This window comes from Lichenostomus cassidix, chromosome 1Aa, assembly GCF_008360975.1.
Source record: "Lichenostomus cassidix isolate B80296 chromosome 1Aa, HeHo_3.0, whole genome shotgun sequence".
NCBI classification, from domain to species: domain Eukaryota; kingdom Metazoa; phylum Chordata; class Aves; order Passeriformes; family Meliphagidae; genus Lichenostomus; species Lichenostomus cassidix.
In genome coordinates, this window is record NC_139480.1 from 43931399 (window position 1) to 44075577 (window position 144179).

At 36.7% G+C, this 144179-nt stretch overlaps 2 protein-coding genes across 5 annotated transcripts; both read left to right on the forward strand.

Moving 5' to 3' along the window:
- Positions 1-16562: 16562 nt before the first annotated feature.
- Positions 16563-108727, forward strand: CFAP54 (cilia and flagella associated protein 54). Of its 4 annotated transcripts, none has more exons than XM_085046960.1 (69): positions 16566-16919; positions 21574-21679; positions 24439-24585; positions 25932-26103; positions 28234-28292; positions 29624-29767; positions 30180-30290; positions 30390-30488; positions 31025-31223; positions 31895-32008; positions 32896-33008; positions 33123-33291; positions 33934-34019; positions 35954-36088; positions 37085-37238; positions 37466-37521; positions 38394-38522; positions 39173-39320; positions 40152-40229; positions 40313-40434; positions 42735-42908; positions 44866-44958; positions 47322-47507; positions 48494-48636; positions 50476-50623; positions 51569-51724; positions 52741-52863; positions 54860-54994; positions 55435-55531; positions 56768-56857; positions 57154-57280; positions 58069-58138; positions 59092-59201; positions 59798-60016; positions 60435-60568; positions 62192-62352; positions 63016-63243; positions 63451-63674; positions 63773-63908; positions 65543-65657; positions 66205-66357; positions 66855-67052; positions 67920-68007; positions 68437-68643; positions 70214-70280; positions 72108-72290; positions 74533-74619; positions 75473-75595; positions 75768-75821; positions 77161-77377; positions 77721-77815; positions 79401-79570; positions 84724-84832; positions 85507-85645; positions 86557-86714; positions 86907-87092; positions 88304-88430; positions 88736-88891; positions 89931-90039; positions 92540-92645; positions 93382-93471; positions 93995-94136; positions 96236-96439; positions 97036-97229; positions 100249-100434; positions 101692-101798; positions 102607-102793; positions 104162-104239; positions 106721-108727. In XM_085046960.1, exons 1-69 carry the CDS (start codon positions 16744-16746, stop codon positions 106838-106840), a joined length of 9426 nt encoding a protein of 3141 aa, XP_084903086.1. In that variant the 5' UTR covers positions 16566-16743; the 3' UTR covers positions 106841-108727. The 4 variants fall into 4 exon arrangements, with proteins under 4 accessions (XP_084903107.1, XP_084903086.1, XP_084903094.1 ...); XM_085046968.1 differs by having other exon boundaries at positions 96242-96439; XM_085046976.1 differs by having other exon boundaries at positions 37085-37221; positions 37470-37521.
- A 5078-nt stretch (positions 108728-113805) lies between these two features.
- Positions 113806-135895, forward strand: NEDD1 (NEDD1 gamma-tubulin ring complex targeting factor). Its single transcript, XM_085046991.1, has 15 exons — positions 113806-114001; positions 115020-115163; positions 117005-117099; positions 118467-118583; positions 119717-119857; positions 124303-124532; positions 125507-125708; positions 126654-126840; positions 129408-129539; positions 129709-129756; positions 130175-130392; positions 131115-131259; positions 131593-131749; positions 132876-132942; positions 133617-135895. Exons 2-15 carry the CDS (start codon positions 115028-115030, stop codon positions 133719-133721), a joined length of 1980 nt encoding a protein of 659 aa, XP_084903117.1. The 5' UTR covers positions 113806-114001; positions 115020-115027; the 3' UTR covers positions 133722-135895.
- The last annotated feature ends 8284 nt before the right edge of the window (positions 135896-144179 follow it).

The window sequence follows — 144179 nt, forward strand, 5'->3', positions numbered from 1 at the left end:
GGAAACAGGCTACCTCAGTGAGAACTGAGTACTGCACACATTGTTCTGTGTGCAGAGACTTTCTTATATATTCTAGAGATCCCTGTGCATGCTCAGATCAACTATATTTTGGAGTTTTTTGTACACTGGCAGCTGGTTGGTTGGCTGACTGCTTTGAAATTCATAATGGCAGCTTTTGGGATGTCAGTAGGAGATAGCCTTTGCAAAAGAAGCACTACAGATAGAGAAGGGGGACAGGAGGAGAGCTGGGATGGATGAAAGAGAATGCAGGAGAGAAGATATGGAACATGAATGCAAGAAAGTAGGAAGTAAGTAGATGTGGGGCTTTATCTTTCAGTCTAGGCCAAAGACTTTTACCATCTTATAATCTTAACAACACTAAGTACGCAGGGGAGATAGGTAGAATTAAGATGTTATTTTTTAACTGCCCCAGCTAGTTGCCCTACCCTTCTGCAGAAAGTTGTTACACCCTGAGGGAGAGGAGACAGAGCCATAGCTATTTCCCTGTACAGTGTGGCAATTAGCCTTAACCACCGGTGAGGACATAGAGGCAGGTGAGTCAGATGCCTGTAGCTTCTTCTGCCACGCCTCCTAGGGACAGCACCCTCTGGCACATGGCAAGGACCAAGTGCTGAGGTCTGTAATATTTTTTTTAATTGGCACAGCCTCAGTCAGGTTTTTCTTAACTAATTTTTGCTGTCCTATGAATCCTTCTGCTTTAGGCAGCCATGTGAATCTTTATATGTTGGTACTAGATTTGGAAGACTCCAACCAAGTGAGAGAGAAATAAGGGTGGCATAAAACCAGAAGAATACAGATGGCTGCTTCTATCTGCTCATTGAAAGAAATGCTTCCTCTTAAGTGCCAGTGAGAAATTTACATAGCTACATGTGAATTTAAGGTTAAGACAATTGATTAAACTGGTATGTAACCTACAGAATATTTCTGACACTGAAAATACCAAAGTGCATCTTCAAATGAGATTAATAATTTCTACAAGAAAAGATTAAAAAAAAAATCACTCATGAATTCAGATCGATTTAAGTATGGAATTTCTCACCAATTTCTTTTTGTGTAGCTGCTGGCTTTGCCAAATCACTGATTGATCAACTAAACTATTCTCTAAGTCAAGCACAGCATTTTTCAAGGTCTGTTTCAGCACAGTAGAAAATAATTAGAGCTATAAACAAAAAAGAAGCAGGAATGCCACAATCCCCCACATATCTATTAGTTGTCATCTGTAGAGTCTAGCTGTTACCACAGAAGCATGTTAAAATTAAATGGTGAGCTTTATTTAACATACTTATTTGTTCTCTCCTTTGCTTTACCATTCTTCATTTCAAAGCTCTTTTGTTCACTTCACAACATGGCATATTCCTGGTCATGCGGACACTTCTACTCCACAGAAAATTGCTACACAATTATAGTTACCTTTTAAAAACAAATGCAAATTCATCAGAGCTTTTGTAGCCACTACATGCACAGTTTTAGAGCTAGTTAAGTATTTTGCAGGACAGTAATTAATATCACTTTGTAGACCACATAGAATTTAGGATAAATGTCTACTAGAAATTAAAAAAAAAAGAATAAAAAAGAGGAGGTAACTATGTACTTGAAATTCGATATTGTTGTGATTTCATATCATTACCCTTCTCACGCAATATTTTGTTTTGAAAAATTAATTTACCTTTTTTATAATTCATCAAAACTGTTTATTTTGCCTAGCAATAAGCTCTCCATAGAAACAGTCGTATCTTAGTAACATACCAAGAATAGAGTTCAGGGAATACACTGCATCTGTATATACTGCCCTTCAAGAAACATTTCTAGTTATTGCAAGGGAAGGTGAGAGCTTTCCTTCTGCAATTGTAGCAAGCACGGCACTGCAATACAACATCTCGGTGCCTCCTAGGTTGATCATCTTAGGCATGAGATACAGGTCACTTCTGCCTCTCATTCCTTGTCCTTCACTGGAGCCTATCAGCAAAGATGTCAAATGGCTGTCCTTGCAGCTGGATGTTTCTTTTTTGGTTTTGTTTTAATTGGATGCTAGTTCATGAACTACATAAACACTTAATGCTCTTGGCCCTTGTCAGCTGAAAGCAAAACTCTTTTTACTACTGCCTCTGGTTTGTCATTTTTTTTCATCCCAGTCTTTTTACAGAGAAAAATCTTGAAAACTGTGTTGCTGCTATCACCTTGTGTGGATCTGTAGCTGCTCTGAAGGGCACTACTTTTCCACACTGCAGGAGACCGTAGCTTTACCAGCTCTCTCACTGCTTTGCCTCTCCTTTCTGCTCTTCCATGCTTGCTGTAGGGCACCTGTTTGTCCTCTGGCACCTTTGTTCTCTCTGTTCCTCACCGAGCTGAAGTGATCCAAGGGAACGGTTACGATGACATTTGAGCTTCTCTGCAGCACTCTGTTGATATTTACACTGAGCTGATTATTAGCAAGTTGAGCATATGACTACACTGTAAAATCTACTTAGTTTAACCAGCACTTCAGGGGAAAAGAAGCAGGAAGTAGAGTAATGCAGGGGCTGTGTGTCCCTCCTTATGTGGTTGGTGGGGCTGTGCCAATAATTTGTCTGGGTAGAAAGGGATGAAGTGTGCCTTTCAGCTGATTTTTACACTGCTTTGTAGTTGTTACTTGCTGCGTATTGCCTGCCTTGACTGGTATTCTCTGCATCAAAATAAACCAGGCCATTTAACACTAGGGGAGGGAGGAGGGTGTCCTAACCCCAGCCCTCCACAAGAAGCTTTTAAGATGTCAAGCAACAGAACATCCCATCCTGGGTTTTGATTAAGGAAAAGAGTAGTTATCAGCTGTGGCCTCAGGTGCAGGCTAACTGAGGGAATGAAGGCAGAGGCAAGATACCTCTTGTCTCAGCACACAGTTATTAAAACAACATGTCTGGAGGCAAAAAAGAGGCCCAGGGACCAAGAGAAACCAGACAGATTTAACAAGAATTTCTCTTACCCTCTGTGTAGGGAGAATGAGGCAGAGGGAAAGTATGTTGCAGAAACATGGTTTTAGAAAATTTGTGTTTGTGTAGTTAATCTAAATTTGCAGCAGTAGCAAGCGAGCTATTTCAGAATAAGAAATGGGGACACTGGGAGGGGTCTTTTTTTTTTTTTGGTTTGTTTGTTTCAGGGAAATGTTAGGGTACTATGAATTGCCAGTGATGTTTTAGGAGGCTGAGATGTAAAAAAAAAAGCAGCAGAGCTTTGGCAGCCATGGGGACTTTGACACCCCTCTCTACCAACCTGTGTATGCCCACCTAATCCTAGAGACACTCTTTTCTCACTTCTCTTTGGCTATGGCATTTCTATGCTCATATGTCAGGCAGCTGTCGGTCCTTGCTCTACAGCCTGCATAATTTCTGCAGCCACAGATCACTTCCTGCACCTTCCACGTGGGTGGTAATGGGGCAGGCCAGGGATCTTTTTCAACGTGAGAATGGATGTGGGAAAAAGAATAACAGAGCGCTGACAGAAGAGCAGGAAGGCCTGCAGTGATATTGAAAGGTGGTCTAGATGGAGGGAAGAGATTCAGCCTAATGCAGCTGATCTTCTCTCCTAGGGCCTAGCAGAACCAGCAAATTGCTCCCTCATCACCTGTCAAAGGCTGTGTCCACATTAGCAATCAGTTCCAAAGCAACAGTGCGGTTTGGGGGAAAATCTTGTCATTGTCTCCATTTACCACTTGGTGTTTCAGTTCTCAAAGTGGTTTTGGTGCATACAAACCAAATTCCTTCAGGAGGAAATGAAAATAGAAGCTGTGCTTCAAGTCTGCTCCACATGCACCCTAGTGCTAATGGGGACAAGAGGTTCCAAAATAGCATGTGAGCTGCATCATCACAAGGTCTTCTAGCACATACCTAACACTTCTTCTCAGAAAGCTTTTGAAATACATGTGTAGCGGAGGTGTTTGGCTCCGGTGACCAGACTAAATATAATCCAGAATAAACTCTGAAAACACAAATTATGGAAAAATGAGGGGCCTTAGCATCAACTATTTCATTGTACCAATCCACTCCTTATGTGCTGAATTACTTTCTCCTGAAAATACTGCTTACATTTCCTGTACCTTGAGCTGGCTTTGGGAAATGCCAAATCTAACCTAAAAATGTACCTAGAATGTTTCTTGTATCTGGTAAGAGGGATGCCCACACAGTTTAATTATGTATGTTAGCTCTTTAATCACTATTAAAGAGCTAATATTGCTTATCTTGAATGAAAGACATAAAGCAAAACCTGCTAGCAATCACAATAGTAGGGATGCTGGTACTGTAGCCAAGGATACAGGGAGAGCTGTGGAATTGTACCCCAGGGTGGGCAAAGGCACACAGACTGAAAACTGCACTCAGGAAGATGCCTACTCATCAAGACAAAAAAAGACAGACATAGCTGGGTGAATAACTATGACAATATCATTCTCTCCTGAATGGAAGCTACTATGTGCCTGCTATGAGGGTAGAAGAAACCAAACACTGTTTAAGCCAGAATGATGAAAAGATCTAACAGTCTATATTTACCAGTATAATTACAAAATTTTATAAATTCTTAACTGTTGTATTGTCTTTTTTCCCCCCACTTTTCCTTTGATTTCCATTTATTTATGACCTTCTTTATTTGCATAGCTCAGTGACAGCACTGATGTAAGCATCTGCAAGTACCTGGTGCTCTGTGCTGCTGTTGTCACTTACAGTCAAGATTTAGTCACAGATGCTCCCAGAAGCCATAATGTACCCTCATCCCTCCTATATCCTACTGTGAATTGAAACCATGTTCTAACAAAATGTTATGAAAGGACATGCAAGATTACAAAGACCTTTTTTTCTTATGGAAAATTTCAGTGTTCTTTAAGAATCTGTAATTTGTACAGTTTAAGCTTTTTTTCCTGCCATGTCAGATAAACGTAGACATTCTGCTCTCAGCTGATAGCACATTTGGAGATCTGAAAGAAATAGGGAGCTGCTGGAACATATTGCAGAAGCCTAAAGCACTTAGCAACAGAGAAAGTGTGGGCTGCAGCGACAGAAGCCGGAATGTGGAAACAAGTGCCATCGAGGCGGCTGTTTGGGAAAGAAGGGCTTTTACTTTGTTTATAATTTCAGTAATTCTAAAGAACTTGGCAGTGTGGGAGGTCACTGCAGTCTCTGACTCTGCACATATTCTCTTCTGTGTGACTGTTTTTCAAACGCCTATGAGAATTATTACCAAGAGTGCTGGATGTTTTAATTTCCTTTTGTATTTCCTGTTTCTTTCAAAAACTAGAGAAGTAAAATTAAGATATTTGTTTTGCTTCAGTTTATCCCATTGAAACACAGTCATGTGGCAGGTGCTGTGATAAGTTTTTAAAATGATATTGATAATACAATCATTTACCATGATGCTTTTTAGTGCTTTGCACTAGAACATCCTGATAGTGTGCACTAATGATGGATGTCAAATAACTACTGAAGAGAAGATGCCTGAGGTGCTGAGCAGGATAAATTGAGTTGAGATAAAATAAAAATGTCTCTGACATCACAGTGACTTTTACAAGGGCATTCAGAAATCAGTGTGTTTCTAAGTTCTGCAGGTCCTGTTGAGGTAGAAGTGATCTCGAGAACTTTACTCACCAGATGCTGGGGACTGTTTTACTGAATGCATATGCACCTGCAAATGTAAAAATCTCCTTTCCTCTGAACAGTTATTGTGCACATTAAATGGAGGAGCTGCACAGCTCTATGGTTGAAAAAAAAGGCCTTAGGCTATATAGGACATTTAAGGAATTTGGAAACCTTACCATAACTGTTACATTTTGTATTTAATGAGGGCTGAACTAGCCATTAGCTTGTATTTTCTTTTTCATTTCTATAAATGTCTCTTGTGGTTTGCATTGTTCAGCAGTCTAATTGTATATACTTTTGAGGTATTATCTATTGAAAATAACAGTCAAAGCAAATGATAGAGATGTACTAAATTATTGTAATAGAGGTGCTACAGAAATGCATAGAACAGAAAAAAACCAAGGAATATATTTATACCTAATAATGATGCCTGAGGAACTATTATTATTGAAGTCTAACAAATTTATCTACTCACTGAATAGTACACTGTAGAAAAGCTTCAGGCTGCTGCTGATATTATTTAACTCCACGGGTGACCTGTCATTGGGTAACTGGCCTTTGAAAGGGAATTGTATTCAGCTAACTACTGATCAACTGTTTACTTCCAAAATGCTGCAGTAATTTCAGCTATTAAAGTGTAGTAATCACCTCATATTAGATGGCAAGATTTGAAAAAAGAAGAAAAGTAAAAAAAAAAAATCAATGAAAAAAAGGACACAAAATGCAGTCATCAGGCCAAAGCTGGGTAACAAATGTATTACTGCAAAAGTTAATAATGTACAGAGACATCCCTAGGCTGTAGTGTAGGCGTTATCAAATCATTCAGGCTCCAACAGGGTGAACCTGAAAAGTCATCCCATGACACTTATGAACAGCAACATCTTCAAGCCTTCCAAAACACAGTGGGACCCCTTAAAGCTCAATAATGGAGAGAAGATCATTTTGGTCTGAACCTCCCTAGGCCCCTTCTCTTAGGAACAACCCTGAAAATATGTTCCACCATTTGTAGCCTCAGGGCAGAACACTTTTCCTTGAGGAAGTTTCCCACAGCTCCCTGTCTGCAAACTTCTCAGGGACTAAGCGCCAGACTGTCTCTCTACATTTTAATGTCTCGCTTCCATATTAATAGCTACAGAGTCCCAGAGAGGAAGTATCACCTGTTGAAGAAGTTTAAAGACCTGAAATTCCAGCACCATTGCTAAAATATATGCCTTGACCGACTCCCACTTGATGTTTTTCCTTTCTTCTTGCTTTCTTCTTCTGTTGCTCTCAGCTACTGCCTTTCTCTTGTTATAAATAAGACCATTATCTCTTTATCTCAGATCTCTGTTGTACCCAGCGTACATAATTACCACCATCAACCCTGAAATCTCTGACTTGGAAAATGTAAGTCAGAGACTTGAGGGAGCTCCACGTGCACTGCAGAGATCTGCCAGGGCCCTTCGCCTTCCCATTCGGCACTCCCACTCTCTGCCTTCTATTCCAGTTACTGCTCCAAAGAACAGCTTAGCTAATGGAAACTGTAGGAGCAGTTGCCTCTGATAGAAGTCCTAATTTTTATTTTTAAACAGTGCAAAAGCTTTTCCAAAGAAAAGAAAAAATCCAAACAAAACATCCCCCCCAAAAACCCCAACCAAATGAAAAAAATAAAACAAATCCAAAAGAACCAACCAGCCAGCTCTACCCCTCCACACCCCTGGCACCAAAAAACCATCTCGAGAATTAAAGCTCTTCTCCCTAGAAAATGAGCCTGGAACTCCCCTTTTAATGTCTGAAGGCAGCCAGCATCACTAGCAGGTATGGAGCTGGAGCTAGGTACTAGTCAGTGTTGCTGTTATCAAAGGGAAGTTTGCCCAACTTAGATCTGAAAAATAGAGTCTAGGGACTAAAGTTGCCACAGGTAACTTTATCCTTTTCTTTGCCCAAAACACCTGACCACAACAAATATATATGAAAGTATCCTTTTTAGAAAGGATTCTGAAGGGGTTTTTTCCCCATGTATTTTCATCTTCTGTCCAGACTGTCTCTTACCATCCTAAGCAACCTCTGGAGCTGTACTTGAGAGACCTACTTCCATCAGTATTAAAGGCATAATTTCTTTTTTCTTAAGGGAAGACTCTCCTCCTGAGGACCCTGTCTTAAACATCACAGACCCTTAGGATGCTGCAGACCATTTCCTTTCCTTTCCTCTCCTGTTCCTCTTGATTCCTCCCCTTCACTTCTTTATTCTGTCTTTGCCTTGTTGTCCAGTGCTTTCTGTGAATACCTATATTCTATCTGGGCTCCCTCCTCTTCTGCCCTGAAAAGAGAATACCAGTCACATGCTCTTTTCCATCCTGTGCAACGACAACAGAAGTTGTACTATCATCTACTACACTTCCTTTTCCCTGTGTGCCAGATGCCACATCTTACAGCCCTTCAGCTTTACAAGGCAAATCACAGCTTCTGCATCCCATTAAAAACAGTCTCTCCCCTCTTGTCATCTCCATGCTTGTACATTCCCAGATCCTTCACTTTGTGCACCTGTGGTACTGTGAGTACTGGCCATTAAATGTGCACCCACACTACACAAAGTAGCACCCGATCAGAAATACACAGCATGATCCCAGATACACTGACTTCAGAGACAGACTGTTCTGGTACATCCTTCTGCTGTAATTACATTGTTTTGGTATTTCTACACAGATCAGTGCTATGCCAAGTGGCTAAGCCTGATTAGAGCTGGCTCAGACGCTGCATCTGGTGTCAGATCAGAACTGGCAACAGTCATCTGACCTCTCAGTGAAATGGGGATTTGGTGTTATGGCACTGATTAACTCATTTCCTCTTCTTCTTATGCTTTCCTGAAAACACATCAATTTTCACTCTCCCTGAATGATCAGGCTCCTATAAACTGTAGATCATATAAATGCTGAAAAGGGCTAGGTAGGTATTGCTGGGACAGCTGAACGAACAGGAGGAGCATCATTATAGTAGGATAAACTCTATTCTCAGACATGCATCTTAGTATGTGTTTTAAGGAAATTATTATAGGCTCTCTGGAGGAACCGTGCATATCTGCTGCATGATAAGGGCAGGCTCTCTATTCTCTCAGGCCCTGCAAATGATTGTAGTGAAACGGTGTGATCAGAGCCATCACACTGAGTCGTACAGTCAGTGACTGATCTGCTGCCTACCAGCCGAGCTGCACAGACAGTGGTCTCTGGCTGAGGGACAGCATTTACATACAGGTGGCCTATGGAGAGTGGCCTAGAAAAAACAGAGGCTCCTAGGAAAGTGTATGAAGCATTAAGTTTATCAGTTTAAGGAAATAAACCAAACATATAAAGAAAAGGATGTTGTTCCAGAGCTTGAGAACACTTTTTGTAGCAGAGCTTAATGAAGTGGTCCTTTTTTCTTAACTAAATCATGAGACAAACAACAAACCAGGGGCATAGGGCCTGTTTGTAAACTGTAATCTGGAAACTGATATGACACCATACACATTGCACTGACATGTTTCATTAGGTACTTGTAATCACTACAGTTTTGTCCTCTATGGTAATGGGTACTGAGGAGGCACTAGAAATCTTCTCTTTAGCTCTTGAAGACAGACAGAAGATGTAGTTCTGCGACAAGTGAAAAATCTTTAAATTGTGCCTTAAATTTTGTAAGCATTTCCCTCTCCTCTGTCTGGAAAGAAAAGTGGAGATAGCAGTGGTGTCTTAGGCTGTGTCTTCAAGTATAAATATTTTAAAAAATAACTCTCCAGAAATGGCATAATTGGTTTTCATCTCACTTCAAAAGAAAATTTTTTCCCAATTAACAAAGTAGTCTATGGCTATATTAACAAGAAAAACAAGAAAAAGGGTAATCAGAGCAGATCTGTACTGTGAAACAACTAGTCACGGAGACCAGATGTTTGCATAATGCACTTTTTGGGGGTTTTACCTTGAACTTGTTCTAGTCTCTTCCTAGAGACTGAATGTCTGGTATTAGTTGGAAGATGTCAGATGTGCTCGTGGAGTGCACATTTCAGCTTGGGTACATTCTGAGGGAGTCCAACCAATGTGCACTCCAGATCATTCTGTAACATGCAGCTGTTGCAGAACTGGCAATACTACAGAAGTGTACTCTTGATCACAGCCAAATTGCTGATGTAGGTGCACCTCCAAATTATCATGGAATTTTTAAATTCCTGTTTGAGACCTAGTGATTGTGTTTCTGATAACAAAATTACATCTAAGTTATTTTTTGTGCTAACCCAGATGGATGTGTAATGTTTTACTTCAGAAAAGTTCTGTCTGCCTTCTTTAAGGAACCATTCTGTCAGTCTTATAATAGAATTATACAGGTACAACATAATAAAATTTTCTTCTTTAAGGATAATTTATGAAGCAAGTCTATTGCTAACAATACAGAAGAAGGAATACAATCTAGCCCATTTACTTTGATTCTACAAAAGTAAATACCATGTTTTTGTCTCTAAATGTAATAAATATGACAGTAGATGAAGTAGATCCACTGAGTAAAAAAAAAGGTCATTTTAATATCTGTATTTAGCAGATGAAGAACCTTATGTCCACCTGAAAACATTTTAGTAAAATTTTTACAACTTACTACAAAAATTTAATCTACATTTGTGAGGCCAAGATCTAACCATTTTTTGTTATTGCATCAATTAAACACGGCAAAATGCTGATAGCAATTTCTGGTTTTCCCAAGGTGTCATCATGTAAAGAAAAGACAATTGTTCACTTTTGTTAATTTGAAATTCTGAGGGAGAAAAGGTTAAGATTACAATTTTATTTTTATTTAATCTTTTCCCATGTATGTAGAATGCAAAACAATTACTTGTTCTTAAACATTAACTTTCTAAAATTCTAAAGTATTAAGATTAAAGTTCACAACTACATAATTACATATATCATTATCAGAAATAATACATATCAAAATATCAGAATTGCTTATATTATTAGAAAAAATAAACTATAAAATATAATTACATCGAATATTTTTTTAAGTATTGAAATATATGAAAAATCCAAATAACTATGTGAAAACAAAGATTTTTTTTCCTACTTCCTTGAATAAGCAATGCTTAATAACCAAAAAATTAGTCTTCCACATTGCGCCATTTTCTACTGCTGACTTCCAGGCTGCTAAATCTCCTAGTCCAAGGTCAGGCTATTGTCCAAAACAATTTCTGTCAGCTGCTTGAAAAAACCTCAATCAGCAGATACTTTGACCTTGAAGTGAAATATTCTTGCAAGCAAATGCGAAACTAGTAAGAATGGAAAATGGAAGCAATGGTGTCAAAAAGTTTCAAAATTCATACTGTAATGCAGTAAGAAAAGGCCTGAACAGAAATGCATTGATCTAAAAATATTGGAGGGCATCACCAGGTTATTTTAGGTGTCCTTTTGTTGCCAACAGTTAATTCCTAGAAGAGTCTATTTTGATCCTGTGAGTACTCCCAGGCCAAATGCACCACAGAGAAAGAGTTATGATAAGGATGCATTTGGCTGCTCAGGAGTTATATAGACAAACAATAGTGTAATTTCCCCAGGATCATTTCTGTCTACAGCATTTGCAGCAGCTCAGAATTATAAACAGCAAATGTGTGTCAGGAGAATATGAATAAAAATGCACTGTCATACTTGGCTTCAGGAGAATTTGGGAAGATCTTCAGAACTAATTTATTTCTTGGAATAGGCTATACTTTCTCTCATTTAATGTTTGTCTTGAAAATATTTATAAAATTAAGAAAATGTATTTTAAACCAAACATGTCAGCACTTTTTTTTTCCAAAATCAAATCTAACTACTAGATGCCTACCTAGCAATCACCTTAAGCTGAATGTACCTAAAATGGAAATAATTTCCAGACTCCATCTCTGCTACTTGACATTCCATGGAAAAAAAAACTATGTTGACCATCTCTGCTCAATAAATTGGATGTTGTCTTTAGCTAAGGACCCCCTCTGGCTCTTTTATACATACATCTAAGAGTTCCACATTTTTAGTGTGTTTCTAAGATGCAGCTTCCATGCACACATCACAAAAAATCTTGTGCACAGTTTCACTTTTTCATGATTGGAAGGGATGTACAGGGCTTTTTTGCAAGACATCTTTACTATTGCTCTAAACTAGCTGTAGGTGTAGCTTCTTCATCAGAAGAACCCCAACAGCTTTCTCAGATTTGAGACAAGATCTTTGAGTGAGACACGAACTTTCCTCCATGATCTTTCTAGTGAACTGAAAAGAGTATGTTCTCAGATGAAATATTGGCAGATTCCTAGAAGTCTTTCCAAAATAAGCTCATCATCAATTGATGTCTACTTGAGTAGAATTGACTTGTAAACTGGAGTAAAGTATATCTTAAAAAAACCAAAGAAAATAACATGAACTGTAGGCAAACTCTCTCCTTGAAGCAACATTTCCATTTTTGCAAAGTCACTCACAGGCTTTCATATTTCCAACTGCTACCTTTGGTACTTAAGTCCATATTGCAGATCTCAGAATCTGTCATGTTTCAATTTAAACCTCTTAAAACTCAAGCAGCTATATAAAACCCCTGCTGTATCTCCCTCCCCAGAGATTGCTTAACCCACTCAATGCATAACGATACAACCTGAGTGGGTGAGTCAAATCTCACAGATTGTTCACACAAATATTACGAACTCCTACACTTTCCTTGCAGTGGGGGCAAAAATCGGCTGAACAAGATCACTTTGCACAGATTTCTCCCATTTTCTGCAAGTCAACTGAGATTAATTTATATGCCTAAAAATACTTTCCTAATGATAAAAGGAAACCAAGAAAACCTTTTGTGAGCATTCACACTCAGATTTTAAAAGAAAAAGAAAACTTTTATATATTATAACCTTGAAAGCTCTCACTTCCTTTTTAGAGCTTGGCACTGAAGCCTTTCATATGATACAATGAAAACACAGAGACAACTGTCACCCCAAGCTTGAATGCAGCTCCATAAGAACCTGGCACTGGCATAGCTCTCAGTCATTGCAGTTCTTTCTTGTGTTCATCACTCTTTTCCCTTCCTCTTACAACACCGACGAACTAGATCAGAAAGGAAGCCCAGAATGGTTTTCAAGTAAAAACTTACTATTTTCCTTCTCTTAGCATTCACTTGCACTAGAACTGTCCCTGATCTGCTTTCACTATATATTAAAAGACCATCAGTTGCTTGTCAAAAGACACATACGCCTCAGCTACTTCAATCTATGTTCCAGAGTTCAGAGACCATGCCATTGTCTGACAAATTTTACTGCTCACTGACAGTAAGAGTCCTGAAATATTTTACACACGTGTCACTGTCTCAGTAAAGGACTTGAACTGCTGCTTTGTTTGAAAAGCTTTATGGTGTCCTAAGTAAGCCATTTCCACCATCTTTTCACATTTCCCTACCTTTGCAATCAAGCATTTTATCTTCCTAGTTATGAACATGTTTCTTCACGGTACAGCAAAAAAAGACAAATGCTGTCAAAATGTGACAGTGTGTCTCTCATCTCCTCACTAACTTTCCTATGGGAAGGTAGTAAGCAGTCCTAACATAAAGGTAGGAATACACAAATTTTGATTGCATGTTAAATCAGATTTAAGTAAGGCATCTGAGTCTAAAGACATTGTAAGTAAGCCACAAGCAGTTTTACCAAAACCAGCCCAGAAGCAAGGCAAGGAGGTGGGAAGGAAATGATGACTATAATCTCTCACAGCTGCCCATAAAGGTCCAGTATTCCCATATCTGACTTACTAACTGTAGGTATAGACAAGTGCTACAGGAGGTGACAGCAAAAGGCTTGCAGGTCTGCTGCACCTCTCTGCTTCCTGTGCAGTTAATTATTTGGAAGATAAATTAATTCCAGCATGTGTTTTGCCTCTTGTAAGCTCAGTACAAGTTCTCCCTTTTCCCCCTGCCATTGGACAACTTCTTCACATTTATAAAGTGACAGTGCTCCTGGCATTAATTCACTTCTTCCCGCTATCTGATGCTTTTTAATGGACCTTTTTCAGATAACTTAGAGCTATTACTTTGTGTCATATATGATTCCCCTATACCATGTGAATAGCAGATGCTGTATTGTCATGTAAGACATTGTGTTTCCTTGACTTTATTTTGCTTGACTAACTCACAAACTGAATTTCTCCATAAGAATCAGTACACACCTGCTATTGCTTCTTTCTCTAGATTTTCTTCTATTTTTTGAATCCAACAATTCACTCCTACTCAAAGGGGAATTCCCTACCCCAAGTGGATTCCCAGTGGCTCATAGAACCAGGCAGGCATACTGCAAGTAGAGTAAATGAAGACTCCAGTTCTGAATACATAGTACATAAGTTTGTCAAGCATTATTTTAATTTTTCATGTCTTTATTAGCCTATCAGCCTGAAGATACTAAGTGATGGCACAGAATAATTTCAAGACTATTTTTCCTGAAAGCATCAAGGAAGAGATGATAAAAATGTAGCTCTTTCAAACCTCTGGGGACTGTCAAGCTACCCTGCAGAAGTCTGGGAATACAGCACCCATGGCTGCCTCTTGTCTCTGAGTATCAACCAGCAAAGCCTAAAGGCACTGTAATTCAGGTGTGCATTTACTACAACAATCCTAGAAAGGGATCTGAACATTCACCTCAGAATTATCCATAGGAAACAAACTTCGATTGATGTGCTAGATAGGGCCCAGCAGACATTACCTCAGCCCCTTTACCCAGATATCACTGCACACTCTTCCTGCCCAACTCTTCTGTGATCACACAGTGTTTCCCCCCTTTGTTTGCTCTCAGTAACCACTGCTGTTCACACAAGTGAAACTGACACATGAGAAGTAAGCAGACAGCTTGATGAGTTAACAGCAAAGCTTTCCCCTGTTCCAGCTCAAACACACTCTTGGCTCCATAGCCACAAGAACAGACACTTCCTATATGGGTTTTGACTAAGTTAACTCTTTGTGGGTTCTTCTATTTCTGAAGCAGCTTCTTTCTATCTGACCTGGTGGTATTAACTCACAGGTTGCTGTACCCTCTCTGCTTGGGTCAGTGGATTTACATAAGTTCCATTTATTGGGATCCTGTCCATGCCAACAATCCATAATCAATCCTACTTTCTCCCTAATGTTACTGTAATTCAAATTACTATCTAAATATTCATCTATCAATGATGAATAAATAATTAGCCTTCCAATCAAGAGATCACTTTTTTTAGGGTGTAGGGACCCTAATGTAATGTAATTCAAAGAATTGCTATAAACTTTCCAAGTCATACAGGTATGCTCCATTTTTTGTGGAAATAATTTCATCATGGTTACAACTTCAGTAGCCATCAGTCTCTTACTGTTTTGTATACACCAAGCTTTTCTCTGTAAAGATTGGAGTATACAAGCTGAATGCCTCTGAAGAATCTATACTTCTGAAATTAAAAAGTTCTAATCATTTATCTATAAGCCTTTTTGACTTTTGGGCCCAATTAAATGTTCAACTAACTAAATGTTAAATGGAGACTATCTGAAGTTTAAACTTGAGTCTTCCCCAGAACAGTGAAAAAGGAATCAATATTTTAAGCAACCCAGAATTGCAATAACATACACACCATAGTATTTGTGGCAGTGTAGCTCCTTGCTATCGTCCACCCTGGGTGCTGAGAGGGTTGGAACTGCCCTCCATACATTAAACCTTCACATAGCAGAGAACACATACTTTGATCCTGTTGAACTCTGACCCAGGAATTTTAGACTAAACACTCTTCATGAGCTGGCTGACCAGCTACGCCCTGGTTAACCTCCCAGTGGTTAAAGCTTTATCTTGACATAGCCCTGCAATCTTGCCCTTTGGGGAATGTCTATCCTCCCTTTCTCATATTGGTTTCCCTGACTCAGTTTGTTTCTATGGCTGAAAAGCTAATCCAAATTGCAAATGTTATATTCATTCCACCATCTGCTACCCAAATATTAGAGATATGTAAAGTTTTACTCAGCAGTCTCGTTTCCAGTCTCACAAGTTCCCCTTGAAGCTTCAAGGCACTGCTGGTTTGAGAACAGCACTCTCTGCATTCCATGAATGTATCAGCCCTTTGGGATGCAGCACCATCTAGTGAGGCAAACTAGCTCAGAACTTCATAGGGACTTGAAACCGATGCCACCAGCAATACTTACAGTGGCACAGGCTGCCTTTCCCAAGAGGCCAGTCTTTTATTAGTCATCTGGTATCCATCACAGGGAGTTCTTTGGTTAGCATGGCAAAACACAGGCAAAATCTTTAAATGTTGCAGTAGTTGCTTTCCAAGCCAAGTTCTCATATTTCATTTGTTCTGTAAAATTTGTCTGCGACAACAGTGATTTCTAAATCACTGCATCAAAATCTTTTTGCCATGTCTTTTCATTGCACTTCATTTTCTACCTCCTCCACAGGTATCTGAGGAACCCATTCCCTCTTGTGCTCTAAAATCGTTCCTACCTAAATACACAGCCATTGTCACTGGATCTTCTCATAGTCACACAATGCCTGTTGGACAATGCATCACACAACTCCCAGCAGGTAACAATACAAAAATCAATGTGTAAAATGAGTCAGACACGTTAGTCATAAATTAATCATATTTTTGCATCTTCCCAATTTCCCAAGGAAGAATAGTATCTAGATGATTCCTATGTCATTTCTTTGACCTTGCCAATGCAGTATTTTCTGAGTCCAGTAATTCAGTGTGCTGCACATCTCCAGCTGTTGGAAGGATAGTTTCTTTGCTGTCATCTATGCAAAGTGCACTTGGATGCACTTTTCATGGGTTTCTTCGCTTTACCCCTCTATATTGATCCTCTTCCAATCAATGCTAAGAAGCTCTATGCTCACTTCACCACATTTCTTTCACTTTCATGTTTTCAGTTCAGCTCTGCCTTACGCTCAGCATGACCAACATGGCAACAGAGTCAATTTCCTTCACATCCCTCCCAAGCCTCTTTCCCACAGCGCCTGTAAAGACCTTCCAAACACACAGGTTGCTATGGCCACCTCCTCTAACATAAATACGGCCTGGCAGTTTCCGATTTGCCCGCTTTTTGCCCAGGAGTGCCCCTCGGGGCCGCTGCCCGTCGCCGTTGCCCGGAGACAGCGCCGCGCTAGCCCGGCCCGAGCATGGCGGGTCCCGCCGCGCCTCAGCCGCCTCACGCCGCTTTCTTCGGGGCAGTGGCGCGGGGCAACCCGGTGGTGGACAGCTTCGAGGGCGAGCTGCAGCGCGTCCTGGGCGACCTGCGGCGGCTGCGAGGCGCGGGGGAGGCCAAGCCGCCGCAGCACGACCTGCACCGCCACGGGTAGGGCAAGCCGTCGCCCCCTGCTCCCCGCGCCGTCGCTCCCTCTGCCCCTGCCTCAGCTCCCTTTCTCGGCCGCACCGCTCTTCCTTCGCTCTTTTCTTTAAGCTGCCCCGCCGCTCTCCGGCTGCCCTTCCCAGCCCGCCGGGCACGGCCACGGCGCCGCGCCCGCCCCTTGCCTTCCCTTCCCGGCTCCCCTCACGCCGCATCCACGGGCTGGGCTGGGATTCCGCGGGCCCTGGCCTGGGACATAGCCATGAGTTCGCCCACCAAACAGACTTCCTCAGCGCTGTGCCAAAGCACCGGCAGTCCGTTTCCTTTTTTCCTTTTCTTTTCTTTTTGTCTCCCCCCCCCCCCCCCCCCGCCCAGTTCTGCCTACAGGTCGGTGCATTAGGGAAAAAGCACAAGGTGCTGTGGAAGTTGGCAGCACCACTGTTGGTTCTGTCGGAGCTGCCTGAGCTTCCTGGTGGGAAAATCCCTTCCCGGTGCTGGAGGGACTGGCAGCCCACCAGTGTGTGTGAACACTGCGAGGGGAGCACTGTGGGCACGTAAATGCCTTCAAATGCTGGGCTACACAAGGATAACACCACACAGCTCTTTTTGTGCATATGTCTCTGTCTACGTTGGTGTATTTTTATACACAGAGATGCAGGCGGAGCATATGGCATGTATAATAGTGCATATTTGTTTGCTCGCATACATGCATATCAGTGGGTATGCAAAAGTCGAGGTTTTGTAATACAGTTAAGAGAGAGTGACTGGAATCAGGGTATGATTCATGGTGCATGCATATGTCTTTTACAGACTGTGCATTTCTCATGTAGCTCTCCCTGCTGCATAGGTACAGAGTGATGTAAGAGCTCAACTACTTCTTTTGAGGTAAATAGTTGATTTTCTGTTACTGTAATCTGAATGCTAATCTGTTCTAAATTTACAGGTCTTTAACATAAACCCTGCAAGTTTCCCTGCACGGTAATCAAAAGTTCTTTCAAAAACAACATTGGAGTTAGGCTACAGGGTGGTTTCCTTATCACTTATGTGCAGCTTCTACCCTTGCATGTTTCACTCAGTAGCTTCTTAGAAGTAATCCACAAATTACCCCTCTGGAGGAAGTGTATGCATTTTCAGAAGGTACTCAAGATTCTGAAGCCTGACCTTTGTCTGAACTGGAGATCTTTCTTATTCCAAGCTATGTGGATTCCTAATTTGTTTATGGGGCATGTTCATTGTCAGGTCTAGGCCTAGGTGTATCATGCAGGTATCAGTCTTCAGGGTTTTGCCTCTAGTGTTTTGAATCTCAGTATGTTGGCTTTTTATATTGCATCAGCAGCTGATTTCACTGGTTTGTTATTTTGAAGCTGTTTTGTAGTTTCAGACCTTATTTTTTTCCAGCTTTAGTTCATGTGTGTTATTATTTTGAAAGCTATCCTCTCTAGGCCCCCTTAGAAGAAGTAACACTACTTGGCTTCTTCAGACACCACCAAAATTGACAACAATAATTCTTCTATGCATTCCTTGTATCTTCTGGTTGGGAGGTGGCCATGCTAAATCTGATGTGTTTGCAATATAGTGCCAAGTTACCAGTTTTTGTGAACAGTGTCCCCAAGCCTTTTTTTGCTTTACCCTCCTAAATATTTTGACCTAAGCAAGCTCTGTCTTATTCAAACTGGTATTTTGTGTATGTTACCCGTGACTGTGCATACCTTGGTTGTTGTGAGAGCATTTTCACATATGAAGAAATCTGCACTGTTCATCATAGAGATGAGAACTGACTCTATCCAGAAGTCACTGGTGGTAATGATCCCTACCAGAATTCCAGGGCACTGGGAATGTTGTGTAACATGAAGCTCCCAGTAACTGCATAATCAAGTGTTCTTCATTTGTGTCAGGACAATACAGAGGTAGAAGACTGGCACTCTGATTATTTTTATATGTTCAGGCAGCTAGCAAAGTCATGACTATTTATTTGTGATTATGAAATTTCAGGGTTTTTTTTCCCCTACTGCTTCATTGTTTGAAAACTCAAAATTGGAGCATGTGCTGCTTGCAGAACCAGCCTTAGTCTGGCTAGTCCTAAGAATTTCTGAAGGTAATGACTATTACCAATGCTTTCCTAAATGCTCTAAAGACTTTTTGTTATGTCACTTGGCAAGGTATCTTTACTGGTATGGGTTGAGATCAAAGTGTTCTTGTTCTTTGAGCGAGCTTCCATGTGGCAAGTGTGTTCGGTTTAGAAAAATAAAATTATCAGCTTCATTCCTCCAGCTCTTTCAGCCTTTGGTGTTTATGGGTCAACAGAAAGGCCATAATTTAGGCACTTAAATGTTCTAATGTAGGAAACAAAAATTACTGAGGACCTGCCCGTACATCCCATGTCTTTTCAGTCAGAAATAGCAATCAAAAGTAATTTTTCCTCAACTAAACAAGATGTTGTTTTACCCCATTTCTCTTGGCAGCAGGGCCATCAAAGCATTACCTTTAACTATTGATTTTATCTCATGTTGTGTGGCTTAGCCACCCTTATTTAATAAGATGTCTTTTGATCAGTATCAGAGAATTCTTTATACTTGTAATAAAGACTTCAGGCGTGTGGGCCTGATCCTGTGCACGCTATTATGAGTTGACCTTAGGGAAATCTTTTCTATTTTGGATGGAAATAAAGAAATTTCACCTCTGAGCTCCAACAGTCCACTATTTTTAAAAAGAATTTACTTGCTTAACTTGTTACTCTGGTGTCCTACAACCTACTTAAAGGAAAGGCTGAGGAGCTGTTTGGGAACTGCCTCACTCCTCTTTTGTCTGTGTCAAAGAAACATTCCTGGGTCATGAACTCACTTGTAGTCAGTCATGGCATCATAGCAGAATCAGTTTACCTTAATCTTCCCACTGAAGCTGAAAGTCTGGTCAGGTTTGTCACTACTTTGCTAAATTAGTTTCTTACAGATTTGTTAGTTGTTCATTAAGTGTGAGAATCTCGTGTGTTAATATAAACATTCAAAACAAAAAATGAAGATGACCTTTGCTGAGGACTTCCCAGCTGATCAGTCTTAAAGAAATGTACTAGTCTCACCTTTCCAGAGCTTTATCCAGGCTCATTCTTGCTATCTGTTTTACCCCTTCTCCCCCTGCTTTCCCCTTTCCCTGTAATATCCATCAAATCTCTGTCTCTGAAAGTCTTTTCCTAGGTTTTTCCTTTAATAGTCCAAGGGAAGTCTGCTCAGCTGCCTGACAGATTCCTTTGCCTTGGAGGCTCTTTGCAGATCCTAACCGGCACGGAATATTTTTCTTGGTACGGGAAGTCAGTACCCACTTAGCCTGTTAGTTGTTGTGGATGGACCAGGAGAGACTCATTCCCATTTGGAAAGTGCCCTTCATTACACTGGGTTATGGTTTCCTTAAAAAATTTCTCCTTAAAAATGCCTTATAACATTTTATTCCAGTTGTTGCTTTTGGCCTAGTTTGTGCTGTTACTGCATTTTTCCTTTAGGATACACCTCTAGGATGCCCTACTTATTTCCTTGCTGCTTACTTTCAAGAACTGAGAATTGTGCTGAGATGATACTTTTGGGGAAAAAAAAAGAGGATTATGATTGTTTCAATTCTTTGTTGTAAAGATCATTTTGACAGGTTTCTCATAAAGCCATCTGTTTTGCCTTGAAATTGTGAAGGTGGCTCATAGCTTTCTGTGTGGAAAAAATGTTACTTGTTGTGCCTTTTTTTTTTAATTGGGAGTGTTCTTATGAGCTAAAATGAAGAGTTATGTGAGAAACTCTTAGAATGCATTCCAAATTCTTGAATGTCATAAAACAGTGTAAGAAAGTGTCTTGTGTTCTAGTCTACCATCCCTGTTTTAAGAGAAGTTGAAAAGTTCCAGCCACCTCATACCAGTAAGCATAACATTTATGCTTTGGTTTAAGCATGACAATTCAGCTAGAATTATATTTTTTCAAATGTTAATTTATTTAAATGTTAATTTATCTTTCTTCAGTTGTTTTCTTGCCTCATAAATTGCTACCTATAAATGTTTTAGCTGTAGTGGTTTCACAAGGCACTCTGCTGATGTTTCTGTACAAGTGATTTGTTAAGAGAATAAATGTAAGAGATGCCTGGGACTGTGAACACTGTCAATACTGGTCATGATTTGCTAACAGGATGCTTTTCTGAAAAAGTCCCAGTGCTTATTGTTAGTTTTGAATTTTCTTCCTGCTCATAGCATTTGTAGTTTCCAGTCCAATAATTGCTATGAACTGTAATTCATTGAGTTTAAGATATCAAATTGTTTCTTCGAACAGAACCTCTCAAATACTATCTGAAAGGTGGGACAGATTTTCCACTTGTGACTGTGCTTGAACGACACAAGGGGATTAATGTGAAGACATTTTAATGAGAATTTACACAGGAGAAAATTCATGCTATTTAAAATGTGTGTTAAAAACTGGTGACAGAAATGAAACCCAGAAACGTCCTTGTCTGCCTGTTAAGTCTGGTTTTAATGATCGCTTGTTTTGAAATATGTAGAAGTTCAAATAGTTTTGGAAGAAAGGAGTTTTCACAATTTGAAGTTTTCAAGTTTTCCTGATTTGTTTACTTGTTATGACAGGTCTACTGCCAGTTTAATCTGAAACCTTTTTCCCTGTATATATATTTTTTTTTTTAGAGCAAATACTTTGTTTAACATTTGGATCAAATATAAGCCACGACTACCAGAGTGGTATTACAATGAAAGACTTGTGAAAGTTGGTGATACCCTTGCTCAGATCAAAGTAAGTAATTTGAAATCAGAAAAAGTTAAATCACAGTCTTTGTTTCATTATGTTTCCATGCTACTTTAATTTTTAATAATATTTTACTGGAAGCTATTTAGAAAGTAGCAAGAACTTTTATAAAATAATTCCAGTGAGAGTTGGTGGTTTATATCTCTTCCTTATTATTGTAAAATGGCCCTGTTTCTTCAATAGGTTTTCTATATCCGTATTTTCTATGCACTCTTTGCCTTTTTAAATACCCCACATAAAAAAAAAGCAACAAAAAAATTTTGTTTGATGTATCAGCATGGTACAGTATATCTGACTGTGCCTTGAGATGCTGTTTAAGTATAAATTGGCAATGATAGAGCAGTTCCACTGACTCAATGCTCAGTTAACCAAATGTGAGTAAAAAGAATTGTCAGGAGAGGAGTAGAGAACAAGAACCAGAGTGCAATTGTACATTGTACAGCTATAGGTATCCATGATGCTCCTGCATCTTGAATTATGTGTGCATTTCTGGTCTCCTCAAAAAAGGTAGATCACAACCGAAAGGGATTCAGGAGCTAGACTGTTGAAGACTGAGAGTATTTGGGGAATGTTTTACTACATGATGACTCTATTTCTATGCTCTTACTTAGTCATCTGTTACTGACTGCTGTTAGAAATGGGATGCCGGGCTGGTAACTGTTGATCTGACTCAATAAGGCAAATGTATTTTTATATACTATTTGTCCTTTGTGTTTCCTGTGAAAAAATTCCATCAAGGGTGAGCCATTTACAAGCTCAGTGATATTTGTGTCAGAAGGTCATGTTGTAAAATCTGGGGCTTTCAAGGTTAGTCACTTAACAACACTCAGAAGCAGCTCAGATATATATAGTTAGAAAGCCTGTTCTGTAACTTCTACTTAATTTTTTAACATAATGGGAATAAAAATTAACTGCTTGCAAATTCAATTCTGTAGTGTAATGTGTTTTTCTACAGTAAAGTTATCAATATTGTTGAAAAAGTTGTTTTGCTGGCCAGCCTAAACCTTGGAACTCTTGTTTTTTTGGAACTCCCTCTTTTAAGTGCATTTCTTTGACTTAATTTTAGAATGAAAACCTAGTTTTCATTCTGTTTTTCTCCCTGAAAAAAAATAGAAACAACAGGAGATGGGTGTTGCAAATTTCAAATGCATTACAGGAAGGATGAATGTGGTGTAAAACCAAGGTCTGTGATAGGTGGGGTAAAGCCTATTCCATAAGTACCCCTCTTGACTCCTAGTTGAAAACTAGCATTAAGTATTTTAAATTTTAGCCTGCTTTTATATTATATAATACTTAATGATAGGTAGTCCTTAAAAAACGATTGTCGTGTATGAGCAGTCAGTGGGTAAGCACCAGCTTAGCTTTCTTTTTTTTTTTTCCTGCTGTTTTTTTAAATACCTTTATATTTCTTCCTATTATACGTCTGCTATGTGTTTTTTAGGACACACCTAAATTCATTAAGTCATATATCTGGAAATTACTTAGTCCATTAGTCATCATAGTGATCAGCACTGACTCGTCTTTTCCCCACTTCCATCTCTGCCTGTATCTGCTTGTTATCTTTGGTCATACACGCTTATTTTAAACAGTTTAGGAGAGAATTTACCATTCTGTTATTTATCAATAACTACCTTAATGGTATTCTGATCAATGGCTATGGATTCTAAGTGTTATCACAGCCTGAATGTATATTTTAGATTACACAAGTGACTGCCCACAGTTGTCCATGCAAAGTCAAAGTTTCTGTGTATGGCTGCTGCTTTCACACAGCAAAGAGACAATAGGGCCATGTGAGTTAGACTCCTCAGGTGATTAAAAATTTAAGGTGTCAATGTGGTGTAAGGAATTTATATTGAAAAAAAAGAAGGGAGTGCAAGGAAATCCGAATTTTCTGTAATTAAACATTAAAGGATCATTTTTTACCAGCAGAAAGTAGTTACCTTTTCCTCAAAAACTGATTTAGTGTGTGTGCTAGAATTAGTGAAGTTGGTAGAGAAACCTAAAGGTTACAACCTTTGGTTAAGGAAGTGGTGGTGGTGATTCAGTAAATGTCACTTCCAGATCTGAGTCAGAGCTGAACCATAGAATCAGCATGATTTTAAAGTGGCTCAACATGCTGCTGCAGAGCTCTATTTGGAATGAGGCATAAAGCTCAACATCCTCTTTGTTAGCCGTTCTTAAAGTGGCAATTCCTGGTCTATTAATGCTGATTTCTTGGCCATGTGTAAATTCCAGTTTTCACTTGTTTCAGTCTTTCTTAGTGCATCTTGCACTTCCTATCTGCTTTTATGAAAAAAATAAAAGGAGCTTCGACAATGTGGAAACAAGGATGAAAGAAGTGATTATGTCTACATATTGCTTATAAAGTTCTATATTATGATGTACTTTTTTCTGAAGTGTAGTATCATTGTCATTATTGTTGCAAAATTGCAGAATATTCCAGGAATTCTGAGTTTATTACATTAGCCCAGGACTTTGCTTCATAATTGTTCTGTGATACGTGGTATTTATGATTAGAATAAACAAAACTAACAAAAACTCACAAAGTACAAGCCATTTCTTTAAGTATTTCAACCTTTCATATGCTGAGTGTTCACGCTGCATTGCTGGATATTTGTATGAAACTGTAGTTCTTTGCTTCCTGTTGCTCTTTGATACATTTTTACATAAAGATAATAAAAAAAGAATGTTTTATAGAAATCGAAATGCAATGTAAAAACTATGAAAAAAACATATTCGTTTTTCAGGAATATAAGTTGGCAGTTCTACAGTGCTATGAAAGATACCTTCAGCAGTTCGTTTCTGGAAACCTTGATGATGTCATGGAGGATGTGCATTGCTTTAAATCCACCTTTTTTCCAAATGGTTTCAGAGACAAAAATGCAATGCTTACGGTAGGTTATGGGTTTTTAAAATTTTTCTGGTCAAAGACATTCACATTCAAAGTGAGTAACCCATTTGATATCCTCCACAAATGTACTTAATATTAATTGTATATTAACATTAACTAATATTTAATAGTTTGTTGACATAAATTGCATTGAGATTTAATGATCCCATGTAGGATGGAGTTAGAGTATATTTTTAAGAGGATGTAAGTGCTTAATGCTTTTGAGGCAGAAGCCAACCACTATCAACTTAATGTTAAAAAACCAGTTTTCTCTCAATGTGATACTCTGTAACTGCTAACAGCAGTTTTTGCTCTGAAGTAGTTCCTATTGCCCACTGTCAAGATCAGAATGTGGGCAGAATTTGGCAAATGTGCTGCAATTGTGGAAATTTCTGTGTTGTATGATCTAAGAACCAGGCAGAGTGCAAGACAATTCAAACATTCTCATGTATTTTGTACCATCAGTGTGTGCAAAATACTACTTGTAATAAAAGGTCATGACAGTTAAAAAAGCAGTGTTATGCTTTTTATAGCTTACTTGCTCGCTGTGAACAGCAAGGTCAGAATGCTTAATAGTTTTGTAAGTGCTTTAAGCTCTAGGAAGCTGAGTGACCTTAAGAATGCGTTGGCATCCGTATGTGTTAATTGCTTGTCAAGGTAGGGACTTGCAGAATACCTGTTATTATCCATGGGGGAAAGTGTTTCAGTAGATACAGGGGGGAATATCAAAAACACATTAGATTTTACCTTAAGCCATGCTTTGCTGAGAAGGTCTACTTTCATACTTGGTGGGTATTTTGAATAAACTAATGCAAGTTACTCTGTGATCAAGAACAATGAACAAAAATGGTAGGAAACTCCTGTGCACTGAGCTAATCAGATTCATATTCCTCTAGTCAGGGTTAGAGTGTAAATAGGTGTTTAGTGAAGAGAAGAAAGCAGACAGTTTGCTTAAAAGCTAGAAGCAGATGTCAGAATAGAAGAGATACTTGGTTTGTATTATTTTTTTGTTTTTAAAATGTGGTTCAGCTTCCTAGAAAGAATATGATCAAAGACAGAGTTAATACATTTTTAAAAATGTTTTGTAAATACATTTGAAGTTCCAGAGATGCTTTCCTTTGTTTTCTGTATGTCTGCTTAGACCTCAAACCAATCCTAGTGCCAAATGTAACAGCAACCCTGAAGCTTTAGAACTTTCTCCATATTCCAATGCTCACTTCAATGTCATGCTGATATTTTTTTCTGGTATGCTTGATCTTTTCCTACTCACCATTTTGTTGTACTTTGCTGATGTGAACTGACATATGCTTATATTTTAATTAACTTTATATATGTTTCTGTGTGTTTTAGTTCCGTGCTTTGCAAGCAAGAAGTGTTTGCATTTATCAGATGGTTTGCAGCAGTGACAGAAATCTTCAGAGTCAAGACTCTCTGAAGACTTGTCTCAATGTCTTGACCTCATTACGACTCATTATGCAAGTGGCTCTACCTCAGGAGAATTTGTGTTGGTTTATCTACAACGGTACCTCAGGCTTTTCATTTACATTTCTTTGCTAAGCAAAGCTGTGAAGGGGAACTTTTATACATACTCTTTAAGGTCAACCTAAGGGTCATGAATAAATCTCTAGTTAGTCTTCAATCACAGTAGGTTTTTTTTTTTTTAATTCTTTATTTTTCTAATAGAAGAGTTTTTAAAATTAAAATTTCTGCAGTGTGCCTTTTCAGGTGGACTGTTGTAAAAACATCAGCTTTTTCATCATAACTGTGTTTAAGAATGTTCTAATTAAATCAAATCTATCAATATAGTTAGGGCATTTTTGGAGTGAATCCTGATTAACAAAAAGACCCTCGGGATTTTTCTATCAATAAAATGTTTGTGTTGATGAGTTCGTTTTGTCTTGGTTTTTTTGTTTGTGGTTTTGGTTTTTGGGGTTTTTAAATTTTTTTTGTAGTTTCTGCTTTTGGTTTGGTTCGGGAGTTTTTTATTTGTTGTTTGTTGTTTGGTTTTGGATTTTTTGGAAAAGGGGATTGTAGATCTAAGACTAGAAATTTATTGTCTGCCATTGTATCTTTGTATTTTTTAAAGTATTTCGAAGGGAAGAATTAATAATAAAACTACTCTAAAAATACCCTATGACATATAAGATTTTTAATCTCTGTGTAAGATTTTCGGGTGCTACTTGTAAGTGCTTGAATTAGGAAAAAATTGAGAAAAGAATGAAACTTCTGCAACCTAGGTACACAGAGAATGATTTATCAAGATTTTCATTGCAGGAACAACAATTCTATATATTTGCATTTACAGGCAACGTTCTTTAGTCCAAAGTAAACAGACTAGTGCAAATTTCACAGTTTCACAGAATATTCTGAGTCAGAAAGGACGCACAAGGATCATCAAGTCTGACTCCTAAGTGGATGGCCCAGACAGGGATTGAACCCACACCTTTGGCATTATTAGCTCCATGCTGTAACTAAATGAGCTACTATGGTCAATTGTTGCAATATAAATTGAGGAGATTATATGTTCTTAATTTCATTTTGAAAAATGTATTTCTCTCAGCTATGATTGGTCAAAATTCTTGTCCTTTTGTTTTGCTGGGACTACTGCTGCCTTCAGTCCTGACTTTTGAGGTGTGTTTTTTGATTGTGTGTTTCTATGGGAGAAGAATTAAAATTAAAATATTAAATTAAAATAATATTTCATTTTATTTTAATATGTATATTATAATGACCTGTCATTCTTACATCCCACTGCCAGTGTGGGACAGGTCTCTGTACCAATCCTAGCCAATAACCTACTCTAATTAGAAGTAGGCAGTAACTCAGATTTTCCCTAGTTCCTCAGCATTTTCCTGCAATTTCAGACAATAGATTTTGTGCCTCATTACACATTTGACTGATAAAGAGAAATCTTCCTAATACTTGCTCCATTTGAGCTTATTGGAATAATAACACCCTTCTAGCTGTGACAGTTGACATTGTGATGCCTCCTGCTGCCACAGGTGTCCCTTTCTGAACATTCATACAGACAGAAGAATAGGCTTTTTTTGTCTTCCAGAACTGCAGCATCTTTTGTGCTACTAGGACTGATTTTTGAAAATTTTATGACATTTCTTAAGGCAAGAAAATTTTTGACAGGTTTTTATTTCTAAGTCATTTTGATGCTCTTGAAAACTCTACTTGTTATCCATTTTTTTCATGTCACTTATCATACTTAATATCACATAATAGTGGTGGTGTCTGCCAGTGCCATGATGGACTAAAAGAATCATGTAAGGTAAGGTCTATGAGGAAAGGTGGTATTTTGTTTCAAAGAGCCTGGCATTTGGAGATGAAAATAAGATTTGTCTCTCTATCATTTACTTAGTAAAAATTTGATACAGTAAATTTTTAAGATTCCATTCTTATAATATACTGCTTGACTGTGTAGGTGTTTTTGAAATTAATATTGCAGAAGAATTTAATGGGTTCATCTTCTCTAAATTAGAAGTTGTTACAGAAAAATCATTAGTTTTTCATTTTTTTAATGAAACGTCATTAAATTGTAACAAACCAGATAATAAGAAAAAGATTGAGTTGCTTAGCCTAATAAATTTCATGTGGGATTATAGAATTTACCTTTTGGTTTATTTATTTTCATTTATTTTTGCAGGTACTATCCATATTTACACCATATGCAGACATTTGATGATGATGGGTCAGTCTGCTAAGGTATAGCAAAATAAATAGAATGGGTTGAAAAATTTGCAGAAGTTTAGAAAATGCACCTGTGTTTTGCATAACAGTGTACCCTGACTTTTCTATTTCACTGGCGTTGCGAATGGTAGTACTTTGTCACAAGGAAATAAAATGTCTGTGTGTCAAAGTGGTTGATTTCTTAAGCCCTCGTGCCTTCCTGAGTCTGCTCCTTCCTCAGCTGTGGGATGGAGCCCAGCCTGATGTCTTGCTGGACATTGAGATGCCATATGCTAGGCTGTTTCAGAGTGTTCCCGGTGCTTTGTTTTGTATGGCTGTATTTGTTCCAAGAATAGCTCTTTTGTTTCCTAAGATGTGGAGATGTGCTGACACCTGGTGGCTAGGGTTTTAGTTGTAAATGCGTGATAAAAATAACCTGGCCTTTCCTACCAGCCTTTTTCTTTCTGAATGTAGTTTTTGTTTGTCTCATCTTTACTCTTTTCTCCTAAAACTTGAACCGAATTTGAACCAGCCTTAATACGGTATATTTTCTTTTGTGTTGTTTATATTATTCTTTCACTGAGTGGGAAAGATTTTTTATCTTTGAACATCTGTCAAAAACAGAAGTGACTTGGCACCTCCTTTAGCATACTCAGGTTTCCACTATATTGGAAACAAAGGAATTGATCATAGGCATTTCAGATTCTTGAAATTCAGACTAAAAGAAAATTTGTATATTGACTTAATTTAGGACTAAGGTTGTGCACATTTTATGTACCTCGGGTAACAGCTGACCCAAAGAAAGTAAGAAGATACAGATACTGTTCATTCAGCCGAGCAGGAGTAATTATTAAAATTAGACTGCTGCAAAGACTATGTTGCCCTGCAAGTTAGGAGCCAAGAGTCTAGTTCCATGGGCATAAATTAATCTAAGATCAGGCTTTCACCAAAGCCTGATCAAACTCTTTTGCATCCCAAATAAGCTTGCTCATCCTGTTGAAAACTGATCACTAGAGCTGCCAGAAAACAGAGGGATAACTCTCAAGATAAGAGCAGATGAGAGAGAAGGGCAGGACCTCTGTCTGGTGGCCAGACTATAGTGAACTGGAGTGGTTAAGGTAGCTTGGAGGCTAAAATATAGTGCTTGACCACACTTTAAGATGGAAAAACCCAATAATATGCAGGTGGGATTCTTTTTAGTCAATGAAACATATTAGAAATTAATACAATTTCTGTGATTTCCCCCCCTCCCCTTCAATTTGTCCTACCAGGTGAGCACAGGTCTTGGTAGCTGTCCTTCAGTAAGAGGGAGTATATTTATGTATGTTAATATGCATTGATTTTGAAATTAGATTTCTTCAATACAGGTCCTGGAATACTTACTGTGGGCCAGTGTATGTATGGAATCATCCATTCCACTCTTATCTGTCCATTATTTGACATGGAGAGCCACCCTGTACACAGCAGTTTCTCAGTGTTATTTTGATTGTCAAGCTGGCATTCATGGAGAGGTATCCTGATTTACCTTATGTAGCGTTTCAGATGCAATCAAATGGGAAATACTTATTTAAATATTCTTATGTAGTATCAGGTCATATATATTTAGAATTCTTTCCGTATTCCAAATTTTTACTGCAAAGTGGAGATGTGTTTCTTACATAAATGCATAATCAACTTGAATGCATTTTCACTTTGTAATATACTCACTGTCTCAGACTTCTAGCCTTAAACACTGGCTGGATCCCATGCATATATGCAAAAGATATTTTGCAAAGGTTTTGTTTTCCTTTTCAATTGTTCACGACCTGACTTTCATTGCACCTCTTTGCAGCTGTATAAATTCAAGAATAATATTGTTCTAAAATTAAGTATCAATATACAGAATATGAGCACAGAGTATCTTTTTTTAAATTCTTTGGACAGGTATTTGCTCGCCGTGGTTTGATTAAAATTGATGAACTGAAGCAATTAGAAAATGACAGTTCTCTGGAATATGCAGAGACACAAAAGATTTTTAGAGAGGCCACTCTAAAGGTATCATCCTGCAATTCATTATAAAAAGGTAGAGTAGTTACAATCACTATGAACAGAGCACATAAAATTGTTATTGAATTACTTTTTCCTTTGTGCCAGATGGCAGTAATGATTTTCAAGAGAGCAGTGTATGAATCCAGAAAAAAGTTGAAAAGCTCTCGACGTGAGTCAAAAGCTAACCCGAGAAAAGCAGTAAATGTGAGTCTAACATTTTGTATAATAGCTGTCTTCCTTTATTTTGTCATGTGATGAAAATGTGATATAATTCTTCTAAATACATATGGTGCTATTCACAAGCAGAAAGTTTTATTAGTTTTATTTCATTGTTAACGGAATTTATTAATAAAATTCAGAACAAGCTTGAAAGAAGGGAAGATGCGCTTATTACTACTTTAGAAAATTACCAGGAGAGACCTGCATGGCTTTAAACTACAAAAGGCCTTAATACTCTCCCTCATAATTTCTATCATGTTATTTTTGAAATACAATACTATGGAGCACTGTTTCTGGCTGCTAGGAAATGATTAGTCTTCCTCAGTGCTGTATCCACTTAGCATGAGGCTTTGCTATGCCTTTGAAGCATGACATTAATAACAACAATATATTTTACAGTATGTTATTTTCTGTTTTGAACGTGTGCTAACTTTCTGATGGAGAACTGTTTTGAAAAAGATCTTGCTTTATTACAAGTTGGTTTAGATGTCACAAGGCTTAAATTACCTTTCATTACTTAGCTGTCATGGCCTCGCAACCCTACGGAGCAGCTGCTGGTGGAGATGTTTGACTATGCTGCAGCTCAGTTCCTTGCCATCCTGGAAGCACTGTCTGACAGTAATAGGAATCTATTGCCCCCTCATCCACCTGTTCCTGACGAAATTCAAATTTGTAGTGTCATTTCTGAGCTTTTCTCTGCAGGACTGGAAATCCTCTCAGGTAACAGCTTAAAGAAGTAAAAAGAGTGTTGGTGAGGAGCCCAGACCTCCATTTTATTTTATTTTATTTTATTTTATTTTATTTTATTTTAGAATGTGCCTGAAGATATATATTTAATTTACCTGTTAAAGCTGGTAGTCTTTCTTATCTTCATGAAATAGAGGATAAAAATCTGAGTTGATGGTCTATTATAATCAGTAAAAATCAACAGTGGTTTATGCAAATATTTTCTGAGTAAACTGGAGTTCAATTTCTTTGTAGCAGCCTTTACAGGCTGTGCTGTGCCATGTATTTTTGGCCAAAACAGTGTTGTTAACACACCAGTGCTTTCAGTACTGCTGAGCAGTGCTTGAGTGAGAGAGCAGTTGGCTGGGGGTTGGGAAGGTAAGCAAGGTCAAAATATCATGGTGTTTGATGTATTCTATTTTTCAGAAAAATCATTCAAAGTTAGATTTAAAAACATCAGAAAAACACTGGTCTTGATGGTTTTCTTCCATGCTTTTTTTTTGCCAGGCTCTGGGCAGAGTGTAGCCCTGGGTGTAGAGAATAAAATAATATATAGAGACTAAGTACACTTCAGAATGATATTTTCATTACATGATTACTGGCTAATTAGAGCATAACAAGTCAAATAGATTATAAATTGAATTAATAAGTTCTCTATAATGAAGGTGGAGAGAGCGGTGAAGGTGGAGAGAGCGGTGAAGGTGGAGAGCGTGGTATAAATGGAGATCATTTTGGTATAATTAATCCATCATCTACTCTTCTGCAGTTGATGCTATCAGGTAAGCTAGCTCTGAATTTCAAAGGATTCTGTACCCAGTGATACAAAGCTCAGTGAGCAGAATTAATTTTCATGTTAAAAGCAGTTCTATACATAAAGAGTCTGCAAAATGGTGTCCTCTTGGAGTGGTTCTGTGCAGGGCCAGGAGCTGGACTTTGGTGATCCTTTGGTGATCCTTCCACCTCATGACAATGACTGTGGCATATTGTTGGGACTGCAGAACACTGCTGAATACATTAGCTAAAACACTTTCTGGGAGTTCCAAGGACCAGAAAGTCTGTTTTCTGCCTTACTGTGGTTTGGATAAACTTGAAACGTGAGAAAATAGACTCACTATGTGTACATAAGCATTTTCTGACACAGTAATGAGAAATGCTTACCTATCTTGGAAGAAATTTTATGTGGTTCTATGCAATTTTTAAACTAAATTTTGGATAGTGAGGGTAATCCCAGATTTAAGCTCTTCCTCCAACAGCAAGGACTAGATCCTTGGGATTCTCTACACAGGTGTGTTAATATCAGTAGTGGTACAGCCTCTTCTGAATGTAACAGGACACTGTGATACGGTTTGATGGGCATGGTGGTATTTGGTGAAAAGTTGGATTTGATGATCTTGGAGGTCTTTTCAAACCTTTTTTATTCTATGGGTGCAGATACATCATTGAAGTAGAATGTAAGCATCAACATTACTGTGAAAAAATGGAACAATTGCTTCTTGTAAAGTTATTAAAATATCCTTCAAGATTATGCTGACTGTTCAAAAACACATGGAGATTTATCTTTGTATTTGTCAATACCCAAATTATTGAAATAAATTAAATTAGACTTTAAATAAACTTCTGAATACATATATATAAAACAGAGAAAATATTTTTGTCATCACTGCAGGAGAAGAAGGGGTATCTGGAGATGCTGCTGTGAAATTTGTAAAACTAGCTTTCAGCTATGAAGAGTGGGACGTGTTTGATTCTGCTCTTGAATTGGTTGTTATTTTTCTTCAGGTAATGTGGATGTGATTTAGACATTCTTTATTTAGTCTTTTCCTGTGAGGGTAAGGAGAATTCAAAGTACATATTTCAAAGACCAGTTTCTGTGGATTTTTTCCTCTTGCTTAGGCTCAAGATGACCCAAGATGGAAGAAAGCTGAAATAGAACTCAAACTTCTTACATTGATGCAACCTTTAGTATTCCCAGAAAAATTTGGACGTAGTTTTTCTGTTAGTAATGATAATAGCAAAGAAGCCAGCACTCTTCAAGGTTCTGAAAAGACGCAAACAATTAGCAGTGAGTGTTGTTCAGTAACAGTTGTGTTTGAATTTCACACATTTTTGCAGGTAGAGGTTTTGTGAATTATTTAAAAACTATGTAATATGGTTCATGCAGTAGTCTGTGACAAAAAGTAGTAATTGAGAAAATGCCACCTACTTTTTTCAGTTTTCATTTGCCAAAATTTGACTTGATACGATTTCCCTTAAGTGGGAAATGCATGATGCATGCTAAACATTCCTCAAGTCATAAGCAAAGATGTAAAAAGATTGAATGTTTTCAGAAAAGTTTTCAGGAAAAAGTGAATCAGATGTTTGAGGGTTTTTTTGGTCTGTTCGTATAGTTAATTTATGCAAAATTTCTTTATGTAGAAGCAAGAAAAACTTGTTAGGGCAACTGCAGTTTAATTCTATGACAATCAGAAAGCCTGAAAATATCATTAAAACTTTCTGTTACCTAAAAATAGAACTGCTCACTTTTCACACAAGCGAATAGACTTGGAAATATCTGTCCCCTCTCAATTTACTATTTCTTAGACCATGTTATCTGCTAGCTTGTATTAGTAAATCAGTTGACTCAGATATTTTCAAATGTAGGTTTTTAATTAGATATAATGTCTTGCCTTTCCTTTTTTTCCTTTTTTATAAATGTTGAATGTAGAGGAATCCTTAAAGTATGAAGATCCTTTTCATGATCTTACGATTTTGGCAACGACAGTGCTCTCCTGTGTCTCCACATCTGAGCAGGTAATAACAGAATTAGAGACATTTCTTCTCAATGTATCACTTAATCTGTGATGAATGCATATAATTGAAGATCAGAGGAATCATTTGCATGACTAACTGCAAGAATATAAAAAGTGGAAAAATGTACTTATGAAATGTTATCACTTTGTGATTAAAAAAGATGGTTTCATATTTGAAAATGCTATGTAATCAGGCTACTTTAAAAGTGTTTAACAGATATGAAATCTATTTGGAAGACCACAGGGCTGATTGCATGTTTCAGCCAATCAAGCAGAGATCAAATTTCTTTACATATGTTGGATTTAGGTGGGCAAATATGCTCAGCTGTGGAAAGCACTTTTGCAATATTTATAGAAATGGGGGCAGTTACCCTAAGGAATGATAAGGCCTTTTTACTAACAGCAGTATGTCTGCAATTTAAGGTAAATTCTCACTGCAAAAAACCCAAACAAGGAGCAGCAACAACAAAACCCAATGAGAGTGGGACTCTGTGCTGAACTCTCTATTGTAGAATTAATCCCATTATGTATCTGGTGGTTGATTCCCAGAGTAAACACTTTTAATTTCTCAAACTGAGATTTCCCCTTTATGTGCTACTGAGAGGGGAAAAAATTATAGTGCAGTGTCTCCAGTACTAGCACTTACATTGAAATAGTTTGTGATCCAAAAGACTAATGAAAAATTTCCTTAGGAAAAACCTCTTCTGCTCATATGGCATATGTCTTAACTGCAAAATTTATTTTAGATATAATTTGAATATTGCCACAATTTGGATATAAGTGGAGCATGCACATTTTTAGCTTTAGTGTAGTATATTTGTTCCAAATATCTTGCCTGTAAGGTGCCTCACAGATATGTTTAGATAGCATGATTTGTCAGTTTTTTAACATGACCTCTGTATGGTGGCAATTACCTGAATTGAAGCTCTACTGTTTTTTCTAAACTTGCCCACAAACCTCCTTGATACCTATCTGTCCAAGGAAGAAAGACAAATTCACCCCTGATTAACAGAGCATTCATTGGTGGTGAAGTTACATGATATATAGCTGAGGCAATCTAGCAGCTTGCTGCCACCAAACCAGTGACAAAAGTAATCTTGATTTACCTTTTTTCCACTCTTTTTCTCTCCCCACTTTCATTATCAATATCCCTGAAATCTTATGCTCAAACATATGAGAGTATAGCTAGTGTGGATATAACAGGTTTTGCTGCACCTGAGATTGTAGTTCAACTCTGTCATAAATGGTGATAAATTTGTTTACTGGTCCTTACTTACTGTTCAGAATGTGTTTAACACATAGATGGACTCTGTTGCCTTTTGTAATGTGCTAATTAAGAGATTAACTGACTAGAGCTTTGAATTTGTTAATTATTCTCTTCACAAGATGCAGACAGCATTTAACATTTCTTCCAGTTGTTAGATATTTCAGTCCAAATTTTTTTCTAGTTTTTTAAATTGTTTTTCACTGCTTCATTATCTGAGGTGCACCTACAACCCACGGATGTACTCTGTCAAGCAAAATGAAATTATTAATTTAGATTTTCTACTGGAAATATTTAAATACTGTAATAAAAATAAGATTTCTCCAGAATGTATTGATTATTATAATGTCATAGATAGTTAATTTGCTCTCTCATGTAACTTTCATCTCACTGATTTGCTTGTCTGTGTTACTTTTAAGATCTTGTCAATTAAAAAAACCCAAATAAATTCCCCAAACCTTAAACCCCTTTATGTTGAGAGAAGGAAACTTCTACCAGAAATTATTTTTAAAAGTATTTCTAAAGCTTTCAAAATGTTGTCATCTCTTATAAGAAAGTGACATGTTTTGTTTACTTGTGTTGAAAAATGTTGAGGCTGTTCATGTACTTTGTGTTATTTGTGTGTTTATATGCCTACCCATTTTCACAATTATATTGTTTTTTCTTTCCAGGATGTCCATCCTGACAAAGAAATAATTGTTGGTGTAGTGATGTGTTTGTGGCAGAAATGTAAAACGGACCTTCAGCAAATCCAAAAGAGTGGAAGTGACTGCTTAGAATATATCCACAAACACAAAGCTTACCAAGTACTCCTTCATTATATTGTATTTATCTTAATGTGAATGCAGTCTGTGGTAGTACAGCCAGTAAAATATTGGTATCCAGTCTAAGTACCTTTTCTTATGGTAAAATGCAGATCAATCTTGTTCAAAAATGTGAATTGTGTATACACTTTGAACACACTGTGCTCACATATGCCAGTGCGTATCAAAATATCTCTTACTATTTTTGCAGTAAAATAACCCACTCTGTGCCAGTGGGACATGGTGGTAAGAATCTAAACTAGTGAAAACATTTGCGCATGAGGTAAGAAGAAGAATTTGGAATGCTATGGCAGAAGATATCAATGTATTTCAAGAAAGCATCCCAGATCAGTTGAACAAAGTGGCAAAAACCTTACAGCTGAAGAGAAGGAATATGGTGGGTCACTGGTATTTGGCCCACTGTTGAGAGCCACTTGAATTTGTCCTGTGAGTGAGGGGCTCTTGGTGAAATGGGCTCTCTGGGCTGCCAGGTGATGCTAACTAAACAGTTTCTGGAGGAGTTAATTTTGTGACCCTATAGAGTGAAATTGTTCCGAGGTTCACCAGAACGTAGTTATTTTCCTCTCTATGTACAACAGCAGCGTTGAGGTCTCTTTTTACTGTTTAAGTGGGAAGATATGGAGATAAATGAGAGGCATGTAATCAAACTTAATGCACCAGAACAAGGTATAAAAGTTATGGCTGTAAAACATTCATAAACCTTTCCAAAAGGAATGGCAGGGATGATAATATTCTAAAATAAAAGGCTGCTGTCTGAAGAAAGAGGGGCTATGGAGCAGTGTAAATTCAGAATCTTAGTCTGGTGACATTAAAAAAAAGAAGCCAAATCCAGGAAAGGAGCTGTGTGCATGCTTGTGAATATTTTTAAATAATTTTGAGTGCAAAACCGTGTCTACCTCTGTAATACATAAATGTCTCCCAAAATTTTGATTTAGCTCTGTCTTAATTCCTTTTTCTTTCCCATTCCTTCCTTTTTAGTGTGTTCATATACTCTGGATAATAAATGAAATAACTGAGAAGAGCGGCATAGGCATAGCAGACATTAATGTGATGTTTGTAGAGATGATCCTGTGTCTTAGTGCAATACTGGAAAATGTGGCTGATTCTACAAATGAGTCTAAGGGAAAAGAAGGTAAAGCTTTCAATGAAGATTGAGTTTGCTTTCAAGAATGACTTTTAAGATTGGAACTTTTCGGAGCCGAAAACTTTGACAAACATACACATTCAGAAATACTGTAAAGAAACTGGAGAACCAGATTATTGCCAGACTTTGAAATTAGCAGTAGAGCTGATCAAATGGTACTAACATTTTCTGGGTTTCTTTAATTTTCACTTCTGCTTTTTCTTCCTATAAAAAAGGAAGAAGTGCCTCTCTTTTGCAAGACGAAACCTGTGAGATGCCTGAAATACTGATGGTAATGTCCATTTTATCTTCATTGATAAAATGATTTTGAATAGACTAAGAATACTTCTGTTTGAAGCTTTTAGTACAATTTTGCGTTTAGTTTTACAAAGATGAAATGTTTCACACAATTTTGCTGTGTCAGAGGAAAAAGCAAGGACATTTTTTCACATTAAATAAAATTTGAAAAATTTCCCTGAGTCTTTTTTATCAGTCCTTTTAATGGAAGAGATTGTATTTGAGACTTTTTTTACAGCATGAACATAGTGATTTCCACTGTAAACTTTTTTTTTATGCGAATCTTTAGTACCAGCCTTAAATGGTTTAATAGCACATTTTTTTAAGATGGTAGGAATTTTAGTCCTGACTTCACTAAGGAAAATACTTTGGGTTGCATTTTTGCATCCTTCTTTTTGTATGGATCATGTGGAATAGATGAAACAGCCTGAGTGTCCTTGCTTTGTTCAGCACTTTGCAGAATTGTCCAATCAAGTGACTTACTAAAGCACATTAAGGATGAATGGTATGCATTAGCCTGAGGATTCAGGAGTGTTGTCAGTGATATGTTTTCATGCTTACACACATGGAGAAGGTTTGGTTCAGTGACTGTCTACTTAAACGTGGTGTTTTCTGAAAAAAACAGTGTTTTCTTAGTAGTATCAAATGGAATATTGAAAAACAGCTTGTGAAAAACACTATATTTTCAACTTAATTCTCTAAGTTCAGTTTCGTTCTACCATAAGCTAACTCTGAGTAATTGGGTTTGTTTATTTTTTTTTTTAAACTTCAACAGCTAAAAGGAAAAGCATGTTACTTTTCATAGTGAATATTACAGTTTTTAATCTGTTATCTAATAAAATGTGTTTATATGGGTTTTCATTTCAGAAAACTCCTACAGAACAATTGCAAATTGCATATGAAATTCTTGAAAAAGCAATTAATAACATGAATACATCTCGGTTAATGACCCTTTCCCCAGGTGGAAAGTCGATATTTGACAACTGCTGTACAAAGGTAAAGCTTATTGCTCACCAGTAATGAAAAAATCCCTGACATTATCAACTCTATTTCCTTCCCAAATCCAAAACGCTGCTCCATACCAGCTACTGTGAAGCAAACTAACTCTGCCTAAGCCAAAACCTGCACAAGTTGAAATTGCATTTTTCTCTTTCAATAGTAAATGATGAACTGCTTTGGGTTTTCTTTATATTTTTCTTTTGAAATAATTGTAATCTATAGTTTCCTCCTATGAAATAAAAGCAGAAATCCTATTCATATTTATTGCTTGCAATTGTTTATTATTAAAATAGAATTTTGCTGTTGATGGGAGTTCAAATTTTCTAAATGAATTTACATCATTTTACATCAATACAATATTTCTTCTGCAGATAATAAAACTTTTTTTTGCAGTTTTGTCTTTAATATTGATCCAGTTTTCTATTGATTCTCAGATTTTGTCTAGTTTTCTCTGTCCATTATCCATGCTTTCTTTGTCTGTTCATTCTCCTCCTTTCCATGCTTTCTTGATTGACTACATATTACATAAATATGACAAATTTCAGTGTTTGTCAATTTACTGAAATAATATCAGTGTCAAGAAAAGTGCAGTAAGCTAAGCAATAAAAAAGTTTGCATTTGCTTAATTGCCACTTCCTATTTATTAGGTGGACTCAAATGATCAGAGTTTGAATTCTCTTTTGGGATGTGGTGATGATAAAACAGAAACAGATAATGATTTTGAAACAGATTTACACTTGGAGCTCATTCAGGCTCAACATCGAGTAGCTGTGAAACTTCTTAAAATTATACAAGGTAGGTTTCATTAACGTTAGATAATCTTCATAGTTTGATCAGAGTATTTTTGTTAATATATTTCATAATATTAGGAAATAAAGAAGTGTCTGCTTTCTGAAGGGGGGTGATGTTGGGCAGTTTGTATGCCACATAGAGAGAGAAATAATGTACTGAATTTGCAGAATTTAGATTTACGTGATACTAGTCTTTAACCTCTGCTCAACCAACAGGAGTTAAACTTTGCTACAATTAATGGATTTGATTCCTAGACAGTTGGTCATTGTATTTTAGTTATAATGCTAACATTTACAGTGCCAGTAAGGAAAAATTGAGGGATTTTCTGCTGACTTATTTTTTTCTGTAATGCTAATTTTCTCTATAGAGAATGACTTGAATATTTTCTTCAATGATCTTGGTAATTTGAACTTCTATTCCTGCGAAGTTATCTTTATATCTTTCCAGTCAGCAGGTATCCCACTCTTGCCAAATAGCTTCTGAAAAAACTCAACTTGTTCTCTCATTCTTAATGGTTTTTTTTTTTTTTTTTTTTTTTTTTTTTTTTTATTAAAAGCTAGTATTAGTTTGACAATGCAGAGCTGCACTGTGCCCTGCTCCCTATGATCAAACAAGACCTCTCTTTTTCTGTGGTGTTTATATAACTACTAAAGATGTTAGAGCAGGAAGGTGGAATATTTTTAGTGGCATGATCAGTGTAAGAAATTCTACTTGAGCTAAAAAAAAGAGCATGAGATGGAGCAGAGCTTCACTATAAAACTACATATTAACCCCTCTCACTCAATTTTTTGCAATAGCACTGTCAAAGTAACTCAGTATTTCCTTCCCACACAGGCGCTCAAATTGTTGGCAGAAGTCTCAAGTCTAGTAAGTCTCATGTGGAGAATATTGAAGATTTCCAATATTTAACAGGTAAGACTTATTAATTAAGATTTTAGAAGTATAATAAATTATTGCTGCTGTTTTATAAATGTCTTAAAATATCTATTTTATAGAGGCACTTGTAATGAAAAAAATAAAAAGGAATAAGCTATCCAGAGCAATCTTTTTGATGCAAAAGGCTGCACAGAAGTTCCCTGAAGAGTTAACTACTACTGCCCAAAGGCAGCTACTGGAGGTAATAAAAAAAATCTTATGATAGAAATTCTTATTCATTAGCACAGTTTTTCAGGTTCTGTGTAATTAAGACAGGGATTACTCCTTCTTATAAAAAGAAAAAAAATGGAAGGAACTTGAGGATCATCCTGTATTTTTAACTTCTGTAGTAAATTTTTTTCCTGAGAAGTTTCATTATAATGAAAGAATAAAGTGACCTTAAAACAAGGAAAGAGCACATCCCCAGATTTTGTATATACATGTAGACTGGAAGAAACCTGAGAGATCTTTCTTTCTACACCTAATCACCTAAATTTTGCAGTATGAACCTATATATTGCCAAAAAGTTACTCAGGTTTCCTTATTGTAACCTTCAACATTGTTCTTTTTATTTTTTCATTTTGTAAGTTGTCTTACAGTACTTTGGCTGGCAATGATGACATGGACTTTGTTTTATTCTTACTAAATAAACAGTTTAGATACTGTGATTTTGGAATCAATTTGAGCTAAAAGTAGATACTTCCTGGGCTCATTTCGGTCTCTTGAAATCAATGGGAATATTTCCATTGACTAGCATCTGTCCATGAAACTTGCCTGCTCCTCAACAGGGCTTAATATTTCTTTATAGGCTGTACAACAGAGAACAGAATCTGCAATTTTCACTATATAATATATAAAAGAGTATTTTAAAGAAGTTACCAGAAAGTGTTTTTCTTTTAATTGCCACAAATTTGGAAGCATGATAATTAATATATATATTTATTACATCAGAAGAATGCAAAAACTGGATCAGTAAAGACATACATTAAAAATATCTTTCATATATTTTTAAAATATGTGTTATTCATGAATACTGTAAATATATCAGCTGTAGTGATATGGTGTGAAAGCTGTAACTGTAGTCACCAATGAAGACTTACAAGCAATTCCCATGCTTACCATGAAGAAGTACAGTTTTTAAGGAAGTAATGAAGCTTCACACTACTGATTGCAAAAGTTGAATGGTTGTGTGATGGAAAGAGTCACTCCCTATCTTGTTCTTTATCTTAAATCCTTCCTTTAATGTGTCACACTAGGGTGTATGCAATCCTAATCTGAAGGAGGAGGAAGTGGGGTGAAGTGGTAGGGCTGTGAGAATGATTAAATATGCAAAAGGCTCTGTTAAATCTTAGCTCCCTCTTTCACTCATTTCACTATAAATCTGTAATCTTTCCATAGTTTTTAGACATGAAATTCCATGCTTACTCAGTCTGCGATCTGACCCGCTATGGTATAGTCTTCTAAATGTGTGAGGACAGAAATAAGGAACTGTTAAGGTGCAAGAATATTGGATTGTCACTGAATTACCAAAATTACCAACATCTTGGTTTGGGTTTTTTTTTTTTGAGTTTATTTTTCAGACTGAGCTCAACCTAAATCCCTGGTCCAGTGCAGGATACCAAGAGGCTTCAAATAAAATTTCTGTTTGTAGGAATATGTAATTTCTTTTCTCTACAAAAAATATAATTTGTCTAAGGCATCCTTGTTGCTTCATCTCTGGAATTTGGCCTTTTTGGCTTTGATTTGCACTGAACAGCTGCCACAAGTAAAGATACAGAGGTACTGAGTTCTTAATATTAGATTTCCAAGTTAAGTTCCTCTTGTACTGACAATGAAATCAAGGTGAGGAAACACACCAATTTGCCATTCAGACAAGTAAGAAAAAAGTGTACCCTTGATTTCCAGCCAAATGGCCACATAATCACTGTCTGCAGGGGAGCCGCAGATCTTTGAAAGACTGATAGACTGTCAGTCAGCTTTCAGCTCTCTGCAGCTGACCAAGAGAAAAAGGGCTTAGCCCTACTTTTTCTGCACCCACATTCTCCTGCTTTTTCTTTATTCATAGACTATTTCTTTCCTCAGTTTCTGGAGTACAAAAAATCTGTCAAACTGTTTCCACAGCTCCTTCAGAAATTCCGCAGATTAGGTTTTCAGCTCTCTCCTAAATAGGAGTTGATATCTTTTTTGTTTCTTGTTGGAGTTAATCACTGGCTGGCACTAATTGCTTATTTGTGATCACTCTCTTTTTTCCCTAAAGCTTCTTCCAAAACCAAATATGCCTCTTGCAGATGCAGCCCTGCATTCTCTAATTGTGAAATTAATCTGCATATGTAAGCTTACACAGAGTTCATCCTCATTTAGGATGTAGGATGATATGATTAGCTACCGAAAGTTTTCTACATAGTTGTGAAATTTTCTGTGATAATTTGAAAATAATTAATGAATTTTAAATCTTTCTGATTGTTACATTTTAATAGTTTTCCCTTTTAATTTCAATTACAGGAAGCACTAACTTTAATTGAGCAAGTTGAAGCTGAACAAAGTGCGTTGTATCGCAGTCTCAAAGAAGCTGTGAGCAGCAAGAAAAAAAGCAAGACTCCTCCTCCTCCTCTGTTACTTTCTAGATCACATTGCTCCATGACATTTAAACCAGCTCCGTTTGATTCAGATATTCAGGTAATTTTTTCATGATGACTGCATGAGAAATAACTAAACAATGCACAAGAGAAAAAGTTGTTTCAACAGTGCTATACCAACAAATTTTTCTTTGTTCCTGAGAAGATTATGTTATTCTGACTTAATTAAGTATCCTTTTTTTTAGCTCAGTGAGTCAGTTTTCCTCTGTGACTCACTGTTTTGATCTTCACATTTGCATAAAACTTTCTTAATCTCGTGCATCAAGTTCCTTGGTGCTTTTGTTGTCTAACATTTATTCCACTTATCAAAAGCTCATTTTCTCACTCAGGGGTTGACATACTCCTGGTCATCATTTGAAGGGATGCAAGACTGTTGCCTCACGTGATGCAAGAAAGTACCAGACTGGAGTCTCTGTTAATGAAGAGTTGAAGTGACATAGTTCAAATGGAAATAAGCCACTATCTGTTGAACATGTAGAGTCACAGAACTATGCAGATCATAGGGGATATCAGGAGAGGTCTCTTGTCCAACCTTCTGCTTAAAGTAGGGTTGGCTGTGAGACTAGGCCAGTTTACTCAGAGCTTCATGCAGTTGGTTCTGAAAACTTCCAAGAATGGAGACAGCTTCTCTGGAAACTGTGTTCCAACAGGGCAACATGTTCATAGGAAAACCTTTTTTCTTATGTATGGTTGGAATCTCCCTTGCTTCAGTTGAGGTCTATTGTTTTTCCCCCTCCTGTCATGCACTACTCTGAAAAGTAAATGGCATCTACTCCTCTTCCTTCCCCTGCTAATCAAGTAATTTTACCACTACAGAGGCCAGTCATGGTGGTCAGCCCTGATTTGCTATTGGTAAATCCATTCTGACTGCTTTAAATCACCTTACTCTCCTCCCCTCGTCAGAAAGGATGCAAACAGGCTGAAGTATGGAAAATATCCTAGATGCAGTTTCCTTGCTAGAGAAATTTTCATAATGATTTTGCAAGCTTATTCAAAATAACCATGTGTAAAAACCCAGTAGGAACTCAAATCTTACTAATATTGGTGAGTGTTTCTGTGAACAGCTGTTTCATAGTCAGCAGTTCTATTGAAGTTTTATAAGTGAATTTCAAATAGATTAATTAGGGGAAAGTTTATCCTTTTTGTACTTACTGAATATAAAATAAGATTAAAAAAATCTTTAAAATTTGGTAGGTAATATGTTTTAGTAAATGTTCAGTCTTCATTTTGCTTGATTCAGGAGGGTGAATACAACATCTTGGGCCACTAGATGGCAAAACGTGATTGTCATTCTTGTAATTTGAGTCCGGGTATCTAGAAGAATTTATTTTAATAAGTTTTCTGAAGTTACACATAGCTGTTGAGATAAAGTTACGCATTGCTGTTGAGCAGACAGGAAAGGGCTTTTTTTTTAATGTAGAAGCTATTAACTGAATACTTAGGGTTTAGTTAGTTTCTTAGTATAAATGTTTGCCTAGGATTTATTTAGGCATATATAGTTCTTGTACTAGGAGTCAAAATACCTCTAAAATTTTCAGATCTCAGAGCTCATTTGCTGAAAATAATCTCCTCAATTTCAGTAACACCTTCTGAAAAACAGTATTCATTGTAAGACTAATTTTTTTAGAGGACGAGCTCTCTTTTGAGGTGTGGAAATCGAGCAAGAGAGGCCACAAACCAGAATGGCTGAGCAAGGATCTGCTTCTCAAACTGAGGAGTAAGAAAGAAATACACAGCCAATGGAGCTTTGAGGAATGGGGTAACTCAAGGTGGGAATAAGATAGTGGAGAGTCATCTGTTTATTACCACTCTGGTATATCTAGTCCTCCAGCTAAATAAACTAATTGATGATTTTAGTGCAGTTAGACTACACTTTTTTATAAATAAGCTGAGTTTTTTTGCAGCGACTGTTTTCACAAAACCTTTACATTCTGCATTAGGCAGGCTTTGGAAATATGATTGTGTATCAAGTAACTTTGTTCTCATTTTCTTCAAAGGTTTCATGGTACAGTATTTTGGGCTGTGTAGCAGGAGGAAGTAATACAAAAGTAAGGTTAAATAGCAATAAACTTCAAAATTCAGGAGAACAGGTAAGACAGAGGTAAAACTTGTTTAGGTCATTCTCTCTTCCTCTGATAACATCCAACTCTAGATCTCTATCTGACATATTTTTAAAATCATGTAACTGGCTAAGCCTTTGACAAACTCTTCTATCTTTACACCAAAAAAAATTCCAGGAATTTTTTTTGAATAATAAATTAAATTATTCAATAGCTTCAAGTTAAACATATCTGTCTCTATAACTATGGTTTTTTGAGTGTAGAAGAAATGCAAAAATAAAAGAAAGTATATGAAGTATTTTTAGAGTGTACTCCAGACACTACTCTTTCCAGGAATTCAAAAAAAGAAGAATTCTAAACAGATAAAAAATCATTATTTTTCTTAATTGTGTAACTTCTATCAGCTATTCCTTCTAAACAAGACATTGCCTTACTTCGTTCTGGCAGCATGATAATATAACTCTCTTCTATAACCTTCATATTCAGACAGGGTTTACTTCTAGGCTAATGCTTTTTCCCTTTCATGCTGTGAACATGTATGGTGAATCATCCCACATATCTTTAATTACTTCTGATTGATCATGCTGACTGTGTTGGTACTCTGACATTATTTATTCATTACAATTTGACATTTAATTTATTTGATTTTTGTTTGTTGGTTTGGTTTTGGTTTTGCATTTTTGGTTGGGTTTTATTTGTGTTTGGATCACATTCTGATGTTTCCGCACAGTCTGACAAAGTTCTTTTTTTCATTCACTTACACCTGCTATTGCATTGTCCTCCTAAATTACAGCAATGAACCATCCAAAGGCTGTGCATTTTGTGATTTAAGAAAGGAGCCAGAAAGCTTCAGCATGTCCTCTTCAGATTTTTCTGTAGTCCAACACCTCATTGATCACCTCTGTGATCATTTCTATATCTGGAAATCTTCATTAAGAGTTCTGTTCTTTGCAGAGCAGGTCTCTGTTGTGCCTTGTGACAGAAGAATGATCACAACCTCTTTTGGCTGATGTTTCAAGCTTTCCTGGCTTTTTAAGCAAGCTCTATACTAACACTGATAGACTTATCTCTGGTGATGGAGAGGGAATCTTCCCCTTTGTATCTGTTCCCTTGGCTCCTCCCCTTAAAGGAAAGCATATCAAAAGAGAAGGTGTGTGTAGGTACTGGCAGTAGAGGCTTTGATGTTATTCCTCATACTCTGATCATCAAATCCAGAAAATGAACTTCCTGTGATGTTCAGTGAATTAATTTCAATATACCATCCTGTGCCAGGTGAATTACTTGTTTGACTGGTGACTTTCACTCCACTGCCAGCTGTTTTGTGCTATGAATTTGCTGCAGTCTATCCAAGCCACAGCCTGTCTTAGGTCTGACAGGCACTGGAGACACAGACCTGAGGTTAACCATATGCCTCAGCAATGGAACTTCTGTTTGCTTTAGGATATGCTTTTGCAAAATGCTCATCTTCAGACAAAGTCTGTATCTGCTGACTCCAAGAAAAAGGATTAGAGTTCTTGGCGATTGAACAATCTATCAGCTTACCATAAAGGGATGCTGCAGACTGCTGTACACTAATTTCTGGTCTGCTGGTTCAGGAGTCAGCCCCACCATTTGAAGGGATTTCTGTTGTTCAGAGGTTTCCGTAGGGAGGCCAGACTGTGTTTGAGTAAGAGCATTGTGTTGATGCTATGTTATGATGATCTCAATTCTCATGTTGTCCTTTCATCACTGGCACTCCTTTCTTGTTTCAAGACCCTTGAAGTCTTCAAATCTTCCCTGTGTAAGTCATCCTGGTTACAGAAGGGAAGGTGGAAAATCATTTTAAGAGTGAGCCATGGTGTTAAAGTGCAGGTACACAATTACTTGAAGAAAAAATGAAGATCTTGAAAGCATGTTGTTTGCTTCACAAACTCTGAACCGCTGTTAATGGTGCTGAAAGGACCAGGTATCTCTGCCTGTATCTGGTACAAGAGGGTGGCACATACGAACGAGAGCAATATGGTCTTTTTCTGGATGCATAGCCCAGGGACAGAATGTTTCAGCTCAGTATCTGCATGCATGCACAATCACTGTATGAATGTTCAAATGGACACAAGTATCTCAGAAAAATGTCAGGTCCTGGTACTTAACTGTCCTCTTAGGTAATGTGCTCTGAATGCACATCAGCATTCCAGAGAAAACGGATGCTTTTTTTCACCTATCATTTCATTGTTTTGTCATAGTTTTCAAGACTGTAGTACAAGAATCTAGTACATGGCATGCTGTTAACCCAGGTTGTACTTTGATTGTGTCCAAGACCATTAAATAGTTTGTTCAACAGTAAAAGTTTAGGATTTGAGATTTGTTTTTGATATGTGCAGCAGGTGTAACTGGAAAAATATTTTTATTGGTAGATACCAGCAGATGGGAAAATGCTCTTAGAAGTACATGGCTTAGATGCCAATGAGAAATACGTGTTTGCCGTCGCAGCATATTCTTCAGATGGAAAACTTATTGGTGATGCCGTTGGGCAAATGACAAAGCCAATCCTTGCCTATCCACCCCTTTCTGCCACTACTGTTCGAGCATATCTAACTCAGGTAGGGTTAGAGGGTGATAATGAACACATACTTTAATTTGGTTGTGATTACTTTAGTTTTAAAAGTGCATCTGGTGACAACTTGAGACTTTCTTGCCAAAAGCTTAGTAAGCACAAATCACAATTTTGACATAAAGAACAGTATGTCTAGGTAAGTTGATTCTTAGTTCAAAATTATTGGAAATGTCAGGTTAAGTAGAAAGGACTCTCTCACCTGTTTTTTTTTACCTGTCTCTGTTTTTGAGTCTGCATTTAACTTCTTTTTTTTTTTTTTTATAACTTGTTTTTTCATTTTTTTTTTAATTGAGACCAAGTACTAGAAATTATCTTATTAGTCATTATGAAATTAAAAATATTTTTGAACTTACCAGGTATCAAAGCCAACCATTTTCATATTGAAAATAGTTTTGTAATATCTTGTTAGAGACCACAAAGGTTGTCAGCTCTTCGTCATAATTTTCTGTGTTCTTACTAAAGGATATTTAAAACAGATTGTGACATAGAGGAAACTGAAATTGTCTAGCCCTATAGATAGATCATGGGGGACAGTTTTCTTAAAGCTTTTCTAAAATATTCCATTGTTAGGAGGTATCTACATGAAATTAGGCCTACTTATTTGGCTTACATCCCAATATTCAGAGCAGAAGGGCATTCTAAAGTATTAGCAAAAGTGAAATGAACCTAGATGAATTTATATGCCTTCAAAAACTGCAGCACAGTGCCTGTAAAGTATTCCATACAGGGCTGTTAGAACATTGGTCAACAGTCAAGGGACTCTTTTGCTTTCTCTGATGCTAAATCTGAGCCACACTAATACTAGTAGAATCACGTTGTTGCTACATGTATTTTATTCAAATATGTCAGAATATTCATAGAGAAATTGTAAGTTTGCATGTTGTGGGGAGTTTTGAAACCTTCTTTGTCTTGTGATTGTATCAGGCTTGGTTAGTTGATGAATTTTCAACTCGCTGTCTGTTTGTTTTTTAGGTAGCCTATCAGACTGGCAACTTTAGATTAGCCAGAGCAGCATTTTCACCAATGTGGGATTACTTTGTTTCAAATTCTTCTCCACCGCCTCCTAATGTAGCTGTTATTTCTGCAAGTAGTAATTTGATTATCTCTGAAAAAAGGTAATTGTTGAAAAAAAATTAAAATAAATTAATGAATTATGTATAATTATTGTCTAATTATGGATATGCACATTTTATTTAGAAGAGTTCCAAGCTGTGGAATTTTGTTCAGGCTAGTGATATGAAAAATGTTCTGAAAAAAACGTTGTGAAATGTATTATAAAAATAGAGTGGTTTATAATTAGCAGAGGATTTTTGTTATTTATGGAACTACTAACATTGACACACCTAATTCTTTATAATGGCTGTTTTCTTAAGATAATTGGGAAACATTTTTAAGGTTGTAATAGTTTTGTATGATGTATTCTCACGTGCAAAATGTATAATATGCACTGGGTTCTTGACTTTGCAATTAAGGGAGCAATAGATCTCAGAAATTGTGAAAATTTTGTCAAGAACACCAACCAAAAAAGGTAAATGCTTACTAATTTTGTTTTGGGGTGGCTATATAACATGCCAGAAATGTTTGGTTATGCTATAGGGCTTTAGAGGTATTTAAAATTCATTCTTTTATGAAAAAAATTCAAATGTTCAACCATAATATTATAAGTTTTTCATAGCCAGCTAGAAATTTTGTGGTTACATTTACTGAAATTTAGTAGACTCAGATTCAGAAATATGTCAAAACTTAATTTATTCCCAGATAAAAGAAATTTCAATGAAATAATAGACATGAAATATTATAAGAAAAACAGTTTTAAATGTAAGTCAGCTATTAATGATTTGATAGTAAATGAACATCCATTACAACTGAATACAAATCATCAACAACACCTTTGTGTAATTCTTTTTAGACTAATTCTTTCATTAGGAAAGTTTTGGCAAACTTGTGGAGGAGGTACAGAAAAGTTTCACAGTATCTCTGTTAAAGTTTGACAGACTGGCTTAGTCTTGAAACCATAATGAAAAGAAGCAACTTTATTGCATGTGCATTAAGAGTTCTTGAACGTTTCAAGACTTAAAGAAGAAATAAAGATCTTTGTTTCAAGAAATAGTTGTTAGGGGGATTTCCTCTAAGCTTTGTCAGAATACTTCCATTTCCACCTTACAAAGAAATTGGACTTGCTAAAGGGACAGTAGAGGGAGCCTAAAGGAAAGGAAACCTCTGTTTCCAGCCAGGAGCCCTGTTGGTGATATCCTGGTAATGTCAAGTGTGTGAATGTGTCTATTTGATCTTCCTTCTCAAGTTTCAGTCTCTTTCAGGAAATACAATCGAAGAGAAGAAGGAATTTATTTCTTGTACTTCAAAATCATGGGATTTTTCCTGTAACAAAAATATAAAAAAGTACAGCAAGTACAAATGCCCCTCTCTCCCCAGGGAAGAAAAGAAAAACAACCATAAAACATCTTGACAGAAAAGCAGGCAAAAAGAAAAGAGATTCTATTGAGACTTGTAATATGAGACATAAGTGCTGAAAAGGAGTCTGTTAGTAATGCTTAGTAATGGACTTCACAACTGCATTTATCATTGTCAGAATACAGAAGAATAATGTGTAAAAGGAAACTGAAAATAAATAAGCTGTAGCATCCCAAGTTTTCAAAGACAGTTCAAAGTTAATTTCACTGGATTGGATGGTATAAATAAGGAAAAGTTGTTTTACAATAGTAGAAGGTGGATGGCAATGTCAGAAGAAGCGTTTTTTTTTTTTAAATTTAGAAATTTTAACCATTTTTTTCAGTTTTATATGTAAATCTTATTTCCAGAAGAAGCTATAGTAATTATTTTTGTCCATGATTTTTAAACAAATGACTTCATTTTATTATAATGCAGTTTTAGGCATGTGAGATCTGAATCATAATTAACCTTCCTTTACTGTTCTTTTGCTTTGTATTTTGTAGGTTACGCTTTGAAACTGTATCTCAGACTTCTCCTATTACCTTGCACCTCTTTTTGAGGAATATATTTGCTATCTCTGACATTAATGTCATAGAAGGAGCACTCTTCTGTGATTCCATCTGTTCCAATCAAATATTTTATAAGGAGCAGGTATGTGGGACTTAAAATAGTACACTGGATTTGATTTTATTTTTTCATCAGCTTTATTTCATCATTGCAAGATATGTGTTGCAATCAACTAATCCTATTTACGAAATACTCCATTTTCTTAGGGTTATGTGGTCTTTCTTTCTGAAGTATTTCAGAACCTGTTGGTTATTTACATCCTGCAGGAATGATGGTTTCTGAATCTGCTATTGCCTAGTCCAAAGCCAACTGATTCCTACCGAGGAACGGTTTTCCTTGACTTTGGTGGTGGTAGACTGTAATTTAAGAAAGAAGTATAATAATTGTTTTTTTGTCCTACTATTCAATAGATATATTTTAATTAATATTTAACTTCTAATAGGGTTTTGTGGTTTTAGTGTACTAATATTTTATTTCAGACTCTTAAATAATATAATGGCATGTTAATGAACAAAAAAACCCCTTTCTTTTTTATTTGGATAGTCAAACTTTACATCCTGTACTATTGCATTCCTATTCTATTTCTTTCTTTGCTGAAGTACTTGTAAAAAATGTGAGCAGTTGATTAGTCAGTGACCTTACTAGATCAACTTGCACTTGCCAGGACTGCAGCAGATAAGTTGAAGGGAAAGGAAGGAATTAGCCTTCCCTTACCTACTCTGAGAGGATAGCATGGGAAATTTCCACTCCACATAGTCTGATGTTATTAATCAGCCTCCAGTTGTAAATTATATGAGCAAACTCAGAGGGCACAATTAAATCAAGAGTAATTGTTTCCTTTAGAATCAGGAATGATGTGTTATTTAATATACTGGTAAGAGGTGCCAATGTAAATTCATTTTTAAACTTTTATCTTACTTGCTGCTTATCCTGCATTTGAAACTGCAATAGCATTTGTCTTCTTCTGCTCTTGAATGATTTGAAACAGCAGAATGCATATTTAAATCAAAATGCATTTTTCTTTTACAGGTTGCTAGACTAGCAGAATGTGAAAGAATGGCTGTGGCAATTGAGCTCAGCAACTGGTTGAACAATGCAAGTTACTCCCTGCAGTCTGTTGTGCAATGCTATGGCCTCCTCGCTCCACTTATTTATCACAAGATTTTTGTGGTGCCAGTAGTTCAGGTGCGAGCATTTTAAGACAAAGCATCTCTCAAGTCCTGCAGTTATAGTGATTCAAATTAAAGTTATAATAGACAGTGCAGTTGGAGGGATAAATATCTAGGTTTGGACTTGTTTTCTTAAAAGAAAAGCCTTTTATAGTTTTATGTGTCCCCAGTGCATATATATTCAGTGTAAGCTGCACACATTCTGCTTCAGATATGGTGAAGTAACAGTAGAATGTTGATTGTTTCTTCTGGGTGACTGTTGATATTTTAAACTGTAGCAGAATCTACAACATAACTTCTACTTGAATGTTATTTGCAGGTGTCAGTTTTGAGGACACATATCAGTTTTTGTGGTTTTTGGGTTTTTTTAATTAATTTGGAATGTTTGCTCTGTATGCCGTTTTGTTTTCTTCTCAAAGAAACGAAAGCTATTAAATGTTTTGGTAATGCAGTCTTTAGTTTTCAGGCATGTGCTGCTTTCCAGAAGCAAGCACTTTCTCTTTGAAAACAGAGTACCCAAATCCTTCCCTGCCATTTCTGAAGCAGCAGATCTGTTTTTTACATTCAGCAAGCATACAGTAGAAACATGCAAAATTTTTCCCTGTAATTATTTTATTTTTGCAGCACACTGGAAATATTTTTCTTTGAAATTTTACAAATCTTTGCAATTCTGAACATCTCAATATATTTTTAAGCAATCCTCCAGTAGGATTATGTAATCTGGCTGAATTAAGCATTCATGGATTTCATGTTAATTAAATCAGCAAAAATATCCATCATGCATCTATAATTTAGTATCTGAGATTTTATGTGAACATGTCATTTATTCCATAGGGCTGTGGTTGAAATCTTGACACTGCTAAATCAAATGGAAATTTTATTATTGGCATTTGTAGACCTAGTGTTTTATCCTATTCATTATATTTCAAAGTATTTTTAAAGTTCACCATCAAATACAATAAGCTATACAGAGGTACAAGCTTGTAAGTAAGCTCCAGACTCCAAACTTTGTTTTAACCCTTGTGTTTGCAGATCCTCATTAAATGCTTGGCTATCCTCCAAGAAATTCCAAGTGCTACTTTGCAAAGGACACAGGCAGGATGTTATGAGAGTATTCAGCATATGATAGCTTGTACTTCATTTCATACAGCAAAGGTATTGTGTGTATGTTGTACTTACAGCTTGATTTGAGATTAAGCTCTTGCCGCTTAGAGAAAAGAGATTTAGTAAGTTGGCCATCAGAATGATATCTTAGAGAATCAGCACTCTTAAATAGTAAAGGCATAAAAATATTTATTAGTATCTTTCAATCAGTGCATTTTATATAATAATGATGTTTTGACTTTTTAGTATTTATTTGTTCAGAAAATAGTTGCTATTAGTCCATGCCATCAAATCTACATTTTATATCATTGTGTGTATTTTTACATTTAAGGTAGCACTATTTTCAATAAGACATACATGTAATATATAAGTTTTAAAGTTTATTTATTGCGAATAAGCTATATTTGTAGTTTTAATCAGATTAACGTGTCTGTTTTAGTCACTGATTAGATACAAGAGACTTTATACTGTTTACTCTTGCATGCTGGCAGAAATAAAAACACCTTGACTTTCAACCATAATATATCTCTGTAGATGACATTTATGATGCAGATACTCAATCTATTTAGTGAGATAAGGAGAAATATGGTACTGGATATTTTCCTCAGGTATAGAGACATGCTACAGTTAAATTACTCGCTGTCATAAATGTGTGATACTGAAAAAGTCAGCTTTCTTCTACCTTTGAGTACACCTCAACTGAGAGCTCATACTGAACCTGAGCTGTGGCTAATGATTTGAGGGATTCCCCCATGTTGGTGATTCCTCACTTCAGTCCTTACAGGAGCTGAATTTCTGTGCTCAGCTCACAAGACCAGGTTGGTATCAGATAAGCCTAAAAATGCTCTGCAAGGGCAGCATGGCTATGAGGCCAGGAGCCAAGAGCAGTGCCATGGCTGGCACAGCAGCACCTGGTAGTCAGGGTCAGCCAAGCATCCAGATTTTCAGGTCAGTTTGTGGTGAGGAGGTAGGTAAGTCCACAGGTCAGGATAAGGTCTGGTGAGGTGGCTGGAGTCAGACAGCTCAGCAGGCTGCTCCATCGTGATGGGAACAGTCTGAAGTCAAGCTCAGAAGTTGGTCCATGGGCCAGGTGTCCAGTCTGGTGGATCCATTGCTGCACCTATGCATGGCTTGGACCAAGCTGGAGACCAGCATTCCTGCCATACAGGAGCCAGCAGGGACTGTAGGCTTAGACTTGAGCTGAGAGGGGGCTCCTGGCCCCACAGGAGTCAGAGGTGAATGCTGTCAGGGCCAATAAAGCCTATTAGGAACCTTGAAACCTTAATTAAGTGTTCCTTCATTGTTAGATTCAGCCAAATGACTACCACTTATATTGCTGATTTTTTCCTCCTTAGAGATAGCATTTCAAAAGGATAGCATACAGAATAGCAGGGAGAATGACTGAATTGCAAATGATTCTCATTAAACCATGGTATATGGTTTTCTTTTGACTTAAAGTCAGAATATATGCTGTATTTATCCTAAGGTAATCTGTACACTTAGTATCACAAAGGCAAAGATGCTAATGTGAAGTTAGCTTGCACACAGTAGAAGCACTTGGGCTTTTAGAGCTCTATCTAAAGAAGATAAAGCCGTCCAAAAACATTTGCTACACTGTTAATTTATAAATCTCATAATTTAAAAACAAATTTCACCACTCCTTTCACTAATACAGTTGGGATTTTAAAATGTGTACTTGATACCAGAGAGGTAAATGAGGATCATTTAGTTACCCGCTATGTTCTTTGATAGCAGTACTGCCTGAGAACAGGGAGAGTGTCAATCACAGCAATAGATACTTCTGGGTAAATCTTTCTATTCTCTGAGGGACAGGCTAAGCAGAAGTAGAGCTCATAGATAACATATCTGCAATTCCAATTATTTTACCTGTCTACAGTCCTGGACTTCTTTATTAAAAGAAAATTGTGTATTGAGTAATTCAATTCTATTTTTAATATCAATGCATTTTGACGATTATAAGTAGACGGTAATGAAATAGTACATGTTATGTAAACCAAAAAATATATAACAGATGATTCTTTAATAGGTACTACATTCATGGAAAGAGTATGAACTTGCAGTAATTATCATTAACTATGGGAAAAAATTGTTGATCTCACCAACAGTTTCACTCAGCCCGTCAGGAGATGTGAAAACTGAAGCAACACACCCCGGCAAAGAGGTAAAAGTGGTTGCTCTGGTTTTTACTTTTTCTTTTCTGTAAATTCAGTGTTCTATTATTTTGAAGACTAGAGTTTTAAATTTTTTTATTCTGGAATCATAGAATGGTTTGGGTTGGAAGGGACCTTAAAGATCATGTAGCTCCAACCCCCAGCCTTGGGCAGGAACACCTTCCACTAGACCAGGTTGCTCAGTGCTCTGTCCAGCCTGGTCTTGAACACCTCCAGAGATGAGGAGTCCCCATGCTTGACAAAATATGCTGTGCTAAAAAAATCATGAACATAATTTTTATTTCATCAGAAAAGAAAAATAATACAATATTGATGAAATGATAAGATACAGATTTAGAAGATTTGGGATCTAAGCTAAATTCCACTATTGACATGCTGGTTTTAATTAAGTTAAAGCTAAGCTTCCATAACAAAGTATTTGATGTTTCAGAACCATTCCTCAAGGGCATCCCATTTAGCTGCAGTGGCAAAAGCAGCAGAAAATCTGAGTAATCTTGAATCAAGTCTCCTCAAACTGACAGAACAAGGTGGGTGTACTGTTGAAACACTTCTTACCTTTTTCTATGGAGTTTTTTTATGGTTTATTTATAAAAAACATTTCCTGAAGAAATACTTTTAATTCTCATATCTTCCATGGTGAATCAGCCAAAGCAAGAGCTGAATTGCTTTTCTCAAAATAAGAGAAAACCAAATTGTTTCACACACAGTTCAATTTAAATTCTGAAATATCAAATCTTTTCCCATTTAAAAATTATTGGGACATATTTTTCTTTGTGAAAATGCTTATTTGGAGCAATGTATTTTTGAACTTATCAAATATGAGAAAGTAGTAAGAAAGGGTGTCCTAAAAAGAAAATTTTAAAAAGTCTGCTTTTCCCACTGGTGGTTGTGTTTAGCTGGACATTATTTACATTCAACAGACTTAAACTGACTTCTCTCAGTGGAGGTTGTAGCTATCGATCCACTATTACAGCTGGTTCCAGAGTACATTTTTAATCTTGCTTTTTTCAGGGATTCACTGCATTGATGTTTTTCAACCACAGGACTTGCCCAAGCACAAAATTTGTAGGTCGTGTTTCTTTATTAAGGAAAAGTAACAAGTAGCACATGTAACTGCTTTGGTGCTGATCACCTGGTAATGCAGTTGTGTTTAACTGCCAGAACCTTGAATCCAAGTTATTTTCCTATATATTCTGTATACTATTTATATCTATGAAATTATATACATTATTTACACCTATAGCTATATAAAATATATTTGTATCAGAATAAAAATAAAGTTCTATACATATATTAATGTAAATATTTATGTTAAGAAAAAAAATCCACTACCTACTTACACTATCCATATGCAGAGTGTGAATGCAGAGTTAAGCACTAGTAAATAGTAGTATTGTGTGATCATTTCATGCTTTATAGCCTTAAATACATTTTTGACAGGTCCTTTCTGCACATTCCCCTCCACATATGATTTTAATGGATCTTTGTTAGACCTCTGATGAACTCCAGACATCCTCCTTATTAGTCTAGTAACTGGAAGTTCATCAGCCACATCTCTAAGCTCTTGCTTAACTTGTACAGCTACTTACATTAGAAGAAAAGAGCAAGCATTTGAGTTTCTCTCTGGGTGACAGTGAGAGATTTAAAAGCAAACTCTGTCCTAGGGAAGGATTTTTTAAATCTTCAGTTACAGTTCCAGGTGGAGTTTCTGTTGTATATTCTCATTGCTTTTCATAATGGATTTCATTTGGTTATTGATGTAGGTCCTGCATTAAAGCTTACAGGACAGGAATATCCTTTGTTCCTCTACCCTGTAATTTCATGTTGGACATCAGAGCGTGCTTATCAAGAAGGTAGGATAACTGGTGCTTGTTTTAATTGTAAAGGCTTCTTTACTTCAGAAAGTTGCCAGTAAAGCTAGCTCTTTCTTGCTTGGCATAAACTCTTGGAAATGTTATCTTAATTTGTTTCTCAGATATACAAAATCAAGTGAAACATAGCTTATAAAAAGTTCTCAATATAAACACATTTAGAAGTGAATGCGACCAATTATAAGTATATAAAATATTAATATTTAAAATTTATTTGCAGCTGAATTCAGAATCCTATTACAACATAAACACCTGTGTTATTTGTTACTTTATTGCAGTGCTTAAATTCAAGGGGCAATCACGTTTCCTTGAGTTCTTTGTTCAACTTCTGCAAAAAGTCCTGAATGAAGAGAAGTTTCAATGTGTTCTGGAGTGGGCAGAAAGTGTGGAGTTTTACTTGACGAGGTAAATCTCTATTGTAGTGGTAGTGAAAACTGCCTAGGCTCATGAGAGTCACAGTTACAGAAGGAACTGTAAGTTTTACCTGGTAGAAGACCCATCAGGAGTAATTTCCACCACTCCCAGTCTGCAGAAGTTCCATGAACACAGAGGATTATATCCTGCAGTAAATACTGTATTGTGACCTGAATATACATGGAGACATAGTATGTGGCAATTTGCCTTATTATTATGAGGCAGAGGCATAACTTAGGAAGGTATGTTGGATTAAATCAAAAGCAAACTGATCAGGGCCTGCCATGGTGTCAGAAGAAATTCTATGGGGAAAAGATAAGTGGTGCCAAATTATAGACACTTACCTAAAAAGATCCCATTTTTAAAAACAGCAACCACTATTTCTAAAGTATGAAAGGAAAATAATGAATGAAAATGAGTTATATATTTTAGGGAACAAGAATTTTGGTTACAAGAGACCAAAATAATAGGACATGAAGAGATTCTTTGCAGAATTCTATACTATCATTTGGGTAATGAAGCAAACTGTTTTTTTCTACTAGGCATTAGGAAGGTGATATAGTTATTACTTATAAATTCAGATATCTACAATAAACGTTGAAATTTAGCACTTCCTGTTTTCTGAAGACGATGAAGAAAAGAAAATCTTCTGAATTTAAAACTGCAAATGAAATAGGAATTGCATGTGCTGTATAATTTCTCAAAGATAACCTTTTACTATGTAAGGAGTTTAACATGATGATTATGATGATGATGATTTTAATAATTTTTTTTATCAGGAGGGATGAGAACTTCTTCGGTTCTGATGGAATTGCAATACAAGCAAAATCTTACAGACAGGCTCAGAAAGTGAGTTTTATTTTAAAGGAGTTGTGTGTTTTTACTGGGTAGCAATACCATAAAAACAAACAAAAAAAATTAAAAATTGTCTCATAAAAACCTCAGCTAGAGACATCCAGAGCTGCTAAAGTTTGGAATAAAAACTCTAGTCCTCAGCTGACCTCTGCACTCCTGGAACCCGGAGGAAAAGTTGACATGGGATTTGTCTGAAAGACCAATAATTGTGAGAATTTGAGATGAGTCAGAATAATGCATTCCAAAATCAGTGGGAACTTGCCTTTCCTCATTACCTTTACAATAACATGGTGGTAATAGGAAATGCCTTGGGTACCATCACATTCAGAAAAGGACAGCAGCTCAGGCCTTTTTGTACAATGCCTGCTTACACTTTTTCACAAGTAATTGCTCATGGTGCAGATATTCTAATTGTACAATAAAGGCTTTTTGTTGAGAATTAATTTAAAATAAATTTTTACTTTTACTGGAAGATACAAATAGCTTTAATGGGTTTGTATTATTTTTGAGAAAGAGTTTTCTCCCTCATAATCCTCTAGTAGTATTGTAAAACTGGTAGCATCTGAGATAGGAAAAGGGTTTTTCTGTCTCAGTTTTTGCATTGCAAAGTTTTACTATTTATAATGATAGGAAAAGAGCAATCATTATTTCTGCAATGAAAACACTGGTATATGAAAGAAAATATTTTGGGACCTGGCTGGCTTCTTTGTGTCAAGTGCATGACATGTACTTTCCAGAAAAATTGTGAAACTTTCTGGAATTTTTAAGTATTTGTTCTGCAGTCTTATTTTGACAACCAGTTCCAGAATTTACTTTTTTTTTCGTGTGCTGTTCCTACATAAGCCAAACTGCTCTATAACTCAAGTAATTGATAATGTAGGTATAAACAAGTATTTGAAGTAAATTTAAGATTTTCATGCAAGATTTTTTTTACCTCAACTTCAAAGAAACCGAAGACATCATCTTTGAGGAGACCAACAAAAAAAGCTATGCCTAAAAAAGGACCTCTTAGAGAGTACTTAATGAAAAATCCAGATATAATGAATTCTGCAGACAGGTAAATGAATACAGTTGACAGGCTCATATACAGAAAAAATATTTTGACTGAAATTTAGTTTACAATTAAGTGTGTATTTTTTTTTAATATCAAAGATATTAACTTCTGTACAGTCCTCTAATTTTTCTGATTTAGTTTAGTATAGAATTGGCTTCCCCTCAAGGAAACAAAATCTGTTGCGTTTCTGTTTCAGAAAAGAGCTGTTAAAGATTTCAAGTCTTTGTATTAATAATCAAAGATTGTATTTCAGTTGTGTTAGCTTGAGCATGTTGATTCATCAGGGTGGAAAAGTTCTGTTAACCTGCGTATTATAATGCTTTTCAAACTGTGTTGGGGAGCTTACCTGTTACAAAGCTAATAAAATATTTATTATTTTCTAATGTTTAGGTAGTTTCAGAAAGATTTTGTGATCCTTGTGCTAGTCTTTTAGACTACTATCTGTTCTGTAGCTTCCAGAAAACTGTTGTTTATCTGCTTATGCATATAAGCCTGTAGATATGCAACAGGATATTTCTGCGTATCTTTACCCGGACTTTCTTTTCTAGAGCTTCAAGAAAACAGTTTCATTTTTTGCTACTTTGTATGTTTTGGTTTAGGAAAGGCAAGGATAAGTTGAAAAAATTAGCTCATCAAACCTTAGTGTCAATGCTGAGTAAATACGTAACCCGAAGTAAGTTTTGTCACACGTGTCTTGAAGAGATGCCCTGGAAAGCTCAGATGAATATCTACCTGGCAGCTGCACACTACCACTTATTTAAAAAGAACCTGGAAGAGCAATATGACATTGGAATTAGTGGTTCACAACATCTGGACAGGTATACCTTACTGCACTATCAGTGATTGCTACTAACAGAGATTTATTGTGTTGTTGCTGTTAATGTGGACAGATCTGAATTACAGTATATCTGTCAGTTTCTCATATGAACGGTTCAGCTTTCAAATTCAAATTACTTGTTACTATGTAACAAGTGTTGCTTTCTTTCCATCATGTGGACATCAAGCACAGTTTTAGTTGCTCACTTGATTGGTGAGATGAAAGCTTTGAGATGCACTATGCAGTGTTATTTTTTGGTTCCTTATAACATTTGGGTATCATTCATTGTTTCTGATTCCTAAGGCTGCTGGAAAGTAATCACTTCTGAGAAACTGAATTTTGTGTATGTATATCAAAGTTCTTTTTGATATTGCATCTTTTTTTTTTTTTTTTAATGTTTTCTTTTTCCCATTTTGCAGCTACAAAATTTTGGACCCTGAGATATTCTCATTAAGCAATTCTGGCACTGTAGTGGTGAAAGAAGCCGTAGAGGATAACATAAGAAAACCAGCTTCTCCTCTCCCCAAGTCAGGAAAGAGGAAAAACCAAACAGGTAACAACTTTTACTGGTGCACAACTGAAATAACTTTCAACTGAACTTTTTCTTTCTCTTAATTTCTGTCTTGACCTTCATCATTATTTCTCCTCATTACCTTCAGAAAAACAGTAAGTCTTGTCGAGTTCATGGAAGGCATGTCTAGATTTCAATTGTCCTCTATATTTTTTGACATATCTAGTATAACAGAATCATAGTAAGTGATGGGGCATATCTAATAATTCTGACAATTCTTTAATATATTAATAAATATCTTATATTTTATCAATTAGTTATTTCTCCTATATTTCAGTAACAAGTTTGTAAGTTAAAAAAAAATTGATGATACCAGCTTTAGGTTTCCAGATACCACAGTAGCTAGGCATATTAAATTGATAATATTCTAAATTATTCTGAATGCATTGATAATTTCTTTAAATTTCTGAGGTTTGTAATCGGTTGGTAGTTTCCATTTCCTAACAGGTCAAAATTTCCTGGGTCATTCTGTAAGTAGTTTTTAAAATTATAGACTGAAGTTTATTATCTTTTCAAATTTTAAGTAGAACTTAATTTTCCTTCTCCACTGCTTTCTCCCCAGTGTTTCCCTGTGTCAGAAGCCACCTTAGGACCAATTTATTTTCTACCACTTCATTTCTCTGTCACATTTGACTTTTATTATTCCAGCTATTATCAGTAATGTCCCATGAGGTTTCAACAGGAGCCAAAAGGCTCCTGTTTGTGAGTAATTGTGAAATGCAGGACTTGTATGCTATCAGCAACATCCGAGGAAATCAAAGTCAACACAAAGCAGTCTGCCAAGGCACCAGAAGTTCAAGAAGTACTCACAGGCCTGGTCTTTTCAATAGCTCTTCAGGGACACATTCTTGCCACAGCTGTAAAGATCAAAATTCTCCTGTCTTTCCATGTAGGACTTCCTTAGGTAAAATCAACTGTCCTCTTTGCCTTTTCCGAGGAGGTGTGACAAAAGCTGGTGCTTGAATTCACTGGTTCTCTTTGCAGCAGCTTACTTTTACTTAAACACTTTTTTGCCTTGATGCTTACCAGTCACTGAGAACCAAGTCACTAAAAGTGGCTGAAACCTGATAAAAGTCTTGTTTACTATCTCCCAGCCTTTGCAACAATTCTGATTAAAAGTATTCCATAAAGTTTGTAGTTAGCCCTAGGGTTCAAATACTATGTAGCTTGGAATTAGCTGCTGCCTGAAACCTATGGTTCAGATGTTACTGTATCCCACTACCAAAAACCTTTGCATTTCGCCTTAGAGGATATTTGTTATTGAATAAAATAATGAAGCAATTCTACACATACCACAGAATTTGTCACAAATCCTCCTTTCTTCCTGGCATCTCCTTTTAAGAGGCTTCTGTTTAAGAAAGATTCTTGTTTTTGGTACCCATTATTATTTTGCTCAGACTTGTTTTCATCCCTGCTTCTCCCAGTTCCTAAATAAAAGCATCTTATATTTTAAATATCATAACCTCACAAACGTGATAACCTTAACATTGGCATTTCCTAACATTTAAGTAGTTAGCTGCCACAGGAAAATCCTAGCTGACTGATTTTTTCTTTTTTTTTTGAGAACTTCAACTCACTTTTAACAAGCAAACTTTTTGTTTTCAGTTAGAGATAAATCTCCTAAGAACACAAGTAAAGGGAGTCAAACAACAAAGGATACCAAAGCATCCGCCTCTCAGTCCCCCAAAAAACGCAACCAGTTTCCATCAAATACAGTTTTACTGAAGCATTTTACAGGCATCTTCTTGTATTTGAAAAGAGCAGTGGTAAGATGTGGTTTGTTATGAAGCTATATATTTCTAAGCATTGTGTTACAAGGCTTACTACTTTCTACATGTAAAAGATCCCACACTTCAGAAACTTAAAAAAAATTTCACTGGGTAAAAGCAATGTTTTAATCTCTGAAAAATGTCCAAGTACAATGTATGAAATGTCAGACATATAATCTATCATAATATATATCTATATATTGTATATTTCTATAAAATGTACAATAATTTATGTAATTGTTCTGGTTTTCATTTCATCTATATAACTTTCCTTCTCATATTGGTTAAATTTTTCTGAAAATACTTGCAGACTTACTTTTCCCTTTACAAGTCTTAAGTGAATGTCACACTAGAAACAAGAGAACCAGTGTTTGAAAGGAAATGCAGACTAACTACTCTTCCCATAAACCCTTCTAATCCCAAATAAAAATACCCATATAGGTGGTGTGAATTAATTTTTATTTCTTATTCTCACACCAAAATCAACTATTAAATTGAATTATAAATTAGCGCTCCTATGAAGATTTAAAACTTAAGGTTCTATAAAGCCTAGACTATAACTTTGAAAGATTACTTACTGCCTAAATTTTGCAATAAAAGAATGAAACTTTTAATTTCTGCATTTCCAAGGTATAATTATATTTTGAATGGTATACGCAGGTTCTTGCTCACCGTGGTGGCCACTGGACATTGCTTCAAAATGCTTGTCGAGAACTTTGGAACTATACTCAAGAATTTCAATTGATTGCTAGCCATTCACATTCCCTTATGGATGCATTTCCCATCACCTGGGATTTTCTTAGGGACACTGTCTGGTTGCCATTTTATTTTGCATCAGACGTGATCATTGATATGATAATTGACCTACAAACAAGCAGTTCTCTTAAGGTAAAATTTACTTTTATTAAGACAACTCTTCATTATCACGTCTTCACTAGAGAGATAGTTTTCTCTTTCTTGCATTGTATTCTGATATCTCCAAGTTACTCCCTGTAACAAGTTTTTCAGAAGATTATATTACTCTAATATTTGTAACTGATTTGTCCTAAAAACACATTTGAAAATAACAGGTATAATAATTTTTCTTCGCTGTAGATTCTGGATCCTGAAGGAGAGTTTTGCATTCCCAGTTGTTTAGGAGGTATTATGGATGAGAATGGTGGTTCAAATCTTCATCCCCAGTCTCTCCTGGATGATGTGAATGTGGTTGACATGAAATGGATATGTCATCTGATTCTTAAAACAATAGAACTGCTATATCAAATGAAGAAGTGGGAAGCACTGGTACACATTGCTGTACAATTTAACATATTTACACAGTAAGTTATACCAACTCTAATAAAAACTAAAAAACTGACATTATGTAGTTTAACATACCATTATATTGCTTAATTATCACACTTTGTTTTTTTTCAAGTGAGAGGTACACAGAGCAAGTGAGTCCTCTGCTGGTGTTTGCTCAGAGGCAGCTGCTGGAAAGGATGGAGCAATTCAGTGGCACAGACAGCCATGAATCTCATCTCAGTAAATATCTGTCTGATGGTGAACATAAGGTGAAACACGGATTTCTTTTTCGGGCACTGACTCGTAGTGTGAACTAAATATGGAGAAGCACTTTCACTGATTAGATGAATATGTTTTCTCATAGTGTTCCCAAATAATCAATTATAATAAATTAATGAATGTAATTGATTGAAGTGCATGAAAAGGCTTGTATGAAATTATTCCAAGAACAGCAGATGACCCAGAGGACATTTCTTCCATGCACAACATACCCATTCCATATTATAAGCCTAAATCTCATTTAATGTTGTTTCTTGATGCCACTGTTTTAACCTTAAAACATTTTTTTGGATATTGTGCATCCTTGTGATTATTTAAAATTAAATAAAAAAATTGGTTTGTTTCTGTGTTGGAGCACTGCTCCTCAAGAACAAAGTTAATAAAATTGAGTTAACCCAAACACTGACAATGCCAATAAAATCTTAAAGAAAACTTGATTGCCAACAAAAAAACCCTAAGCAGCTCAGCAAGTTCCTGTCATTAAAAGCCATGGCTCTATATATTTTCTTAACAGTGCCACTTGGAAATTTTTCATTGAATTAGCTATTAGAAATTGGGAATTTCCAGTTTTTTTAATGTAAGGTTCATTGCTAAAAAGTTTTGCTAAAGTCAGTCTCCCCGCGGATATTTTTAGGATGTTTCTATTTCCAATATAAAGAGAGGACTTGAAGGAGAGGAGGGGGAAGTGGAATTTGGAGTACCAAACAGATTTGTTCTGAACATGAACATGACCATGGGGTTCAGGAGCCACTGCCTTGCCTAGAGACAGCACCCTGGTGCCTGGGGCTTGCAGGGACTCTGAAAGCACTCATAGTTTGGAAGGGCACTGAGGTGCTCTGTCCTGTGTCTCTGCAAGGCTGTTTTCCTCTCTGTTCCTTCAGAACACAGTCCTTTGTTTAGAAAAGGGCACTGTGGCATACTACCTCATAATGCTGATAACTGAGCTGTGGGAAAGTAATCATAGGGTTGAAAGACAGCTTACAGATTAAAGACTACTGTTAGTTAGTAGTAGTAAGGATTTCAAGTAAGAAATTTTGAGTTTATGGCTACATTTCATGAATCAGTGCTGCTCAGGCTTAGAACCTAGAACTAGCCTAGACCTAGCTCTATTGGTCCTTCCAGTTCTGAAGTGATGTAACTATATTAGCAGAATAAAAAGTCTGTTCTGGATTAGTCATTTATAGGCGTTTGGATGTTTGCTTCTCTGCCAGGGTTAGGCTGCTGTTGTTGCTTAGAGCTATTTTGTATGTCCCCCTGCAGTATTCCATGGTGTTTCCCAGGCAGCTGCCCTTCAGGCACACCTACTGTGGTAGGTTCTGCATTCACCTGGAAAAAGAAAGATGGAATATTTGCAGGGCATCGGGGAGTTGCTCATGATTGTGGCAAATACCAAATCAGATAGAAATTTAGTTCAGTAACTTTGAAACACTTATATTCAATATTTAGATGTGAATATTTCACCACTTACTGACAAGAGTGCTAGTTATGGGCCATTGGTGTCTTTCTTAATTAGTCCTCTTTTATTTTGTCATGTGACTGAGTATATAGATCCTTAACTGTAAGAACCAAACATTGATTTTTCTGAATATTATTCAGTTATCACAGAACGAAACTTGCTTTTTAGATGAGTTGCAGAAACTACATAGGGTACAAATTACAGCTGCCCATTGCCCGTTCTGCCAGTGAAGAGGATTTTCCTGGATGCTTTTTCAATCCTGAGGAAACTGATGATTCTACAGGTCAGAGCACAATTCAGTATTGTGTGTTCTCTTTTCTCCCAAAGGCTTTTCTTTGTTTCATATTAGATTTGAAAAAAAAAAATCGGTTTCCCCTCCTTATCATAATTCTTGCACTTCTCCTACAATGTTCCTTTTAATATAAACGGAGCTTTGTCTTCAAATTATTGTTCTTGATATTTTGGATGGGTTGTAATGTTGTCAAGGTCTTTCAAAATATATTCAGACTATGTCTGAAAGCAGAGAAAAGCAGGTGCTAGGTAACATACGGTAAGGAAGCTTGGTGGTCCAGTTTTTTGTTGTTATTGTTGGATATTCAGCAGTATACCTAGAAGTTAGTGTGAATCAGCACTGTTATTGATAGAATTAATGTTCCTGGTGGTTAATAATTTGCTTTAATTCATAAACAAATAGGAAACAAAGGGCAAAATTTTAATATACTTTAGTTTTGAAGTTGTGAACATATTCAAGTATGTTTTACAGGGTATTTACTAAAAATATTTATTTGTATATTACAAAACTTTTCTCCATAATTATTAATTCCTTTTAGATCACAATCAAGCAAAAGCCCTAGTTTGTGTACCTCTTGATGTCAATGATACACTGAGATGTTTTAGAGAAACTGTAGACAAATCTAAATACCACAGTAGAGCACTGAGACACAGCAGAAAACTACTTTCCTTATTTCTTGCACACACACAAGGTGAGTGATTCATTGAAGTGTTTCTCCCTTTTCACAAATAAAGTGTATATGGAGTAAAAATAGTGAAAAGTGAAAAGAATAGATTGTTCTAAATTGAAGTTTTAGTTATTGACAATTACAAAAAATGTAGAATACAAAGTTAAGTTTTAAGTCCTTTAAGCACAAGCTCTAAGCCTTATTTCCTATGATTTCTCATAGTTGGATGATGATTTTTTTCATGCAGCTGTGTCGCCTGTCTGTCTGCAGCCATACCTCTGGCAGATCTTCCCAGGTTTTTTTAGACTAACAGAGCACATATCCTTTGTGTGAACAATGAATTATGTTCAATCAGTTTAGTTAGGAGACACAGAATTATAGCATAGGAAACCAAATGGAAGTAGGGTACACTGGAATTGTATGTTTGTTTGGCTAACACGGTGTGGAAATATTTGTGGTGCTAGAAATAGTATAATACTTTTCCAGACTGATCGTATAAGTGTAATACTTTTCTGATCTAGAAAATGCTGGAAGACCAATCAGCAGTCAGATCTCTTCAAGCAAAAGGCTGAAATTTAACGTGGGAGGTGAACTGCTATTTCAACCAACACCATCTGACCTTTCTCAAGAAAAATATAATTGCTCCAGTGTGATTGAGAACAGACCAATACCAAAGTCACAGCTTTCACTAATTATCTCTTCCTATGAACAAACAATAGGTAATTTTTTTCATAAATTTCTGCTTAAAACTAAGAAGTAACAACATTCTGCCCATCTGTGTTTTTGTATGTTTATTCCACTGTTATTTTCCTCTGTCTGACAGTTGTAACTGTCTGAAAGCAGGTTTCCAGGAAAGCAGGTTTCCTTCTTCCTCTTGATTGAGGAAAACTGCATTGGATCCTAAACAAGCCACTAGCTGGTTCATAATCTCTACAGTTATCTCCTTTTATGAAAAAGCACTACTTCAGGGGTATTATGTTGATTAATCCCCACTTCAGAATTTGATGTAATATTTAGCAGATCCATTTTAATTCCATGACACCTTTTTTCTGGTAAACAGACTTTTCAGATTCTGCACTAGTTGCTTGGCTTCCATCTTACATTCTTTAATGGCTTTACTGAGACAGTTACAGCTCCTTACTGCTGTTTTTGCTGTATGGCTAAACAGGTCAAATGTAGTAGGTCAACAGATCCTCAAAGTGGTTTTATTTGCAGGAAGGGTTCCAAAAATAAGCCTGTGACAGTGCTACTGTGCTGTATGCAGGCAGAGTTGTTTAGCAGAGCCAACAACCTGCTTTACAGTTTATCTTGTGAACAGGAAGACATTTGAGAGGTCTGAAAGAACAAAAATACAAAAGATTAGGTAAACAGGTCCAGAAATATATCTTACTTTTGTTTTCACAGGTAGTAGAAATAAGAAATAGTACAGTTGAAGGTAAAAGATACAAGACCAATAAATTAAAAAAAAAAAAATCATGCATTGAATTACATGTGAATTCATGTAAAATTTGTTCAAGATTCAGTAACTGGTTTAATGATATGACAATGTTGTTGTTTTTTTTTAATTGTTTGAAAATAAATAACAGAAATCCTTGAAATGGCTAACCAGAGAGACCTCAAGGTACAGGGTCTGCATGAACTTGGAAATCTTCACTTTTATGCTGGAAACAAAAGGTACATTTGTGTCTGGATTAAAAAAGAGCACAGTCTTTTTTTTTTTTTAATTGGCAATCCTATACCCCTCAACTCTCTTGTAAGTTCTTGTCCACTAGTCCATATAACTTCTTTCATCTAATTCACTATTAGCTATATTTTGAGAGGGTGTTTTTCCTAGAATTTATTTATTTTTAGCTACCTAATTGCTGTTAAGCAAATTAATTGTACACTCTGTGTTTGCAGGAAATAATGTCTATGGCTTGATGATTTGAGTCTCGTTAAGTCTCTTGACTAGGAATGGTATTTTTTTTTTGTGTTGTAGAAACTGTATTTGAGTTTTTGACCCAATCAGTATTAGTTATATCTCAGGCAATAAAGGGAAAATAAAGCAGATCTTATCTTCCATTTTGGAAAATGTCAGCAATATGACTATTTTTTATGTTACAGAACTGCTTTTAAATATTGGTGTCAAGCCCTTGATGAAACACTTAACATCGCTGATGCTCTTAACACCTGGCAAGAATTAGTTTTTCCAAAAGATGCCACAGACTGCTTTGCAGTTGGAAGATCAACTGATATGAGTCAGAAATTTCTTTCTCAGGCTGGAGCTTGGGGATGTTTACATGCAGCAGTCTTAGTGGCTAAGATAGCTCAGTAAGTATCTTATCCATATATGTATTTCTATCACATTTTAAACAAATTACTCATCCAAGACATGAGGCAACTTGAAATTAATTAAAAACCAATAACGAGTTGCTACAAAAAGGACTAATCAAAAGCAGAAGAATTTTTCCTTTCAGGGAGAAATTGGGTCTTTTGGAGAATATTTGTTCCCTTTTCTTGAGTGCTCATCTTTGATCATAATTGCAGCTGTACATTATATGGAGAGATCATTAAAAGAAAACAAAGTGATAAGAAGTCATAAGTGCAAGGATTTTACAGTCATATTGATTTTCAATCAAAATATCACATCTCCCAAGTCATTGCACATATTAAATATTAATGTATCTCGAGGGCAGATTTACTGCCTAAAGTAGCAGTTTTCTGGTGAATTAGAACTAAATGAAATTTGAATTACTGTATAAAAGTTTACCAGCACTAAATATTTCCCTCCAGTACTCCTTGACTGCTAGTAAAACATTATGAATGTGATTCTGAGCTGTTCCTCAATGTATTGTACAAAATATAAGCCTAGAAATATCCAAGATAGCATTAAATGACCTTAGAAACACTATAACCATGAAAGGGCAGAGAGAGCTTCATCCAAGTAAATTCCCTTACCTCTGGAGCTGGTAAAATATTTTACCACTGTAAAATACCTGTAAGCCAAAGTAGCTTTGCAAGTGTTAGCATGGGTATTTCAGGATGAAGTGGCATTGTCACACTTGGAATTAACACCCAAAAGGAAAAGGAGTGAGTTTAACTTGATTATAAATGATAGCTCTTCTCATTCTGAGCCATGGTTCAGTCTCGATCCAGTTAGGTGACAGCAAATCCCTCGCAGATTTTACAGGTGTTTGTGGCACCTATTTGCTGCCCTGGATGCTATCCCTTTGCTGCTAATATGCCCATTCCAAATCTTGGCAGGATTTGCAGGGAACTGTCCTCCCAGCTTCTCCTTGAGGTGGTTCTTTTCTGTTTCAACCTGACTTGGATTGTTAAACATCTTTCTCATGAAGAAAGTTGCTCTTTCACAGCAACATTGGCACAGGCTGTAAAATGCAGATTAAAGGATTCTAATATTGAATTAAAGATTTCTGGTATTGTAGATCATAGGACTAACCTGCTACCGGGATGGTTTAAGGCTATGATGAGGTACTGTGTGGGAATCATTAAATTAACTAGACACCTACTGTGTGAAAGTCCATGTGCTAGTTATCTTAGGCTTCCTTTATGGAAAGAAATGCTCTTTAAGGTGCAAGTTGCTTATCTACTTTATATTTTTAGTTTCGTATGAGATACATTTTGCACTTAGGTTGCCTGTGTCTCTTCTTTGACTTTGAATGTAACCTGGACAAGTCCCTTTGTCTGGGTATGTCTCTGGTCAAATGCTTCTTTGCAAGGCATGGCTGAGCACCTATTTAAAGAACAGGCAGCTGTTTTCCAGTAGGGAAAACATCTAGATTGTGTTAGTATTATTATTACATTAGACTAAAACCCCAAGAATTTCAATAATTTATATTGATGGGCACATTCATATTTCTTATTATTTGTTGTACTTTAGGTATATAACAACATCACAGATAAAATTAAGAACAAAATACTGCTATTTTTCTGCTGTACTTTTTAAGGTAAGAATGCAATTTCAGTTCAAATTCATGAAGTTAACAAATTGCTTCAAAAATGACCCTCTGTTAAAATAATTCTCTTTTCATTTTCATTGTAAAGTAAAAATGGAGATCAGAGGTAGTTGACAATTTATGCATATTAGATACAATGTTTTTATTCTTCATTTTTTAACATTATTCCTGTATTATAGCTTAAAAATTACCACTTCAATAGGAGGGTAGAATGTCTCAGAGAAAAAATACTGAGAAGTGAAGATGACTAAAACATTTGACAGTCAAATATATTTTTCTTCTATTGAAGTATTCTGCCCAGGAAAAGCTGGATGGCATCAGCAACAGCAGAGTGCTCTCAGATCTGTTGAGTCTTCACAGATTGTATTAAATTTTCAACCAAGAGCATGGACTCTTTAGAAAAAAAGAAAATTTTAAATCTTTTTTAGTACTGAAAAATATTAGTTTGTAATACTAAAATCTCAGCTCTATAAGAAGTTTGCTCTAAAAATACAGGATATTAAAAATGATCCAGTTTCACTTACAAAGAAAATGAGATAATTAAAATTAGGTTTGCGAACTTTCACAAAAAAGACCTATAGAGAAAAAAAACCCATTTCAGTTTACTTTTAAGTGAAAGTTAAGGTGCCAGTAACAAAAGTGTTATAGGATAAATAACTGCAAGTATTCTGCCAGTTATACTCTACTGGGATCAGTGATTACTCATCCCAGTGCAGCTTCAGGAAGTAATCTGGCTTCTTCCAAAACCAAGCAATGACACTGTCTAATATCTTGAATGGTTGTGACTGTGAGACCTGTCCTAGGCCACATTGAAAAACTTATTAAGTTCACAAAAGGGAGAACAAGTTGAAGAAACAAAGGTAAAGGAGAATTTTTACTTGTTCTAGAACTGTAATTTCTGAACAGTTACAAAGCTGAACAATGTCGATTCCTTCTTTTGGCAGAAATAGGAGTAAGCATTTGTTCCAGTTGTATAATGGTAGAAATAATTGTGACTTGACTGAAGTGGGTCTGATATTAATTGGGAAAGAAGCAGCTTGCAGGGTGAATGTCTTGAAAAATATAATCAATTACTGTCATTGTACTGCAAGAAGTTCAAGCCCATAATTTGTTCCTTGAATTGGAAAGTTTTTATAACCTTGTTTAAATTCCACCCCTGGTATAGGCTTTAGGCTTGTTAATATCTCAGATCTGAGCGTGAATGTAAATTTCTCTAACATATCATTGCTAATTACAGCAAGACAAACACAACTGGGAAGGGATATCCAACATCAGATACAATGTTAGCATTCTTCCCTTTCAGAGAGAGAACATTTAAATCATTTCCTTAAATTTCATATTAGTTTTTAGTTATATGATTTGAGCTGTGCTAGCTGACCTAGTTAAAGGTGGAACTAGAGTGAAACAAGCTTTTAACTGGCTTTAAAGTCAGCAGCTCTCCGAGAAACGATTAAATTTCATATTAGTTTTTACTTACACGATTTAAGCTGCATTAGCTGATAAGTTGCACTACGTGCCCTAGTTAAAGGTGTAACTAGGGTGAAAGTAGCTTTTAATTGGCCTTAAAGTCAGCAACTCTCCCAGAAACGATGGGAGAGATTCTGTCCTTAGACTATTTACAGCTTGTTTTTTGACCCACCAATTTCACACGTAAAGGATTTTCTCTAAAAATGTTTTTCAATATTTTGGCTGGAAACAGCTGAATATATAAGGCATTGATGGAGTTTCATTTATGAAGTCATTTGTGAGTTGGAGTTTATAGTGTCTCACTAAGACCTGTACATCTCTTCACAAATAATTCATTGTTATTACTTTCAGACCCTGTTTAGAGCTTCTCTTCCTCATCCAACATCTGACTATGACTTTGTACAATATGAAACAAATTTTCTTATTCCTGGTATCGACCTGTTCTCTGATCGCTACAGAGCTGATATCTCTACTGTAGTTGCAAGTCTGAATTTCATTATGTTTGAACTACATTGTGCAAAACAAAATTTAATAGTAAGTATTATTTCTATGCTCTGGAAATTATTTTTAAGGCACCAAGTCTTACTTTTCTGTGTGGGTGTAGTTATGAAATACCACAGAACCTTTAGCAAAATACCACTATGGTTAGGTACTGTGGCACTTAGAGCAAGGTATAGCTTGCTGCATACAAGTTTTAGAAAACATGGGAAAATTATTTATTCTGGAAGGTGACAACATGTGGTTTGTTTAGCTTAGGCATTTTAGAGGAAATTTTCTATTATATACTATTTCAAATACACTGTACTGAAGATTACCTTAAATGCAGTATGTCCAGAATGCTTCTAATACTATTACTCTCAGTAAATAAAAGTCCCTTCTGCCTTTCTCCTTCTCATCTTCTCTTACTCCTCTGTATGAAGTGTTTTTACAACTTCCCTCTTATGTTGGTCATGTTCTTATTTCCTCCATTTAATGTCTGACCATTTCCACTTTAATGCAGCTTCCTTCAAAGGTGCAGTACCATACATTAGAATAAATAGATTGAATTGATTATTACTACTGAAAAAGGTTCAATGCTCTCTCTTTTCCAGTTTGGTCCTGTATGCACTAACAGACTTTCCAGTCAGGTGATTATTTTATACCTCTGTGAATCAACATTCTTTTGGAACTTCAGGCTAACTCCCATTGTTGCTTCTTCCCATCCTGCTTTACTGGAGCTCACATTGTTATTTAGCTTTGTCTAACTGTCCTTGCTGTGGGAGATCCAGTGAAATCAAGGAGCAGACAATTACCTAGAGGAAGGGGCACTTAATTTGACTGCTTGCTTCATGTGGCAGTGCACATCTTTGATTCTTTCTGCACTTTTGCCAGCAGAATATAGATCCAGGTCCTGGATCATGGTTAAAGCAATTGCAGTTTTAGCTGGATGAGAGCTTCATTTCCACTGAATGCTTATTGTGTGGGAATGCTTTGGATGGTGGGCACTAAGCTGATTTGACACTTACATCAAAATACATCAAGATTCAAGTTTTATTAAAAATAAAACTTCAAAGACTAATTTTGTTGAACTACTTCAGATATCAGTAGGAAGCTGTATGGGTGCAATTAAAACATTTGCCTTAAGCATTTGTTGTCCAAATTCAGAAATATTAAGCTACATTATGAGAACTTAGAGTGAATTTGACAAAAATCTAAAAATGCTGTTAGCATTTTCTAAGCTTGGGGACATTTTAAAGTGAAGAAAAATGTAAAAGCTGAACAGTAATTAAATTTTGGAAGTTCTTTCATTTTCAGTAGACACATAAATCTGTTAGGAAAGAATCTGCTTTTTCTGTAATATTGTATAACAATAGATCATAGAATGTTAAGGGTTGGAAGGGACATTTAAAGATCATCCAGTCCCAACCTCCCATGCCGAGGGCAGGGACACCTCCCACTAGACCAGGCTGCTCAACACCCCAACCAACCTGGCCTTGAGCACTTGCATGGTTGGGGCATCCACAGCCTCCCTGGGGAATGTGCTCCAGTGCCTCACACCCTCACAGTAAAGAGCTTCTTCCTAATGTCTAACCTAAATTTCCCCTCTTTCAATTTGTGCCCATAACTCCTTGCCCCATCAATTACAGTTCCCAATGAAGAGTTTGTCTCCAGCTTCCCTGTATGTCCTCTTCAGATATAGGAAGGATATACAGTGACTCTATGCTTCAATAGAGCTCAGTTCTAAAATGTTTTTTTTTGTTAGTTGTCCCTACAAAAAATTTCAATTTAAAATGAATGTAAATAAATTTGTCACTAGGTGTCATTGCCATCCACTTTAGTTACCAGTTGGAATAATTTCACTTAGACAGTTGCAGGAGTTTGTTGTGTTTATTTTAAAAAGCTTGCAGAATTCTGTTCTTCTGTTAGTAATATTGAAAAAAAATGGCATCAAAATGCAGGCAGTTTTAGGAATCCCTTGTATCAACCTATTTCCAGTAGGCCTACTGACTAATGATGCAGTAAAACCCTGTCTTAAACAAAGAATGATTTGGACAGTCTTCCCTTCCTACGTTGTGAATCACATGTAAGGTAGTATCAGGGGTTAGCTTTAGCCAGCTGAAGAACTTTTTAACACATTAATCTTTCAGAGAGCATAAAAGATGTAGTGATGGTATGTGATGGTCAAAGCAGTAATCCTATATTATCTATATATTTGTGATATGTAATTGCAATGTATATTTCCATAATTGTACCCTGCATGATGTTTACTTCTACATGACATACTATTTTGCTACAGATTTTGCCTCTGTTCACATTATACCAATATTTTGTATCTGAGATTTGTAAGGACCCAGCTAAATGTATTGAAGGAAGAATTTTCAAGGTAATCAAATAAACTTTCTCCTTCACAAAACACATTGAATTTCAAATAAACTTTTCATTTCTTTGTTAAATGTAATCAATTTAATATTCATATATTGCTATTATGAAAAGTAATGCTTTGAAGTTCAGCTGTTGCTTAGTGTTTCTTATCACACCAGACTGTAGGGCTACTTCCTAAATGCAATTAATATTTTTATTCTCAATTTTAGTAGCATGCAGAGTTACTTATACAGTTTTACTGTAATTTCCTGCATAGGCAGTTGAGTGCTTCCATAAATTCTTTCTACTCTCTATTTAACAAAGAGGTTTTCCATCTTCAGTCCAAACTTTTCACTCGGTATTTTTTATCTTCTTCCACTTTTCTTTTTAAAGTTTTCTTAAGTGCAAAACATGAATTATTTTTTTCCCCCAGATGTTCACTTCTGGATTTGTTGTTACTATCAAGGTACAACAGGGTTCCATGAAATCTAGGAACAGCTTTTTTTTATTTTCACTAATGTTCACTTCTTGGCTTTAGTGGTTTCTGGGTTTTTTGTTGTTGTTTGTTTGTTTTGTTTTTGCTTGTTTGTTTGTTTTTAATAATTTGTGAGATTTTGGCTTTTTTAAAGGAATCTGACTGGTACTAAGAGTCAGAATGTTACTGGTTTTAGATTTGTTTTTAAAAGAGGAAGACCCATATTTCAAATTATTTACTATAATATATAAAAGATTTCTTTCCATTGAAGATCATTCTCCATCAATGTACTATTCTGGTAACCAAATCTATTTGAAAATTACCTTTAAATACATTTTATTTTGAGCAAAAAGAATTATTGAAAAACATTTGAATCAAAGGCTTTATTATTTTTTCACAGATTAAAGTACTTACAGATATAGGATTTTTTACGGAGGCCTTTCATGAACTGTCTTTGCTTAGCTGGGGAGAGAGAATTCCATGGAAAATACCAGCAGGATACAGATATACTGAACAAGTACAGGTAAACACCAGAAAAGTATAACATCGAACTCTGACAATCAATTTTCTTCCTAAAACTGCAGATACTCCGTATCTGCAAGTTATTACACATTCCTAAGAAATTCCTCTGTTAACTCATTTATTTTGTACTCATTGTAACACATTACTTTTTTTTGCTTTTGTCCATTTTACAGGCCTTACAGAAATTTGACTCCTCAAAATCTCTCATGGCTGTTACAAATTTGGAGGTAAAAAAAAAAATCTGAAAGAGGCGAAAATTTTATGCTATACATAAATATTTATTCCCCTGTATTAAGGTAGGAATAATCCAGTTCAGAAAATATCCTTGTTATTATTAAAAAATCCAGTAAATAGAAAACATATTCCTCTCAATGGATTATTATTTACTAAATTTTAAATTTTATGGTGGAACTGTCAAGGGAAGGACAACTAGCATTTTCACCATTTTTCAGATGGGAGATCTAATATCCACAAATCTGTGGCTTTTCTGTGGAAAACAAAATAGCACAATTATTCAGGCTTTGTTATGATATGGAAGGTCTGATGTTTATTCTGCTAAATTGCTGAGAATGTCAGTCTTTCAATGCTATAACTTCTAATAATTAGAGTTGTCTTCATAGATCTGTCCTAATTCAAATGAGGGTCGAGGTCCATTTCTGGGATAACAAAAAAATTAAAGTGGTTGCTCTATAATCCAGTCTCTAAACGGTCATTTTCTCATTTTATTTAAAATCACCTGTTCATCAATAACTTCTTTTGTGTTTTCCAGTTTTAATAATTTCCTTTTATTAAGTTTCTCACAGATCCACTGAGCTGGTAGGAGTAAATGTTAGTAGAATGTGAAAAAGATGTACCATTAAAACAAATTGATAAATTAAAATTCCCACTTTTTCCCCTCTACTTTTCTCTGTTTTGTTTACGGTAAGCTTGTGTGTCTCCTATAGCAGTTGATATTACAGGATGGAAATGAGAAGTCTATCTTGACAGCTTTTGATCTCACTAGTTTCTGATTTATTTTGAAGTTGTGCATTATCTTGAGCTTTTCATTTGAACACTTCACAGTATATGTAGGGCTGTTACTGGTCTCAAGATTTTGCAAATCTGTGTAGACATTCAACTTCTAAATTTGTTAATCTCAAGTGAGAATATTAAACTAATGATGAAACAAGGATGCTATAATGAATAATGAAAAGATTCTGTGAAATATGCTAGAACGGTCTGATACAAGAATATTTTTCCTTTCTAAACAACAGACTTTTCTCTGAGTTGAGATTTTTGAACTACAGATTTACCCACAATGCAGAAAATTAGAACTTGCACTGATAGTAGCTATGACTTCATGCACCTTCTGCTGGAAAACCAATCTCTGAGAGTGTAGCAATGCTACTAAGGGGTGAAGTTTGGAAAGAAAAAGAGCAACTTATTCATAATAACTGAGAATAGTACTAATATTGTTCATGTTAATTTTTGATAAGTGTCATTATTAATAGAAGCAGAATATGTCTTGAGCAAGAAAAATGTAAAATATGTCATTTCAAATAGTCCCAATTGTTAACTTTCTTGTAGGTACTGGAAGACCTATTTAATTGGGGTCTGTCTTTAACAGTGGTGCCACTGTGCAACCGACAAATTATGAATAAATTAACCTTAGCCAAAATGCATCTCATCATTTGTCTTTCTGCCACAATAAATAATATACCTGAAAAAGTTGAAAAAAATATATATTGTGTCGATAACAGCAGCTTGCCAGAGCCAAGCAGAACTACATCATCAAAAGCAAAAGGTAATTATAAGGGTGATGGAAAAGTATATTTATATTGTTTCAAGCATGGTTTTTCCACTTTCAACTGCATATGAATTAATATTGTCATATTATGAACAATATTAATTTTAAATGCTGCTGAAAAAATTCAGTCACTATTGAAATAATAAGCATTAAGATTTGTTAAGTTTCTTTTAGCTAATATTTCTATTATTATTATTATTACTTTATTCCATTATTACTTATTTTGATGTTGAAAGTCCCAGCTATAAGTAGAGAGAAAAGGGCTATTTTCTTCCAATTACTGAGAATGCTTTGCTTCTGCATCTGTTATCTGAAATTTTATCTGCAATGTGTTTGACAGCTGATACTGAACAGAATTTAAGACAACAGGAACAAAGAGACGCAATGGTGCATCTCGTTGACTGTAAAGATGAATTGAATATGGCCATGCTGAAGGTAATTTTGATTTTTAGGAGAAAAGGATTAAGAAGCTGCAGATTGATCCAAGAACATTGCTAATGCCTTCAGTGTAACAGAAATTATGATGAGAGGATGGTATGAAAAAGGAGACTAGAAATTTCTATTTCTGATCTGACTGTAGTCTTACTAGCTGTGCATGAAGTGTTGACTATTCGGTGCAATCATTCTTCATTTTTTGGGCATAATTTTTCTAATGATGGGAAGTATTTCCACAGCTGGATCTCAGTATGACTATTTCAGTATAAAGGGTAAAGAATAAATAGGATTTCAAGATAAAATCATCTCCTTTCGGAGGGTGCCACCTGTAGAACAAGTCAGAGACTCTTTGATAGGGCAGTATGCTATACAAAGAAATGGAAAACCACTCTCTACCATTCTCACATGTGAAATATCTTGAATTTTTCATGTTGCTCTTTCTGATACTTTATTTTGATGAAAAGATACCACAGATTATTATCTTCTTTGTTTGAAAGGGGTTTGTTTGGTTGGATTTTGTTTTGTTTAATTGTAAACTTTATGGTTGGCAGTTTCACATCACAAAAAGACCAAAATTAAAGGTTGACATATTATTCATTCAGAGGGGTCTTCCACTTTGGTATCTACTTTTGGCCATTGTTACAAGCAAAGCAATGCAAAAATTATATCTGTAAAATGGAGGTTGATTTTGTATGGCAATTGGTATAGGTCATACACTATAAATTTGAAAAATTTAGTATAACTTGAAAATAGCACCTTTAAAATAACTAAAATAGAAAGGTTTGTTTAAATTGAATAGGATTCATTTAAGAGCCATAATATATTTCTTACTATTTTGATCTTTAACTATTCTGTTCTTCTGATGGGTTTTTTTTGTTTGTGTATTTGTTTGGGTTTTTGTTGTTTTTTGTTTGTATGATTATTTGGTTAGTTTTTTTTAAGTACAGCTCTGAATTCTGATCAAAATAATGTATTGGATGATACAAACGTTTAAATTAGTTTTTAATTCCACTGGAAGCTCCACAAATGGGATTTCTTTTAAAATTAACTTTTTAGATGTGTTTTTCACAGCTTCTTACAGCTTTTTTATCAGAAACACTGCAGATTACAGTTGAACTTTCAGGGTACATATTGCTCACAAGGATATGTCAAAGTATAGCTCGTAAAGAATGTAATACTTCTTTCAACATCTTTAATGTTGTTTTCAATGTTGTATTTTATTGTTTAAAATTACTAAGCATAGTTAGAAGTATAGTATACAATTATCAAGTATAGCTATTAGATAAAGAATGGGAAATTTATGAGTAATGTTGCCAAGCCTTAAAATCTGTGGTTAAGCATACATGGCAATAGTACAGGCACAGTTAAGATGTTACTGCTTTCAACACAATGATTGTGTAAACCTGAGAAAAGCAAAATTACATACACACACACCCACCCCATTTATGGAAAAGGCATATTGCATTTAAGTTGGTTTATTTTAAGGTGCAGAGACAGCAGGCTATAACAGGAAAAACTACTTCTAAAGAGAATTTTTATTTCTTTATTATTTTTTTAAAGCATACAACCCATTGTTCTTCTCTAGGGGATTTTGTTGACAGAAGCTGAAGAAAGTCTTAGCCATCTTGTACAGGACATACAGGAAAAATATGATGGAGACATATCTGAGTATTCTGTGGAAGATGTAGAGTTTCTTATTGAGGCCCATCTTGAGCTTGCTTCTATTTCTCAGCAGAGGCATCAAGCAGCTCTCAGGTAAGTAATACTGTGAACAACCTTATCTTGCATGGCCTTGGCCATCAATGATTTAAAAAAATTCTTTATTACTACACCAGTATTGTAAATCTTAGTAGTCATCTGTAACAACTCCATTAGTATATTTACAACTGTAAGATACACAGGCTTTAAAAAAAGTTTAATTTTTTTAATAATAATAATAATAATAATAATAATATTTTAATAATAATAATAAAATTTTAAAATTTTTTTTATTATTGCTCTATTTTGCTTTCTGAAAGATGATCAATTATTGGCTCAGAGATTCAGCTGGCCCAGAGAATCAGTTATGATTTCTCTGTGGGATGTTTTTGTGATAAAGTGTTGTACAGAAACAGAAAAATTTGCAAGCTTCACCATTTTGGTTAAAGTCTGGGTATGTTAGGTCATGTGTTTTCTTATAATTTTAAAGTGTACAACAGAGCACTAATGTTATCTCTGAACTACTGAATTCCACTTTATTCTAGAATGCCCTGAGTTACTGTCCTAAAAGAACATTTCTTTTTGATGTACTCATTGGTTTTAATTAAAATGTCAAAATGTTATTTTTAAAATTACAGTAATTAAAAAGCACTGATGTAGAGTTAACATGTTAACATTTTAGCAACGTAAATTATATTTTTAGTGATAGTGTCTAAAATATTGTTGTATTATCTCTATATATCAGGGTGTGTATTCTGATATTTTCTCCAAATTAAAATTCCCAAATTCTGTGATTTTTTTTTTTTGAGATTCTGATTTGTTTTGGAGAATCTAATGACATTACAAATGTGTTATTCTTTGAATATATTGGACCTACAGAAATATATTAACTCTTTGTATATGTTAAATTCCAAACATTGTTTTGGTTTTTTAGCTAGGAGTATTCTTCTATTTAGCATAGCTATAATTTTACATAAATTTTTGTAAGAAGGATAATAGTCTAACAATACATAATTTCATCAGTGTCACGTTCTTTCTGTCTAATATTTTATTAGAGGGAAAAATCTTTGAGCGTACAAATTGCTAACCACAAATGCAGCATACAATGGTGTAGCACTATCACTTGCCAAACTAGATTGAGATTTGGTACAATATAATCAATGTTTGTAATGTTTGTTAGATTTAATGTAACTAAACACATCAGGATTGCTACAATAAATCTTATATAGCATTAAGCATCAAAAAAAGAAAAAACCTTTTTTTAATTGTTGGAATAGTGGTGAAGATTACTGATGAAGTTGTAGGTGGTTCAGTAGGCCAATAGATCAGTCTTAATGGGATTTTTTACCCAATTAACAAAAAATGATTTATTCTATGACAAAACAAACCACTTCTCTCAGCCCTCATAGGTGAATAAAAATACCTCCAAATCAGTAACTTTTAAACAGCACAATTTCTTTTGCATTTCTATGGTACAGCAATTAAAAAAAAAATTAAAATTAACAAGGACAGGAGCTTCAGAGTGCTGTATAGACTGCTGAACTGAAAATAGTAGCTGTCTGCAGTGTAGTCTTTCACCCAGGTTTTGTTTATGTTATTTTAAAAGAAAGCAGTTTCCCAAAAATTTGGATATTAGTACTGTAATGATTTGGCAGTAATGCCACTAGTGAAGATGTGAAGTAAGAGCTTGTAGGTTATTTGTGGACATTTCTCATAATGAAATATAAATCTATTTCAGTGACTTTAGATTAATTTAACATAAATTGTCAAAGAGAAATCAATCACTTGACAGTCACCTCATCATACTTGTGAGTGTCCTGAATTTTATAAAGTCTCTGCTAGTAACCAAGGAGCAGTATGCATAGGAAATATCTTGTGTGTAATCTTAGCTTGATACTAGGCTTGGTAAACTATTATTATACTGCATTAGTAGAGTTCTGTCCCAGACTTTCTCACCCTGCTAAACAGGTTCCAGTATAAGCAAGACATTTCAATGCAGGACCCTTCATTTTGCCATGCAGTTTATATCCCAGAGACTAGTTTCTCTGCAGTTTTATAACTTGTCTCAGATTGAAGAAACTTTTTTAGGATATCAAGGATTTCAAAGGATGTCAAGCATTTTTATGGCTCATTTTTTGTGACTCACCGATTTTTGATGGATGCTTGTTTAGTCGGCCTTATATATTGATAGTGGTCAGTAGCAGGAAAAAAAAGCCATCAAAAAACAAAGTGAGGGTTTGGGTTTTTTTACCCTATTTTGCAGTTTTATTGCACTGCCATGGAAACTGGTGATATGTCTGCCTCAGATACAAATGGAACATTTTTTCAGACAGCTGAATGTTTCCTGCCTGCCAGCCTAGAAATCAAACTTTGCATGATATTACAGAAATTCATCTTTTTTTTTCCTTTGGCGAAATGACCTAGTGGTGAAATTGTTATAGTCAGCTGTACTTTCCTATTTTGATCATCTTGTCACTTTCTGATTCAGCTGATAAAAGGATGTGTATTTTGTCAAGGGAAATATATAGACACATTACTCTTGTTGACAGCAGAAGAGGGTCACAAAAATTTCATCAAGGGAAGTTTCTGCATTACAAGCTTCTGTCTTGCAAAAAATGTATGCTTCAGAATAAGTTTATGTATAGGACTAATCCCATTGATCTCAAGGAGAGTATGTACATGGTGTCTATCCTGACAATCTCAGCTTTCTAATTACCCAAATAGGTGCTTGTCTGCTTATGTGAATAAATTGTGACTTAAGACATATGTGAATCTTTGGTCTTGTGGTCTATATCTTACTTGAGAAGTTTATATACAAGCATGTCTGTAAAAATAGCCTCATTTTCAATGTTGCTAAATAGTGACAACAGCAGTTAACTGGAGGCAGCGTTGCTGAGGAAATTAGGTTAATATTTGTTAATAGCCTGCGTATACTCTTAGGTGCTGTACCTTCTCCAGTGTATTTGAGATATGTGAACCATAGCATCTCAAGCAATGTTTTAAGAAAAGTCAGATTTTGCTGTAATTCTAATTTTGATGCCTGGGTTCAGGGAAGAACTCTTAAAAAAAGAAAAGCAGTTGGGGTGTATCATTGCATTATCCTTATGGTCTGTTTGCTTTTATAAGCAAATTCTGTTTCACCCTTTCTGGTGTTAAGGAGAAACTCATCATCAAATTCAACACTGATTTATTCTGCTTTCATTTTGTTGAATAAAACTGAGGCAAAGGGATGATGAAGGAGATTCATGAGGATTGAGTTCTGAGAGGTAAAAGCCAAGATATTAACGGCTTTGGTTCTCATTGTTACTTTGGGGTCTATTTGTGCTGAATTGCTGTAATCCATCCAGGTCTCCATCATAAAAACAGCAAGCAGGATAGAATCAGAAATGACAGGAAGGCTTTAACTGCCCTCTTATCTTAACAGGAGGTTATCTATTCTGTGGTTATACATATGTTGACAGAATAATGTGAGTAATTTAGAAGTAGTGCAGCTCTTGTTCAGACTCCTTTGTGCAAGATCTTTGCCTTTGCAACCATTAGTCTAGAACATCTCAAAAGCAGTAAATTCTCACAGACCCTGAATCACTCTTGCATTGTTCTGGCAGTGTAAAAAGGACTTTAAGGTGGTAATAATTCTGTTTTTTTTCATATGCTTCATAACAGCCAGTCTCTACGTAAAGAGAGTCTCTGTATGTAAAAAGCCAGCATAGATAAGAACTTTGGTTATACATTTTTAACAATTAACCTGCTGAAAAATCTTTTAAGTGGTGAGCTAGGGATACTCTCTGATACTTTAAAATTATTAGAAAAATGTTTCTGTGGGAAGAGAACATGTAGAATTGTAAAAAAAACCCAAACAAACAACCCTCAAAACCAAACTCGAAAATGTTTTAGAGAAGATGTAGGAAAGATTTACAGACATAGATGAAAATGGGCAATTGGGAAAAACCAATACAAAGAGGCATTGATCTTGGCAGTTCTCAAAATATTTTGAGTAATGTGTTCTCTGGACAGCGATTCCTGTTATGAAGAAGATCTTCTGTCTATGATGACTTTGCAGATGTCTTCATATGATGAAAATAATTGTATTCAAAAAGTCTGTTGCTACAGATCCACATTTTTGTGCATGTGAAGAAAATTGAACATTATCTGAGGATATCTGAGTGCTTCTAAAGACAGCAAAAAATGAAAACCCAGTAGTTATTTTAAGAAACCTGACAATATTTTGAGATCCCAGCCCATCATATTTTAACACATGGGGTTGAATGCTGCACCAATCCTAATGGCGTCTGTGTCTTTCTAGGTGCTGTTCAGAGTGAGCTACAGAAAAGGATTTAGGCTATGGGGCAGGGGGTATGGTAGATGCAATGCCATGGGATTGCTTATTGATGAGGTTTTGTCTCATCACTTTCATGGTGTGCGCTAAGATCCTGTGAGTATTTGACCATGTGGATTTAAAAGAAGGATTAAAATATAGCCTGGAAATTTTTAAGGAGGACGGTATTAACCTTAGTTTTGGGTGATATAGAACTCTCCTAATATATCTTGCCATTTTCAGTATTTTTTACATCTTCTGATTTCTAAGAACTCATCCCTGAAGACAGATATGCCATGGTTGGTCTTGATCTAGTGACTGGACTACATGTCAAAGTTGGAATTGATGATCCTAAAGGTCTTTACCAGCCAAAATTATAATAGAAGTTATAATGGGAAGTTATGTTTTGATTGCTCCAACAGAATATGATAGATCTAAGCTTATATGCTATTCACAGAATAATAGAATCATCAAGGCTGGGAGAGATCCTAAGCTCATCAAGTCCAACCATCAATCCAACACCACCACTGTGACCCCTCAACCACTAAATTGTATCACCCAGCACCAGATCCAGATGCCTCTTGAACACCTCCAGGGATGGTGATTCCACCAGCCTAGGCAACCTGTTCCAATCCCTGACCACCCTAACAGTGAAATACTATCAGGTTATGTCTGTTATTGGCAAAACTTTTACTGCTGTTTTGACACTTTCATAATGCACTGCCTACAAAATCAGAAAATAGTCTGAGAGCACTTTTTTGTTTTACTGAAGCAAAAATTGAAAACTGCTGATTTACGTCTCTGATGTAGTAAAAAAATGAAGTATCTAATTTAATAAAATCATAAAGTGGCAAATATTATTAGTATTTTTAAATAATATTGCTCTATATCACAGTGTTGCTTTGGCTTTCTCTACAATTCGACTTCTCCAAGATGCAAAAGTTTTTAGAATTGAGGTGCCACATTTTCACGAACAGGAGGATGAAGGGGAGTGTTTGGTATGTGTGGATATTTGTTTTAAACTAATCTTTCTTTGTCTATGAATCTTCCTTGCATTAAGTGTTGAGTGATTTTCATAATTTTAGAACTAGCAGTAGTGTATGATGTGGTTACTGTTAACTTGGGCAGAAAATTATCTTTGACATGCCTAGGATAGCTCCTTGCCTAAGGTGTACTCAATGTGTGTGTAACCATCATTATCATTTGTATAAGGTTAGGAACTACAGTTTTTATTTCCATACTGTCAAATGGCAGAACTGAAAATCTCCTTTTGTTTAAAATCCTGCAAACAAACACGAAGTGAAAAAAATTGGTATCGGGAAAATCTTGTATTATTCTGTTAAGGTGCTTTAGGTTTTCTCATTTCTTCAAACTACTAGAATTATTCTCCATAACAAATATAGTATATAGATGTATTTATGGAGTCTCACATAATACATACTTAAATTTTCAATTGTTAAAAAGTTTTAAAATAGATATTAAAATGTAAGTAATACATGGCCTCCTGTTATTAAAATGTATGTATCTACCCTTCAAATAAACTTCTGTTTAGAATGTTGTTATTATTTGTAATATATTTGCATTGATTTATTTTACACTGATGCTGCCCTGTTGCCTTGTTTGTAGTAAAGCATGCTACTCAGAAAGTAACATTTTTCTTGCTTTTGGAAAATATCAGGATTCCAACCCTGAAGATGTTCCACTGCCTCCCAGTGTGATAGCACAAGACCACCTGAATGCACGTTTGTGGCTGAGGTGTCGAGCAGCGTTAGTGGCTGCACTCGTGACACAGATACGTGGTGTTGGTGACATCAAAGGTACTACTCTTCCTTGATTTCACTTTTGGGATTATGATGGGCAATTGAGCCTATATAGACACAGTTCTTATTCGTAATTAAAAAATACTAATGTTAATTCTGGGGCTGAATTATCACTGAACAATTAGGTGTATTAAATTAATCCAATCCAATAAGGAAAATATAAGTGCATTCTCTCCTAGAGCATGTAAACAGAAAGTATTATATTAATTTTCATTTAATAATCGTTATCTTTTGATCATTTACTTGTGTATAAAAGTTTCAAATAATGTAGTGTAATTAGGAAAATATGGTTGTTTTTAAAAGCACTGTTGCTAAGTACTTCTAGTTTTAAAAGTCTCAAAATATTTTTTTACTTTTTATATCTCCAGTAAATGAAATATTCCTATATAGCTCCTAAAAATATTCCAGATTACTTTTTTAAAGATTTAAGAGAGATACTGGAAAATACATCTATTGCAGTTTGGTTATGAATAAAATGTTTTTCATTCCTTTGTTCTGTGAACTGTGATGCTCAATTAAGTATCCAAATCAGTTGAAGTCTGTAGCCAAACTTTTATTTAATCACGTCTGGATAATTGCTGTGAAGGCTGTTACTATTTTGGAATAATAACTAAAATCAGATTTTTGAATATGTAGAACAGATCTGCAATATCTTAGTATTTATGTTGGTGGCTTACATAAAAAGCATGCATTTGGATGAACTTAGTGCAGTTTAGAAACTCAGTGGGTTTTCTTTCTTTTAAAAGTAAATATGACACAAAATTGATGAAATGGTACATGTGGAATGTGGAATCTATAATGTCATATTTTCTGTAATTTTTTAGTTTAGAAATGACTTAAGCATGGTAGAACACACCATAAAGTCTTTTCTGTTGTATTTTTACTATTTATATATTCACTTCTTTTAGGAAATGATGTGGCTCAGCACAGAAGTGTGATAAAAGAAGTGATATTAGAGGCAGAAGCCTTTGGTGATACTGAGACTCAGGCTGAAATGATGGTGCAAGCTGCAATTCTTGACCTGCAAGAAAAACATCCTGTGGCAGACATTAAACTTCTTTTGCAGGTTTGAGCAGCAAGGAGAAACTGTTTGCTTCTCTTCAATGCATTTTTTGTGTAGTTAGAATGCTGATGGCAGCATTAAATAAGTTTGAAATAGTGCCTCTAAAATGGATTTTTTTTTCACTTTGTGTGACTTGTCCTCATAAATAGACAGGAAAAGCAGTAACTGCTTTGGTTTATATCTATGTCCAAACAGAATATCATCGGTTTACTCCAAGAGGATCCATGTATTTCCCTGCCAGCTTCTTTGACTCTTGTGAAAAGTCTGCTCCTGCTGGCAGACATACTGCCCCTGCAAATAGCAGAAGATACAGAACATTGCTCTTCTGCAGTGGAGCCATTAAACTTGCTTGTTTTGGCACACGAGCTTACCATTAAAGCAGTGAGTACATGTTGGTGCATTTCCAAATCCTTCTAACAGCCTTAAGAATTTATACTGGAAACTATTTTATCAATTTATTTTAAAGGGCTATTGCTATTAACTGATCACTTCAGTTTTAACTGCATTGGAATAGTGTAAAGAAGTACTTCATCCTATCAAACTATTTATCCATACTCTTCATGCACGCTCACACATATAGGCTGGAATTTCCATGCCATTAAAAAATACTGAATACTTGCAAAATGCACATCTATGTGTGAAGAGTGAATCAGGGAGTTTGTTAAAGAGATGCAGAGCACGCACTTTTCCCATTTGAAATGAGGGACATATTCATACTCAACACCTCAGGGAGGATGTAGATCTCATTAAATTCCTAACTGTTAAGCATCCAAGAACTTAGCTTTGTATCTTAGAATAATTTGAATCAGGACAATCTGTATAAAGTAGAATGATATTTTAGGTTGATGGATTGTTACAATTGGTATGAAGAAATAATTTCTGTGTAAAAATTTAAATATTAAAAAAATATCTAAAGACATGAACTTTGTGAGAGTACTAAACCATTTACATATTTGGAATCCATAGATGATAGGCATTTCAACCTGTTCTTGGTATGGGTTACAGAGAAAAGCTTTTTGATCAAATTCTTTACTCATATTTTCTAAACTGGAAGTTTAATCCATTGAAATATTTATTTCCCTAAGTAAGAAACAATCATATGAATCACTTCAGACTCAAACTTCCATCTGTGAGACTTGCTCACCTTCAAGTGACTTGACACTTTACAGCATCTCCCCATCATCTTATCTCCGTGAATGAAAGGTTGGACTGGTCCACTCATGCTAATTTCTTTTTCTTTTCTGGCCTTTGATGGATGACAGATTTTGTTGTAGACATGACAGTTTCTTTCAAGGGCTGTGGTTACTTGTGAGCTCTATTTCTTAAAGACTGATTTGGGGGAGTTTTCTTTTAAAAACCAAAGCCTAACATTATTAAATTCAATCAAGAGTTTATTAAAATTGTTTATTTGCAAGACTCCGCAAGACAAGGACACACTAAAGTAAAGGAGTTCAGGCGTATGGAATCCTTTTCTAGTGCTCTCTTACTAGATACTTGAGTTCCAGGGTTTTGCAATGCCTAACTTACTTTTTCAAACTGCTATTTAATTTGCTGACTGCAACTTGATTTTACTGAGCATACTCTTTTCATAGATTTTTGTTTGCGGTGAACCTGTTGAACAGCAAATAGAAGACAGTACATTGACTTGTCTGGTCTTACCTAGAAAAAATATCTACCTGCCACAGATTAATGTGCTAGCCCTTGTGAAAATGCAAATGGGTAAGAAAAACACAATTCATTATTATTTTTAAGTTTTAGTTAATTTTCATTCATATTTTATGAATGAGTTGATTGGTGTAGCATGGGCTTCTTTTGAATGGCCTAGGTAAACCTCAATGGCATCATAGAGTAGTGAAACAGTATTATAGTTTTGTATTTATATCTATCAGTCACTTGAGTTTTTGGGAATTGAGTTGTGGCAGTAAATCTGTAATAGCATTTGTTCTAAGGAATTTGCTTCTTTTTGCATGAATTGCTTGTCTATGAAATAATTTACAAAGAACTGTTTTGGGTTTCATCTTTAGGGCATATATTGGCTGAAAAAGTGGCTTGTACAGCTGCAAGAGGAGATCACTTGCAATGGCTACATGCTCTCAAGCATTTAGAATCAGCATTGAAACTTTGCAGAGCATCTGCAACAAAAAAATTACATATGGAAGCTGCACTTCTTTTTCAGATAGGTAAATAAACCCCTGTTTGTACATGCTGAGTGCCATCCTAGGCAATGTTATGCATGGTGTCCCTTGAAATTGGGACATTTTACTGTAAAAGTAGAATAGGTTTGGATGTGTCTCACTGTCTAGATGCAGATCTCTCTCCTGTGCTTAGTATCACACCAGAATAGTTCAGGGTGCATTATTCTACAAATAATCTCAAAATTGCATTAGAACTACTTTCATCTGTATGCTATCAGAGATCAGAGGGTGTGGCCAGTGAGACTAAGGACATTTATGTTTTGCACCAGGAGGTGTTGGTTTGTGAGGATCCCAGCCAGGAACACATTGAAGACTCTGTAATGTATATCTTAGAATGCCATTTTGGAGTTAACACTATAAAAAAAAGAAGAGATAATGTAAACAATCTTCCATTACTGCAGAGGCTGAGAACTCCAAGTTGTGCAGTATTGAATGTGCTTCCAATTAGGATGTAGCACAACATGCAGATCCTGTCTGTGGAAAAGTTGCCTCATCCTGGTCTTTTAGCTATTCTTAAGAGAAAACAATTCATCATTTCTGCTGTCAAAACAGCAACAACAACAAAAAAAAAAGCATGTTCACATAAAGAACCTCTTGCTTTGCTTTTCCAGAAAGGTTGTGAGAAGATGCTGCTGCAGTGAGGTGACTACATTGATCCTGTATGGCATAAATACACAGAATTTGCCCAGCACAGCAGGGGCCTGAAGGGCACACTTTGTGCAGCATAGCACAGCACAGAACAGGCCTGTGCCTGAGAATTAACTCTGCTAGTTGGGATCAGACAATGTTGGGGCTCATTGTGATTCCCAAGTTTGGTTATTTTAGCTACTCTATGAAGAGAGTTGTTATACAAACATTTTGCATTGCCTTTTAAACAAACTGTAAAAGATTTTGCTTTCCAGGAGGGGAATAGATAATGTACTATGTTGTTTAACTTCTCTGGAGGGAAAAAGAGGTTGGGTGGGTCTTAGAGAAGAAAAATTAATAACATCTTGAAAATCTACCTTCTGTATTTCTTTCTAAGGTAAGGTAGAGCGCCAGATAACTGAAACAGGCAATAATAAGTCATCTCAAGCTGTTGAAACCCTCTTGGAAGCTATCAAGCTCAGCCAGCAACATGATCAAACATATGAGTAAGAACCTAGCTATATAACTTTGAAAATAATTTAAATCATATATGAATGTAACTTTAAACAGTTTTTTGAGATTTGGTCTGGGACTTGTATTATGGAGTATCTTTTATGTTTTATGGAGTTTTCTTTTATTTCAATGTAGAGGAGCTAGTGGATATTTATTCTCTAATGTAAAACAAATGATAAGAATATTTAAAAGCATTTTTAATGCTATACAAAAGTTACAGCTTTCTGTTCTATTTCCAAATTTGTACCCTATCTGTCAATGCTGGGAACAGAGCTATCAATTAAACAGGAGGTTTATTCATATTTCAGAAGATGAGCTGTGGTCTGCCCCCTTCCAGATAACAGAAATCCAGCTTGAAAAGGTTAGCAGCCAGAAATAGTAAGAAGAGCAGAGGCAGAAGGAGTGTAGGAAATGTGTTTGTAACAGATATCAGGACAGTGACTTTGGCATTAGTTATCAGCCTAGAAGATGCCTGAAGAGCTGAGCCAAGACAGCCAATAAATTCTGTCAAGCAGCTCTGATACATTGGACTTTAGCTTTTTTTGTTTCTTGACCAGTCTAAATGAATAATGTGCCATGTCTAGTTAGATTCAGTGTAAAGGCAGCAATTTACCTTGCTTGTTTGGGTATTCTGTTACTTAAGTTAATGAACCAGAACTCTGAACATAGAAGCAGTAGCATAGTAATAAGCCCCAGCAAGCAGTCAGCATGATGGAAGATGGTATAGAAATGGACTGTGGTGAAGTTTTGCAAGTTTAATTTGCTACACTCTGATTTAATTTGCTACCATCTTTCTAAAAGAATGTACAGCACCATCAATGGACCATGGCTTTCTTGTTTTAGAGAACTAAACACCCTGATCACAATTATACAAGCTCTGTGACATCTGTGGAATTGTTTAATTAACGTTGTTTCTTGATGTCTCACATCCTCTTTGGTTAGCAAGACTAGAAATTTAACTAAAGTGTTGCCAACCAAGTGTAGAATTTGCCATCTTCCCAGTTAGTTTGCTCAGTCTTTAACTGTACAGTACTCTGACTTTTGTATTTTGCTTAACACAAATTATACCAAAGCTGGAATTTATTGTACTATATAAACAACCAACTAACTCTGTGCAATGTGAATCTGTCCAGAATAGTAACTACATGAGCAGGAGTTTGTTGCTATGCTTGGGAAAGTTAATACATAGGTGAGATCTAGAGAAATCTGCAGAGCCAGGAAGATTCTGCATAAAAAGACTAGTATAAACCTATAGGGAATAGAAACATTGGAGAAATTCTCCAGGTGTAGTGATTTTCAGCAGGTTGAGGGATGTAATTCTGGCCCTCTGCTCTGATATGGTGAAATCCTGCCTGGAGTACTGCACCTAGCTCTGGAGTTCTTAGCACAAGAAAGACATGACCCTATTGGAGCAGGTCCAGAGGAGTGCAACAAAAATTATGAGAGGCTGGAACACCTCTGCTGTGAGAAAAGGCTCAGAGAGTTGGAATTTTCAGCCTGGAGAAGGTTCCAGGGAGACTTTATGGCAGCCTTTCAGTACCTAAAGGGTGCTTATATGACAGAGTTTTTAATAGTGCTTGTAGTGATAGGACAATGGGTGATGGTTTTAAACCAAAAGAGGGTAGATTCAGACCAGATATGAGAAAGAATTTTTTTTACAATAGTGATTGCCTGGAGTAGGTTGCCCAGGGAGGTGATAGATATCCTGTACCTCAAAACATATAAGGTAAGGTTGGATGGGGCTCTGAGCAACCTGATCTAGTTGAAGAAGTCCCTGCCCATTGCAGGAGAGCTGGACTAGATGACCATTAAAGGTCCCTTCCAACCCACACCATTCTATGATTCTATAATTTTTGCTTAGTTTACGATACTGTTGTAAACATCACTGAAAAGAGAAGGAAACAAGGAGAGTAGGAATTGGTGAGCACTGTCTGAAGATGTGAAACATTCTGGTACAGAACTCAAAATGAAGGTTCCTCGGCTGAGCCCATTTAGGATACAAAGGTCTGTTTTGGTCACTGTGGGTATTTTTGCTGGTTCTTGGAAGAGTTTGACTGAGGATCCAATTTGACTTGTATCCAACTTCAGCCACCCATATTTCAGGGAAACCAGGGCAATGGATATATGCCTTAACTCGAGGAAGGAAGAGAAACTGTATGGAATGCTCACTTCCCTTGCAGGATTATGGTTTTCTTACTAAAAATTTGCAATTTATTTATGGAATATTTGTTTCAAATAATACAAATTATATTTGCTATACTGTTAAATCAAGGTGTTATTTGTTAAGCTTACCATAGGAATATTTTAGACTCACACGACTTTAAAACAGTATCCCAAGGCTTTCTGAAAGAACATACACTTAAAGTAGGAGATGGGGGCTGGATGAATGATGTATTTGGTGAGATACCTGGCTAGTCTTATGCAGGAGTCAGATTGTATCATTGTAATGCTTACTTTGTTAGTAATGGTGATTGTTCTGTGTGTTTCTTACAGGTTAATACGACGGTCATACCTTGAAATAGCACTATTATATTTGTATTTTGCCACAAATAATGAAGATGTATCACAGACAGATAATGTGGTGACTTCCAAATCAAGTGTATGTTTTCTATCTTTTGGGTAGTGGCCTCTTCAAGGAAATACATATTCCTTGCACCTTGCCATATTATTACTTGTAGTGACTTATAAAGAATACTGATACTGAAAGTCCTCCTAGGAAAATCACACAAAGAAATTATATAATAGAATTTGATCTTGTTTAATGTTATCTGTCATGCTTATTTCATTGAATGACAATATTTTAAATATTTTTCTGTATAAAATAGGAAGACACAGAACCAACAGTGTTTTCATTTCCAATTATGTACGAATTTGTACCTTGCAAAATGTACTTAACATTCAAACCTGTTTTTTTAAATGCTGACTTTACCAGATTTCAATTTTTCCATACAAATGTGAATGAGAGCATGAGAAATACAAGTATCTTCAAATACATAAAAGTTTCTACAAGCCATAGATAGAACACAAAATGTGTAACATTAGAGAAAAGAGGTAATTAAGATTCCAGAAAATGGAATATGATAGCAACACTGTACACAGTAGTGACCGTAGTATGAGCTGCTCTGAGAAAACTTTTCCAGGAGCAGCCAATTAGTGTGCTCTGGATAATTTTTAAATTTTTAACAATTAACCCATGGTTATACAGTGAATGCCACTTTTTACAACTTACAAATAAAACAATTTGCCTGTAGGTAGAAAAACTTCTTTCTATGTTTAAAATATGTTTTACTATAATACCTTTAGAATCCTGATTATGAACTGGTATATAATTTTAGACCTCTTCTGGAGAACTCTCTTCTGAGGAGGCTGTGAAACCAGAAGTCTACAAAGTACAAGCCTGGATTGCAATAAGAGCAGCTACACAGGTTGGTGCAATAGTCTGAAGAGTTAATTTTTTTTTTTTTTTTTAATTCATCTTATCCTACTTACACAAGCAAACAAGACAATGCAAACAAGAAGAGTATTAAGGTTTCATGAAATTTCTGGCATGGGTCTTATTTAATAAAATTAAAATGGACACTCTGAATAGTGCATTTAATCTCTCTTGGACAGATGTGACTGTTTACCTCAATTTTGATTCAGTGCAAATAAAATGGCACATGACCTGATATGTGTGCACATGTATTTGACATGTGGGCAGACATCAGTGGCATCCAGATGAGGATATCTGGTTTCAAATCACTTATGTAGTAATTAAGCTGTCAGCACTAATGATTTATTTAAATATATTGTGTACCTTTTGTCAGAAAGCAATAGAATATTTTCCTGACTTTAAAAAATATATGTTTAATAATTAATATTTTGTCTTCATATTCCTACTCTGAGATTTTAATATCCATATAAATTTCATTGTGAACTAGTCCTGAATAATATAAATGTTATTTTTAGGTCAGTGAAGCTGTGCTTGCTTCTCAGCTATTAATTGGAATGAAGAGTGTTAAAGAACAGAGCATGAAGGATGAAGTGCAACAGAAAATCCCAGAATTTGCTGTTATGGATATTTCTTCTTCGTACAGAGATTTCGTATCTGGTATTCCTTTATACCTAGTAATATCAGAAAATTAATTAAATAATAATCTATATATGCCATGTAATCTAGTAATACATTTAATATCTAGTTTTCATTTATTAACAATTATAAATCAGTTTTGAAAAGTAAAAGCAAAAGCCTCATCATGCATAGCAATAAAAAATATTAAGCAAAGACCTCATGGTCTTTAAATATTAGCCTGTGCACCTGTTCAATATGTTGAGAAAAATTAATTGTTTACATACTGTGGCTCAGAAAGATAGAATGCACATACTGCCATAATTTTGGAAAAACAGATGGTCCTTTGTTACAGGACTTCCCCAGACATCTAAAGTAGGTCTTGGCCCTGCTATCTGTCATCACTGCTTTTTTTGTGTTTTCCAATACTGTCTTATAACTGTTTTTTTTCCTTAGGTATATTAGCTTTCCCTTGGAGAGTTTCAGTTTTACTCTCAATTTTACAGAGATGATGGTGTTGAATAGCTTGTCGCCCCCTGCATCATCCCCAAAAAATCCAACTCAAACAACAAAACACAAACAAACCACAAACAAAAAAACCCACCAAAACTAACAACTCCTGCAAAATTTTCTGCCTGGATACTATATTCTAAAAGTCAACATCAGTTTAATAAAATTTTCACTGGCTTTCCAATCCAATGGATTATAATTTAAAGATGCTTCCATTAGCTTGGTAGAACTTTGCCTGGTTTATTTTGAACTTCTGCATTTATTTTTCAGCTAAAGGAGTTGATGAAATGGAAGTTTTTGATCTAAAAAAACACCCAATAGTGAAACCAGGAATTCTGAGATAAAGATTGCTAGATGTTATATAAACCCTAAGACAAAATATTCATATTTATTTTTAAACTCGGAACCATTAATTTGGTGGTAAAATTTTGGTTCAGTGGCTTAATTTTAATTATTCCAAGTGACTGACAAAGACTGAATTGCTTTCCCTGATAGCTGCTGGCAAAGCTGAGCAATGTCTGCTTACTGTACAGTGTTTAAACATATGTGTTTTGATTGGTTTATGGAAACAAGTGTTGTATGCTAAGACTTTCCATCAGATTGTTTTGTACTAGCTCCATTTGCTTATAATTACAGATCAGTTTTTATTTTAGCAAATGCAGCAGGTGTTTCTCCTGATAGTTCTGTTAGCCAATACAAAGATGAATAGAAAATTTAGAAAAGCAATAGTCGGCCAAAATACAAAAATGCAAATTGAAATGTAAATTATCAGCATAGCACTCTAAATATATTCTGAAAAACTAACTGAAACACATATTTAAGTTTTCATCTGTAAGACAACGTGCACATTTAAACTTTTGGCATTGACAGTGAAATGCCAGGAATAATATATGCATTCAAATTTTGTAGAAGCACTCATAATTATTTTCTGAAAGTTTACTGTTAGGAATTACTGTAACATAACCTTTGGTCAGTTTGGAGTTAGTAACAAAGCAAAAGAATTGTGTATTTTTTTGAGAGAGGTATGTATTAATACAGTGAAAAAAGCATTGAATATGAGCATTATGTAGTGATATTTGTACTGGGTTTTTTTCCCTTTTTTTGTAAGTACAGCTTGTAAGCAGCACAAAGAAAATATTATCTTTTATTTCACGGTTAAGAACACATTTTATTGAAAATGTTTTTAATATCTAAAAGAGACAAGATTAAAGCTAACAATGAACATTTCAGAGTACCTAACTCTTCTGAGTGTGGGTCAATGTAACTGGGAAGTTCAACTGCCGCATTTATGACTGATGACTCCTCATGTTGTTTCCATTTAGTAAATGTCTTCTATTGAACAATGTGGAGAAATATGGTTTTATATTCACATTCAGAGGGAGAGAATGCACTTTGCTCTCTACCCTTTCTAATTTCTTGCAAGGACCAGTAAGGTTCCTACCCATGATGTGAAAAACAATCCCTTTACTATTCCAACTAATATTAAAGCAGAATAGAAAAAAAATTTATTGTACGGAAAATACAACCAGGTTCACAAGTCACACTTTGAGTTACAGATTAGTCAATTCCAACACAATGCAGAAATAGCTTTGGAATTCCAACCACTTCATGTTCTTGAACTCATAATGAAGTTGCAGATGGATACAGTGGTGTCTCTGAAAGTCCCGAAGCACCTTCTACTGAAGACAAGCAAATCATAGAAGACAAGCAGAGCAAAAGTGAAGGAACAGAAAGTCTTGCCACCAAGACCAGCCAGAAGAAAGATACAATACCATGGCTTCACATAATTCGCTACCACAGTTATTTAAAAAGAATTTATAACACAAACCTGTTTGGTATGTATTTTTATTTCCTTCTAGAAAACTGCTATAGGTGAGATACTGCTCTTATGGGCCAACAGTGTCAGATTCAAAGGCTATCATCTGAAATAGCATAATTTTGAGTTCCTTTAAATTGTATAAATGTGAAAAAACCCTAATGGAAATGAAGATTTATGTCAGTTTACAAGTGCTGTAAGTGAAGATATTACTACTTTTCTCCCTAGTTATTCACAAGCCTCTACAATACCAGGAAGACCTCCCTCAAAACTGAATTGTTATTACTACATCTAAAACATTTCTAAAAAATTCATAATCTATATTATTTTTAGTTCTAGATCAAACTTAGATCATATCTTAAATAAATCTGTTTTATGCTACTTTATACTGGATAGATTTGTTTCATTATCTGATCGCTGGTGAAAAATTACAAATAGCATAAGCTAGTAATATTTAAAGACAATCAGTATAATTGTAGGAAATGCATTTATTTGATATTGAATCTATATATTTTCAAAATTTATGAATATAGAGTAGCTGTAGTAATTTGACATTTTAATGGGAAATAATGATGTAATTTAAAAAATCTCTTTTAAAAACTGCCCCAAACCCAGGACCTGGATCACTTTCTGGAAGAGATGGACACCTTGGTTTGATTTCTGACACAGGGATTGTTCTACGCATAGCACAAATGCATTCCTTTCTTGAAGAGAATTTGTCTGAATATTCAATGTGTTGTATTGAGAATTTTCCAGAAGAACTACATGATGTAGAAATGCCACTCAGTAGTCCAGCTCATTCTTCAGAGGTACTTATGTTCTTTCTAATGTTTCAAAAATACCATGCTGGTATTTCCTTCAGATTCTTGGTAGTTGCAATAGTGATATTTCTGGGAGCACTATCGAAGAATGAAATTATTTATGCAGAGGATCAGTACAAAACCAAAATCCTGTGCAAGCAGTGAACTAGGTAGTTAACAAATGCAAATATCCTTGTTTTATTCATTCCTGCAAAAATAATCTCCATTCCATAGCCAGTGTATTTAGACCCTAGACAACTAAGCAGAATGATTTTAAAAGGTTTTTTTTTAAAATTAGTTAATCAAGTTGGTGTTCCTCAGTAGGGCTGAGGTTTTAAATCTTGTAGATCTCCATATTTCATACCAAAAATGTCCTGATGTGAGTTTTGTAATTTGTGCATACCAGTCTCTATATTGTTAATTTAGTCTATAATAAAAACATTATTTTCAAAAAATATGTATCAGATATTTTCTCAAAATTTGTTGAAGGTCTTGAATGCCAATTTTTTGCTGATTATCAGCTGGCTAGAAAGTCAACTTTTTTAGATCTCTGGCTTGCAAGCAGCCTATTTGAGCTTTCAAGTGTGGGCAACTCAGAATATATTACTCAGATAAATCTGGAATTAGACTTCTGGACTCTACACTGACCATGACAGATGTTTTGAACACTGAATGAAATTTGTGTTTAAAGATCCAGTGTAAAAGTAATTGTCTTCAAAGTTTCTCCATTCCACTTCTCAAATGAATAATTATCTTAATACTAAAAATTTAAATGGTGGATCACTGTGGCTTATTTTTTTAACTGTTATATTCAGTATTAGATGGAGACAGGGGAGCCTTGAGGAGGGAGAACTTGGTATGTTATAAAAACGAATAAAAATACTTCTGTGAAAGTAGCTTGTCTAGAGTTGGTGAACTTTCTGCAGTGTTGGACAGCATATCATTACTCATTTCCCAACAAAGAGCTGACTGTGCCACTGAATAAATTGTAAATATACGGTATGTGACATTTACAACAGCCATCATATATCAAAAATTATTTTACTCTGTCTGCTCTTTTTTGACATAATTAGTATTACAGTGTCCTAGAATAATAAGCTTCAGAGCTCACTGTCATGTTCGTGATGGGTGCAAGCTGCATAATCATGTGTTAACTTCACTGTTGTAGACAGCTAACAAGTATAAAGCTCTTACTTTTTTAATTCTGAGCTTCACTGGTTTTGATCACAACATTTTTAGAAGCTTTAACTATTCAGAAGGTTACATAGGTTATTTTAAAAGTGTAACTGTAATTTATTACTGTGAGTTTTAACAGTACAAATAGATACACTTTTTGAAAGAATGATTTTTATATCTGAATTCGTTTCGTTTACATCTATCTCTGTATTCTATTTTTGATGCTTGAAGTTTTTTAAAGGTCTGCAGAACAAAGAATCCAAATTACATTATGTCTATAAATTATATTATGTCTATAATTAAAATGCTGTGCCCTCTTAATTGTGCATGCTTGTTTTTCTGCTTCGTGATAGTTAGTAGGACTGGAAGTACTTAACTAAGACTGTTGTTTTCAGGCTTTTGAGAAAGTTGAATAGACAAATATTTATGTATGTAATTCAGAAACCCACCAGATTGACAATAGCAGTTGTAATGCCCTTCTTCAAAAAGATTCAATATGAATAAAAAAACAAAAGATGCAGTTCAGTGGAAAAAAACAAAACCACAGCATACATTTTAGAAAGAAATATATAGCATAAAATGGAATTTTAAGAGCTCTAGTTGAGGGGCACAGCATTAATTGGGTTTTTCCCACCTCCATATAGGTGTTTTCTCCTAGTTTTGTTCACACACCATGCTAGCAGGATAGTGGGTGATTCATTACTGAGCTAAAGGTCCTGACTGTGGAAGATGTCTGTAGCAGGTGGGTCCTCCATGCACACCTCATGGCATTCCATGGATTATGGACACTGAAGGCACATTCATGTGCTCAAACTCGTGGTTTCTGCATGCCTAGATTCATCATTATCTTCACTTCTAAATGTTGATGTGGGATGGTAACTGGCTTAATGGCATAAGATTAAGTTATTGTGAAAAATCCATTTTTTGCAAACATGGATTTATTGCCCTGTAGTGGTCATGAGCTGAATTTTCTGTAAAGAAAGTAGGTAAAAGTCTCCATTTTTTTCAGCAATGAGCATTCAAAATTTGAAAAGAACTATCTCCCCAGGCAGCTGTTTTCAGTGTCCACATTTTGGAATCAATGATGGAGACATTAAGGACCTTTTCAAATGGCTTCCATATTCCCTGGAAATGTGAATTCTGGCCACTCTTCTTTGCAGATCTGTGTAATACTTTAAAAAGTAGACATGGTGTGTTACTGTTCAGCCTTTAAATCAAATATTTCACAATTTTAAGGAAAGGTTTTGTTCATGAATGAATGTTGGCTGACAGCATTCCTGCATTAATTCCCTGGTAAATGACTGCCAACAGTAGCTATTTGATGAATGCCATGCTAATGTTCCATATGTATTTTATTAAATACAACAAATACTCACAAATTAAGTGATGGAATTTTCAGCAGGTGTCACCCTTTGTTACTTTCACAGCTGAGAAAGCAGAGTGAAACATAAAAAAGCATTCTTCTAACGTCCAGAATACTATTTTAATTATCAATATGTATACCTGACAAATAACTTTTTCAGCACTAAATTTTGTATTATCAGTATGCCGAATAATACATTTGAGAAAAAACCATAATGCCATAATGATTTGAAGTCAAAGGCAACAATCATTGTGACTGTGGGTATCTCTAAGTCACCCCACAGATCCTTTACATTAACTTCAGAAATGTGTCATTTGAAAAGTCTTAAATTGGTAAAAAGAACACTTTTAAAAACTGCTCATTTATCTAAACAAACATATTTTTATGCAGGAATGAAAATCATACTAACTTCAGTAGACACCAGATCATAACAGATTTTGCGTGTTTTACTACAGAAAATATCATCTAAACCTTTATTTTGTGTTTCAGGCATCTCTTGAAGTTACTGAAAATACCTCAGAGGTGTCACATGGGAGACCAGATTCTCCGGTTCCTGTCATTGCAGAAGAAGAGAGGCAGACAGAGAGCAGGGCAGCAAGTGCTTCAAATAATGAAATAAACATTCAGTGGTACATTCCTTCTTTGGCAAAGCCATCAAACGATACAGAAACAAAGGTATAACTAGAGCAAAGCAGCTCCTTTGGTAGTGGAGCAAATTTAGTCTCATATCCAATGAATATTTGTGTTATGAGTTACCTGCTTTTCAACTGAATTATCCAGATGCTGATAGGCAAGCTGGACAGCAGGGAGCTATATATAGTTACTCTGCTGCAAACCTGCTCTTTAGAAAAACAGAATACCCTGACAGTTTTTGTTGGCAAGCCAAAAAAAAGACTTTGTTTCCCATATAGAGCTCCCAGGCCATGTTGCATTCATGCCTGTTGCAAATCCCTGAGGTCTTGAGCACCTCCACTCTAAGTTTGGGTAGACCTGACTGATATATTCCAATACTAGTTTGGTGGGAAGCTCTTGGAAAAGCAAAGATACACATATATGGGGATAATGGGATTTTGTAAACATCATTTTCCTAAAAGATCTGACTAAACTTGGAAGATGAAAGAGATGGGAGGGTTGTGAGAATGCAAGAGGCTATGACATGGAATTTGTATATTTCTTCTATTTGTTTTGCACAAGGGAACAACATGTGAGTAAAACCTCTGCTACTGCAGTAAAAATCCATGATCCCCAAGCTTTTTGGAATAGCAGATCAGTGATTAAATTTCTAATAGACCCATTTATCTCCGTTAGTAAACTGATAGAAACCCTGTGAAATTAAAGCACATAATGTACCTTTTAACATGGTTTTGCAGGTTACTTTAACATGGCCATACAGATCAGTAGAGGTCCAGAGACAACTCTTGAAAACAATTAATGCATGAATGTCATATTCTTGACATTTTCCATATAATCAAAATATTCAGCTACCACTAGGAAGCATATTTTCAACAATACTAGTAAATTATTGCAGCAAAAGATGAAAACATTCTATTTAATTTTCTGATATTGGTACAGCTTTATTAGACTGGTGAGTTATGCACACTTCATGGATTTTAACCTAGCATGATGACAGCCATGCATATGATTGACCAGGATCAGGACAATGCTGGGATTTTGATAGTGACTCTATGGGGAATACCTAATTTTTAAACCCACAGAAATTGCATTAATAATTCAAATAATTGAAAACCTATTAAAAACTGAGTATAGTACAAATTCACATGAAGCCACAGTCCCTTCTTTTTTGAAGGTCAGTTATCTAAGAGTTCAACAGTACACTGTATTTGATATTTATTACAATCTTTTATCAGTGAAATAGCTCAGGTCTCCTATACCATACTGCATTACAGCTTACCCATTCCTTGTCTTTTACAGGTTTTGTTGCTTTATGCCTATAATACAAACCCTGTCAAGATTAGCAACATCAAGATTTTCAGTTCAACGTCTGTGTTTTCAGGCCACTTGTGGATTCCATTGGCTAGGTAAATAATCACTGACTCTATCCTGTTATTTCATGCTGTATTAAAGATCAATCAGCCCTTTAGGATGAGAGAAAATAAAGTACAAAATATCAAAGGGCTGTAAATCTTTAAAAGCATTCATTTTTGCTTTTCAAAGATTTTTCCCTATAAAAACTGTAAGATGTTGTACACAGTGTTTAACCCATCCAAACAGTTGCTTTTTCAATGCATTCATTAGCAGTTTAGTTTTGATTCTTAAAGAACCAAGTAACATATGCTAATTATATTACACTGGCATAGCAATTTAGCAGATCTAAGAGGCACTCCCAGCAGCTATTCCCATTCTTTCACTGGATCTCCCACTTTCCCCATCCCATATTTCAACTCTGCAAGAATTTTTATTCCGTTGTAGTGCCAGACTCAGCCCTTAATTTTACATCCTATGGCACGTTTCATTATTTCTTCCATGTCATTCATCTAGTCTTAAAATTTTTGGAACTGCTGAGTGGGTGGAAAGGAAGGAATAACAGGCCAAGAAGATGTGCAGCCTCTGCCACCCTTGTGCTGGTTGAATGAAAAAGCTTTTTCTTCAAGAGGCATTCCTAAAATAGTACTTCTTTCCATTTTTAATGTGAAAAACTAATGCATTCCATATCTCCACTTTATTAAACAGAAAACTTATTTTTGTAAAATTATGAGATCAGTCATGAAATGAAATGTAGAACATAATCAATATGTAATAAAAGCTAGGTCAGCTTAATTATAACCTGGAAACAACAAATATTGTTGTTTTATAACAGCAATAATGAAAAACTTTTTCTTCTTTTAGAATTATTTCTTTAAGGAAGAAATTGTCTGATCTGAAGGAGCAAGTTGAAATATTGATGCAAGGTTCTAAAAGCTTTTCAACTTCAGTACCTACAAGTTTTCTTGAACAAAGTGAAGCTTTGAAAAGAAGTCCTTCAAATAAGCCCAAAATGAGTGATGAGAAAGTGCATCTTGATGAAAAAACAGAAGTAAGAACAGTTCTGCTCTTATGTATGTTTGACTTGATTTAAGATGTCTGTCTTGGGGAAATAAATGACAGGTAACTTGGAAGGCAGGCATAAAGGCAGACATTAAGCTTCCCTCACCTCTTTAAAGAAAAGTTGAAATACTTTCACTCTCTATTTAACATTTAACTTTTCCTTATATATTGCTTATCACTTTACGAAAAAAACCCCAGGCATTTTCAACCTTCCACTTGAAAATACAGGCTACCTCTTCAGGTACATAGATTTGGAAACTGATACCTAATTTATAGTAATCTACATCTGAAAATCCTTGGCAGTCTGTCAAATTAGCATGGTGATCAACCCAAAAGTGCTTTTTAAACAACAGTTTACTACATCTTCAATGTAAAATAGGCAGTGGAGGTTTCTGAAATAAGAACCTTCTAATAATGTTATTGAGAGAGGACTAAAACTGGCACTGAATTTATTTTGATTTTCTCTGTGCCATCTTCCTCTTTTCTTTTTATTAGCAAGGCTGAATATGGTCCACAAGCAAATAACTCTTCCCCCATACACACACACAAAAGGTAATTTCAGAATTTTCCATGTGGTCTGTTTGAGATAATGTCATTGGAATAGAATGTTGCCACAGCCTAAGTGCTGCTTGATAAATGCCAAGGCAAAATAGACGTTTATTTTCAAAGTGGGAGACATTTATCATGTGACAGGATTCTCTTTATATCTATTATGTGAAATGATTAATGATGTAGAGGCTGTCATTTTGTCTGATGGATGCTGTGAAACAGTGACAATTGTGCACTGTGCCATTATTACGAGGCTGTATTTTGACCAGCTTGGAGAAGAAATGATATTTTGGCCAATCACAGTTTTCAGGAGGGTAGACAGAGCTGTCCTTTAGTGGGTGTTTCTGATTACCTGAAGGTGTTTGCTCAAACATTCATTAATATATGTCAGTAATTGGTAAAACAATGTTTAGAATACTAATAAGATTAACACACAATGCATTATACATGTATAAATATCATCTTGTCAGGGTGTTTGTTTATAATATCTTCAGTAAACACATAGCAAAAGTATGCTCAGTCACTGGATTTAAAACCTGAACCAGGGGCAATTTTGCCTCAGTAGAAACTGCTAGGCTTGGGCACTTGTGTTTGTACAGGAAACACAACTATTTGTGTTGCAGAAAATTTATATTCATCAGCTAAGGTTTATTTTGCTGTGAATTCAATCAGAATAACTTAAAACTTGAATATTCTGAAAAATTTTGTGAGGCTGAGCCATCTGTTAGCTTATCGGAGGAGGCTGATAGTACAGCATATGTTTGTACTACACAGATAGTACAAGCTTTTTCTTTTTTTGTACAATTAGGAAATTGCTAAAAGGTGTTTATCTGAAGTCAAAGCACTGCTGTCTGTTGTTCCAGCCCTGTCCTCACCATTAACTGAGGTATGTTGTTCTCATTAAGAGTAAAAGTCTGTTTTCTAAAATAAAACAATTGTTCAGTCAAACTGAAACATGGATTATACCACTGAGTATCTTCCCATTTTTTCCCCTCATTGTTGGACTTTCTGTTTTGGTTCTATTTTGTCATCTTTACAAAAAAACCACAAATCTGAATGATTAAAAACTGTGAATATCTTCTCTGTTCATTAGAATCCACTTTTCATACATACAAAAATGTATTGAAAGGGGATTTTGCTCACAATGGTTAATACAGATTATCCACCACTCTCTAGCCCTCGTCTACAAAGATTCCAGTGAATTTCCATGATGCAATTGACAGTGCAATTTCTTTCCATTCTTGCATTTTTGCAGTTATTCAGTCTTGATTCTTCTATTTTCTTTAGCTTTCTCTGCGTCGCCCATGACATGTTTTGAGAGATAGCATGCCATTTTTTGTCCATGCTTTTGGACAAAACATCTTATTAATCTTTTTACCCAGTGCAGTCAGTATCCCAGAGGAGACTGTGGGAACTGGCCCATAGTGGGGAGCAGTGCTGCTCAGTGTTCTCAGTCACTTTAGGAGGGTCAGGAAAAGACCACAGCTGCCAGGGCTCAAGGGACTCCACGGAAGATTTTGGAATCCACTGTAACATATCACTCTCTCAACTACTCCTCAAATATCTTGCCAGTAATTGTTCAAAATGGAATGATAATGGAAAAGGCATCCACTGTACTCTTCCAGTCAGAAAGCTGTTCCTCCCAGAAAAGAATCCTGAGTTTTATCTGAGAGCAGTTGGGCCAGTGGCCCATTACAGAGGAGAGAATACGTAGTGCTGTCCTGCAGTCTGGAACCTGAGAGTACACACCTCCCTTTGACACACATTGCACATTTTTGCCATCCTGTGTTATCCATCCTGAAGTTCTCTCTCAAATGACTCCCAGACCTTAATATCACTCAATCTGGCTTTATCAATGCATCAGAATACACCCACATCCATTCTGCAAAGCTGTACTTCTGAGTCCCACTGAGGTATCTTCCATGGCAGTGAGATTTGATAGATTCCTAGGGAGAGATATAGACAAACTTTCACAGAATCATGGAGACTTCCTGGAACTGTTTAAATTCCTGTGAATTACTTTCACTATGCCTGCTTCTCTTCATGGGTCTATGATGGAAGTGAGGGAGCTGATTTAGTGTTCTTCCAGAAAGAATATGATGTTTTATTCTTGCGAAATTCCACACCAAGCTAAAATGTTTCAACAGGTGGAACATCACTAGGCTTATCATCATGAAGTTTCAGATACAAACTTCAAACTAAGTTGCTTTTAGATATGGTAGTTTTGGTTGAGCAGCTGAAGCCTAATCCTTCAAGATTTTGAGTATCATCTTCTGAGGCCAACAGAACTTGTAGGGTGTTCACCACTTCATCACATAGAGCATATTTCAAAGTAGCATTTCCAAACTTTTAAATAAGTTGTAAGTGTGCATTACCCCATCTCAGCTAGAGATGGAAAGGTCAGAAAAGGGACTGTGTACACCAGAGTAGTACATTACCTTTGTTTTCAAGCATGCAGGAGAAGGTAGAAGACTCATTTCTTATATGTAGTTTTTCACCATTTTCCCCCACCAAACACTCTTTTGTTGCTCATTTTCTGGTGAATTAATTGGACAAAGTCAGTTCTAATTTGTGGTATTTCTCTTCTCATTGTCTGAGCTGTCACATGCCTACGTGTTTCCACCTTCTCTGATTCTGTTTTTTCTGTCTGCGTGTCTTACAGTACTTTTGATTCAGCCCTGGATTATATTTATAAATGGAAAAAGCACATTTTCATTGAATTATTCATTTTAAATTATTTGACTCTTCATGTTTTAAGAATAAAAAATTATCACCCTGCTTGTTTTTAATGCCATTTAATGAGTAGCTATGTCCTTGAGGGAGATAAAGTGTAGCGTTTGGAAGCTCCAATCTTAAATGTTAAAAGTAAATTTATAAATAAAATAATTGCATTAAAAATTAAACTCCCTAGGTAGCCTGTTCCAAGCTTCTCTTCCTATAATTGTTTTCTCTTGATACCTAAATCAGTTAAATAGTTCTCCCTGTTCAATGGACACACGAACCAGTTTATTATTGCCCTCTATTTCACCTTTACTGTTAAGCTCAATTCTTTCATATTCTCATCTTAGGAAAAGCCTTCCAAATTACTAACAATTTGCTGCTCTTCATTTTACCTACAGATGATCATTATAAACTTTGTGTTCATAAAGGTTTCCTCCCTTGAATCCTGTTTTACTAGTTTCCTGCAAGGGATGTCATTTACCACAAATTTATACTGAGGCAATAAGTGTTTCTAACTTATTCTTGTTCTACAGTTCATTGGTTTTAGTTCAGAAATCCAGCTTTATATGGAACCATTTGTATATATGTGCCTTTTGGTACCTCTAAATTTAATAAAGTTATTCATTTGGTATTTTTTTCTTTTCAGATCCCATTTGATGTTACTTTTCAATCAGTAAGAAACTTGGAAGATATGTTTGATCTTGCCAATGGATGTGTAATCACTGAAGGAAGTCTTTTCAATTGGATCATTTCTCTGCTTCCCTAAATGCTATTTTGCAATAACTTAATCAGTTATTAGGTGAATGCTACAGGCTTAGACTTACATTCTAGTGTTAATGTAACAACTTCATTAATCACGCCAGGATTTGGCTCCTGTTACGTTTTATAATTTTCACTTTCAGCTTATTTGTGATTACTTGAACATTAATAGTTTTAAAATTAATTTGATTTTTTAGGAATTAAAACACTTTATAAGTAGTTTCTTAATAAGAGGATTTTCAAGCTTTTCAATAATTTTTTATTGTTTAGAAAAGCTGAAAAGGTTTGTAGCCTTCTAGCACCCGCTAATAGATATTCCCTTTCCCCTTGAGTTTTATTCTCATCAGCATTTTTTAAATTGCTTTTGCAGTTGCCAGAAGTTGGTATTATTTCTGAAGTTGAGAATTTTTTGGGGGCGGGGGGGCTGAAATCATCACTGAGTTTCTTGTTTTGTACATCTATTTGGAAACTAGCATTTCAGGTTGTTGAGGGTGCAAGTGATAATTCAGATGTCTTTGTAATTTCACACCATTTTTTAAAAAACAAAACAAAATCCCCAAAACAAATAAACAACTCCCCCCCACAACAAGGCATTACAAAGGATAAAATGGTTCAATACAAAGCATTTTTTTATATCATTCTAAAAACTAAGGGAACCTCTGTGAGTGTTGCTGTAAATATAGTTTTAAAGCCCTCAAGAAACACAAGTGAGTCCTAGCAACAGCCACCCAAGGCAATATGCTTGTCCAGTGATTGAGATGGAGAATTTGACATGAACTAGTGAGTTAGTGTGTCAGAGCGGGGTCCTGGCCCTTTGGTTTTGCTCACATCCAAGGCCAGGCACTCCTTTGCTACATGTTGCAAACATTGATTTGTTTGCAACAAACAGCAAAAAACCTAGGACATTTGGGCAGGAATTCTTTGGGACTTGTCCTGTCACTATATGTTTTTGGGCTGCCATGAAAATTCAGCACTAATTGTTACCATTTCTGGGTTCATTTCCTGTGAAAAATGCCAGTCGTTTTCACTTCAGTCAGGCATTCTCTGTACTGTAGCCCAGTGATAAAACAATTTTTTTGGAGCTATTTGGAAATTGCAGATTTACTTTGGCTTGTGCTTTTCAGAAAAATGTTACCTGTTTGAGTGAAGTTTCTTTTAGAGAGGAAGAGGGACAGAGAGGTAAGATTCAGCATAGTGAGTATCTTAAATGTGACCAGTACAGGAAGAAAAGGAGTAAAGTTTTCTCATATTTTTCTTCATTCTTGTAACAGAAAGAAGACTGGATGTATTTGTGTTATGTTTAGCTGTTTAAAAGTTGTGCTGTTTTTTATTTTGTGTACTCTTTTCTGGAATGCTGTGGGCAGTCGGAAAATTACAAGGATTGTGATACAAAGATAAAAAGAAAGGAAAAAGTGAGTAATTGATAGGGCAGTTATTTTTGCAAGACAATTTTAAAATTGAGTATGATTATTTAACTCAACTGTCAAACAGCCAGTCTGGAGGAGGTACTCCTTAGCATTATTCTTTCATTAAAAGAGTTTATTGTTCTGCAGTTGTTCAAAAAGCAGGAAAGATAAAAATTGACATTACTCATTTTTCTTTTATGAGGAACAAGTAGGAAATTGCAGGTTTTTTTTTTTTTTTTTAAAAAGCTCTTCAGTCTTTCATTGTGCTTTTGAAAAACAATAAACATTTCTTTTTCCGTTTGGAGTCACCTTGAGAATTATCATAGGGCTTTTATGCAATTTAATTAATATTTGTAAAACATGCTGTAACACCAGGTGAAAATGGAAGTGAAGTTCTATACCAGACAAGGTGTTTTTTCTGCTGCCTGTCTGGACCTTGTTATAATTCCTATACTTGAAAGAGAAATATTAAATAAAAGCCTTTACATATTCATTTAAAATGCATTACTATACTTACTTTCTTATAATACATACTTTCTAAGTTTTTTTTTTTAAAGAAAAATAATATCCTTTAACACAGCACAGTGAAATAGTAACATTAAAACATTGACCTCACTGTATCCATAGCAGCAGATTTTATTCTCATAAACACAGGATAAAGTATTCAATGCAGGTTTCAGAAGAAAACATTGGAGAAAACATTTTTCTTTTAGCATATAATTAAACTCTTTAGTTAAAATCTACTTGTAAGGAGAGAAGCTCATATCTAAATGTCCCCAGTAATCTCACAGCAAAAAAAGTATGAAGTTAATTGCAAAATAAATTGTTTCTTGGTTATGTATTTGGGTGGGTTGGGTTGGGTGGTTTTTTCATTGCCAGTGAATGGAGACGAAAGCTTTCAATATGCGAAACCAGAATAAATTTGTGTCAGCACGATGCTGAATTAGATTTTCATAGAATACTTGTCTGTGTCACTGTCCAAAATGAAAAAAGAAGAGGAGGAAGGGGGATTTCACTATGCAAGGGATGACATTCCTGCTGTGGGAAGGTATTCTCTATGATCTGCCCTGTACAACAATGCCAAAGAGCTACTTACCATATTGACAGCTTTGAGCCACTGGCATGCTTATCAATTCTTTTAAAATTTTAACTGAAATATTTCTCCATTCTGCACCTGTGGAAGGAATGGATAGTGCTTCCCTATTTGATGAATCGTGGGATGGGGCAAAGAGAAAGAGAGTGCACTGCAGGGAGATTCTGAGATTCTGAAAAGAATGACATTTTATCCTCAGTGCATCCCCTTGGGTGAGGGGTAAGAAAGACCTGTGAAAAACTAAGGAACAGTAAAAAGAGGTGTTTGTGGTTTTTAAAATTCTTTCGGTATTTTCTCTTCTCTGAACTGAATGAGGCAAAAATACTGAGAACAAAACTAGCTTCTGGTCCTGTAATTAAAAATTGTATCATCAAGAACATGCTAGGTCTCGAATTGAATTTGAACAGGGAGCTTAACATTGAAAGGTCTGAATGGATTTTAGAACATTTTACTTTTCAAATACTGTTTCAACACAGTTATAAGTTATGTTGCTGTCTTGAAAGATGTTATATATTCAAGGCATTCACAGGATTTCTCATGCCTACAAATATACAGTAACTTGAAATTATTTCTGGTTAAATTAATTTTGTGATGTGGAAATCAGTAATTTCACACAGATTTATCCAATTGTATGTGACTGGTTTTTAAATACCACTACAGCTCCGATTCACAATTACTTTTTGTTGTGCAAAGTATATATCTGGTTTTTGGATGACATCAACCTAACCAAATAATCCTAGTAATTACCCTCACTATGTCTCAGTTTCTTTATCTGAAGATAACAGTAATCCCCTCATCAGTGAGGGAATTTAGGTTTTCTGGATCAACATTTGGGAAATATTTTCAGATCCTTGAATGAAAGAGGAAGGGTATTTATGCTATTATTCAGACAAGACACACTGTAAAGGGAACAGTCATTTGTTTCCAAATCCATTTTCAGTGAAATCCAAGAAGGAAGATTCTTTTAAAGAATAATGATGGAACTAGAATTAATTGTTGGCTAATATGCTGAACTAATTAAGCCAGCAGAGAGATCCATTTATGCTTGCCAAAGGTTTTCTTTGAGTTAAAGATACTGAGTACATCATTAAATGAGAGAAGTGAAAATATGAAGCATAGGTTAATCTTTAAAACAGAGTGGGTGAAAGGGTCCAGACGCAAGTGCTGAAGTCAAATATTTACCACTGCAATTTAATTTTCCACTTTGAAACCCCAGAGATAATTAGAATTATTCTCATTTGTCTCCCATCCCAGCATGATTTAGGATTCTACTTAATGTGCAAAGAAAAAAAGAAAATGTATTGAAGCAAGTGACACCAAAACTCTCAGTGCAGAACCAGAATATGCTACTTAAGGAATAATCATAAGCTAGCAGAGCCAGCCCTCTAGTCTGGTGTGGAGGGTGAAAGTCTGTGAAGACACAGAGCACCTGCAGGGCTGGTTTAGCCCCTGGCCAGACATCCAGAGTTGAAAAGAACATTTCAGCAGCCACCGAAACATTTCAGTGTCCTAGGCAAAGCTCCTTGCTTCTTGGCAGTGATGCTTGCTTCATTCCCCATGGATTCTGACATCATATAGCTACCATACAGCAGAGCTAGCAGTGAAAGTCAAGATTCTATCCTGTGAAATTACTGTATACATTTTATCAGCATACAATATGCAGTATATTAATTAGTTCTGTTACATTCCTACAATTCCACTACCAAATGGGATAATACCAACTTTAAAGTGGTTTCAAAACCACTCTAAAGAACAATTATAACAATAAAGAAATTCAGGCCTTTTTTCCCATATCCTGACTGGTCTTACTCCCCTGGAACTCTGTGGCTCACCCTTCAGAACCTAATGTCACTGTCCTTACAATGAAGATCTTGTTTATGGGCAAAGAGGAAATCAATGTATGCTTAAAGCCAGAAATGTTTTACTATAAATGAAATCTCAGCTTAATCCAAGAAATGTTATTAATCCAGGTCTAATTATAATGGGAAAAGGGAAAATACTATGCCCCAAAAGTTTTAATAATAATAGTAATAATAGAGTCAAATTATTATATAAACTGTAAGTATTTTTACCTCTCTTCACCTGTGTATTGCTCACACTTCCACTGCTTCCCTGGGTCTGAAGGTCAGTGGTTTCATCCTAGTGTGTGTGAGGAGCTGTTAGGGAGTGACTCCGTTACATCTGGAGTCATGGGCCAGGGAGAATGCAATGTTGATCTTCTCCCTTGCTCTGGGATCGATTTGGGGTGTGTGTTGTGTTTAACACACTTTCAGACCTTGCTCTTTCTCCATGGGTTTACAGTTACCTGTTACATCTAAATTCGGTATGTATAGTATTTTCCCTGTTTGGTGCTTGGGTTTGTTCGCTGTGTTACACATGAAAACTGTTTTTGTCCAGCACGAGGTCTGCAAGTCTTTAACTGATGGAGAATCATTGGTAGCCATGGGGGCTCCAGCACCAGGGAGATGTGCCCCTTCCCTTCCCTTCCCATCCCATCCCATCCCATCCCATCCCATCCCATCCCATCCCATCCCATCCCATCCCATCCCATCCCATGCCATGCCTGTACTCTGCTTCATCCTGAGCCTCCACTCCTCAAGGCCTCCACTGTTTCTCAAGGCCTCAAGGCCTCCAAGCTGCATTTCTCCACACCAGATTTCCATGCAACTGCCATATTTTCTTCCCAGTAGTAGGAAATGGATTGGATTTTTAAATCAGTTTCAAAACTAAACATGCATGCAGCAAAAAACTTGATGAAAGGCATGCATCCTGCACTTGGCAGAGAGAAATTGTTTTCGGTAGGAGTGCTGTACAAGATCACTAGTCACAGCCTTTATATGAGGCTGAGATTCCCAGAGATGGACCAATTCTCCTCATTTGGAAAGCTGGAATGAGGAGGATTTCCCTTCCACCTGCCAGGTGGTTTCCTTCCAAACCAGGTCTATCTGTCTCAGGTGTGAGGGCACCTTCTTGGGGAGTCTCTTTTACAACCGTGCATAATTTCTGGGAATTCCCTGCCTTGCACAGATGGCAGGGAACAGCACCACTCTCCTTAAAGAGTTGGGCTTCTTGCAGTGGTCCTTTCCCCAAACAGGATACACTAACATGTCTGAGAGATTCTTTACCAGGAAGAAACACAGCACAGGCACTGGCATAAAAAAAAATGCCAGCAAAGCTCCTACCTGCAGGAAAACTGATTTAATTGAGGGCCTGTTAGAGAATGAAGCAAAACATGCTGATAGTGTTTACTTCAAACCCCCAGAATTTTTAATTGTTCAAGGCTTCAGGGCTTGGAAGGCAGGTACTCACCTACCTGCCTGTAAACAGTTACGCTCCACAAGGAGGAGATAGAGAAAAAAAGCCAGAGGATATGGTTGTGGGAAAGAAAAGGCTTTTGATTCTCTGCACTGAAGCTAGGATGGAATAACAAGTTTTGGCCTCAGAAGTGAAACGTGACAGGCTTAGCAGCAAATCAGGACAATAAAGTGGAATGAGAGTAGAAGACTTGTAGGAATGCTGTGGATCCCTTAACACTCAGCTGAGAAGGCAGAAGATATAAATTATGATTAATGATTGGTTAACGAGGATTAATAGAAGCAATAAAGAAATTATCCTCATTGCTGTAGGGAAATAATAGCATTTTATGTAACAGTGGCATGATTTCTCCTGATTCTGAGTTCACTTACAGAGACAAGAAACTAAATGAACTTGGAAAGTCAAGACACGATCAGAAAAGGAAAGTAAATCGAGCATTTCAGCTATACTGGTTCTGAGGGTACACAGGGTAAAGACTCACTCCAAAGCAGATGTCTACAGAAACAGTACAGCTACAGGTACCATGTCTAATATACCTTTAAAGACAATAATTTAGTAAATAACTTTGTGTTTAGCGGTAGAAAACAGACGTAGTGAAAATACATATTACCCTAAAGGAAGTGCTACCTTTTGTTTTCCCAGATGACAATAACAAAAAAGCCCCTCCTCCTGTAAAACTCAGCATGACCAGAATACTGTTACATTCCAAGCCAGGAAACAGATGCAACAATTATTTATTAGCAGGTGTTACTAGAAGTGGTGTATTAACTGCTGTTATTTATCCGGCTCCGTCACCACGATGTCCCCGTGTCCCAGCTGCAGGACACGCCAGCTGCCCGCTGTGCTGGTTGCCTTGTGCTCAGCACTGGAGCACAGCCCTTCCTCGGCGCTCCCAGTTCAGATCGCGGCACATGCCGGAGGCGCTGCCCCTCAAACGCACCCAAGGCGGGTTTACTGCCAAAGCGCGGCCAGCGCCGCCTTCCTTGGGCCGGGTGCCCGGGAGCGGCCCGGGTGCCGAGCCATGGGCCCGGCTCCGCAGCGGCCAGCCCGGGCCAGGCCCGCTGACAGACCCGGGCCGCTCCCGGCGCGGCAGCCGCCAGGCCCCTCCAGGCCGCCGTACCCCGAGCGGCGCGCGCGGGCTGCCGGGACGGGGCGGTGAACTCGGGCGCGGCGCGGAAAGTGGGGCCGAGCGCGCGCGGGGCCCAGTCGGGGCGGGCGGAGCGGGCTGAGCCGGCCGGGCAGCTCCCGCAGCTCCCGCAGCTCCCGCAGCTCCCTCAGGCGGCGCTGCGCCGGGCCGGCGGGGCGAGGAGCGGTGCCCCGGCACGGTGCCCCGGCCCGGTGCCCGCCCGGCCAGGTGCGCAGCGGCGCGGGGACAGCGCGGGAGCGGGGCCGGGGCCGGGAGCGGGCGGTGGCGATGCCGCGGTGCGCCGAGCGGCTCCTCCCGCGGCCTCGGGGCTGGAGTGTGGAGCGGGAGGGAAGCTCCGTGCGAGGCGGGAGGAGCGGCGGAGCGCGGCTCCGCGGGCTGAGGGCGGATATGGACTCTGATTTCTTGTCTGGGTTTGGAGGTGTTAACACTGCCGGCAGTAAGAATGAATGGCCTAAAGCTGGGTGGAAACGTCCTGCAAACTTTGGCTAAGGACTGCTTATGTTTTCAGCTGAAGAGAAGGCTCACGTTGAGGGTCTCATTTTTTAGTAGTTTAAAATTACCAGGAGTAAAAAGCTAAGAGTCAACGTTTCAAACTAGGCATCTGTTAACCTTCTTAAATCTTCTAATTCTTAAAACGGTGTCAGTCAGAACAAGTAGCACTACATTGTTCTTGGCCTTTTCGTTTTGTACTGTTTTGTAAGCTGCGATGGAAGGTGACTCACTGTCGCTCGTATTCTGCTGCCAGAGGTTTAGTCCAAAGGATTCTGGTGTGTCTCCTTTGGAGTGGTGAGATGAGCGCTGAAGTGAGTCCTCTAGCCCGTATTTCCAGCCTTGCCCCGCAACAGTTTGATTCTGGTTTGTACATCCCCATCTACTGGTGGGAAATGGCTCCTTCACAAACTCAGGGCTTCCTGGTAAGGCAGCTGTGAACTGTAGAGATAATAGCTTCATTTTAGTCTCTGGATGCCATAGAGGGGATGGCTTTGTGAGAAAGAAACCACGCATTTCCTGTAAGAATTCAAGAAGCAAAAGCATGGAGTGTCTGCTGTTTTCACTCGTGTATGCAGCTGAATGTTACACTGTCTGTGTAACTCCAAATAAAGGTCATGGTTATCAAGAAAACTTCAGCTGTACCATTTAAAATTGGTATTTGAATTGTTAGGTTGCCTGTTTTATGTTTTTATTTTATGTATTTTCACTTTTTCATTTGTTTCTGCCAAAACAGGTGCAGCCATGCAAGAAAGCATACGTTTTGCATCATCAGGAGATGACATTAAAATATGGGATTCTTCATCTCTAACTGTGGTGGAGCAGTTCAACCCACATACGCCCTCACATCCAGTCAGTTCGTTATGTTGGGCCAGCAATAGTATCCTTTCCAGTTTCAGCCATATTTTTGTGGGTGTTCTGCAAAATTCCAGTGGGTTTTTTTTTACCCTTTTTTTACCAAAGTGTTTGTAAAGCACAGGCCTGACACATTTTGAAGTTTTGTATATAAAAATTGGTATGTATTTTGAACACAGTTTTGTGGTTCCCTGTCTTGAAGGGATTCACAGAATCAATTCATGGTGCTAAATAATTTGAAGAAGTTTCTCATCTCTTAGGAGCCAGCGCTTTTCTAATGGCTATAATATGCCTGAATTGCCTGCCAACTGTAAAGCTTACTCATTTGTTTCTTTGGTAGCTGATTATAATATTCGCTTTCAAGATGGTGCTTAATTAACTGACAAGCTTGAAAAAAGCAATTGCTTTGTGTAGTAAAATTCTATACATAGTATAGAGAGGAAAATTATAAACAAATATTTCTTTTTTTTTTCCTGGGACAGCCTCTGATTCTGATAGTCTGTATTTCATTGATGTTCATAGTCTGTAGCATTTAGAGAAGCACAAGCGTGTTGCTTGTGTAGGAAAAGTTCCATATGATGGTTTTGATTTATCATCAAAATGGATCTGACCCAGTAAGGTCTTTCACCTGTGACTTGGAAGCCTGTTCTAGGGTAATGATGTGAGGTGCCAAGTGTTAGATGAGCATACGAGAAATCTCAGTGGGCTGTCAGGTGAACAGTTTGTGTGGCTGCCACAGGAGAAGGTGGTGGTGCCTCCTCATCTTGGTGTAGAAGGAGGAAAGGATGCTGGCACATAGCAGCTGAGTCCTGCAAGTTCTGAATGTCTGTCCTCTAAGTCAGTGTATGAGCAAAAAAGTTACACCGACTGGAACACGAATGTTTTAGCTATGGAGCTTGCAGAGAAATTGAGGCACAGATACAATGTTTTCATGTGTGTGTATACACACTTGTATATGTTTAGTAAGCCTGATCTATAGACAGTCTATCTTACCATGCCTTCTACCAACTCTCCTCTTCATCTCCCAAATCTGAAACAATGAAGTATCTTGCTTTATAGACCTTTTAACTGGTTAGGGATAAAACATGAGTTTTGCTTCTGCATAGTTCTGTAAAATTCTAAAAAAGTGCCTTAAAATAATGAAAGCAGTAGCACCAACTACTCTACGTACTGGCTCTCTTGTGCTAAATCCAGCCAATTAACCTGTGTTATTCTTAAATGAGCAAATATCACGATGGGCATTGGCCTCATGACTAAATGATTACTCAGTTTGTTTGCTAGCAGTGCAGATGCAGTCTCTCTCCTCTGTAGTTCTGTAAATGTTCTTCTTATAACTTTGGGGTACTGAGTTTCATAAAAGGTTCTTTTTGGGCTTTTGTTTTTCTTTTCTCAGTATGGAGTGGGAGAAATTGGCAACTGCTCATTGTACTCTAGAAACTGTATGGTGAAGTAGTCTAACATTTGTCATGACCATTCTTTAAATCCAGACTCTGCTAACAGCAACAGACATTCCTTTGAACTAGTGATAAATGGGGCTCTTACTTGGGGGTGTGGAGAAACAGAATTGTAGACTGGATAAGCTGCCTTAGTGGTAAAGAGCTCTTAAATAATACCTGGCGGATATTTCTCATCTTTTCTCTCAAAGAAATTGCTCTTTCTTGTATTGGCAAGTAAAGGCTGTAGTTAATTCAAGAGCTTCTTAATGAAAGCTTGGGAAATAGCCTAATGTTTCTGTTTCTAGGTCCCTTCAAGGTACAGTGCTTTAGACTGTTTAACTAATCTGTCTTCTGTTCAATAAGGGAAACTTCCTGTTGCTTTTATTAATCACCAGTATCCTACAATTATGGCCCTTAACTTGTGACAAAGATAGATATCTGGCCACTGCTTCTGCTGCTGGGGATAAAATAGTTGTTTCAAGCTGTAAAAGCAAACCTGTTCCACTCTTTGAAATAGCTGAAGGAGTAAGTATGAGTAATGCTTTTTACCTAATTTTTTCTCCCACTTTGCATTGCATCCTGTGTGTCTCACATCTGTTCTGCATATTGGGATCAATTTAATTTTAGTATTGTTAGAATTATGAAACATACGTAAAAACCTTTCCTTGTGTATTGTTAAACACATAAGGGGGTACAATACTGCTTTTAAAATAGTTCTGTCAGTAAGAAGCTATAAATGCAGTTATGCAAATGTGATAAGCTGAGGCAGTCAGTGGTTCAAATGTGATCTAATGTGTAGGAGATGGAACAGAGCTCAAGTTTGAACTTCATTTTCCAGCGTTAATTGTCAGTATTGTGCATGCCTGTGAACTGTACATTGGAAAACATAAAGAGTCCATGTAAAGGTTGTTCCTGGAGCAACAGCTTCTGGAATTGCAAGAAATGAGAATTTGTGTTATGGTCAAGGCTTTTTTTTCCCTCTTAAATGGACGTCTGGCAATTCAAAAGCTGGACTTAGTTTTAGAAGAGTCTGTTCACATGGTCACTTAAATAGCTTGTTAGTGTTCTAAACCATTCTAATTAATCTCCTTGGATAGCTGTTGTAATGCTAATTTGGGCTGGAAATTTTCTGAAAAGTTGTTTTAACCTTGCTTTTAGGGCACTGAAGCAGACATTTTCAAAGGTGGAGTGTTTGTCCTGAAGATTTCACTAAATTTTATGTATAACTAATGCAATCCCTTGCAATTTTACCATGTCAATAATTAGATGGACTTGTTTTTTCTTCACTCGTATCTTGAGAACTTAAAAGTGAATTTTCAACGTTATGGAACTGAATAATAATTTGTCCTCAATGTAGGCCTATCATTAAGATTGACTTTTTTTTTCAGAAGCTGGTACTTCAGTGATTATTTTAAAAAGAATCGCTTAACCAAATTATGAGGTTTGCTGCTATAATATTCTCTGTAATGTTTAGGGAATGTGAAGTATGTAACTTAGACAACTTCTTGATTTTCTTCTAAAGAGATTTTTTTCCCTTAATATTATTTTTAAAAAACCTCAGTACCTATGATTGCAGTTTATGGAGCTATAATTTAAAGGGAAAATGCATATTGAAGGAAAAGGTGCCAAAAATATGAAATGGGAATGGGGAAATGTGAGCATTTGAGGCTTTATTAATTAATGTACTTGCATTTTAAAGTATATTAAATGCATGTCCAAACTGGAATGGATTTTAAATGTCTTTTGATAGGAAATGGCTGTAGAGTAGGTCTGTCTGTCAGTGGAACTGTTTTTGCTGATGAAAATGAAAACACACACTAATATGCTTTTGAGTAGATTTGAATAAATCCCTTAATTATCTTTTACATGCTTTTTTCCTCTTTCTCCATCAGGCAAAACAGACATGTGTGAGCTTGAATTCTAGTTCGTCACATATTGTGAGTGGAGGCCTTGATAACACCGTAAATATCTGGGATTTGAAGTCCAGAAAGATTTACCGCAGCCTAAAGGTAAGTTTGGCTGAGGAAGAACTCTAGCTTTCCACTCCCAGGTTTTGCTGCCAGCTGTAAAATACATATTTCCTCTAAGTCTGGTCTCTGTAGGATCAGGGTCACAGATAAGAGCTAGCACGCATCTGGGACTTGTTCAAGTTTGTGTTCTTTACGTTCTTTAAAGAACAAATTTAGCAAACATACATAACTTGGTGTTTTCAGAGTACAATTCTGTAATAATAAATGTTTAAATTTTCAGAATTGACTTCTTATTTTTCAAAATTTTATTGATATTGTCTGATGGGGATTTTTTCCAGGAGGTGCATTCCACATAGTTGCTTTGCTGTTTCTGATATGTCAAGTGAGAAAACGTGTTTGTAGAATACTGTAGTAGAACTAATGTTGTGCAAAACTGGGAGATAGTTGTATTCTAACTGATCCAGTATGAATTTTCTAAAACCCTTTCATGATGCACAAAACTTAGGATGGTTTAGTATCTCTCCCAGATGCCTTCAGTAGATGGTTTGCCCTCATTTAGCAACACTGTTTTAAGAGGCTGTGAAACTTCAGATTTGATTTACCCTTTTTTTCTTGGACTTCAAGAGTTACAGTTTGAAGCAAAACTGCTAGCTAGCCAATACAATAGTTTGAATCTCTATTCCTAGCTTTTGGGCTAGAAGTACTTAATTTTCTTCACCTATATATTCATAATACACAATATCCTCATTGCAAATGACTGTACTGAAAAGCTAGTTGGTAAATATATGTGTTGATGCTAAAAGTGACAGAAGGGGAAGTTGGCAGTAGTATATCAGGTTAACAGAAAGTGTATGTAAATATCACTGGTGTCTGGGAGACTTTACTTTTGAAATAACACCTATGGTAAATGTCTCTGTGGTTGTCGTATTAAAATACTGTATATAATTAAATTATCATCTTTACTAGTTTATTAAAACCACCTTCTGCAAAAATCAGAGTGGTTATGATTGGTATTTGGTATGTTTTGCTGCTGTTTTTTGTGATATTCCATAACAACTCTTAAATAATCTTTTAAAATGTTACAGATGGTCAGAAAAAACTAAGCTGAAGCTTTTTGCAAAAGCATAAATTAGGAGGAACGTCTAACTCCGTCTAACCTCTCTTTCCCACAGGATCATAAGGATGAAGTCACCTGTGTTGCATATAACTGGAATGATGGCTACATTGTTTCTGGATCTTTGAGTGGTGAAATCATCCTACACAGTGTTACCACCAATTTATCAAGTAGTGCCTTTGGTTACGGCAGCCGACAGGTAGGCTATCTGTGCTAAGTTCCTTTCAGGTACTAACCTTTAATTCGCAGTCTTCAGAAATTGAAAGTATGTATCAAGAGCTTTTAAGTTTTGTTATTCTGTTTCATTTTAATTTTTAAGAGTACCCTTCAGGAAAGGAAAAAGCAGACCATTGTGTGCATTATAGCCTTTAATAATAGGTAGCATTGAAATACAAATTTCTCAAGTACCTTTATTTCTATACAGGTTACAGCAAATTTTGCTTTGTAGATGGTGGCTCCTCAAGAGCAAACTTTTAGACATCTTAGAACTGATCAAAGCATGGTTGGCTTTACAAACCAAAGCAGTATTTCAATTCATGACTCAGTGTACATTGTTGCAAAGGGCAAAGACCATGCAACCTGGGTTCTAACTTATTCAAAGCTATCTGTACAGTAGGGGTGAATACAAGCCTGTATTTGGAAATAAATTTATTTAATCTGGGGATTAAAATTGCACAGCTGCTCAAAGAGAAAATTAATCAGGTTTTATCTTACCTACTTAGGTGTTTAGTTAATATTTGGGAGAACTAGTTAGAAGGAAGCTTGTGTACAAGACAAACACAAAGCATATGTACTTCCTAAGGACCTTGGTAGGGTTTGCCACTGCAATTCCTTTCTGCAGACTCAAAAGATATTAAAAGAATTAGTGGATATCACAAGGGGAATTTTCTTTTTATAAGAGCATTTGCAGTAGTAAATGAGCTGTGTTGTCCCATTGGAAATTCCAACTTGTACTCTTAGTGAGAATTGTCTTATCTTGTGGATAGCCATGTGTTTGAGTTCTGGGCATGCTTTCATTTTTTACTGAAACATTTTTACAGAGGTAGGAGCTGCCTAGGGGATGCAGAACTGTTGCTTTGGTCCTAAACCTGACCTTTAATATTGCAAGGAATGCTGAAGTAGTGACTTATTTCTTTTCTGTTACTGCAACAGCTTTTTCAGTCTTAAGATTGCAGATAGTGTCAAGTTAAATTTTCCTCCTGTCTAGCATGAACAGTGTAACTTGGTAAAAAATCTCTTACAATCTCATAGCATCTCGGGAATTATGGTATACTTTCAGTTGAAAAATCTCTGTTAAATTTAAACTATCTCTGCTCTTAGGTGCTGCAGTGTCTTTGATCCATCGCCAATCTCATACTTATATTGAAGGAAAATTGTACTTCATACTTGGGTTGATCTTAAAAATCCATCTATATAGTCAGGTCATTTTTCTAATTTGATGGTTACAATCTTATGAAGAATGTGGATGTGAGGCAGGAGCTAGAGGGAAGTCCACGGCTGGATTATGCAGCTGAGGTGAATATCCAGAGTGGGGACTATGCTGCTAGTTAACTGGAAAATCAAGAAATTCTTTTGAGGATGATTTGCATGAACCTGTTTGATATATTCAGTTCTTTCCACCAAAAAGTGATCAGGAGTAAGAGATATGCCATGAATAACTATTTTGTCAGATGTAATCAAGAGGTCTGCTGCAAAGCTGTGTGTGACCTTTAGGATGGATAAAACTATTTGATGTGTTAAAGTAATTGCAAACAAAGAGCTCCTGTTCACATTCTAAAGGGTCTATAACATTTTCTTAAGGAGGGCAGTTATTTGATTACAGCCTTAATTTAAAATGGAATTGAGCTATGATTTTGTAATGAGTTGGCTAGTTGGATGTCCCAGTTTACCAGCTCATCTTCGATCCTAAAAATGTCCTTTATTTTTATGTGCAGAAATGGCTTTATTATTGTTTTGGGTTTTAATTGGAGAATTGAGGGATTGATTGTGCAGTGAAGCAATATCTGAAGACTTGTGTAATTCTGTTAAATTCAAAAAGCCTTTACTTGATTTATAACTTAGGGACCGAGTTTCCTTAAGAGTAAACTTAAATAGATAAACAGTGTATTATACTGCTTGATGCTGGCACTAGTTGTCTGACTTAAGAAGGGTCACCACTCCATAGTAACTTTTTTTAGAATTGGGGAATGTGGAGTCTAACTAACCTTATAAATTTTAGCTTGTCTGTGTTTCATTCAGCATGATGGAATGTAGTTTCCTTGCCAGTTAATTTCTCATATTATGTGGACTCTACAAGTAGTAGAATAGCCCAAGGTTGCAGTGCTTTCTGTGACTTTAAACAAAATTCTTTTCATAGGAACATTGGCTTATATTCTATTAATTGATTTTAATTTAGAAACACCTTTGTGTTTTATTGGAATTGAGTTCTTGCACAGAGTTGTTTGCAGATCCCATAATTTGTCTTTGCTATTGGCATTCATTTAGACTACCAGATTCTTATCTGCTTGCTGTTGTGAGGATAAACTAAGGTTTGTTTCAAAACATAATGTTTGTTCAAGTCTTCGCTGGTGCATTTCTCCTAGCAACAGGATTTAGTTTAGCTGTTTGAACAGCTGGCTGATTTGTAAAGGAGTGTGATGGGTTCTGGCCACTCCATATAGTGAAATGTTCTTCAGCTTTTAAAGCTGAAAGTAGGGAGCAGTGGGAATATGGGGAATGGAGGCATATGAAAGAAAATGGAGAACTTGCCCAGACTTGTGTGATTAAAAGGATAAAGGAAAAAAGGAAGTGGCAGACTTGGTAGGATAACAAGGGAGGTTTGAGAAGAGCTAGAAGAGAGTAATCTTGATGGGCAAAAGAACAGGAGTGAGAAAGTGAAACATGAGCAGATGCCAGGGCAGTAAGAAGGAAGGTATTTGGAGATGAAGAATTCGGGAGAGCTGTGAGGGACAGGATTATTTCCCATGTAGATCATGTTTGTAATTGAAGCTGTTATTCCTGAATTTCTCGGTATATTTTCAGTGCAACCAAACAGAAAAATTATGATAAAAATGTCTCTATTGTGTGTTGTAAAGGATTAATACTCTTCTTATTTGAATATTTAGCTGGAGGTGTCGCCTCTTTAAAGCAGGTTGAAGCAATTTGGCTTCCAGCAAGACATGCAATACAAGTGCTGGAAATGATGCTGGAGGAATATGAAGCAGCACATATCGCCATTAAAATGAAGTTAAAGACTGAAATAGGGTAAAGGCCAGTACAATGCATTGTGGTGTGGTCTATGCCAGAATAAAACAATAGCTTTTTGGGGGCATTTTCAGCCAAATAAAAGGCTTGGACTCGATGCTCTTTGAGATCTTTTCCAACATTTACGATTCTGTGATTCTGAGGAGAGCTATGATGAAGCCCAGGGGGAAGGCATTGCCTATAAGAGAGGCGTGTGTCACTTCCAAAAATGATTGAAATAATAGCCATGGGAATAACTGTGGCAGAGTAGAAATCAAGATACCAGATTTAGGGGACAACTGAGGCTCTTCTTATTATAGTAGGATTTCAAAATTCCCAGGGAAAAGAAAGACTTGAATTTCTTAATATAAAATGACAATGAGCAACCAGGACAGACTGGATTGCAAAAAAAGAAAGTGCAATCTAGGATATTTCAGGGTGGATATTTACAGTATAAAATGAATGAAGTGCTACTGCCGTTGCGAAGTCAGGAGCAAAATACGAGGATCATAAAAGATTTTGCTTGTCCATATTCAAGAAAGGTTCATACTGGGAGAGTTGCAAAGAGACTGATGGTACTGCAAAGCTGGTCTTGGGGGACTTTCTTACTTTTTTTTTATAGCAAAATCAAATGTGAAGGAAGGTGAGGTTGCTGTGCATTAAAACAGGGGAAAGCAGCGCTGGGGAGTTAGGGAAACAGTTGAAGTGCAAGGGCCTTATGGTCACAGGAGTGAGTAGGTGCAGATGGGTCATAAGGAAAATTAATCAGGAAATTGAGTATTGTAATTTAGTATTAGAGCAGTGAGCTTCTGTAATATCCTCTGAAGCAATGTGGTGGAAACAAATTATCTTTCTGAAAGGCAAGTTAAGTTCCTGGATTACCTGCTTCTGCAATAGCAAGGCCACACGTGTCTTCTGTGGTAGTCCACAGGTTGAGGTCTGATCTGCAGGACCTACATAGTTGCTTAACTCTGGAGTCTGTGTGTCTTATCAAATTGGCTTATAATCCAAATACCTCAAGTCAGTGAAGGGGAATTAAGTTTAACATTCTTGGCAGAAGACGAGTCAATGAAATAGTGTACCTTTTCACTCTAATTTTAGATGTGGTGTGGGGTTTTTTTTGTATGAAGGCATGATATTTGCTGAAAAATGGAGAAACTTTCCTAGAAATTTTTTTATCCTTCATTTTGCTGATCAGCTCATATGGTACCCTATAATGGTAAAAAAAAGTCTGCCCCTTGATAGCAAAAATGGCATTGTAATGCAAAATTAATTTTTCTGGTTTTACTATTTATAGTTCAGAGTTGGAAGCCTTTTAGACTACTTTAACGTTGTATTCCTAATCTGTTTGTGTCTTTAGAAAATAAATTAATATCATGTTTAATATTGATATTAAAATTCATTCTTATTTTTGTTTTACAGCCTATTCGACACTTGAAATATTCATCCTTTAAGAAATCCTTGCTGGGCACTGTTTCTGACAGTGGAAATGTAACTCTCTGGGATGTAAATAGCCAGAACCCATATCATAATTTTGAAAATACTCATAAAGCACCAGCCTCAGAAATCTGCTTTTCTCCAGTCAATAAGCTGCTTCTTGTAACTGTGGGTTTGGATAAAAGAATTATTCTCTATGACACTTTAAGTAAAAAGTGAGTATATGAAAGACCTTTTGATTTTAGAAGATGCCTTATTTGGGTTCTATAAACTGAAAAAACATGCCTAACTATGATATGAATTACTTCATTCAGCCCCCATTCAGAATGGTTGAAGTGATTGGCATATTGCTACTGGACAACCTGTCCCATGGTCCATTTTGCTTTTTAAGTCAAAAACAAACAATTAAAAAAAACCCCACGGCATGTGGAAACTAACTGAAGTCCAGTTTGAGTGACCTTCCCTAGTGCTTTTCTTATTGATACAGTGCAGTTAACTTGTGTGAGGGGCAGTTCAGCCTGTGGGGACCTTCAGCCACCTGAGCTTAGCTTGCCTGCCTTTCTAGTTAAGATAAAAGATGCAACTGTGGTGCACAGAGCTGCTGAGATGGGGAGAATATTGGATGAAAAAGCAGGAAGTATGTGACATGGGTGATGGGATTGTGTAGTAAGAGGGTAGGATGGCAAGTAGTTTAATGGGACACTGGTTTTAGTGTGAGTATTTTTACTCTGGCTGAATAAAAGTAGGAGTCTGTTTGAATTTTGAAGGGGTGTAGTAGAAGGATGCAAATAAGACCTGAAGTTCTTGCCAGAGCTGTGGGAAGGGTAGAGTTGATAGGCTTGGAAAGCTAGAGAATGAGAGCATGTGTGTATGATTGCTGCTGCAAATCATGATACCAAGTCTAAATAATGTTGGTGTTTGCTATTAGGAAGGCAATGTTATCCTGTCCCCATGAAGTCTTTTGGGGCATATGCAGTTTTTTTCTTGTTAAGCATGAATGCTTAATATAAGCCTAATCCACTGTTTCTCAAGATAGTTCACTGAATTTACTTGGTACTGGAGAAGTTGAACTACTGACATGTAGCTAAATTATGAAAGATTTTATATAAGGTTTTTTTAGATACTCTGTGTTGAAAAGTCCAACTTCAGAATTCTAAAATATTCCTTCTGTCCTTTTTTATATTTGAAGGTTACTGACAACAATTGTAGCTGATTTTCCTCTGACCACAGTAGACTTCATGCCTGATGGTACTACTTTGGCTATAGGATGTTCCAGGGGAAAGATCTGCCAGTATGACTTACGACAGCTGACATCACCAGTGAAAGCAGTTACTGCTCACAAAGGCTGTGTGAAATGCATACGTCTCCAGTTCAGTAGCACTTTTTCCAAGGTAAAAAAAAATAAAATCTCTTTTATTGTTCAGTATGCAGATTAAGGAAAGCAAGCCATAAGTTTAAATTCTAAAAAAAGGTTAGCATTCACTGTCTAAGCATTACAGATGCCAAATAAATTGGATCATACCAACACAGAAATTATAAACTCCTCAGTCTTAGCTGCTGTTTTAGGCGTTGTTAGTGTGGAATTCCCTGCACTCCTACCCTCAGTGTAGAAATGAGTGGATCTTAGTCTTCTAAGTTTCCTGGTGTGGATATGCTTCCTTTGCAGATCAGTTTGTGGCACCTCAGGTTCATTTGTAGGCAGTAGCAGAAAGGTCTGTAATGACCCTTCCCCTTAAGGAGAAGACACAGGGCTGCTCATCTTGAGGTATTTTGTATGTCCTGTATGTGGACTTTTGCTGGCACATACAAACAGTGGAGAAGTTAATTAAATAATAGAGAAGACTTTTAGAGGTTTTTCCAAGACTTAATTAGGCTCTACTGTATCCAGAAACCCCATGCTTCCATTTAGTGGAGACTGAGAGAACCTTTGAAGTAGATTACCACTCTGAAACTTTCCTTCTCCTTTAGCACACTTACTGCTAGTGGTTGACTATTCCTGTAAAATTTGGAGTCCCTATTAATGTAATCTCTTATTTCTCCTAAGTCTAAACCTGGGATCAAAATTGACTCATGCAGGGTCACTCCCCTGTTAAATTCTGTTGCTATCCTTGAGGAAGTTCTCACAGTATCTTTATGATAATATGGATATTTCTCATGCTTTTTAAAGTTACATTAAGATGCCTTTTTTATATTTGTAAAGGCATATCTCCTAGGCAACCTTTTCAACTTGAACTGAATTTTTTTAGTGTTTTGAAAAGGAAATTATATTGGCTTATATTTTTACTTCTGGCTGAAAGAATAATAGCTTCTCTTAATTGGTTCTATTTTTTCTTCAGTCTAACCTTACAGGTTCTTCAAATAAACCTGTATCCAAAAGAGTAGAAGTCAAAGCTGGTAGCAGTCTTGGAGGAATTCAAAATACTGGCATCAAAAACATTGCCTCTCAAGCATCAGCAACAGTTTCCTCTCACCTTACATTGCCAAATGAGAATAAGGGAGGAGAGATTGTTCAGGAGAAAACAGGTAATGTCATTCCTACTCCTTCAATATTTGGCATAATGTGGAAGATGGAATCAATGTTTCATGTTTTGACTGTTGCAATATAAAAAATGAGGGAGGGGCATTTGTTAGGATGTGCTGTGTGTATATGCATGCACATCTGCACTTCCTTTTCTCTCCCCACAGAATAACACAGTAGGGTTAAGCTATAGGGTCCTACTATAAGCTTAAGACACGTGAAGTCTTAAAATTGTGGTTGTACTGTGGGATTATCTCTTGCTTTCTCACTTCTTGTAGATTATCTTTATGTACATAATGTAGTTTCTGATGCAAGGTCTGCATGGAATGCAGAGCTAAAGGTTTGTAATTCTGTTAACAAATAGGAGTAACAGAGCTCCTCCAAAAAAACTCAACCAAGCAAAGTACAGGAAAAAGAAACCCCCTAGTCCAAAAACCCGAGTGACAACTGAACTGTATTTTTGTGAGAGGCATGATTCCAGTATCACGTGGTAGGAAAGATGTTAAATATAGTTGCAAGTATGATTAGTTGTATAACTGTACTTGGTATCTCTGCCTCTGAAATTAACAAGTTCTTTGTAAGAATTCTGAGCATTCCAAAACTGCTGCTGCTGTGTGAAATGTATTCTTAAAACTTTATTTAATTCAAGAGTTCTGAAAATATAAAATCAGTAACACTGCTAGTTTGATTCTTGAAAAAAATCCACAGTCCATTTTAAGGCAACAGCACTTTTCCCCTCCCTTTTTAAATAAGGAGAAATACATTTAGTAACAGTAATTAGACAATAAGCCACTGCAGTCCACAGGGATGTGTATTAATGACCTCCCTTGGGTATGCAGTGACGTATGAGGTGAAGTAGAATGTTTCCTGTGTATGCAAGAAGTGTTGCTAATCAACATTATGGAATGGTGTGGAAAATTTTATTTTGATTAAAACATACGATTTATTATCTTTATTTGAAGATGTAATGGCTGTTACCCCTTAAAGAGGACCATGCCTAATAAATAAATGTTTTAAGAAAGTAAAGGCTTACCAAGTAAAACCAATAGTTTTCCTTAAACTGAGTGCTCACCTTAAAAGTAAAGACCTCTGAATACTCCAGAAAATATGGTCTTTAAGGTTAAAAGTGGGAATGGATGAGATATCACAAACTGCATTTGTTCTCTGGAATTTCTTCTAGACCCTGTGTATGTGATTTAATATAAGGGGCATTCAGTAAAGTAATCTGATAGCATATTTAAACAAAATTGAGGCTTTTTGTCACAAATATTTTTCAGGTAGAAAAGTATAAATGAAGTCAGAATGTGATGAGAAACTTGAATACACTTTGAGCTGTCTTCCCGTAAACTCCTATTTAACAACTGTTCTCTGATTTAGGTACTTTACTATGTTTAGATTAGTGGGAATGGGTAAAAATGAACAAGACATTTTTGCCCAATTTTACATTACATGTTTTCCACATAGATCCTCTGAATTCTGGCACAGGTTGATATTGCACTTTTAGTTTGACTCAGTATACCAGGTATTTACTTAACTAACAAGTGCAGTCCTATGTTGGTGTCACAACTGACACATCTGAAGGAGTGGAAAATATAATATATTAATAAGTTTAAATGTGAAATCTTAAAAATTTCTCAAGTTCCACTTAAGAACTTTACTTAATGTAAATACTTTGACATGATTAATTGCAGTCACCCACACAGCCACATTTGGATCACTTGAACAAGTAATCCCACACAGAGAAATACTCATAGCTTTTATGAACATTGCGTGAAATTATGAAAGTTATTTTGGTGGTTGTCTGAGCAGTTCAATTCACTTCTCTAAAAACTGTAGTTTGAGTAATTACTGGGGATTTTTTTTTTTTTACTTAATGTATGCTTCCATTCTTCAGACAGTGGTCCTTGGTACCACGCATACAAAAGCTAGCTTTTTTTCTTCAGCTGTGTTGGGTCAGGGATGGGGGCTTAAGGGTTGAGTGGGGAAAGCTTTGGGAACAAATTTGGTGGGGTTTTTTTTGTCTGCAACTGTAACTCCAATTTGATTTTCTAATATTAGAAATAAGCAGAGAATATACCAGGTAAGCATTAATAGAGATGTTTCACAGACTTTCCCTTAGAATGCTTAATGGCCCCAGTACAGCAAATTGCTCTTCTTGCAGAAAAAAATTGAATTTTTGTCATCTGACTGTGGTTACCTTCTTAGCAGAAGGTGCAGTCACTAGTTTTCACTTCACTTGATCCACCATAAAATTGCTGCATCCATCGTATGGTTTTCTCTGAGCATGGGTGAGTTCTCCAGTTTCACATCCCCCCTCTTTAAAAAGAGGAAGGGAAATCAAGCTATATTCTACTTCTGTTAATAAGTACCTTAGCTTTTTTTGGTTGTAGTAACCTTTGTTGACAACCCAAATGGGAAAGTTAAGATTGACCCTCTAACTGGCACCCCTAGGTGGTTCTGAAGTGCTTACTGGACTTCCCAGGTATCATGCTTGTTGTATGATTGTTTAGCCATAATGTGTGTTATTTTTGGAGAAGGTCAATTACTAACTGAATGTTATTGTCTTTTGAAGGTTTTCCCCATAGTTGCAGCTTGGATGTCATTCCATCTAAAGAAACAGATCATGGGAAAAGTGCTGAATCAAAAAATTTTGATGATTTGGGTCGAAGTAGTTTAGGAGATGTGTTTTCTCCAGTCAGAGATGGTAAGTTGCTAATATTGGTATTTGTAAAGTGTCATTCATCTGCACGTGGTGTGACAAAATGTCATGTGTTTGTTACTGACTGCTGTACCTATTTGATATTTTGTCTTTGATTATGAACTCGATACATTGATACAAATAAAAACTTTGTGTGTGTTCTGCTGTTTTATAGATATTATTGCAAATAAAGTGACTGAAGATGCTCAAGGAAAAGGAAATGGTAAGCATGTGCCAGTGACAGGCCTTTGGAGGTCTATGCTAGTTTTCACATGCTGATTTGGTCATACCATTGAAAGCAAATGATGAAAGCAGAGACTGTATCAACTTTTCTGGAAATTGTTTGGCATGTTGAGAGATACACCATGGTAACAGGAAGTCAAGTGTATGGTCCTAAAGTGATTGGTTTTTTTTTTCCTTTATACAATTTATAGTGATATACAGAGGCTTTTCATGTTTTATTACATTCTTGAGGATGGTGGCAGAATAAATTGGATATAAGGATTTACTTTTTTTGGACTGCATTTTTTGGTGATCTATTAACCAGTTTTATGTGAGTGTGCAGGCATTTTAATTGTGGGATAGATTTGGTGTGTGTGTGTTTATTGACCCTTGTGTTTCCTCTTTCCCTTTTCATTTAGGGTTGGATTCTCAATCCTACCTTGTAGGTTTGGATTTTCTCCCACAGCCAGCCCCTGCCTTTCCAGTAAAAAGAAACCCGGTGGGCAATAGTGCACAAGGAATCCAGTCTAGCCCATTACATGCACTTGTGACATCTCCAATTAAAGAAGAACATCCAGAGATTGACACTAAGAAAATAAGTCTTGGAAAACAAGAATCTAAAGAAGTCTTAAAGCAGGTATTCTTGTTATGAGTGGTCTTTTTAGAATCTTGAAAGAATATTATTACTTGAAGAAAAAAATCCTGAATAATGCCCCATCTAATTTTATTTGGTATTCTGTTCACACACTATTAACAAAGATCTGTAAAATCTTGTGTGGTTTAGATGAATTGGCCTTCATCAATGGAAGATAAGTGTATGTTTCTCTTAAATAAGATCAGGTTACGTAAGTTCCCATGAAACAAAACAGGTAGCCTGACAAGTATGTTCTTTTTTCTAGAAAATCAGGAGGGATCACTAGATGGTTGCACCAGTATGATTGCTTGTTGTTTGTTAGATCAATTCCACCCTCTTCTTTCCCTCTTCTCCATCTCCTTCGTTTTCTTCTGGAGATATCTTTGATATGCCTCTGCAGAAACCTTAGCTACTTTGTGTTGCTTTTGGCAAGTCTGAGATTGCTAGGAATGATGCTATAACATGGTCACAGATTTTTTAATGGGAAAAATTAAGGGCTCCTGCCTTTTCCACTTGCTTCTGTGTGCCCACTTGAGGCAATTTGGACTGTTATAGCAATCAGTTTTTCAGATATCTTGTGAGGAAATGAAAAGCATGTATTTCTGAGTAGATTACAAAAAGCAAAAGCTTTTCAAATTGCATTCCTGAAAACTTAGTCTTCAAGTGCAATTAGACAATTCTAATAAGTAGATTTCATCTTTAAAAAAAATTATTTTTGTTGTCAGGTTTCAAAATCAAGCTCATCAAGCATAGAGTCTGTGACTTTAAGTTCTCTACCATCATCCACTCCTGATGCAAATGAGAAACTAACAAAGAATATTCAGGCTCACTCTGCATATGATCTACCAGTTAATGGCACTACCTCAACAAGTAAGTTGATAATTTTGACCCAGTTGTTAGGTGTAGTTGGTTGTAAACTGGTGTGAAATATGATAAAATGGACAAATGGACATAGCTTTAAAAAAGAACATGTGATCTCGATTCTTTAAATCCAGCCAGCTCTCCTAGGAAGTCTCTAGTTGCCTCTGAAAAGACTCATTCTAAATCTGTTTGGTTTTTTTTTTTGTTTTTTTTTTAATATGAGCAATATTTGAGGTAAAATACTGAGAAGCCTCAAGACAAAAATCCCTCATATACTGCATTGCACTGATACTTTAAAAAGAATAATTATTTATTTAATTAATTTTGTATTGAATTGTAAAGGTTCAAAGATAACATCACCTGTCACTGCTGGAGTTGCAAGCGCATTGTCAGAAAAAATAGTAGAAACCATTGGGAGTAGCAGACCAAATGCACCTCTGACATCAATTCAAATAAACTTCATTCAGAATATGATACAAGAAACAATGGATGACTTCAGGTACTGATACTCATGCAGAATGTTGGTTTCAATGACATGTTTTCTTAATAAGGTGTTTCAGCATCTGCTTTAATGAATTTCTCTTTGGATTAGAAAATTATACCATTTATAGCCCTATTTTTGAAAATCTTACAGTCTGTGCTGTAAGTGCTGGTCAGTGTCAGATTACTTTCTTTGTGGATATCTAACCAACATTCCAATTGTCATGAAAGAAGTCAAATCAACACAGTTCTATTTAGAGTGGAGTTTGAAGATGGTGAAGCAGTTAGGAGAATTGTATCTAGGAGATATCTTCCCAACCCATCTTGAAGACAAAGTAGGTTGAATGGACATGATGGAGAGGAAAAGGATTGCTGGGCAGGGCAAATACTGCTGTCTTGATGGCAAAAAGCAGTGCAAAACTAGCTTAGTAGGTCTGTGTGCTATGACTGTTCTGTATCTGCCCAAGAGAAAAAATACAATGAATGATATTAAATGTCTTTACATAAATACAGTATAGTAAAACTCCACCAGGATTTTTTTGGCAGTAGACACACATCTGATGCAAAACTGTAACTAATGTGACTTAAAATGCAGTCTATGTATTGCAGATGTGTTTTCTTTAAAGTCTGTGTTCAGGAATCCCAGAGTTAGGAGTTATGCTTGCCAGTCTTTTACTTCCGGTACCTGAGATCTGGAGTCTTAAATCTTGTGTTTTTCCTCTGACCTATACGTTTTGGAGTAGCTGGAAGGCTCTGCTGGCCCTTTTTACAGTTGTAAGTTGCAGATACATTTAAACTGATCATGAAAGATTGTTAGTACAGGGGTCAGTAAGAGGGAAGGGAATTGTTGTGAGCATCTCATTGATGTAGCTACCTTTCAGCCTCTGCAATCTGAGGAAATGATTTTTATCTTCCTTGCCTGAAATTAATTCCTCTTCAAGTGATGGGGGGAAAAAGCCACAGTCCTTTAGGAAAAGAAGCAGGAATAAAATAAGTTGTAGAGGATTATGTTTCATGGTCTAAGGATTTTTAAACTCTTCTTGAGAGTGAAGGTGAGGAATTGTGGAGTTTTGGGTGCTGAGGGTTGGAGAGAGATTGTTTCCTAAATAAGTCTAAGCATTGTCCTTGTGCCATTCTTCCCCCAGAGAAGCATGCCATCGAGATATTGTGAATCTGCAAGTGGAGATGATCAAGCAATTCCATATGCAGTTGGTATGTACCAAGACCATGATGGGAAATGTATGCAGTTTTCAATTTTGGTAGTACTGAGGGATGCCATCTCTCTCAAAGCTGAAAATCTATTTTGTATATTAAGACCAAGAAAGGAAGGATTTGATGTGAAGGAAGGGGAAGGTATGAATGGGAATCTGTTAAATTGTTTTTTGTTTGATTAATAAAGGGAACATAAAGATTGAGTAGGTATGAATTCCACATTTCAGGAGTTATAACCAAATTCAGCTGTCCTTTGGAAAGGGCCAAAGGACAGCTGGGGTTAAAGAAGATAGATGGAATTCAAATATGTAGGCACTGTATGCATACTGAGCTGTTCTGTATTCTTTAGCTTCACCTTTTTATGAATCTTTGTTCTTTTGATCTGCATTAAAAAGACCTTGTCTGGGCACTGAGCATTTTAATGGAATCTGCATTAGTAGATTCTCATCCTGAAGAACTGGAAAATATCCTTTGATAAAATATTCACTAATGTATTAATGATCAAAATACTGTATGTCAGCATAAAAAGGAAAATCTTACTTTCCTAATCAAAAGTTTTTAAAAACAGAATTATCTACATTATTTCATTTTCAAAAGAAATATGAAAGCCAGTAGGATAAACCTGGAATTATTAACTTTATTACTACTGATTGGGACTTTTTTCTTTTCTGTAGAATGAAATGCATGCTTTACTTGAAAGATACTCTGTAAATGAAAGCTTAGTAGCTGAAATTGAGAGACTGCGAGAAGAAAACAAAAGACTGAGGACTCACTTCTGAAAGATTTACATTGCTAATTTTATTAGCAGGAACTCACTACAGGTGATGTGTTGTCTGTGACAGATCATCTATTGTCAGTGAAGTGTTGTTTGAAGACCTGCTATTATTTTGGACATGAATTTATTCTTCTAAATAACTGATGTAAGATACTGTATGTAATTTTAAAGTTTGTAGCAGATAGGCACTGTGTAAAGAACACTTGCATCCCTATGCTAACCACCTTGAAATGCAGCCTTCTAACAGAAAAACTAAAAGGACAAGTACATTATTGGAGTTTTCGCAATATGTAAGTGCCTTTTTGTACACAAAATTAAACAGGACAGGTGCTTTTACTGTAAGAATTTTTTATATACCTACTTTTCTATCTGCTTCTTTGTTCTACTGCTGTCAGAAACAATCACTACAGCTTGCCTTTCAGATACTTTTCTTGAGGAAAAAGGGGAGCAAAAGCTCCTCTTTTGCACAACACAGAGTCTTTACAAGGAGCTGGAAAGTACAGTAGTCAGTTAAGTTTATTCAACTGGCAACTCTTCTGTCCTGAGTAAAACTAGAGCTTGGTGCCACAATCTTTCTTTCTGAATTGTCTGAAATTTGTTTTTGCAAATGCTACATCAACTGCACAATGAGAGTTTTTGTTACTACTTTGGCTATGAAATTAGAATTCTTTTATTTACCTGTATTTGAATGTTGTCATAGCTTGTCCAGTTTGAATGCCACTATAGTCTTCAAAATGTAAGTATATAGATAATATAGCCTTTAATAATGCAGCAATGTGTAAATGACGTCTTTCAGTCTTTGACTCAAGCACCTTTTGTGCCCAACCTCCCCTTCCATTCAAAGTGAACAACACTTAATACTGAGCAGTTGTGTTGCAGTTTTGAGTCTTGTTGGTTTAGCATTATTGTGGCCTTTTTGAGATAGCTGCATACCAAATCTATTATCTCGTATGATTAACATAACCATTAAAGAGAGGTCATTACTTCAGTAGCATAATAATATCATACTGGTATGTAAACATTTCTGAAATGAAGCTCAGTATGAAGTCCTGACTACTGAAATGCACGGGCTATTTGGCTTGCCCCTTATTTTGCCAAGAAGATTAAATTAAAACTGCAAATTTAAATTACTTGAAAAATTTAATGAAAATTTTAAAGTGGGTTAAAAATTTTTCTGAAGACTTCTTCTACAGGTGCTTCTTGCTATTTAAATTGTTCTGGAGGCTTCTTAATTTTCCCTCTAATATTTGCTTTTTTCTTTTCACAAATTCAGAACTCAAGGAGAGTCTCAAGAACATGGCAGGTTAATGAGTTACAACATCTAGTTTTTAGCTACATGATGACACTCTTCTACTAAATGAGTAGATAAATAATAAAAGCCATAATATATAGTATAACTTATTTTTATATGTTGCAAAACTAAAGAAAACCCCTAAACCTGTCTATAACCTTTCCTTATCTTTAACTTTTTTTTTAAAAAGAGAGACTTCCTTTTTATAATGTCATTTAATGAAAAACACAACCTTGTAGCAAAATGAGGGTGTTCAAGTAGCCTTTAATATTAGGGAAATTACTTTAAATATCTGTAGTTCTAATGCTTTTACAAGCTTTTAAAAATATTTCTATATCACACATAACTTCATAGTGAAAGGAAGCAAAGAAAGTTGGGGTTTTTTTACTAACTTAACACACAGTGTAGAGAGCTCTTCGGTAAGTTCATAGGATACAGAAGCTTGACACATAGACCACACAGTTCATGAAGACAGTAGTAGCTGAAGGTAGCAAAAATATCTTAGCATTCTTCTACATGCTTTCCAGTGTTAATGAAGTAACCTTGCATATTTCCATCCCTTTATTTGTTCCTCAAGTGCTCTTGCTGGTGTACCCGGATAACAGCAGGGAATTAGACAAGTATCTTGGGTATTTTGCTTGTAGGTAATTTGTTTTCTTGACTCAGAGCTGTAGAATGTTTTTGATTCCCAAATAGAGGTGACTGTTGCAAGTGATTAAAAAGATTCTTAGGGCTTTTGTCCATATCTCAGGATCACTGTAGCACAAGTGGCTACACATGGTGTGTGGAGACCCACTATGCCTGTCACTATAAGAGTATGTTTTGCCTTGTACACAATCTGATTTGTATGTTAAAATAAAGCTTGTTTTAACCTTTTTGAGAAAAAAGCTTTGGTGACCTGCTTATTAAAGAGTATAATCTGTGTGGTAGTTGTTATACCTCATTAGGCACGACGTACCTGAAATTCAGGAGTAATCTGTCTTCTGCCTCTGTGGCTTCATGTAGACCATGCAATCATTTTCACAGCAATGTTCCCAATACCTCATGCTTTTGGAGTAAAGGACAGATGAGCAGTTCCCCCTTCCAACTTGAAAACTGTTACAGTCATGCCAGAGAGATCATGTTCACAGCTAAAAATCATGTTCAAGCAGATGTTTAGGGCATGGGAATAGTCTTGTCTGCTAAGCCCCTGGTGAGTTGGAGATCCTGCATCTTCTTCATATTAAACTTACAGATGTTTCATTTTTTAAATTCCCTTCTCTCATCACACACTTTCTGTGATGAGAAGTTTATTTGCAGTTTTAAGGTATGTAGATTTGAAAACCGATTTTTGACTAATTGATTTGTTCTCATAAAAATGCAAAATGCCAGCATGTTCTTACTTCCTGGCAGCAGTCCACCAGTGCCTGATACACACTGTACTCTTTGTAAGCACCACAAGGATGAATTTGGAAGTTGCTTATTGTCCCTCCTGTACAAGGAACCTGGCATATTAGAAAAAAAGAACATGCTTTACAAACTGCATTGCCAACTACAGTTCCTTGCCAGCAGATAGCCTAGATACTAAAAGTGATGATATAAAATGGTTGTGGATTATTTGTATATAAAGGTAAGAGTCTGATACTGCTGAGTGCTTAAGACTGACAGGTGCTGTGACTGTTCTTGCCCACCAGTGGCCTTGTGTCTGTGTGACATTATGAGGATGTGTCAAGAGCTGCACCTTCTGGTTTGGCTGAGCACAGCCATTTTCACATCATCTTAGGCCATGCTAAGGCCATGAACAAATTCTCAATAAACTGTGGAAAGAATCTCATACTTTTCTTTAAGCATCCTGGGCTGGGCACCGGCAAAGGTAAGTTAAAAGGCCAGAGGAACAAGAATACAAAATTCTGAGTTTTTTTCAGAATTGACTGAATTTAGCTGTGATTCTATATGTCTCTCTGTAGACAAGGAAGTACAGACAGTACCAGGACACTTCACATTTTCATATTTGTCTGGCACAGCTGTAGGACAAGGAAACTTAACAGTGGCATCATACTCAGTGATCATTTCAAAAGTCATGGAACGCGCATCTTTTTTTAGCTGATTTTGGCAGTTGAAGCAGTGATACATTTGTGGGACTAAGCCACAGTCCTTCAGATGTGGATGATGTCATATCTAGTATGCTGTCTACAGCAGTTGTCAATAACCTTTTTTGTGTGGAAAGCTATCCTAGAGCTGGAATGCATATTTAATATTGTCAAACAGAGAAACTTTTGGGGCAGTGCATATATAATAAACTGTGGATTATTAAGTGCATCTTTGAGATGATGGGGGGTTGATGACACAAGAAAAACTATTCTTGGTCTATAAGGCACTTCAATTTTGAGAGCAAACTTAGATACTTTCACTAAATCTGCAGAGACTTACAGAAACTTACTCTCTCTACCTTGATATGGACAAAAGCTGACTAAAAGTGAAGGAAAGAGAAGTGCAGACTGCTGAAACTTACTCCTTACCCTCATTAGTACTTAAAATATCCAGACCTAAACTCAAGTGGAAAGCAGTATTCCTTCTTCTGGAGAGACTGTATCATGACTGAAGATGTTTGGTGGAGCAGCAGCTGCCCTGTTTATTTTGGACTGTAGCTATCTTAAACCCATTCTGGTCTCCAAATGCTGGTGCAGCACAAACAGTATAATGCCCATTTTGTTTTTGGGCTAAACCATGTTAGAATTTTCTAAGTGTCTGGCTTGGGGCTCTAAAACTGGCTGATGAGTTTTCAAAACCATCCACTCTCCATAATGTACTAGGAGTTCTCTGAAAAAGCTGCCCAGCTTTGTGTTGCCAGTTGTCCCATGCAGCCACTGGCCCAGCTGTAGACATGACTTTGGAGGGAGTCTAAAGCTGTCATTATACCTCTGAGGATCACCAGAGGTGTGTTTGGTAGTAGAAACTTCGGTTGTTCTTAATAGCAGAATATATTTTTCCCTCAGTTAATATGTGTGAGTTGCAGCACAAATGCTCATGCCTTGGGCTCTGTCTCTCTCTTGAATTCCCCATTTGTCCACTCATTCTAGCTAAAAATACCAAGGCTCGTATAATGGGAAGTTATTATGGTTCCTTCCCAATTTCTTACACTACAAAGTTCTGTCTCTTTATGGAAATCACTGACAAACAATGCTTTTTCAGCCTGTTAGTTTGCAAGAATGATAATTCTGATTTATTCTTTTCATCCCTGCTTGTCCTCTGAGTAATGGAGAAGGAACAAAATTGCAGAGAGAAAAGGACACATGAGGAAAGAACACAATTTCTTATACAGGTTATTTACATACAAGGGCCTTTATTGGTTATAAAAATACACATTAACTGACACAGGGCAGAAGTGCTTCAAAATTAATTTAAAAAAATTAGTACTATGAATAAATACTAGTGCTCAGTTGCATTACTATAACACTACTTACCAGAATGCCTGAATACCCAGAGGTGTCCAGGTGGGGATATTTTTTATAATTATCAAGTTGCAGAGGGTGAGCTGTGTTTTCTGGATAGCAATTCTTCATATTTTCATAAAGTCTTAGACTGGCCAATCAAAAATTAGGGAGAACAAACCCGATTAATCATTTTGTGAAAGTTTTGGGCTATGTAAATGGAATTGTCCCCCTGATTCCATAGCATCTAAACTGAAGCAGTTCTAGGTTTTTGCTGTTCCAGTTCAGTGATGAGAATTTCTTATGAGTCAAGAAGCTAATGCAATTTATCCAAGTCCACCTGAATAAACAGAAGGGTGCAAGATCTATCTAAAGCTTTAAAAGTCAAAGCACTTTGGTCTGCCATTTACTGCTATCCACTCCAATTTTAAACTTCCAACATTACACAAGTGTCTGCAGCTATGTTCTCTGGTTATTTTGTTACTGAAATACATCCTCTTGACAAGAGAAGTCAGAAAATTAATGCAAGCTTAAATTAAATAGACCCTATGTCCTCATGCCATGATACCCAAATTTCTTTCCATGACATGTTTGCCTTAAAAAAGGTGCATGTGGTGCTGGAGGTCACACTCCCCCTTGTCCCCACTGTGGGGAGAAAAAATGTCACTGCACCATGTCCAAAATGCTTGTACCTGGAGTCCTATCTCTTACCAGGTCCTCGAGCTTTGAGAAAGCTGCTGCCTCCCTGCCTCTCGGCAACAGCAGAAGGAATTACACGTTTCCTTCCCCTGACAGGTATTTGGCCCTGCTCCTAGAGCCCTCTGCAGGGTGGTGCCCAGCACTGTCTTATTCCACCAGTGCCCATATCCTGCAGGGTGTCCTTCCGCAGGGATTTGCTCCACCAGATGCAGGTCACACCATGAACCGAGAGTCACTTCTCATGGTGTGTATGGGTGAGGCTCGCGAATATACATAAATGCCAGTGCTTGTTTCCATGGTAACTTTGATGCTTCAGAATGGAAAAGACAAAAAAGCCAGGAACACGCAGGGAGGTAACAGCACTTCAGTCACATGTATTTGAGTTGCCCTGTGCTATTCTGTAGTGACAGAAATCCCAGCTCTGCCAGACAATCATGCCATGGTGATACTGCAGTGATACTATGATTTATGTATTTACCCCTCCCAGAGTTGATTTTGCTATGTATTTTGTGTAGTTTTGGGGGGTATTTTAAAGGTTACTTTCTACACCAGCTATTAGGCAAACAGCAGTGGCATTGGTGTGACTGCTATGTAACCCTTAAGTACAATATAGAGAACAGTGGTATGAATGCTTAGAAAGCTTTGCCATGCTTTCTAGAAATACAGGGCTTTATGTATGCAACACACATGGGAGTACCATTGGGACCAAACAAGATAAACATTACCTTTTAGAAAGTGTTTATCTTTGTAAAGTTGAAATGCACTTTGATCTCATTTAGTTAATTGACAGTACTGAATTGTTGCTGAGCTCTCACAAGTTTAATGCCTAGTCTTGTAGTGTATGCATTCATTTCACTGTTGAAAGCTGGTTTTATTTCTGCTTTACTTAAGTGACACTTGTGTGGCAAACTTCATAGGAAGAGTAATCTCGTACTGAGTGAGGGAATTGGTAGCTTGTCAGTGTTTCAATCTCAGCAGTAACCAAGTCTTTCATACGTGCAGAAATGACAAGTCTCATCACCATCACCACCTAATCATCATCATCATCTTTGTCAAGAGGTCTCACTCAGGGTAAGGTAAATGTTAGGGAAACTCTCCTGTCCGACCATCCAGGAGCCATGGTGGCAGTCACACATGCACCACCTAAGCTGGGACCAAGTCCTTTCCCAGCTACACACCCCACACTCAACAGAGGCAGAGCAGCTTTCCTTACCTCCTCACCAGCTCGTCCCCGGGTTTCCTACAGCAATCTCCGACGTCCCGATCCTTAAAATAATTGCATCTCGGTGCAATAACTAAATAACAAAATAACAGCTGGAGCTGCAGCCTCCGGGGAGGGACCACGAACAAAGGAAATCCCGGGCTTTTATCCCCTTACAGTCTTAGCCGCGGTGTGGGATGGTCGGCTCCTGCCGTGTCTCAGGATCCGGTCCCCGGCCGGTGCCGCAGGTCCCCGGGCCCTCTGTGAAGCAAAGGGCAGCACTTCACGGCCCCTTGCCTGAGGCTCTCGCAGCCTGCAAACCGAGCTACCTGCACTGAATGCATTCCTCAATAGCAAAGAAACCAAAATATTTAATTTCTAATCCTTCGATTTCACCGATGATTTACCCTGCTCGTGACTTTCGCCTGTGTCCATCAGTTCAGTCTGCATACATCATACCGGAATCACTAGGAAGAGTATGAAAACTTGTCTTTCTGAGGGAGTTGATTGCGCTGCTGTCATTCAGTTTAGCAGTGTCCTTTCTGGACAGAGAGTGTGACTACCGGGGAGAGTCCACCTTTGCAATTACTGTGTTCTATCTTTTCCTCCTTTCCCAGGAATCGACACTAGGCTTGAGAAACCGGACTACTTGTTGATCATTGCATGCTTAGGGAAAAAGGGAGAAGGAGAGACAGACCTAATGATGACTGAGCAGTTAACCTGGTTAACATGCTAATCGCCTTTGAAGATGGGGACCTCGAAGCTGATCTACAATTGAAGAGAGAACCCTAACTACTAGTGCAACTGCTCTTCTCAACAGACATGCTTTAAAAAAATTCCCTGTAATGTCTCTGTTACACAGTAAATCAACTGTTTCATATTTTTCTACACTGAAGCTGCTCTTCCTAGTAAATTGGTAGGTAGCAGCTTAACCTAGGGACCACAAGGCTTGGCTAATAGAAGTCAGGTCCAGCTGCATCAGAAAAGATGGAGACATTTCTTGCCACTGTTTCTGTGTGTTAAGAGAATGGAAGAACGAAAACAGCTCTCGGAGGATTTACAGCCCTTGCCACACACTGAGACACAGCACTGAGGATTCAATAACAGGAGCCCTTCAGGTCCTTGAAATGCTTCTTTCAATGAGCATTCACTCCATCACACCAAGGCTAACCGTAAACAAACTTTTCTATCCACATACTTGTCTTGGCCACATATTGGGTTTTCCTGATAATGCCATGGCAAAGTCTGAAGGAGAAAGCAGTACAGCCACTCCTTACTATTTCAGCATTGGGGATCAAATTAACATCCCCGAGGGTGGGATAGCTTAATCAGACTTCAGAGGGCTTGTCTGAGGGCTCTGTTTAAAAACAAGAAAATAAATTGGTGCCTGCGGGGTGGTGCAACAAACAGTGACACGGAAGAGGTGAAGGGAAGGATGGAGCTAAGGCGCAATGAGTGGGACCTCGCTCAGCTCGGGGCGATGAGACACTCAGGCCGCGGCCGCGGGGGAGGTAGCAGACGTGGCTCACCGGCCCGGGCACAGCCTGTTCCCTGCACGGCGGCAGCTGGAGGCAGGACGGGCTGACAGCGCTGACCGCGGCAGTGCCGCCCGCGCTGGGCCCGGAGCAGCTCCCGGGGGCGGAGGGCTGGGGCCGCTCCGCTGCGGGCCGGGAGCTGCGGATGCGCTGCTGCCGGACCCCGCTCCATGGCATCCTGTTGAGGAGAGTGCCCGCAGCTCCCCAGCGCCGGCTTTATCCCGCCGCGCTGAGGGCTCGGTGCGGCCGCAGGTGCGCGGCGTGAGAGGCGGCAGTACCTCCGGGCCCCCGCAGAGGGCAGGGCCGCCCCGCCGCTGCTCCAGCCAGGCCTCACCGCGGGCAGCCAGCGCGGGCTGTGCCCAGCTGAGCCGAGCTGAGCCGGGCCGAGCCGAGCCGAGCCGAGCCGGGCCGAGCCGAGCTGAGCCGGGCCGAGCCGAGCCGAGCCGGGGCTGTGCCGAGCCAAGCCGTGCGGGCCGGGCGGTGAGTGCCCCCTCGGCCCGAGCCATGCCCCATCCCTGTGCCCCGTCCCTGAGCCCATCCCGGCAGTGCTCTGGCAGGACAGGTCCGTTTTGAAGTAGCCTGATAAATAGATTTTCATTCCAAAAGTTTATGGTGAAGAGATGAAAAGCGATTTAAATTTCATTTTAGAGCTACATGAGAGCAATATCACTTGAATGATTTGTTTATAATTGGTAATTGTTCTTGGTAATTAAGATATGAAATATTCACTAGGACCTACGTTACATTCTAGAGACAGAAGGAAGAAGTGAAAGAATAGGATATATACCTCTTTTGCAGTGTTTCATTTCCTTCCACTGTGAAAATAATAAACTTCCTAAAACCAAGAGCAAGGGGAAAAGTAGTTTAAAGTATTTCAATGAGTGTTTATAACCTCTCTCACAGAGGAGCAGACCTTCTCTAACCCAGTGTTGTTGTAACCATGCAGCTCTAATAGCAGAGTGAGACAGCACATGACCCTGCAGTCAGAGGTCTGAGTGACTTTGACACTGTGGGGTGCCCTGCTTCACCTCTTAATGCAAGGAACGGCTACTAGTGGAGATGAAGACGGCCAAACAGAAAGATTAGTCAGTATTTCTGTTTCAATTCAGGTAGAGCAGGACTAGAGGCAAAATTCTCCTCAGTCCTGATAAGTAGCCTATGAACATACCACCTTTGTCATAAGCTCTAAGTAATTGTTGAGTTCAGTCTCATTTGCCAGAGAAGTTATCTCAAATCTTGAAATAGTCACCTTAACACAAGGTCTGACAGCTGCTGGAGAGCAGCAATCCTCACTAATGCCACATCTGTGCAAGACAGCCGTGAGAAAGTGCTAGACATGACTGCAGGGTGGCTGGGCTGTGTCAGCACGTGTGTGGGTGCACACTGCAGTGGAATTAAGGCTCTTTGTAGCTCAGTCCTTTCTTTAAAAGGAGTAAGACAAACAGTCTTCTCTTCCCATTCCCTTTGATGTGGGTTTGGGGGGATTTGGAGACAGCAGCTCTCAACTGCAAAAGGAGTCTTGCTTACAGAACCAATGGTCTCCCAATGGCCACCCTTGAGTGGAACATGTATATATGTATATATATAATTTTCATGCTGGTTCTGGTCCTGTGAATGAGCCCAGTCATGGGACAATCCTATTTATTTCCTCTCAAATCTTGGCTAGAAGCCATGGCATAAGATTAGTCACTGCTGTCAGATTTTAGTGGTTCTTCATGTACCTTGCAGCAAAAAATTGGGGTCCAGCAGGAGCTTACAGGGGCCATGTGGAGCTTTAGCTCTTACTTTTTATACTTAGATGTTTAAAGGGGCATTTAAGTACTTAATGGTCTTGGAGTTTTAGCATGGACTCATAAACTTGTTTTCACTAGTTGGAAGTTCAGGTCAGGCTATTCTTTATGGGTTAAAAGAGTTAGCAATGTGATAGGAAAAGAAATACCAAGATTAAATCCAGATGACCTTAAAGCTAATTCAACAGGGTGTGGAATTGCGATTGGAATTGTTATTTGTGGCCACAATATGAGGTATCGATTGGATTCTGAGTTATTTTGACCATCTTGTTTGTATCTTTTAACAGTAACAAAATTTCCTATCAGCGTCTGGTCAGTAGCAGTGGAAATAAGAAGCAAAGACAACAATGAGGTTTTAAAGCCTCTGACTCACTAGTTGCTACTCTTTTAGGCTTCAGTGCACAGCAGAGCATGGTTCTCAGAGGCAAATCACCTTTTTCTTCTTTTGTAGCTGTTTCAATTTGACAGGAGTTCTTCTGAGACCATTTTTATGTGTGAAATGGCTGTAGTTCAGGAAGGGAGAGGAAATTTTTTGT

Excerpts from the sequence above, each read along its gene's own strand:
- CFAP54 (XM_085046960.1), top strand. The coding sequence starts at position 16,744 with ATGGCGGGTCCCGCCGCGCCTCAGCCGCCTCACGCCGCTTTCTTCGGG. Across the intron at positions 60,017-60,434 it reads GGTTCACAACATCTGGACAG|CTACAAAATTTTGGACCCTG; the intron begins GTATACCTTACT and ends CCCATTTTGCAG. Across the intron at positions 85,646-86,556 it reads TGGTGTTGGTGACATCAAAG|GAAATGATGTGGCTCAGCAC; the intron begins GTACTACTCTTC and ends CACTTCTTTTAG.
- NEDD1 (XM_085046991.1), top strand. The coding sequence starts at position 115,028 with ATGCAAGAAAGCATACGTTTTGCATCATCAGGAGATGACATTAAAATA. Across the intron at positions 119,858-124,302 it reads TTGGTTACGGCAGCCGACAG|CCTATTCGACACTTGAAATA; the intron begins GTAGGCTATCTG and ends TTTGTTTTACAG. Across the intron at positions 129,757-130,174 it reads TGCTCAAGGAAAAGGAAATG|GGTTGGATTCTCAATCCTAC; the intron begins GTAAGCATGTGC and ends CTTTTCATTTAG.